Raw genomic sequence first — 137,594 nt, 5'->3', positions numbered from 1 at the left:
TGTCTCATAAGGTCCTTCGTAGCTCCCAGCTGCAGTGTCACAGGAGGGACCGTGCACTGCGCTGTGCAACACGACAGTCGGTGGGCTCTGAGTCACCAACTCCAGGCCCTTTCTGCTGATGAGTGTGTCTAACACAGGGAACAGAGGACCTCATCCAAAGCACCAGCCCTACACAAGAGCTTAGCTCTAAGCACATGAGCAGTGGATCCAAATCCTTTTGAGGAAGATGCATTTGAATTTAGCCCCCACATACTGGCAGCAGAAGTGGGTGACTTGGAGGCACAAGTTCTGCCTTTTTTTTGGGGGGCTGTGACTTTTGGCAGGGTTTGTCTGACGCACCTGGTGGGGAAGAAAATTCTGTCTGCCTGGAAAATAGTCCTGGGGAGAGGGGCAAGTGACAATATACAACAGCTGCTGGGGAGCAGTGTGGTACCAGTGATGGTACGTTGGTTTCTGTGCATTGTGGGGTCAAATTCACTCAAGCCCTGACTCCAGTGCTGCTCCCCAAGAGGCTCAGAAGGAGCAGATGTCATTTCAGTCTCCACAGTGATCTAAAGGCATCTCCTTGGAGCTGACCTCAGAGATGCTTGTGAGACATGGACTGCTGTCTGCTACATCTGAGCCCTGTTGCCTGCCAGGTGGCGGGGTGGCCGGGCTGCCTGCTTGGGGAGCGGGTCTCCAGGGAACCTGCTGCTGGCCTTACCTTGCCTATTCATGAGGGTAAGGAAATGCCACCTCCACCCTGTGACCATGCCAAGGCATCAGCCACCCAGGGTGTAGGAAGTGCTTCTTGGCTCTTCTTGGCTGGTGGTGTGGCTTGTAGGTGAAGAAAGATTATCTTCCTAGGGCTGCAGTCACCAGGTTTTAACGGGGCTGGAGCTTTTCTTCCTTGGGTTCTCATCTGTCCAGGCCACAAAGACCACTGTGAAGATCAGACCCATGTGGTCTCTCCAGTCTACTGCTTCACTAGGCAGGTTATATGAGGATCTGCAGCTTTTTTTCAAGGCAGACTCTCTCCCCACTGTCTCATATTTGCACCCAGTTGAGTTTATTGCTCACAGGCTCTCTAGTCTGAGACTCCTCTCTGATTTTCTTCTCTGCAACCCCCCACTGGGTGCTTTCCGGTGCCTCCCCAGCTCACTCTATAATCAGATCAGCTCCCCGCAGGGATCCATGGAGGGACACTCATTCTCGGTGTCTAACTGATTGGGTTTGTTTCAACACAGGCTGATTGTGAAGAGGTTTTTCTCGGGGCTGTGTGGTAGCTCTGCCTTTGGAATTGGAAATGGCCTGCTATTTCAGCAGTTAATCATGGCCTTTTGCTGATGAGCCCTGGCTGAGCTTTGCACAGAGGTTTTTCTTTGGAAGGTTTTTATTCCAGGTGGTGTGATGGGGTTGGTGGTTTTTTGGGGGTGTGTGTGTGGTTTTGGTAGTTTTTTTGCTGTTTGAGGCTGTCTGGAGGAGGAAACAAGAAAAGTGGAAAGCATCGATCTGCAGCCAAATGTCTTGGCTTAACTTCTGTGGTCAGATTCCTCCTTTGGGAAGATGTGCCCCTGGGGCTGACTTACTATTTTCTTGCTTTGTAGCTTGCATTTTGAAATGGCTTTTGCCCGGATCAGAGTTGGTCACCTTTTAAATTATTCTGGTGCAGGTTTCTTCATGGCTATGTCCTCACTGGTCTGTTGTAACAGGTTTAATTTATCCAGCTGCATCCTGACTCAGTTTCTCTGCATTTTCTGTGACCAGTAACACCTCCAGCTGCCTGCTCACAGACCACCCAAGGGCATTAAGTGGTGATAACAGTGTTGAGTTATGAGCCCAGGCTCCAGCTGGGTAGAAGATTTCTGGCAGGGTGGTTGAGCTCAAAACCCTGTTAGGTGGCCAGATCCCACCTCAAGGCTGGAAGTGTCTCTTGGTGTTCTCTGTCTAGTGGACCTTCTTCTTGCACTGGAAACTTTTTGGTCTTCTAGAGGGTTGCAGAAATTCAGTCTCCTACTTTCCCCAAAAGGAGGATGTGTTCATTAAAACAGACTCTGGTCCATGCTCAGTCTCCAGCCAGATGTATTCCCCCGATGGGCTTTCCTGTTGTTTAAGCCAATCGAGTCCAGGCCTTCTCCCAGTGAGCTCAATCTCCTATCTGCTGTTTCTATAGCAACCTCTTATCCTAAAAGAGCTTGAAATCCCTTTGTAAACACAGTTTGAGGATATGCCCACAAACACACGTGGGAGGGAGGATGGCAGGTGCCCCAGAGCTCAGAGGGGCACCCAAGAAGAAGTCAAGAGTTACCTTGTACCACTGTGGCTTTGCAGGCAGATTTGAGAGGTTTATTTTTGCCATCCCAGCTGGTGCTTTAATAACTCTGCTGCTGTTTTGCACTCAGAGGAAAAGGGTCAGAAGACCTGTTGTGCCTGTAAGTGGCTATGGCTCTGGGCCACTGCTGGACCTTCATGGCCTGGACCTAGGCCATGGCTCACAGCCCTTGGCGTCCTCCTGGCACCTTTACATCTAAGGAAGCCTTGATCCAGCATCCCTGGACAGCAATGGAGAGATTCCCTTGAGTTTAATGGGGATGGCTCACATGTGGTATGAGCAGGGCCCAAACCTGCTTTCTCTGCAAGATTCTGAAGCCAAGCACAATATGCCATTGGGATAGAAACAGAGTTAGCAAACTCAAATATTTGCGATGGACCATGTCGTGGTTTAACCCCAGCCGGCAGCTGAGCACCACGCAGCCACTCACTCACTTCCCCACCCATGGGAGGGAGGGAATTGGAAGGGTAAAAGTGAGAAAACTCATGGGTTGAAACAAAGACAGTTTAATAGGTAAAAGAAAAGCTGCGCACAAGCAAAGCAAACCAAGGAATTCATTCCCCACTTCCCATGGGCAGGCAAGTGTTCAGCCATCCCCAGGAAAGCAGGCCTCCATCACCCGTAATGGTGACTTGGGAAGAAAAATGCCATCACTCCAAACATCCCTCCCCTTTCCTCCTCCTTCCCCCCAGCTTTATATGCTGAGCATGACGTCACACGGTATGGAATATCCCTTTGGTCAGTTGGGGTCAGCTGTCCCAGCTGTGTCCCCTCCCAGCTCCTTGTGCACCCCCAGCTACTCACTGGTGGGGTGGGGTGAGGAGCAGAAAAGGCCTTGGCTCTGTGTAAGCACTGCTCAGCAGTAACTAAAACATCCCTGTGTTATCAACACTGTTTCCAGCACAAACCCAAAACACAGCCCCATACCAGGTACTATGAAGAAAATGAACTCTACCCCAGCTAAAAGCAGCGCAGGCCATAAATCCTTGTAGCTCCCCTGGTTAAATCCAGCATGGATCACAGTTCCTCTGAACACGACTCTGCTGCTTCTCCACTGTTCACCAGAGATCCTGAAGTCCTTCCTCTGGCTGAGACCTGCATTACTAGCACATGCTGTAGTAGTATTAGCACTTGCTAATAATTATTATTCCTTATTTGCCTGATGATAGCACACAAAGGCACCGAGGTTGGTGGCAATATGAACAGCTGATCAGACAGGTCTGCCTTCAGGGTTACAGACATTTATCTTGCCTTTGGCCATGTGAACTTGGAACCTAATGAGGTCCTTGAGTTCCTCAATGACTGTGGGGGACTTAACTACTCGGGGATATTTTTCAACCCTTGTCTGTGGATTTTGGCCTGAAATTTTCTAGAGGAAATCTCTTGGCATAGAGAAAAAATTATTTTCTCTAGCATGCCAGCAGTCCAAACCATCTGGAAGCTGAAATAAGTGTTTGATGGCAATGTTTCCAGCACAGGCCAGAAGAATTATTTGGCCGCCTTCTGGAATTTCCTGATAGTCAAAGTGAGCACAGCTGAAAATGTCAGGAAAACACATCTACAGAGGTGTCAAATTCTGCTGTCCCCAGGCAGGCACGGTTGACCACACATGTGGGTAAGCCGATAGAGTCCTTTCAGAGCCACCTCAGAAGTGGTACACAGCCACAACCTCTTCTCAACACGTCTTTCCTGGAACTCCTCAAACACTGATTGTGCTTGACTTCTTTAATGTGCCTTCTGAGGATGTGCTTCTGCCTCTGCCCAGCCCTGTTGCAACACCAGTTGCATGAAAGATTTTGAGGATGTGGAAGTTGTGGTTTAGCACTTAATCAATTTCATTGAAAGGAGCAGAGGGGCTGGGTAGCAGAGGGGCAGAGAACCTCTGTGGTGTAGAAACACAAACAATTGGCATGAAATTATGCTGATTATTCATGTATTAATTGGAAAAAGAAAAGGCTCTGGAGGAGGCTCAGACTGCTAATTTCCCTCCTGAGACAGACACAGAAAGGTCTCTTAGAGCAAAATTCACCTCCTGGGAAGCCCTCCCTCAGCCTAGCTGAGGCAACGTTATTAACACAAGCCCAGGGAACTTCTCCTGGGGTTAATGTGACTGGTTACACAGGGTGAGGTCACAGTGTCTTCTCACATGCTTACACTTCACCTCCCCTCCCACAGTCGGGTCTGGGTGGAAATACAGAAACACCCTGTTGACACTTGGGTGTCAGCCCAGACATTGTCACCAGTTACTCAGCTTTGGAGCAGGGCTGGTGATCTTCACAGATGGAGGTCTGAGAGCTGACGGTTAGAAGTTAACCAAGAACTGTCACCTCTGCAGGTGAAGAGATCATCCTCATGCTAGACTGAAGCATCAGACCTTCCCAGGCAACCCTCGCTGCAGGGAGCCTTGTTTGTTCGCAAGATCTCTGCCAGCTGCGAGAGGCTGGAAGGGGAGCAAGGAGGAAAAGACATGGTTGTTGCTGGGAGACAGGGAATGACAATGGTTGAAGTCACCTCCCTGGTTTTTGGTGTGTGGTTTGGTTTTTTTTTCCTCTCACAGGCTTGTGACTGTCTGTACCTGTGAAAAACGGACTCTGAAAGCCAATACCCAGGAGAGGGAGGTGTGAAAATCCTGACCTTGGAAATGATGTGAGTGAGACTGTTCCGGTGACTTCATTTATTTTGCTGCTTTACTTTAAGGGTATGCTGCTGTGTTGTTTAAACCCTGGCCAGAAGTTCAGCTCAGTTTTAAGCCTTTGTTGTAGATTGATCTTTAGATCCCACTCCTTTTTCTTTAGTGGTTGCTTATTGCCAGCCTGAACAGCGTGGTGTTGGGACATGCTCCGCTCGAGATGTGATTTAGACACTTGGAGTTTCTCACCATAAGGAAGTCGGTCAATCCTTGAATGCCATTGTTTGTGCACAACACACAGCAGTTTGATGTGGGTCAGGGATTAAATTGCTGGACAGGGTGAAATCCTCTCTCCTGCCCCCCCCTGGGGGGACAGGAGAGCCTAAATCATGGCAATAATAACTGAGATTTTACTAAGGGAGGGGCAGTTATGAAGGTCTTATCTGCCTCACCCAGGCTTGCTCTTATCAGGTCAATCTTGCTTTCAACAAGAAGCAAGAACAATGCTTCTCTGCTTACTTAAACAGATTAATTGCCTTATTAATGAAGGAAGAAAATAGGAGCAAGAACAAAGTGCTCCAGCCCTGCTGTTCAGCTAAGAGCCTGTGTGTGTGTGTATTGGTAAACAGAGCGATCCCATAGTGAGGAGCCTGGTCACAGCCGTGTAGGAGTGGGCTGAAGTGACGGACTAAAACACGTGTGAGCTCCAAGTAGTCAATGGAGAGATCTCCCAGCTCCTCAGGGTTCTGCAGCGTGAGGAGGAAGGATTCTTGGCTGAATCATGCCCATGGCTTGGACCAACTTCAGTTTTCCTTGGGAAACCCTCCCTGTGCTTGCCGGTCTGGCTGCTTGCCTGGTTTAGTGCTGGGGTGATGGATGGTGGTTTGGATGTAGCCCAGGCAATGCGACCTTGGTCTTGTGCTCCTGGGCATGCAGCATCGCCTGCAGTTGTGTGTGAAGGCTCATATTCCCTGCTCTTCCCCCAGGCTGTTAAAGGAGATGGGCAGCCCTGACCTCCCCGGAGGAAAGCTAACCTTCTTCCCCAGGCAGCGCAAGAGAAAACCAGCAGCCCTTGGGGACAATGAATTGAAGAATATGGAGGGATGAGATGGAAAGCCTGTCAGAGCCAGTGCCCAAACAGATCTGACTGGGAAGTGTGGTGTTATCAGCAGGGCTGAGTTGTCAGAGGTTGAAGGAATGACCATGAAGATGGCTGCTTGATTGTTCAAACCAGGCCTGGGTCCCTGGAGAGGAGCATTGCGCAGCTGCTGAGTTTGGGTGAGGATGACCAGTTATCCCTATTTAGCCTGGAGGTCCTGAAAAAGCTCTCAGGAGTCTCTCTGGGACATGGGATCTCCCTACCTCAAACCCAGGCTTTGGGAACTGCTTTCCGCCAGTGCTATGGCAGGATAAATGGTGACAGAGGGCTCAGCCCCGCCCCGGTCCTATAATTTGGTACCGGCTCCATCCTGGACCAGAGAACCACCAGGATGCTCCCTGAGCAGCAGAGCTTAAAAAACCCCCTCCTGTTTTTCTAAGTTTCCCTGGGGTCTAAAAAGGTATGACGTGGGGTGCTCTCTGGTGTCTAGTAAGGGCTGAGCTCTCCTCGCCTGAGCCTGTCTCAGCAGGGTCATCACTGGGGCTCTGCCTGACCCTACTGCCTGTTCCAGTGGCAAGTGTACAAACTGGGTCTTCTGGCAACCTCCACCTTTTGAGCTACGTGGGTTGCAATTAGCTGACCGATTCAAAAGTTACAAGGGTGGGCTGACACACAGGCAGTTACACATGGTGTGCTGCTGCCTTTCTTTAGAAAACCTGGTTAATAACAGTAATAAAGCCAGCAGCTTTGTGGCTCTGGTGATGTATCAGCATGCTGTCACGCTCTGATGGCAAAACACTTCAATCCAAGCAGGCAGAAGGTGATGGGCCTGCGGAGAGACATATGTTCCTGCTCTATTATTTTTATTGTTCTTAATAGCAGTGTTTTTTAAAGCCATCCATTTCCTGATCACACCTTTAAGTGACAAAAGCCGGTCTCGGTACGGTGAGAGGGCAGGAGGAGTGACCTGGAGGAGGCAGGTGGCAGTCGTGGTTTAAGCTCCATGGCTGCGGGAAGAGCAGGTTGTGCTGTCGGGATCGAAGTGTTCCTGAGAAATCATTTGCTTTGTGTTTAACCCTCTCCGGCTGCTAGCAGCAGGGTGTGCTGAGGAAGCCCTGCCACACTTGATCAGATCATCTTTGTACAAGCTGCCCTGAAGAGGACCCAGCTCTCAGCAGATTAGCAATGGCCCGTCTGGACTGACTTACAGGCAGAAGAAGCACCTGGGCTGGTTTCTTTGCTGTCCTCCCCGGAGCCATCCTTGACACCTTTCTCCTGAAGCACCGAGATCTTGATAGCCAGCTTCAGCTCAACCAGCATCGTGGACCAGGAGGGGGAGAGGGAGCATTTGCTCTTTCCCTGCTGCCCCCAGCAGTGTTATTGCTCCCTAACCAAAGCAGGAAAGGGGGTGTAACCCCCCCAGCAGCTTGTTGGAGCGGGGTGCCTCTGGGCGTGCAGGGCTGGGCTTCCCTCTAAAACTGTCCCTCTTGCTGAGAGTTGACCGATTCCTCCCTGCAAGGGGTGACCAAATAATTTAGCTGGGCCAGGGGCTGGGGTCCCTCCCTGCAGGGTCACACCAGCTCAGGACCCAGACCCTGGCCCCGGGGCTGTCACCTAGGTAGGGCAGCAACGTGCTCTGTGCTCAGAAATCCTCGGAAACTGCTAAATCCGAGATCTTTGGAGAGATCAGAAGGAACATGAAATGCTGGTGCTGAGACTTTTGGCCTGACAACCTCTGCTAAGCATTAGAGGAAAGCGTCACCCCGCAATGGCAGCAGAGAGTGCACCTGGCCCTGGGCTGGTGACGAATTGCAAATCACTGGTATTTTGTAACAGGGCAGCTTCTCGCTCTTCTCTCCACCTGCGGGAACAGACATCTCTCCTGCAGATCATAACAAAATAGATTGAAGCTAGAGTTCAGATGAAGAAGCCTGTCCACCCAGGAAACCCTGTAAATTGCTCTGCCATCTCCCTGGGCGAGCAGGGGGATACACATGTATTTGCTCTCCATTTCCAAAGCAAATGCAATGCAGGGAGGTTTGGAGGCAGCGAGTCAGAGCTCAGGAGAGAGCTGCCTGCGTGGGTGGAAGCGCTGACAACCAGGAAAACTCCAGTCTAATAGAAAATGCAACCTGATGGATGCATTTAACAGCAAAGAGACCTGGGGTTTCAATGCCTGACAATCAAATGTGTGTGTGTGGATGGACAGGGACCGCTGGGAAGAGAGTCCTGATCCAGCAGCTCCTGTATGCACGCCAGAGCAGGGCCTGCCTGGGGGTTTAAAGCTAAGCCTGTGCCTAAGTGATGGTTTGAGCAGAACTGATGTTATGTGGTAGAAATGGTCCAGCCTCCCCCATCAGCGGTTGCTCTCCCCCAAGAAATTCAGGGTATTTCCTTTCAGATGCCTTAGTACAGGGGTCCCTGTCCTGCTGCAGTCCATCCTTATTTGCAACACAGCCACAGGGCAGCACTATGCCTGGGCCAAGCCTGCCTGAGCCCAACACACAGCATCATCTACGTGACTTCTCCAACCTTCATAGGCCACAGCCAGGGCTTTTGGCTCTGTTTTCCCCACTGGTCAATGCAAAAATGACAGGTCCTTTGCTCTGGAAAATGCTCGGAGCGCCAGCAGGGAGAAAGAAACCAGTTTTGTCTGAATGGAGCAAGGGGGAGAGGGAGGAAATGAAAGGATGCATCCCTGGCAGTCTGTGAGCTGGGTTGGTTTCAGTGATCAAAGGTGACATTAGAGCAGTGCTGGGAGAGGAGCTGCTTTAAATAAGTGGGTTTCATCTTAATTGCATCTCTCTAAAGCCAGTGTAGCCGTTGTGGAAGGAAACCTCTCTGAGCCAGAGCCTGATTGACAGGATGGAGCAAAGGAGGAAAAGGAAGGGGGAGAGCATGGCTGTGTCCCCAACCTTCAGCGAGGAAGGCTGGGGGAGGCTGAGACTTGCCAGGATGCGGTGGTGCATGTGTTCCTGGCACTCTGTTGTGCTGGGGTCTTGGCTTCCAGACCTCCTTGAGGAAAGCTGTCGGGATGATGGACCTGAAAGGAAGAGCAGCAGCTTCTGCAGGGAGGCCCCAGAGACTGCAGGCAGCCCATGAAGATTTCTGTCCCATGTCACATCTGTGAAGGAGGAGGGATGAGACCAGTGGTGTCTCTTCTGCCTGCCCAGGGCCTGGCTCTTGGAGCTGCCACATCCACAGGGACATGGACAGGAGTTGAAGCCTCCTCTGGCTCCAGCACCGACAGTCCCTGCTCCCTCCAGCCGAGGGGTCAGTTCTCTCCAAGTGCTGGTTCTCATCCAAGTGCCGGTTCTCATCCAAGTGCCGATGTCTGACTCCCCAGATGACGACCAGGCTTTGTGGGGCACCACAGGCGAATCACCTGTCGCTGCACCCCAGTCCCCCCAGGCCTGCCGGGGGTCTCCGCTCTGCCCGGGCTCCATCCTGATCTTTGATTTTGAGCTGGTAATACACAGGTGCTCTGTGCACGCATGTGCAGAAATATCCCTCTGCCTTCTTCTGAGATATGAAAGCGGCTGATGGAGCACTGGTTAATTACCTCGTATGAATTAGCAGGGGCTGGCAGGACGTGGGGGTGCGAGGATAAGGGGAAGGATGGCACCTGCAGAGCGCAATCCTCTGGCTCAGCCTCCTGAGGGGATACAACTTCATTGCCATAAATACCCTCTCCTGGCTCTCCCCCTTGCAGCTAGACTGTTAGACCTCTGGAGCAGCTTTAACTCCATCAGAGACCCCAGAAGCCTGGTGGTGGGAGAGGCAAGGTGGTGGCTGCGGGGACCAGTCGCCCAAGGGCTCTTTAAGCCAAGGTGCCGTGGGCTACTGGGGTCGGGGAGAGTTGATTTCAAAGTGGCTGTGAGCGATGTGAGGATGGAGATGGGAGAGGTGACAAGACAGGAGCACACTCTAGAGATATGAACTGGGAAAGGGGTGGGAAACAGGGGCTACATGGAGACCTGAAGGGAGTTTTGGACAGGTTATGAAATATTTGCTCGCTTTTAATTTTTGGCAGCTGGCAAAACTCTCCCTTTCCAATAATATCACTTTGCAGCAGCTGCGCTGCAGCTGGAGGGCTAGACCCAAAGCTGCCATGAAAGCGATGGTGCTCGTGCTGCTCTTTTGTAATCAGCTGGCTTCCCCGTTGGCTGTTTTTAGGGTTAGAGCTGTTGGCTCTGCGGCCACCTACAGCTCACTAAAGGTTGGGTTAAAGGTCCCATGTGGAGGCTGTGCTGGTCAGTAGATGAAGTGGCTCTTGTAGACTTTTTTCTGTCTTGGCACATCATGATCTGTAGCACTTCTCGCATGGCGCTCAGCCCTTGGTGGCAGTTGGCTGTCCCCTGGAAACCTCTCAGGGTCCAAAACACCCTAGCTGAGACCCAGGGGCACAGCGCTGTGGTGATCAATCCACACAGGGCTCAGAGGAGATTTGCTTGCCAGATCTCTATGGTGCCCTGGAGAGCCCTTCTCCATCTGTGGGCAAAATATGGTAGGGGTAGCAACAGAGATGAGATGAGGAGCTTCTCGACCCCTCAGTGAAAGAGGTGGCTGTACAACATGGGGCTGCTGTATGATCAGCTGAAGCCAAGTAACACTAATGAGCAGTTGATTAGTATAATCACAGCTTCATCTGTCCATCAGGGGATTGGGGCATTTCCTAATCAGCCACAGGAGAGGTCCTGGAGAGTGGTCCAAGGTCGAGGAATTTGAGAAATAACTCAGCAGGCAGAAAGGAGGCACTTGTCTTTGCATGTGTTGGACACAGTAAGAGTTGTTCCACTTCCTTGTTTTTGTTTAAGCAACCTGATAATTTAGCTGTAAAATTATTGCCTGGTCCAGGAAATCAATGTCTATGAAAACCAGCTCAGAGCATGGTGGGACTGCAGAGGAGTGGCAGGTTTGTGATGTTTGCTGTGTTGTTGACAGGGTGTGAATTTTGAACTCAGAGCTGGAGATACTCTGCAGGTGACCAAGAGCATGGCACACCTTAGGTTTGCAGCAGCCTGGAAGCATTTGGTCAGAGAGCATTTCTGCTTCTCTGTAACAGTTTTTTTTTTTTTTTTTGCTGAAGATGTGGCTGTATCTGAAATGGGAAATGCTTTGCATGCTGCAGGAATGCAGCTGTCCCCAGGAAGCAGCACCACATTTCACATCACTCAGAAGTCCTCAAGAATTGCTTTAAGATTTAAGCCACAGCACAGGCTGTGTGGTCTCCCTGTGCCTCAGTTTCCCCACCGGGTTTGATTGCTCCTAGGAGCTGCCCAGAACTGGCCCTTCAGTTGAAACCACCAGACCTTCCATCCCTGGTAGCTGCTGCTGTGGGACCCCCTGTGCTCTGCCAAAGCTCAGCTGGGAGGGAAGGGCTCAGCTTTTCCCCCAGGAGCAGCTTCCCACCCCTTCACCCTCTGACAGAGGCATCTGCTTTGCCCTTTGTTTTTAACTGCCTTTGGCTTTCAAGCCCACTTCTCCTCTGCTAGCCTGCCCCTCAGCCCCCAGCACGCCTTCTGCCAGCCCGGCTCTGCCTGACGGAGGAGGACGGGGACGATTGCATAAGCCACGCGCTGTCCTCCAGCCCGCTCCCGCATCGGCATTCACGCTGCACAGACCCTATTATTGCGCTTGCAAATGACACTAATTTCCCTTCCCAAGCCCTCCCTATAATTTAGCAGCAATGTCCTGTACTCAGATATTATTAGCTGTGTCTTACGTGAACAGTTAGTTACCCTCTTTCTGTTGGCGGGGGGAGATAATGAATTTGATAGGGACAGCAGACCCGGACCGAGTGCCTTCATCTTTATTTTTTAATTGACCTGGCTGGCTGGGGTTGGAATGGCATTAAACAGGCTCTGCTTAAGCCAGTCTCATTTTTCCTTAGCTGTCACCATCAGCTCAGAGGGGATCCCCAGACCTCTGCACTACAGGAGCAGGGTGTCTTAGGAAGTGACCCATGAAAGTAATGGATCTAGGGCTTTCTAACCTCCAGGTAGCTGTGATCTATTTCAAGACCCATCGCTCCTTGAGAAGCTCAAAGCCACCCGGCTCCTTTGTTATACCCCATTCCTTTAAGGTTTTATTATGCTGGGCTGAACACAAGGTGACCTTGAACCTAAGACACACCACAGATATACCTGTGCTTGTTTTGTCAAGAGCAGAGAGAAAAATGAACTGTGAAAAGATAAGCTCCAAATACACTGACCCGCCCCAACCCATGGCTGTCCATGCCATGAGCAGCTCAGCCCGTGCTGTTCTGCCTTCCTGCCCTTTCCTGCCTGTGCCTCATCTTCCGGTCACTGCACCATTTCCAGCCCAATTTGGGATGCTATACAGGGAATTTCTGATGCCTCCACAGCCATGTAATAAGACTTGGTTTGGCCTCCAATTCCTCCTGCTTGTCCATCATAGATCAAATGTATACAAATCGCCAAACACAGGCATCGTCCCCATTTTCTGACTGACTCCTGACCACACTTGGAGATGGTTCTGCCCTTGATGCCATTACTGGTTTTCTGGAGATCTCCTGCCTTAGCAAGTTCACTGGCCATGGCCAGACTCTGCTGCTGGGCATGGACAAGAGCAAGACTCAAACCCTGGAGACCCAGGGAAGGACCAGACCAGGAGCAGATTGGGGAAGGAGGGCAGCCAGGAGAGAGAGTGAAGCAGCAAGGTGCTGGACAGGAGAATTGGAGAATGCTGCTGGAAACTCAGCTTGGTCTCCCCAGACACTGGAGAGAGAACATTTTCCTTCCTCCCATGTAGTCACAGGAGTCTCTTACTGGTGACAGATGAAGAACTGATGCTCCAGCTTTGTTAATTTTCTGCGTGTTCTTGTATTCAGCAGTGCCATGAGTTTGTGAAAAGGATTTGCATCTGGCTAAGTAAACATATTAGAGATTCAGTCTATAGAGGAAGACTTAGAAGATCATCTTCTGCTGACCCCTCTCTTCCTGATTACCAGCCTTCCCTTGAGCAGATGCTCAGCTCCACAGCAGGGATCACAGATGCTGGCTTCTTCTCAGCTCGGTTTCTGCAAGAATGTAATATTCCTGCTGATAATTAAAGATAAAATCCAGGGCTTTGCTACAGGCCACCTCTGCTGGTGACCCAGGAACTTAATCTGAAGCTTAGCAAAGGTTTTGCTAATTTAAAACCAGGAAGGGCCATTGGGCTGGGCTCAGTAACAAAGAGAGGGAGAAACCCCCAGCCAGAATGAGTCGGATCAGCTTGTGCTGTCATTTCTTCTGGCTTTGATTCAGTTCTCCTGGGAAGACACCCAGCCGGGCCCCGCTCCCTCTCCCCGTCACCTGAGGTTGCTCCACCAGCTGGCTTCAAAGCTCTGGTGTTCACACAGATCTCTTTGAAATATCAATGTGTTCACCTGAGACCACAAAAAATAAAAGGAGGAGGAGGAAGAAAGCAAGGAGAAGAAAAACTCTGTGGGCTTTTGGAAATGTGTGATGGACATGGCCCCTGCCAGCTCTGTGCTGGATCGGCCGTACGAGTCCTGGGGGCTCCTGCTCTTGAAAGGATTCAGGCTGAAAGGAGAGGGCAGAGGGGGTGGAGAGGAAAGCACCGGTGTCATCGGAGGCCTGGCAGGACCTGCCAGTCCCTGGGGGGCTCCTGGCGCTGGGCTGAGGGGATGGGACAGGGCTCAGCTCCCATGTGGGGGAAAGGAGATTGGTCCAGCCACAGGAAGGGGGAACAGAAGTTTTTTTTCAGCTGGCTCTGAAAATAAGTCTCTTCCATCACTCCCCACTTGTTCCTAGCTTGGGCAGCTCTCCTGCAGTCTCCATAGCTATTCCTCCCAGGGGTTAATTAACAGCTTGATTAGGACTTCCCTTTCCCAGCTCTGGTCTTTGATGTGATGGCAACACAACTCATTCTGCCTAGTCCAAATGAAATGATCCAACCAAATGAATCCAGAGGCCTTGAAAAAGAAAGAAGAGCCATGACAGAGGATGATGACGTACTCCTTGGACATGAAGGAAATACCCAGGGTGTATCTTGCAATGTCTTTCCCTCCTCCCCGCCTTCACGCTCAGAAAAGCACCCAGCTCAGCAAAACTTCTCAGCAATAATCTTAACCCTGCAGTTGTCAAGGTGCTGATGAGATCCCAGCAGGGATGATGCCAAGTGTCAGAGCCTTTCAGTGACTGTGATGATCTCTTAATGATGCCACATGGGTGCCTTAGCAGGAGCAGCTGGTTGTGAAGCCACCCTTCTCTGTGGTTTCTCTTTCAAGCCCTCTCCTATCCAGGGCTGGTCTTTAGCAGTGGAAGGGGTTGGGGATATGAGGAGGAGGATGAAGCCCTCATCCCTGTCCTGGCATGTGAGGAGAGGCTGAAAGATGGGAACGGCTTCACGTGGGTCAGCCAGGTTAAGTATTGCTCTGGGCAAAGTGGAGCAGCGAAGAGCCAGAGATGCCCAAACCTGACATACACACCTGAAACCCAGTGGATTTCTCAGCAGTCCCTGGACACCCCCAACTGGGGACCTCCCAGCATGGTCCAGTAACAAGGTAGGCTTCACTCTGACACTCTCACTAGTGCACACTGGTGACACACCAGGGACTGTGGGGAGAATGACTACAGCAGAAAAGCCCTTCCCATGGTGGAGCAGAGACCCCCAGGACAGCATGGCCAGCTAAGCTCCTGTTGGCTCTGAGCAGGTCCTGTCCTGCTCAGGCGCTGGCCTCCTGGTGAAAGGAGGCTGGAGAGATCATCTGAACAGGAGGTTTCATCTCTCCCACTGTGTACCTGAGTCTGGTTATTTGAATCCAGCTAAAATGTCCCTCACAGAAAAAATAAAAGCATCTGCCTGTGACTTGAAGCCACCAAAAATTGGAGACCCCACTGCTCTCCTGGGCAGGTTGCTCCACTAGTTGATCTAGGGGAAAAACCCCAATATTCTGGTCACATTCACATTTCTCTGACTTCAAATGCGATCCTTGTAGCCCCTTTCTCTGCTGGACTCTCTAGCCCTGGCAAGGTACTTGTATGGGACACGCAGATTGCCTCATTTCACTCTGTGGAGGGTGACCTTTTGGTCACAGGGAGCCAAACGAGGACCAGGACCACAGGGAGGAGCAGGCAGGAGACACTGATGCCGGGAGAGCCTGTTGGGAGTTCCCCCGCAGTATCAAAGCTGTTGATCTCTATAGTGTCTGTCAGGATGTGGTGGTGGTGACAGCTCCTCTTTCCTGGCCAAGATGCTGCTGGGGGGTGGATTAGCACTAGTTTCACTGGCTCTCAGTATATTAAGAAACCTCCAAAATAAACAAGTGAGCAAGTGGAGGAGGTGAGCTCATGCCAGTGATTATCCCCACTCCGATCAGAGACACTCTGTAATTACATCGTCTTTGTTGGAGATAATGAGGTGATCTGTATCGCTGCTGAAATCAGCTGGGGCGATCAGTGGTGGAGGGGAAGGGCTGGGCAAGCCCTGCTCCCTCCCTCCCATCTTACCTGCTGGCCAGCAAAAGCAATTTGCACATGGAGTGTGCGGTGTCCGGAGGAGCTGTGCATCCCTCTCCCGGTACCTCCCTCCCACTGCTGGCGGCTGGCCCCTTCCCCTGGCAGCAGGGTTTTATCTGCCGAGTCCACGCTGCCTGTTGACCTGTGTTTTCCCACCAGTGCGGTGATTACTGATGCTCCCTGTCTCCTGGGGGCAGAGGTGGATGTGCATTCTCGAAAAGTTTTGGAGATGGGCTATTAGACACGCTGCCATCAGACATGCATAGGGTGGAGCAGGGTCCTGCTAAAGGGCAGGAGGTGTCATAGGTGTCCATTGGAGGTCCCTAGTTTTTATAATTTGATGACAATGTGGCCCTGGCAGGACTTGGTAAACCAGAAGGCAAATTGCCCTGACTCCAGTTCTCTTTCCAGCTGGGGTCATGCGAAAAGGACAGTCCCCCCAGGCTGGGGCTGGGGGGACACAACTCTGCCTGACCAGACTACCCTTCTGCTCATTCCTCCACTCAGCCCAGCGGCAAGGTGCTTCCCTTTGAGGAAGGCTGCTGAGAGAATGAATCCCAAGGAGCGGGGACATACAGAGACAGCCGAAGGGAGCAGTGAATGCAGAAAAATGAATCCTGGTGCCCCAGAGCAGTGGATTTATGCACTGAGGACGTGCCAGGGGAGCACACCAGGGAAGGGTGGTTAGGTGATCTCTCTGGATGCCTTCCCCTCTTGTTTTATTCAGTGAACTGATACAAAGATCCTTCCCCTGTTATCCTAATGACCAATGCAATCATGATCAACTATTAAAAAAAAAAATCTGATTACCTGAATTTTTTCAGCAGCTATAAACAGGTTTAATGTAGCTCCAGCCATTTACACTGGAGTCTGGCATTTTGTGCCTGGAGTAGGAAAAAAAAATTAAAAAAAGAAAAAAATATCCAAGATTGCAAATATCAGTTTTTCTCTTTCCTTTGGTTGGAGAACAACTCCTCTCAAGGCAACCAGCATCTTTCTACTGCCAAAAGACTCACAGCTCTGTATGGGTCTTGCAGGCTGTCTTATGATCTTCTGGTCCTAATGTCTAAGCAAATATTTGGAGAGTCAAAATTAAGGAGAGGACAACAGCATTGAACCACAGGGGTGAGGTGTGTGGAAAGGGATCATTGTGCTGATTCCCAAACCCTGACAACCCATGAGCCCGCCAAGATTTCCTGCAGTGTGGCAGCAGATCACGCCCAGGAATGCTGCTAATGAAACAGCTTTGAGAAGTGTGGAAGGACAGGAGCTGCTGCACCTTCCCTGGGGGGTTTCTGGGCTTCTGGAGATTACAGAAGCTGTGGGGAGAGATAGTCCCGAAACGCGAGGAGGGGATTTCTGCTGAAGCTTGACCATGAACTTGGAACTGGATCTTAGCCCTGTTCTGTGGCCCTGGGGAGTTGCACACATTTGCAAAACACTCCTGTGACCTCTCCTATTGCTGCAAGTAGTTATTAGGAAAGGACAAGAGAAGAGAGCAGGGAATGTCTTTGAGCCACTGTATAAATCCATGAGTGTGAATCTTGAAGACTGTGTTTCACTCCCACCCTCAAAGTCCTTCATCTCCAAAGGCACGGCAGAACTGGGAGAGCAGCAAGGTGTGCAATGCGTCTGAACACAGAACAAGGGAGAACAAGTTTGGCCTTGGAGCTTCTTTGCTGCACACAGTGGTCACACCTTGGCTGACCCTGTGACCACCGTTCTCAGCAGATGTGCAGAGTCCATAGCGTTATCATTGGAGACAAGCAGAAGACTGTCATCGCAGAGCTGCAGAGGGTAGAAATGGCCACCAGGCAAACAAAACTGGCAGGTGAGATATTATCACGGATCCTACTTCAGAGAACAAAAATTCTAGCTTGGGGGGAGAAGAGCTCCAAGCGTGGCAGCCTTTGCGAGCATGTGTTTCTCTGTTGGCAGAAACATGCTTTAACGCATGCCACGTTCAACACGTGATCTTTTCTCTTTTCAGATTCTCCTAATCTGAAATCAAATGTGTCTTGATTGAGCATAACAAGGAGAAGATGGAAAGTGCATGGCACAGGGCTGATGATAGGAAATCTCTCTCTTGCACTGTCCTGGGGACTTATTTCCCCAACTTTGCCAGGCACAGAGCTCCTCCACAGAAGCGGTAAATGGCCTCTACACCAGTCTGACAAGGAGCCCTTGATGCCAGGCACACGGATGCCATGTAAACATGAGTTTGTTCCACTTGGGAGACAGTGTCTGCTCTCCCAGTCTGCAGCCAGAGCATTTCAGGCAATGGAGGCCAATTACCTTACACATTGAGCAATTTGGGAGCAATTTCACGCTTCCTGGGTGTACCAAAGCTGTGCCCAGAGAACCCATCCTTTTGGAGCATGGATGCTAAACATCAAACAGGACTTGAAGTTTCTAACGTTTAATTTCCCATTTAGCCAAGGCAATTAAAAGCGTCACCATGTAACACTTCTGATTTTCTCCTGCATTTTTATTTGCCTGTGTCCTTAAAGAGAGCAGCTCAGAAGCAATCATCACATTCATCCTGCAGCAGTGTCCTACTGCAGCATGAACAAGCCCGGCTGCTTGCCCTGTCAAGGGCATCTGAATGTCTCCTCCATAATTAGACAGCCCTGAAGAGGATCTAAGAGGGTCTAAGAGGATGCCCTAACCCACATGGAGAACCACTGTGCAGGCATGTCTCTGTACGAGATGGCTGTACTGATGTTGGCGTAGCCAGCAAGGCAGCAAGGGACGGAGGATGAAAATTAGGCTTTAGGACAAGGCCACCAATTGGGGTGGGATGGTCCTAGGAAGATGGAGCCAGACTCTTCTTGGAGGTGCCAAGTCAAAGGAAGAGGGCAATGGATGCAAGTTGTGACCACTGAAATTCCAATTAGACATAAGGAAAGAAATTCACCCTCAGGATGGTCGGACATTGGCACAGGTACCCAGAGAAGTAGGGAATCTCAGTCCTTAGAGATATTAAAGACTTGGCCGGATGAAGCCGTAGGCAACCTGATCTAAGCTGGCTCTGCTTTAAGGGATGTTGGATCAGAGACTTCCAGAGAGATTCCTTCCAACCTAAATTATTCTGTGACCCGATGAACAAGTCATGTTTGGGCATGACACCAGCAAGACTGAGAGATACAGTCCTGGAGTTAATGGTCAAGGCTGTCCACAATTGGAAGACATCTAAGAATATTTGCCCCAGCGTCCCGCTGGTGGATACATCCCACTAGAGAGAGAGTCAGAGGTTTCCCATGCCTCCCTGGAGCTCCTGTGTAGTACCAAACTTCAGAGGACTTCAGAGCTGTTGCTAAATCTGCTTGGCTGAGGCCATGGGATGCTTGTAGCCTCCCTAGCCAGTACCAGAGATGTGATGAGTGCTCGCTGGTCTGCCTGGGCTGTAGGCAGCACTGCCTGCTCTCTTGTCCGGAGGGGGGCCAGGTTGCACAGCAGCACCAGGCAAGGTGACAGGGACCAATGCCCGAAAACAGTGGTGCTCCTGCTTCAGGCCAGACATGGCAGGAGTGTCTGAAGGCATCAGCTTCTCTCTGTAAAATGGAGATCAGCACCGATGACTGTAAAACAGGTGAGAGGTATCTGAATGGGATGCTAAAGGTCCTCCTGAACGCAGGATAGAAATAACCCAGCTCTACACCAGTGTATGAAGTTTGCTCCCCATGCAGGTCATCCCTCTGGCTGGCCATTCCCCGGTCCCTGTCTGTCCCTTGGGCCACATCCAGGTATTTACTGTCAGTGCTGGCTCTTGGGGGACTTTGAAGTGTGTTTCCTTCCATTCAATTATCTCTGGAAGCTGTAAAGTGCGGTGGCAGAGGTGGCTGTATCATTCCATTTGTTCCCTGGCAGCCGACAGATTTTTGACCAAGTAATTAAGGGTTGGTTTCGCTTGTACCTGAGAATCAACCAGTGAGGCAGAGATAAGGTAATAGCAACACAGCAGGTACTCCGCTATTATTTCTGGCTATGAATTAATCACAGACACTACAGCTCTGTGAATAAGTGCATTGATCATTTGCTACAATAAGAATTTCAACCAGTTATGCTCTTTTCCTCTCTATAAATACTTTGGAGACTGCAGACATAATGAGTACGAGTCCAGGCTCTTCCCAGAACACTAATAGCATCCATTAAAAAAAAAAAAAAATCCAGCCCTTTATTTTGTGCCTGCTGAAAAGCCTGTCGCTGTTAACTGCCCACGTCTGGGGTCTGCTGAGGGAGACTGAACTCTCCAATTCACAGGAGGATCCAAGCTGTTCCCTCAGAGAGCCTGGGAAAGATTAAAAGCAGCTGAGAGCAAATCACGCTGGCTTGATGAATGGCGTTCGGATGCTGTCATGTCATGGCTGCTGGCACTGTCTTCCTTGAGAGCTGTAGCATGAGTCTCATGAAAACCAGTGCTACGGGTAAAGCCTCAGGGAGTCACGGGGCGAGCTGAGGATCCCACCTTGCCTTTCTACTTTGGTTTTTACAGCTCCATGGTGATGGGGAACAAAGGTCCAAAAGGGGAAATGAGGCTGAATGGCCCCAAAAAGTTTGGAGGAACAAAAAAATTGAAGCAGAGTGGATTATTGCTTTTTGAAGCCAGTCATGTGGGTTTTGAACCCTTGAAATTCACTCTCTGGGGTGAGGAAAGGGAGGAAACTCAAGACTGGTCATTCCTTTACCCAGAGCAGGACAAGCCTGTATCTTGGCAGCTTTAACACCATATATCCTTTATTTTTAATCACCATGTCGCTGCCCACAGGATGGTCACCATGGCATGAGTGCCTATGAAGCCTGGTTTTGCTGCTCTTGCTTTCCAGAAAAGCAGCGCTGACGGTGCTGAGCAAACAGCCCAGTGTGCATCCCAATGGACATGACTCTGAATAAGAGTGATTAAACACAACATTTAACAGTGTGTTTCCCTCACCCCTAAGTAGGTACTTGAGGAAAAAGTCCATGATGTCAAGTTGATGTTTTGGGCAAGTTTTTTCCCTCTTGGAGGAAGGATACAAAGGTACAAATAGATTCAGAAAATCAAAGTTAAGTTCTGTGCAGACTCTCTAGCCCTTACTGAAATAATTAATTTCCAGTTTTTAAGGCTTTGGGCTTTATTATGCACTCAGTAAAACAGGATTAACAATCTTTGGTCTGTGTATTTACACTGCAAACTCTTCCATGTCAAGACTATCTCCTAGTTTGTCCAGCTGGGAATTAGTGGTCTAATTCTCAGATGGAAACTCTGTACATGCTGCTTTGTAGTAAACAGTAAAGAACATTCCCATACGTCCCTACTGAATAGGCAGGATTATTCACTCCAGTTTCCCACCCAAACAAGTACAGGGAACAGCTGTCACAACCAACATACCTTTCCAAAAATCTTCCCTAGCATGGGCTGGATTGGAAAGCTGAACATTGACTTTTGTTGCACTCCCAGCATGGGTCAAGAAGTATGTTTCCTTCAGAAACTCTGATATATTTTATTTGCTTTTTAACTAGTTAACCTTTATTTGAACTTATATTTTATAAATGAAATAAATTAAAAAGATTAATCATTAAAAACAAAGTGCTGATACATGAAACTGGATTTTTGTATTTTTATAGCCATATTTTTAAAAAAAGAACATGGACTGAATCAAAGTGCTTTTTTCGTGTTTTGTTTGTTTATTTGTTTCAGTCAAAATAGCTGCCTTCAGCAGGCTTTGGCAAACATTTGGCAGGGTGACCCACTTTTGGCCCCCTTTTCCCACCTGTGGACAGACCCTTATTACAACAGCCTGTGGAGTGGAGGAGAAAGAAGATAGGTTCAGTTGTGGTATAATTTACCTAGTCGTTAGTAAACACCCATTGCTGATATGAAATTATTTCCAAGACTTAACCACGATTTCAGCTCAACGCTGAATAAGCTGCCTCATTTGATAGGCAGCACCACCCAAGAAATTCCTTTATATTCAAGTGGTAAATATTTAAATACTGGTTTTATCAGCAAATAACCCCTGGGCCAGAAAGGGCTTCCTTGGTTTATTTGTTAAAAGTTTTCCATTATTGAACACAGCTGTACAGAGAAAAAGGAGAAAACATGGCAATAACAAAGAGGTAGCTGCCCAGACATCCCTGGAGGATCCAGGCTTAGAAACTTTTATCATCAAACAGGAGGGATTCAGATGAGAAACACAGAAATTAGTGCTGGGAAGTTCTTTTGCTTGAGCTTAGCGTCCATTCTCCCAGAGATGCTCAGAGATGCTGGGGTAAGAAATAAGGTAAATTAAAAATAAAAAATAAGAATTTTCCTGGCCAACCCAAGATAAGCCATATTTTCTGGCATTCTGTTTATATATACTCTCCTCACCCTTTGTAATCCAACTCTGGAGGATGGCTCTAGCATCTTTTGGGCCTCTGGTGCTGAACAGCACATTGGTGGGCTGGCTGTGACACATCTACCGATGGAGTGGAGATGCCAGGGGACAGATCCCATCAGGATTCTCTGCCCTAAAGATCCAGAAGGGTGGGAGAGAAACCTGAACAATCTTGAATAGTACAAAGAAATGACAATTAGTAAGTATATTGTGCTCTTCCCACCAAAAAAAAAAAAAAAAAGTGAGAGGATCAGAGGATTTGAAACAAGCAAAAGGATGTACTTTTCCATACATATTACATTATGAATGTTATTGCTCCAAGCAAAAGTGTAATAGATCCAAAAGCAGCCCGAGAATTTCATGGGAGAAGCATCCTTCAGGGCCTGTTAATAGCTGTGTGTCAACCTCCACTTCAGGAGTCCACCAGCCACAAATTGCTGGAAACAAGGAAGAACCTCCAGGGAATGATCACTCCAGACTTGTTTTTTCCCCCCCCCTTAACCCCTGCTAGAGGCCCCTACCAGTGTCAGACACAGGTGCATGATGAGATGGACTTCTGGCATATCAGTTTTTATCTTTTATGCTCTGAACTGGCAATGCCTTAATTCCTACCCATGGCAGAGATTTTCCTTCCACTAGGCTGGAATTTCTCACCAGGATGTGGCCGGTCCATTGTCAGGAGTGCTAAAGAGGCTCAGACCACCAAGCCTTTGGAAGTCCAGGCCCCCAAGATACAGTTTTGACTTAGAAACCATGAACATTGAGCTGAGCTCTTCCTGGTGACTGAACCAAATTTTGCCCAAAGCCTGTGCTCAAATATTTTTCTGCAAGAGCAAGGAACTTAGATTTTTGTGTTATTAAGAGACAAAAAAGTGCCACATCTCTTGATATATATATATATATATATACCCATGTACCACAGGCTCCTAAATGTCACCTTGGAACCAAACCAGCTCCTCTCTGGCTTAAGCCTGTTATCCAACTTCCAGCTGAAGGCACCCAGAGATACAGAGTACCGTTCTCCTTGAGTTTGCTCTTCCCGTTTATCTCCCTCTCTGCTAAAGATATGTTCCCTGTGTCTTATTTGCATTTGTCTGGCTTCATCTCTCAGCCATGGCTCTTGTTCCGGCTTTCTCTGATAGATTAAAAAGCTCTTTAGAAACTGGTGTTTTCTTCTGCTGACGGCACTTATGCACTGTAATCAAATCACCTCTTGACCTCCTTTCTGATAAGCTAAATAGACTCTTTCAAAGTCTCGTTGAAATTTTTTCTCTTGCTCTCAGATTATTTGCAAGCTCTCTCCTGCAGCGCTCAGCCTGTACGCAGCACTCCCGGCCTCCTCCTGGGATGGGGAGGGGAGAAAATGGGTATTTTAACGAAATGGAAAAGGTGTCTCATGGCTGAGGCTTTGGGTCTGGCCTCGCTGCAAGGGCATCCTCCTGGTCCTCAGCCTACCAGGTACCCATGGCATGTTCCCCCTTCATCTCCCCACACCAAAGCGTGATTTCATAAAATCAATCCTGTTTTGCTGTCCTATTTAGGGCACAAATGGCCTCAGAACAGGGCAGCCCCGATTCGCAGGCAGGAATCCTTCTCTTCAGAGAAAGCACCAAGACCAGCATACGCCCACAAAACAGAGGTGACCTGTTGAAGTGTCTCTTGTGGCCTTGGGACAGAGCTGTGCTCCAACACATCTGGTGCTTGCTGCTCCTCTCTTTGGCTGTCTGCTTCACAAACACATCTTCTTCCTCTCTTCTCCTCCACCCTTCAGTACTCTACCCCCTTTATGGACCTGCAGCCCTTCATCTTGGGACACAACAGCAGCATCCTTGCCTTGCATATATCCCTTGTAGAGGTGTCTCCCCTCCCTCAGAGCCCTTCCTCTGCCACAGGATGACCAAGCATCTTCTCTGCAGTATTATAAGAACTGCTGGGATGTGAAGATCCTTCTTTCCACAGCCAGATGTTGTCAGCTTTTAGTTTCTAGCTCCGTCGTTATTAGAGATCCTCCACTGCTCCCACAGCATCTGTATTTTTTCAGCGATGAAATGAGGACCCCCAGATTTGAAGCCATCCCTCAGTGTGTCAGACTTGGAATGACTCCACCATCTTTTCCCACCGCTCAGAGCCATTCAAAAGGTATTTAATTAAACCCACATCAGAGAGCTGTTAGCAAGCTTTCTCCAGTTAGCAAGGTGGAGAGGACTACATGTCATGGGGGGAAATGAGTGGACATGAAATGGTTTTGTTGCCTATGCCTTTCTCAGCATCAGATTAATTGGCACTTTTCTTCCAACTCAAGGCACAGCTCTGGGCACAGAGAGGTCACAGCATTGCAGTGCAATCCCATCCCGTTTTCTAGTTTCCTCTCTCTCTCCTTCTTTAAATATGATTGAAAATTTCCTTAGGCACCTGAATCATGTTGGGATCTGTCTGCCAGGGCAAGGAAAGAAGGAAAACTAGTGGCACTCAGATTGCCTCTAGATGTAGAGTTCTTTTAGGATCTCCACTCTCCTCTTCCTTACCAGTTCTCTGCGTGTGCATGTGTGTCGGCTTTTCTGCTTTTGTAACACATGCCCCAAACCACAACTGGCTGTAAATCAACCTCAAATGGACTTGCAGCTGCTCAGGCCCTCTGTATGCAGCAAGCCGAATTAGTCAGATGGTCATCCTCCCTGACTGAGGATCTGCCTCCACGGATGCCAATTTGAACTTGCAGGAAGCCACAGGGATCAGATGCAAGGAGAGATGCCTCTCTGAAAGCACTAACAGGAGACTTGCGTAGCAAAGGTGCTCCCCTGCCTCACCCAAGGACCTGTTGGCTCTCAGGATGTACCTGTGATACTCGAGTCCTTCACGTGTGCTGTCACAGCCCAGTGCTGTGTCCCAGTTGGGGCTGGCACAAGCCCTTGGTCATTTTGGGACCTTCCTACTGGTTACAGGTGGTCAGTTCTGCAAGGGTCCCAGCGGTGGCACTGGACATAGGCTTCTTCCATGTCTAAACATCTCCAGATACTTAATGCCCCACTCATTATTCACCTATATGTACTTGGGAAAAAATGCTTTGGAAGAGTTGCAGGTTAAGATTGGGTTACTTCTACAGCTGAGGCTAGAAATGCTGCGTCTTTTCAGTAGGCTCAGTTCCTGAGGCATGTTTTTGTCATGGGCCGTTGGCACAATGATGGTTTAGATCTCCTCTAGAAACCCGTGCTGCCTTTGGACTTTGGTGACACACGAAGACAGGCTTGAAAGGCGCGAGAGCCCTTCCAGACCTATGTGGCTCCCCAGGCCAGCATGGCAAAGAGCAAATTTAAGTAGCCAGCAAGTGATCAGGGCAGCATTACATGACATCACATGACATGACATCACACCCCACAGCCTTGCATCCCATGTAGGATCCAGCTAGTGATCCCAGTGCACAGTGCCAGGATGACTGGTGGTCAGCACAGACTCAGAGCAAGGTGTGGCTCAGGGGCTGGAGAGAACCACGTGCCAGGACTGGTTAAATAACCAAAGTCCTGCTCCTTGGGCCATGCTGCATGAGTAAAGACACAACACTGCCAAAGAGTATGCTTCCTTTGGAAGGTGCAAAGAACCTGACTCGCATTCTAGAGGATATAGGAACAAATTTAACAGCTCTTTTCTGTGACTTGCAAAATCAAAGTCAAATCCGGGCTGCATTTTCATCCTTGGAAATCCTTACAGGGGTGTCCTAAGGGTGTTGGCAATCAATCAGCCCCATTTTTCCTCCCACATTTACGTGCAGTTACAATTCCAACGACACGGCAAATCCTCTTCTATCAAAGCAGGGCACCGGGTTTTGTTTATTATTTGCAAATTGCAAACCAGCAAATTCAAAAGAGCCCTACCCCAACGTGCGATGGGGACATGCTGCTATGACAACAACATGAGGCTGAATCATCCAGACAGACAAGACACACATAATTGTGTGATCACCTGTTCCCACTTGTTCAAAGGAAATTTTATTAGCGCCGCTGAAAGTACATTAGAGAACAAAGCATAAAGCATCCACACATCAATCAGGGCTCAGCTAATCAATGCAAGCACCGCCTGAGCCCGGTGCCTCACAGTTCGACCATTCAGTGTTACACAGGCTTCAGGATAGCATTTACAGAAACTTGTGCTTGCATGTGAAAGATCAAGAAAAACTCAATTTGTACTAAAATGAAACATTTATGGCTTTTGGTTCCTGCTGAGAACACCAGATTTTTGACTGTAGTATTTTTGTGGTCAGTGGAGGGACAGTCTAGATCATGGTTAGAGAATGAGCATGACTGATGGCAAACATGCCTTTTTCAATTTTTTTTTTTTAAAAACCCAACAATAATTAAGAATGGCAGGTGGGAGAGGAGAGCTGGTCTATTGTGTTACAGACAAACAGGAATATTCAGGGTCATAATTCACGCAATCCATATGTGTATATGCTGGGCCGGTGCATTAGCCACAGCATCCATTTCCAGCTGGTGAGAGAGCAGTTCCACTTGGTTTCCTGACTCCCTTGCTTCTCCTAACACGAGGGCACCAAAATCATGACTCTAATCATAATACTGCTTCATATGTCCTTTTTTTAGCCATATAACCCCTGGGCAGCACAAAACTGGCTTAATGTCAATGCTGGAATATCCCTAAATGTGAGTGTCTGGCACTCTTTTTTATGCTCTGTCCTTTCCAAATCTATTGGTGGTTTTGCTTACTGAAGTCTTTCATACCTTAATCTTGTTCACCCAGAAGACTCCAGCAGGTATAAAAGGCTGCTCCAGTGGAAAGAAGCCCAGTGTATTTATTAATCACACTCTTTTTGAAAAGGTGGTCAAAACATTCAAAATAATTTTTTTTCAAGCATTTTGTCAAGATTTCAACACTCAGTGACAAAAAAATCAATTTCAATGGGGTATTTACAGCATTTGAAGATTTTCTACAAGAAGCATCAATGGCATTTTTACGCAACTTGGGGAACTTTCTGCCAATGCTCCTTTCTGATAGTGCCCAAATAAATATCAGTCGAGTTCACCCAGAAGCTGACAGGCAGCATTGTTGGCAGCAGCAATAAGAGCCGAGATGTTTTCCTCTGTAGATATTGCATATGCATGAGTGTCTCACTGAGAACATTTCCATCTGCTCTGTGGTGAACGGAAGATGTGGGTATTCCACGAGAGCCATGCTGAGACCATTCAATCAACCACTAATAAAACCAACCCCAGAGTAATCCGAAAACAAGAGGTTCAGATGCACAGACAGGAAATGCTGCTGAACGAGCCTGTGCTACAAGCCAGGGCTATTCCCTTCAGTGACAAAGCAAATCATGAAAAGCAGCATCTCTCCCCACTTTCCTCTGTATGTGGCACCAAGGTTTAGCCAGGTGGAAGGAGGGACTGTTCGAAAGTCAGCTTCAAAAGGCAGTGAAGAAGATAAAAAAAATACCAGGAGTGAGGATAGTGAAGCATGACAACAGATTTGCACACAAAAGCAAGACCTCTCCCTTGCTGGAGATGAGCAGACAGCGAGGTGCATTGAAAACTGGCTGAGTGGCTGTGCCCAGAGGGTGGTGACCAGCAGCACGAAGTCTAGTTGGAGGCCAGTAGCTAGCAGCGTACCCCAGGGGTCAATATTGGGCCCAATCTTCCTCAACGTCTTTATTAATGACCTGGATGATGGGGCAGAGTGTACTCTCAGCAAGTTTGCTGATGATACAAAACTGGGAGGAGTGGCTGATACACCAGAGGGTCATGCTCCTATCCAGAGGGACCTTGGTAGGCTGGAGAAATGGGCTGACAGGAACCTTGTGAAGCTCAACAAGAAGTGCGAAGTCCTGCAGCTTGAGGAGGAACTACCCCAGACACCACCAGTACATCGTGGTGACCAAGCACTGGAACAGGTTGCCCAGAGAGGTTGTAGTCTCCATCCTTGGAGATACTCAAAAGCTGTATGGAGATGGTCCTGGGCAAACATCTCTAGGTGGCCCTGCTTAAGCAGGTGAGTTGGGTAAGATGACCTCCAAAGGTTCCTGCCAACGTTAACCATTCTGTGACTCTGTGATTCTGTGGAGATTTTCAAGGGCAGGTTAAACAAACAAATATTTAGGAAGATAGACTAACCTTGTGAAGGCTCCTCCAGCCCTACCTGGGTCCTGGCTGGGGCTCAGAGGACTACCTTCACACCAGGTTTAGGTCCACACCAGTTGGAAGTGTCTCAAACTGCCACTGGAGTAGATCTGGCAGCTGCGTTTGGTGAATGACACTGTGCTGTTTACAGGAATCTTCAAGATCAGATGGTGCTATAAGAGTTCTGCTTTAGAATGGAGGAAATTTTGCTTGCTCTGTTAGTATTTAAACCAAAAGTGATCTGAAAATACAAAAAAAAAATCTAAAAAATCCACCCTCCTTCTGATTTTGGATCCCCTCCTCAACTCTATCACCAGCCAGAAGATCATAATCTCGCTGCAGAAGAGCAGGGGGACCTGTGGGCAGGGCTGCATGTTCTTAGTGTTACAGGTTCTAGTTAGACAAATTGTAACGCAGGAACCTCAGAGCCTCAAGAAAGACATAAAAAAGTAGTCCTATGACCTTGCACTGCTTAGAAACCTGGGGGTGTGTTTTGATGGGGTCCCCTTGCCACCGGTGAGGAAACCTTGTGCATTAGCCTTTAAACTTGCTTTCCTTCCACGGCTTGGCAGACAGATGTAATGATTCGGAAAGGGCTGCCTGAGCTGTAGAGAATGGATCTGCCTCAAATCTCTTCCTTGAACCCTTCCCCTGGCAAACAAAGCTGGTGAGGGTGCAGGTGATGGACACAGCATGAAGAGGGGAGGTGGGTGCAGGTGATGGACACAGCGTGAAGAAGGGAGGTGGGTGTCATTCTGCTATGTCATGTTATCAGTCATCTCCTCTCCCCCACCAGCCCGACTTTGGCAAGATGGGATCCTTCTACCTGTCTCAGTGAACAGAGCCAGGGGAACACACACACACACACAGCAGAGACCAAAAATAACCTAACCTGGCAGAAAGCAGACACGCTGTCACACCTCCAAGGGGAAAATTGATACAAGCTCTTGCTTCTGTTTCAAAATCAATTTCAAGCTGGTTCCATGAAAGAAATGGCATAAAGGGCATTAGGTCTGGCAACAGAGGCTGCCGTTCCCAGGATGATGGATGGGAGATGAGTACAATTACCTGGATGCCGAGAGCTGGTACACAGCCTTTTCTGTTCAGCAGGGTCTGGCTGTCCTTCCCCATCAGCAGGAAGATCAAAACAAACTCTGAAGAGCCTCTTATGGGGCTGGGCTTGTCTCTGCTCCAGCTATCTTGGAGAACAGAACAAGGAGCAGCAGTGGCAGCTGCTCAGAAAGGACCATCTGTAATGTTATATTGAAGATTATCTGCTGCACAGTGATGCAAGGGAACTTCTCATGCATCAGCAACACAGTGCCATGGCTGCTCTCCTGCCCTCTGGTCCCCCTGTCCCCTGAGCTGCTGGTGCACAGTCCCATGCAGGGTCCTGAGGAGGGACCCTGCTGGCAGCATTCTCTGAAGCAGCAGCCTGACCTCCCTAGACAAGAGCTGACACTTCCCAAATGGTGTACCCCACGTCAGCCCTCACCTTGATGGTGTTGATGTCAATAGCATCAGCCACAAACTCTTCACCTGGTTATCTACCAAGAGGTCCTTGTGAGTAAAACCACAGAGCTGTGTTTACATTGGTTGTAAGAGGTGATGTCAAAGTCATGCCCACATCAGTGAAGCATTGAATCTGATTCCTTCTTCCCAATGCCCTGGAGCTGTCCTGCTGCTCATCCCCAAGGTTTGGTTACACCAGCAGTCCCAAAGGTACTTCCAGCATGGGCAGTCTGTTGGCAGCAATCCCACTGTTCCCTGTTCCTGCCGTCCCATCTCTCCCAAGCTCACCATCCCCTTCCCTTCTGCACCTGATGAAAGGAGCAAAGCAGAAAATGCAAGACCAATTCCTACACACACCCTCATGCAGGTGCCACTTCTGTCCTTTGGAGGCTCACCTGGAGTTGGCACAGACAGTGGGGCCATCATGAGCTTGTGGGGAAAGAGATGCATCCACACACCCAGTGCTCAGTGGGCCACCCATGGGATCGCAGAATGGGGACACCTGCTTGGGGATCGTGTGATGCTCACAGAGCTGGCCATACAGCAGGGAGAACCAGGTGGCCTGGAAGAGGCCAGCATGATAAAACAGCCATACTCTTTTAGCCCCTGGATTTCACTTCCGTGGAAGAAGGAGACATGAAGTGGTACGGCAGGCAAGGGGTGATGGTTGCTGCATCCCCCCCGACTGGCAAGCGTCTTCCACTGGCTTCTTAGCTCTGCTTTAGTTTGGAGGTCAAACACAACAGGAAATGCCAGAAAGTGGCAATTCAGAAGTTGTCACCAACTGCTGTCTGGGGTTTTTCTCAGGCTGACAAAAGCGCAGGGATCTAGGGCCAGCTAGAGTTGGGGACCATGGCATCTCACGTTATTTGATGAAACTAATGAAGTCTAGTCTTTTTTTTTTTTTTCCTCTTGAAAATTGAAATACTTTGGGAAAACGGTATCCTCTGTCTCGTGGCTGCAGGCAGCTCTCCTGAATAAGCTATTGTCAGGCCTCAGAGATGTGAGTCAGAGCATCTTTAATCTCTGGGCGGGAGCGTTCTCCATGGCTTTCATGCTTTGGAATAAATCTTCAGAGACGTTCCCAAATTAAGCACGATTCCTTTCTAATCTCCTTCCTCTCCCCATTTTATCAGCCAGGCTCAAACACATTCAGCATGGCCTACTTCGAAGCAAACTGATTAATGCAACCGCTTCAGGTTTTAGGAGGGATCAGTGCTTACAGCAGGGGAAAGGGCTCCTACTGGTGCCGGCAGCCCCAGCTCCACAGCGGCTTGGGAGGCTTACAGAGATCTGCCTGTGAGCAGAGCTGACAGCAGAAGGTGGCAGCAGGGATCACACACTCACACGGGCATCTTCCAAACTCCAGCGGGAGCCTGCTCAGTGTCCAGGCGATTCTCTGAGGCCTCGAGGATCAGAAACTGCATCAAGCCGCATAATGTGGCCAGTGCCTCCTGGGCTTGGGGGAGAAGGAGAGAGAGGAGCTGTTGGTGTGCAGAAGGGATACGCTGTGCTGCTCAGCAGCATCCCTTCCCTTCCTGCCCCCTGGCAGCAGTCGGGTACCACAACTTCCGCCTGCTCCTTCAGAGCAGAGGCAGCTGAATGGAGGATTGCAGCTCATGCTGCTCAGCTGCAGCTGGCACACATCTGGTGTAGGAAAGAGGTTTTGGGTTTGCATCACCGCCATGTGGGATTCAGGCCTGGCTGTAGGATGTGAAAAGCCTGAGTCGGGGAGCAGTTGTCTGAATGTCACACTGCTACGGGACAGGGGTAGAGGGGGATGTTGAAAGGGGGGTGGTGACATGCTGTGGGAGAAACGCTAGCTCTGGATCCATATGTGTGTATTGATGTCGCTTGCTGGAGAGAAAACTGCTCCTCTTGGCTTTTGTGAATCAATTTTTCTGATAAAATACGCCATCTCTCACTGCCAGCCTTGCCTGCATTCAGCTCATGCAAGTCATCTTCTGTTTCTCCGACGGAGGGGCTCCTCAGGCGCAGTGCCCTTGGATAGCCCCAAAGAGCTTACAGCCTAAATAGACAAAAGCTGTGCAATGATTAGCAGTGTTCTACAGCCGAGGAGCTAGAGGTGGAAGAATTATGCAGAAGGGAATCTCCTTCTGCATCTGCAGTTTTGAAGCAATGGGATTAAACAGAAAGACAGTAGTTTAGATTAGATATTAGGAAGAAATTCTTCCCTGTGAGGGTGGTGAGACACTGGTACAGGTTGCCCAGAGAAGCTGTGGATGCCCCATCCCTGGAAGTATTCAAGGCCAGGCTGGATGGGGCTTTGGGCAACCTGGTCTAGTGGAGGGTGTCCCTGCCCATGGCAGGGGGGTTGGAACTAGATGGTCTTTAAGGTCCCTTCCAAACCATTTTATGATTCTATGATCCTGAATCCAGTGTTATATTTGCCTGGGGCTGGGAGATACGAAAGCGTAAGTGTCCTTTGATTTGTCACCAGGCTTCCCATGACCAGAGTTTGACAGGCTATAGTTTTTGAAGGTGAAATGAAATAACTAAAATGCTGAACTGAAAAGTCAGTACATTTTGGACGGGTAACACCAAAATAGGACATTGCCTACAGAAAGCTGAAGCTCATGGAGCTCCACGGAGCTCATGGAGCACAGTGGATGTTGATGGTGGAGGCCATAGGAGAGGAACAACTAAAACAAACAAAAAAAAACCCTTGACAGATGTGGGCCTCCTGAAGCTGCTTGTGTCCTGCCTCACCTGGAGTCTCTGCCTTTGCCTTCTCAAGCAGGGTGGTGAAGAGCCCTACCAGCTCCTGCCTTTGCAGTCTGGCCCATCTGTCTACATTCTTGGTTTTTTTCCTTGATTGACAAGAGTGGAGGACCCTCGTGCTTTAGTGAATGTATAATGGCTGCCTTGATGTCATTTACTGAAGCTTTGGAATAGCTGTGCTTTCTAATTACTTCTTCCCGCCTGCCTGAGGAGCACCTTTTGCTTTCAGATTAACTTCTTGCTGTCTCTTTGAACTTGTGCCTCTGTACTCTAAGCACCCTGGGTTTCATGAGATCAAGGCAGGCTTGGTTAAGGTAAAAAGCACGTAGTGATCAAGATTTTTGTTTCTTTTTTTTCCCCATTTCCGCACAGGAATGTGCCAGGTTTGCTGATTAGACTGTATGTGGCACAATCAGCTGACTGAGGGTCCTTGTGCCTTCAAAAGACACTCTCCAGGAAGAACAAGAAGTTACTAGACTGCCTTCGAAGGGGAAAAGCCTTCTTCCCAATGGCCAGGGGGGCATTGGTAGTGTCCAGCATGTGCATCCATATGCAGTGCACATATATTTTGGACATGTGCAATGGCCTCTTTGCTCTGGCAAGCAGGGAGACTTTTGGTCTGTGTGATAGGTGCTTCCTATGAGTGCAGTTTTACAGTTCAAGCTAAAAGCGCTGATTTACTCCAAACAGGAAAACGTTTGGATAGAAATGGCAAAGTCCAGATCCAGACTGAAATTCTCCACTATATAGTGGGATAGTGGTTTGGCCGAGTTTAAATTAGTAACAGACACATTGTTCTTAACAAATATAGATTTAGCAGAGTTTTAAAATGCTAATTCACTGTAGTTTAGTTGTGGCATGGAGGAAAGCCCCAAGGTTTTCCTGAATACAGATAGGAAATTCGGGCATGAATCATAATCTGGAATTTGCAGCATCCTTATGGTCCAGAGCAATGGGGCAGGAGTTATCCCTGGGCTTTGTGCAGCACCAGGCACACCAGGCAAGCTGACAAACGGGCATCCTCTCTTCTAAGGTTTGTATCCTGCCCATCTATTTCAGGATGCCAGTGGTCTCAGTGATGGTGGCTTCCCACGGAAATGTAGAAATTAGGTCAGGAGGGAGGTCTAGGGGTCACCTTCACCCAAAGCATAAACCCAGCTGAAGGGTGTATTACTTGCTCTTAAAAACTGCAAAGGTGGAATGCCATCCCTGTCCAGACAGGATTATTTTTCCTCTTGGGAAGCTTTTCCTTAATTTCTAACCTATATCTTCTCAGGCAGCAACTGAAGCCAGCTGCTTCCTTTCCTACCTGTTGTGATCACAGAGAAGACCCCCTTCTTCACGAGAACTTTTTGCAAATTTGCAGATTGCTCTCGTATTTCCCTTTCCTGAGACTAAAACAATCGCAGTCTTTTTCAGGCTCCTTCTACGCTTCCTGTTTTCAAGGGCTCTGATAATGCTGGTCACTCTTTTAACCTCCCGACACACTGAAACTGGGTACCCAAATACTGGGCACGGTATTGCAGCTGTGTAGAGAGGAAGGATGCCTTGCTGCGTCTGATGGCTTATGCCTGATGATACACCCCAGGATGTTGCAGAGCTCTTTAGCAGCTGCACATGGGGAGGCTCCAGCAGGACTCAAGAAGCCCTGAGCACAACCTCCTTCCATGCTAGAAATCCACTCTTTATTGCTGCTTGCAATTGCTCCGAGCAGACTGCAAAACCCTGCCGTAAAGCAGGACAACTTGGGAGACAGACGGGCTGAACCAGCGCAGCCCGTTTCCCATGGAGTTATTCCTGGAGGCTGAGCTCTGTTTGGACTCCACGGTGCCATGGTAAATGAGATGTTTCATGCTCTGGTGTGACTGTTGACGAGAGGCATTTTGCACTAGCAGAGTTTCTTTCTCCTCTCCCCAGCTGCCTGTTTACTCCAGACTTGTCATAGCTGCACGTCTCACCCCCCTGTGAAAAATTTGGTGCAAGCAGCCAAAGGATTTAAAAGTTATTAGGAAAAAAAGAGAACAGTGACATGATTCTGCTTCCTTCAGAAATAAAGCTTAAAAAAGATGAAAAGTATTTGCCTCGACTTTCTACAGGCTCTACCTTGGCAGCCAGCTGGAGAGACTTTGGGAAAGCAATTCCAGGAGCCCGGAGCTCTCAGTGTCAGTAAAACCTGCCACCGGGACAGCGGAGCCATCTCACTGCAATCCACTCTCCTCTGCTTCCTGGCAATTTCAAGTTTTTTCTAGTGGTTTTTTGGAGCTCAAAGTCCCCCAGTAGCTTGATCCGCTTCCTGTGCAAGATGACAAATGATTGCCCACAAATGGCAGGCAAATTTCTTGCTGGGCAGGCCAGGTTGTGGCATCGCGGTTCTGCCTTTTTCTTTTAACTGCTGCAGAGACTCATAAACGAGCCCTGTGCCCCCAGAAATGCAATTGCCAGCAGACCAAAATGAGGGGGAAAACAAAGAAGCATGACAAACCAGGTATCACAGCTTTGGAGTGCAGCTTGGAGGCTGGCTTCTTGCAGGGCCGAGTGTCTACAGCACGGGTGGTTTGGATGAGGCTGGTTTGGAGAGCACCCCCACCTGATTCCTCACGTCCCTGCTGAATGCTGTGGGCAGAGCCTGAAGGTTTCCAAAAGCTCTAGCCCACACCTCTTTCTTTTTGAGGGTCTTTCCCCTGTGACTGCAGATGCCACTGCATATGCCACCACTCCTGGATTTCTTGCACGACAATCCCAGGGCAGTGAGGGGCATTAGGACATTATTTCATCAGGGCACTGAACCTGATGGCTGAAAACTTGGGTGCGATTTCTCTGTCACTGGGAGGAAGGTGCTGGGGTGTCCATCCTCAGACATATTCAAAGCTCAACCAGACAAAACCCATAGAAAACTGATTTAATCTTTGAAGTTGGCCCTGCTTGGAGCATGGGGTTGGACCAGCAACCTCCAGAAGTCTCTCCTCACCTAAATGAGTCTGTGATTGCAGGCATAGTTTGACTTATCTTTCTGGTCCTCAGGTCTCCATCTCTGCAAGAGCGAAAAGTCACCTTCCTAATTCTGCATTATCCAGCCAGCCAAAATCATAAAGCAGAAAGTAAAAAAATAAAATACCCAATCCCTTTTTTCAAGGCTGGGAAGATTGTTGTGCTTGTCAGACATTTCATTTTTTATGACATTTTCACTGAATTTTTTTCTTGAAAATGTTATTGCTTTTTAGCTTGACTGAAAAGCCTGCTTTCAGAGAGGAGAAATTCTCAATAGCCATCTTGATAAAGCTTTCTGGGTTTTGGTGGTTTGGTTTTGTGTGTTTGGTTTTTTTTAAAAAAAAAAACCCAAATGATTAAAAGCACTCATTACAAATGCTGAAAATCCCTCATGGTCTGCCTGTTTTGAACCCTGCAAAATGAGAACAACAGATATTTCTGTATTTTTCACAAAATAGTTTTTCTTCTTTATTTTTTAAGTCTTCCCATTCAGGCTGTAAGCTTTTCAGGGCAAAAATTGCCTTTTTAACAATGTCATTTTCCAGCTCCCACTTCACCAAGGTTTTCAATTTGGATGGGAGCTCTAAGTCAGATAATCATTCAAGACCACAATGTCTCTGGTTCAAAGCAATGCTGACCATTTCAGGTCACAACTCCAAACTAAGACTTTCAGTTTATTAAATAGCTATGTTTTTGAAGGTGTTTTTTTCTTTTTTTTTCCCCCCCAGTAGCTGAGTTGGCTGCTGTTCTGCTTGTTTTGTAACCTATTACAAAAAAAAAAAAATATTTTTTTCAGGGAGATGCTATATGTTCTCTGCTTTTCATGAATTGCAGCTATCAGAAATGATTATCTTAGTGCCTAAGACATCTGTCATGTCTGTCCCTTCCCTTAACACTTACAAACATGTATCATGTTGATGAATTTAGATGGTCATTTAAAGGCAAATTGCTTGTCCTAGTTTTTGCTTCTTATTGATTGTCATGTAATTAACTGATTCATTTCGTTAATATAATCCAGAGTGTCTGCAACCCACTTAATCAGCAGAGCCTGATCAGAAGACTAGGGTTTAATTAGAGTGCACTAATTGCCCCAATGAAATGATGTTTCCTCTGTCCCCAGCCATTACTTATAGGAGTCAGATTTTTTTTTTCCTATTGAAATTTAATCAGGGGCAGAGAGAATAACATTTTGCCTTCTGCCAGAGGAAGGACTTCTCTAAGCAAAGACAAAGCGGTTGGGAAGAGCAGTCACATATGCTTAAAGGTGACACATCCCTTATTAGCTGAGCAATATGATGGTCTGCCCACCCAGTGAGACCAGGTGTGTTTGAGGTTGCACAGTCCATGCTGCGAGCTCCCAAGCTGGCCCTGGAGCTCACTGGGGCCATACAGGACCCAGGGCAACTTGGTGCCATAGCGGGAAGGACTGCACGCTGCCACAAAAATCACTTGAAAACCCTGATGCCTGTGTGTTATACTCAAGCTCTGCCAGCCCCCCTTTGAATAGAGGAGCTGAAGTGTTTGGGGACTGCGGATGCTTCAGATGATGTCTTCCAAGGGATGCACCTCCACCACCCATCAAGACAGTTACCTCAAACCCAAGTCTCAGCATAGACACCACCTCTGCTGTCAGCCCACCTTGCTCCCGGCCCTTGTATAAATCACAAAAATCATATGCAGGGGCCAAACCGTTCTCCCAAGTGAGCCAGCGCTTGGTCTCTGCAGAGCTCAGGCATCAGGGAGGGAAGCAATTCCTCTTGCCCTGGAGAAAAACTCATTTGCAGAAAAGCCTTTCTTGGTCATGCAAGCTGATAAGCAAATGTTTTTAAGTGTGGTGGAGGGTGCTTAGTAGATTAACTGCTTAAAAAGTAAGTGTCTGTGTGTGTGTGTATTATATATGCATATATATTATTTCTCAGTTTTCACACTCTGACTATGGTGGGTAGTAGATCTCTCTGTAGTAGATCTCTCTGTAGATCACAAAAGTGACGTGATGGAGGTAGCCATTATGGGAAGATGGTTGCAATCCTACTTATTTCAGTCCTGGTCCTGCAACTGGATTTGCATAAAGGCATATTTGTACCCATGAGCAGCACAGAACCATAGAATGGTTTGGGTGGGAAGGGACCTCAAAGCCCATCTAGTTCCAACCCCCCTGCCATGGGCAGGGACACCCTCCACTAGACCAGGTTGCCCAAAGCCCCATCCAGCCTGGCCTTGAACACTTCCAGGGATGGGGCATCCACAGCTTCTCTGGGCAACCTGTGCCAGTGCCTCACCACTCTCACTGTGAAGAATTTCTTCCTAATGTCTAACTTAAATCTACCCTCTTTCAGTTTAAAACCATTACCCCTCATCCTGTCAATGCAGCCCCAAAGAATTCTGGTGGCGGTGCTGGGTGAGCAGTGAGGACTCAGCAGGATTAAGGGCTGTCCCTGGTCCAGAAGGTTGAATTCTGCCCTTGGATTTGTTCTGCAGTTCTCTGAGTGCTCTGTAAATGTCTGAGCATGGCAAGGAAAATTGCATCTGATTGTAAATTTCTTGCAAAAATGGACCTTCAGCAGGGCTAAAACAATTTGCAAAATCAAGCTGAATTTAGGAAGTCATTTCAGCCTCCCCTCCTCCCCTTAAGAAACAAGGGATCTGTTTTTGGAAGTGCCAACACAGCTTGTCTCTGACATTTCCTAAAACCAGGCTTTTTAACGTTTGCAGGTTGTGTTATTGGCTTGCCTGTGCTTATAAAGGTGAGGGAGATAAGACTGGCTAATTAGCTTGTAAACAAAATAGAACATTTTGCTTTGCATCAAATGAAATATTTTGGGTTGCTGAGTCAGACTCATACATGTTTAAAAACATTTTGGCAAAAAAATTAAATTAGAAGCAAAGGTGGTGTAGGGGGGAAGTACCCCGTGGGGACAGCCTGCCTCTCGAATGAAGGGCTGGCTCTTGAAAGCAGTCCCATGGAGTGGGAAGCAGCTGAAGCACTCAAGTTGCTGATGGTTTTCTCAGAGCAGGGGGGCTATCACTTGGTAGGTGAGCAATGCCAAACCCAGGCTGGTAGATGAGCCTCTGCTTCCAGATAGTCTTTAGCCAGTGCCATGAGCCTGAAAAGGAATCAGCTGCTTAATCTCAAATTAGGGACAGAGAGACTGTGATTAGTACTGGATGCAGCAACAACAACATTGAAGGAGAAAGCCCAGGGCTTAGTCCCTGGAGGAGATTGTAGCATTACCTGGAGGCCACCCATCTCCCTGCTTCCCTGCTCATCCCACGTCCTCCTCCTTCTGCACCACCGGTCCTTTCTCCACCTCATGGCTTTCAAGCTGTGGCTTGTGGCTCAGCATTGTGCAGAGGTCTCTGGCTTTGAGAGGAGGTTGTCTTGATTTCCAACACAAGGGCAAGGAGGTATTTGGAGGGGGAAGCACCAAACCCATGAGGAAGCAGGCAGGTATGCAGCAATTCTGGGGCTCACAGCTCACTGGAGTAGCAGCTGTGGAGAATTCTCCCTCACTCCTTTTGCCTTTGCTGCTTTAAGGAAATAGGATTTTGTGGGTCTTTTTGTAAATAAACAAGATTAGCAAAGATTTATTTTTTCTCTTCTAACAGTAATAAGGATTAGGTACCACTGGGGCCAAAGGGGCAGCAGTCATAAATGAATCAAAAGAAACTGTGAAATCTAGTGTGTGACGCATGATGGTGAAGGGCTCTGAGACTGAAGCAGTGCCACCCTGCTGCAGGACACCAGAGCCTTTGGGTGTGCTCACCACACAGCGGGGTTCAGGCTGAAGCAGGTGCTGTACGGCTGCGATGGAGGGTACCGCAGGGGCAGCTGGGTGGGATGTGGGTCAGCCCCACAGCCCTTCACCGCCACACACAGCTGTAAGTGCTCGAGTGCTGTGGCAGCTCAGCAGCCAGACAGCCGGGGGTGGGAAGCATGTCAGCCACCCAACTCGCATCAGTCTGGGCTCATGACTCAGTCTTCTTTTGGGTGACATTCATGCAAACATGCTGAAAGCAGTGGCAGTGCTGGGATCCTTGCTGCTGAACCTCTGCCTCCGTCCAGCGTGCAGCCCAGCTGCATGTTGAATGGCACTTGACCTCCAGAAAGGAAGATTTTTCTTCCTGAAGTTAATATTTTTAAAGCACTTAATGTTTCCTCTCTCCGTAAGTGGCTTTGGTGGAAGGGCAGTTGAGCTGTCTCTGGCAGTGATGAAATGGGATCACTACTCCAGCTGACAGCAACTTGGTATGATCGTACTCAGTTTCCCTCTCGTGGTTTCCAAAGGAATTAACTGGAAGGATATTTAACTAATTACTTTCCCAGCTGAATATGGCCAAGCTATGCTGGTGCATGGGGGTCTTCATCCTGCAGTCCTGGTCCCTTCAGAGCTTCACCTGAGAAAATCTAGGTGGCACCGCTGAATTTTGTTAAAGCTGTAGCTCTGCCTTTCTTATCATGATTACAGATTGTCACTGCCGCTTTTCATTACGGAATGGCTGAAGCTGTTAGGTGAGGTCTGAGGTGTGCTTCCATCAGGAGACATTTTCTCACATTATCTCTCCCTCATGCTGTTTTCTGCCTGCCACAAAGGTCACAAGCTCACTTGGGCAGGACCTGTCCTTATTCCTGCCTGCGAAGAGCTGGATATGAGGCTCTGATTCCTGCAACGCATTTCTTAAAAGTTTCTGTGAGGAGCTGGGGAGGACCTGTGCTCTGCAGCAAAAGGAAGGAGCCTTTTTTTTTTTTTTAAAAAAAAAAAAAGGACGTAAAAGAAGGAAGATCTCACAAATTAGGGAGGTCATGGGAAAGCCACTGCATCCAGCAGGGACTGGGTGGAATAGTGATCCCACTGCAGTGTGGGGGTGGTTGACACCGAGAGAGTGCCATGCATTCACACCCACCATGGTGGTGGCTGGAAGACAGGCTCTGTTTGATGATTTTTTATTTTTTTTAACTGGTTTTTTTTGGCCTAATCCTGTAGAGTCCCTCAGGAGGATGTTTGGCATCCTCTCCTCTCCTTGCTCATACTGGAGGGACTCAGCATCCTGCGGAGACAGCAAGGGAAATCACAGGATTATTCCCCATGGTGATTATCCTGTGATCTCTCAGGGCTGTATAAATGGGAGCTGATTACAGCTAGAAAAGGAGTAAATTGTGTAATTAGAAAGGGGGAAGAGGGGAGGACTTAACCTCTGCCTGAAGGTGCCAGTTTGGAGAGAAGAGTGGAAAAGAGAGTGCCAAGCGATGTCTGTGCTGGGACCTGCAGCACCGGAAAGGGCCATCGCTGACCTCATCCCTGGCTGCTCCTGTTGCCTCGGGCAAGGCTGTTGGACTTCCCCTCTGGAGAAAGAACGGAATGTTTCTTTCTGCTGTATCTCATAGCCAGTTTCTTTGGGAAGAAAGGGAATCTCTCTTGTGCATGCCCACCTTGCCCCAGGCTTGCAGCATGGTCGGCTTAGGAGTGGGCTGGCTGTGCTGAGGCATTAGCATCACCCCAAATTTCCCTCTGGGACTTGTCACGAATGGTTAGAAGAGAAAAACTGTTGCAGGATGGAGTCCTCAGTGATCCTGCGTTGGGTGCAAGAAGTCTAGGCTCTTTCTTGTCACTCTATGCAGAGCAGGAAAAAGCATTTTGCCTCCCTTTCCTCTTATTATTGACCCGGCCTGGCCTGGGCCAGAAAATGTGTCTGTTCCCATCGCAGGCAAAAAAACCATGCAGCAGAATTGCTCTCAAAGCCATGGTGAGGGAGGTTAATGCGAATATTATTCATGCCAGGAAAAATAGCCAATTACCTTCCTATAGAACCACTCTCTGCCCAGTGAGCCAGTAATTGCAACATCTAACATTCATCACTGAGCTCTGAAAGCACTTTGGGAATAAAATACTGGCAAATGGATTTGGATTTAAAAGGAAAAGATGAGGGGGGGGGAATAAAATTAAGGTACTAGATATTCAGGAGGTATAAATGGCTGCAGAGCATCTATGCCCACTTACACCTCATGTCCTAAAAATGCAAGAACTTGGCTTTGTCTTATATCCCCTCTATTTTATGGTCCATGTTTTAGAGGTGCATAACTGTATTAACATAGATGTTTAATAAACTGAATAGAAAAATAGTAACCTGAGGTGGGGACAGCGTCAAAGGGGCTTCTTGTATTTCGTGATGTTTAAGAAGGTTGACTGTGCAACTGTGACTGAAGTGTTTGCAGTTAATTTATTTCCCAAGTTTACCAGTGAAACGACCAACCAAGGGGATATCCATCCTTCCCCTTCTCCTTTCCCTCCTTGGAGGAGGAAGGAAAGACAAAGTCCTTTTAAGAGCTGCTGTGCATCACCTATTGTTTGCTTTGCTGGACTGCAGTGAAGGCCATGTTTCACTCCCCACCTGTCCCCAGGTGCTCCACAGATGGCATCTGGAGATGTGACAAAGTTCCCAAGATCTATTCATGCTGGCAGCTGCCAAGGCCTCTGGGAATGCACAGGCTCCAGAGGACATGCTCCCAGTCCTGCAAGAGGCACATCTTGTGTCACAGGCTGTGTGGGAATCTCACCTTGAGGGTGCCTTCCCTGCCCGCCGATGGAAGAGTTAACTGCATGGATCAGAGGACTTGGCTTATTTCATGGTGTTGTTTGGGTTCCCCCTGCACAGCCAGAAGGAGAATTTAGCTGGGTGTCTCCAAAATGCTGTGGTTTTGCAATTTTGTAAAAAGTCTGCCCTTTAAATTACTTGGTGAGCACCAGGCCTCATTTATCATGTCAGGTGCGATCCATGGAACAGGAACAGCCTCGCTTTTTCCTGAGGACTAGCCTGCCCTTCTCTTTCAAGGAAAACAAATATACTCTCAAATTGCTGCTGCTCTGAGCTTGCTCTTCACCCTCCCCCCCCGCTCCTTCCCCAAATACCCTTCGGGATATACCAAAGGGATTGTCTTTTTGTTCTGCGAGCGCACAGAGGTGGTGGTCCATAATCAGGGCCTTAAAGTCTGCCATACTCTGAACAAGTATGTAAAAATAACATAAAATTGGATTGTTGTGAGCCAAGTGCAGGACCCAGCACTGAGCCTTGTTGAACCTCATACAATTGTCATACTGTCAGTCAGTCTGTCTGTGTGTCTGTCAGTCTGCCGGCCTGCCTTCCTGTCAGTCTGTCAGTCAGTCAGTCAGTCAGTCAGTCAGCCTGCCTGCCTGCCTGCCTGCCTGCCTGCCCGCCTGCCTCGGTGGGTCGGTCAAGCCCCCTCTCCTCCCTCCCTCAGCAGCGCCCCGAGCGGGTCGATGCGGTTCGGCGCTCGCTCGGCCATGCCTGTTGCCTCGGAGAAGGGGCGGGGCCGAGCCCGCCCAGTGCCTTTCCCGCCTCCAGCTCGGCGCGCGCGAACGGCTCCGTGCGTGGGACGTTACCGCTCCCCCTCTGCCCTTCTCCGTGAGGCGATGGTGAGTGCGGGGCGGGCGGGGGGCGCCGAGCCGGGCCTGCGGGGTCGTGCGGGTTCCCCGGCCCCGCCGCCCCCCCTCAGGCTGTGTGCTGTGCCTCTCTTCCAGAGGAGGAGCCTGGCCCCCAGCCAGCTGGCCAAGAGGAAGGCGGGCGACGAGGAGGAGGAGGAGGAGGAGGACCAGGACCGGCACCTCCCGACGGTGAGCGAAGTGCCCCGGGATGTAGCGGCCTCGGCGGGGAGGGAGGGGAGCGCCCGCGCGTTGGGGCGGGCTCAGCCCCTTGTGGCACCCGGGGCCTCCGCAGCCACGGGCAGGGGGATGCGGTGCGGGCTGGCGGCGGACTCGCCGCTGCCGGGTCAGGCCCGGGAGGTTGTTGTCGTCCCCGGCTTCTGGGGACGGAGGTTCAGACCCCGAGTTTATGCTGTTTTCACCAGTTGGGAGAAAACTTGTGTCTGGGCATGTAGTTGGTAGAACTTCGTCATGTACAGATGATGCGTCGCGACTACGGAAAACACTGTCTGTGGGAGAGCTTCCAAGTGTTTTGTTTGAGGGCTGGTAACTAGGAACAGGTATATGTTTAAGGCAAAACAGAATGTTACGATCTATGTTCTGTGTCATACAGGTCAAAGAGTCTCACCTAGTGTTTTCTGTGTCAAGTCCTTTCTTCTGTGCCAGCAGGTGGTCAAAGCCATGCCTCAATCTGAAGAGGACTGTGTTAAATCGGGAAATGGATCAATGACTTATTTATTTTCATGCCTTGCTAAGTGTCTGAAATTTAGGTTTCAGTGAGAGGCCTTTCACCTGCATAACAACAGATGCCATGGGAGCCTCTGGGGACTTTCATGTAGTTTGTTCCATGCTATTGACCCTTCCTATTTTGTCCTTCTGCTTTTTTGGGGGGAGGGATGACAATAATAGGACAAATCTTAGCACAGACAAGCCTGTGTTTTTACAGGGTAGAAAGCAGTAGCTATTTTCTTAACTAGGAGAGTATTTTAACCTTTGTGCAGGTCAAACTTTAGGTGACCATGGTGGTGTTGCTGGCTCTGTCCTTTGGCAGTAGTGATGAGTGACAACTGTGTTCAGAGATGTGCAGCTGGCTGGGTGGATTGCCTGTGTGGTTAGGTGCTTACTGAGTGTGACAGCAATGCATCTATCTTCTGGCCTCACCAGATGCCCCTGAGTTGTTTTGTCTCGATTCTGTTTTTCAGACTCGTAAGAGGCAGAAGCCCGTCAGTGAGACGGAGAGTGGAGAATGTTACAGGTCGCCTTTCCGGAAACCCTTGGCTCAGCTGACCAACAGGCCTCACTGCCTGGACAGCAGTCAACATGTAAGTGGGTGTTACTGCTGGCATACCATAGCAGGTGGTTTGCATATGGAGCTCATTCATCAAGGGAGTCCAAGTGCTTCCATGGACTCATTTAATCAGAGGTGTTATGAAAGTGCCACAAACAGAGTCTTTAGGAGAGATCCCTGGCTAGCTCCAGCCATTTAATGTTGAAGGAGGTGAGATGGGGGAATTTTCTATAATGGAAATCCTGAATAAGAGAGTTCTCTGGGGTCTAGGTGAAGGACAGTGCCCAGGGATGAGGGTAACTTTCCACACAGATAGCTCACGTGCTGTCTGCTTGCTCCGTTCTCTCTGGGCTTCTGCTGCTGGAGACCAGGTGCTTGACTAGCTGCATGCTTGCTGGTCTGGATGTTTCGACAATGGTAACCCAGCTCCTTTACAGGAAATGAATTGCCTGAATGAATTACCAAGGCAGGGGAAGCAATGGCATTTAAAGAAGTGAATAATGCCAGTGGATTTGAGAAGATGGGAGTTATGAAAAATCAATTTCATGCATTAGAAAACCCAAAGGAAAATAGTTTTGAAAAGCAGAGTTGGGGGGGGGAATTGTCCTGGTTTGTTACTTTCTTCCTTTTGGATACTCTTGAAAATAGTTGGAATTGCTTGAAAATAGTTGGAATTGAAGCTTGAATAGAGGGACTTTAAGCACTTGGCAAAATTGAGCTCTCAAAAAAACGTCCTGGGTTTGCCTTCTTGAGCAGTCTCTGATTTCAGACTTAAGTGTGTTTTCTTTCTGAATTCCTAGGAGGCTTTTATCCGCAGCATTTTGTCCAAACCCTTCAAAGTCCCCATTCCAAATTATAAAGGTAAGATGAGGAGGTTTAAGGATTGTCTGTGTTGACTGATTCGGGTAAAACAGATGATGCTCAGGCCTGTCAAATATATCTGTGGGGATTATTGTTATTTTTTGCACTGATGCATATGTTCCAGAAATCCTGACTTAATTTTGAAAGAAAAATACCGGCACATTAGCAAAGTCTTCATATTTCTCACTAGTGTTTAGTTTGGATAATCCCATATTTCAGAGTTGGATTTTGTATTCTTACTGCTATGTATTTGATGTAGTGCCAGAAGATTGTACACCATATCGCAAATACAAAAGTAGATCAATTCCAAGCGATGAAGGTTTACCATCTAAATAATATCCTAATGATACTAACAGACAGAAGGCTGTAGGTGAAAAAGATAGCATGCGCCAGTTTTCTTTCTACTTGGCTTGGTGTGTTGAGTCTCAAGGTGATCTTCAAAGCAAAGCAGTTTTGAAGTTCAAAGCCTCAGCTGGTTTGAATCAGTGAAACACGAGATCTCAGAAATAAACGGGCCTGTTCTAGTCCCTTTTTCCCCTTCACCCTCCAGCTGAAAAGTTCAGATGCAGATCAACCACTTTCACTCAAACTTTAGTTATAAAAATATGTCTGTAGGCAGACACTGACTATGAAATGACAAGCCCCAAAAGAGTTTGACAAAGTTAGCTTGTGGAAAAGCAGATTTGTCAGGAGTCTGAAACAGAACTGTAACTGGGGAAGCTGCTTTCTGGGGCTGTAATCTTACTCTTTTAATTGGGAGATGAGGCTGTTTCATGTGCTCTTTTCTTGGTGTGCATGCACTGTTGCCTCAGCTTGTGATACCCTTTGGTTTTGCAAGGAGCTTTAGCAAGCAGTGGGGAAGTTGGCCCTGCTTGAATCTTTCCCAAGTAAAATCAATCCTGGGAGCACAGTTGCCTGAGTTTTGATGGGAAAAGTGATTTCTTTGCATGTTCTTTTTATGTTCATCTCCATTCCAAAACTGTGACATCAAAATATAGTACTAGGAAAAGGAATTCATCCTTGGTTTCTGCTTTTCACAGAAATTGGCTCCAAGGCCAAACATCTACTATAGCTGAGCAGAGAGAAAATAATACCCTAGAGTAGGTAATGGCAGTATGGTGCTAACTGTGATACTGTAAAACTTCATCATTGTTAAAGATCAATTCCTGACCTTGCATAAAAGATACAACTCTGGCTAAGTCTGGGTTAAGTAATCCAAAAAGAGGATTTGACGTTTGGGAATGTATTTATTGAACTGCTGAGGTGTATGTTCTGGAATCCTCCTTGTATGTCAAAAAAGTAGAACAACAACCTTTGGGTACTAGGAGTAGCTCTGATGCCCAGAGATCACTGACGGAGACAATGTGCCTGTTTGTGGTTGGATGCCAGTGGCACAGGTCTGGGATGAAGCTGTCACTCACCTTGCAAGATGGCTTAAACTGTTGTGTGCCAGCGTATATGGCATCTGCTGCACTTAGTCATACCTATGTTGGTGCACCCAGTGTGGCGGGCAGCGCCATTGCTCCATCTTTGCCTCTGCTTCTTGTATTCTTTCTTGCCGCAGAGCTACCCACTGTGTGCTGGCAGAGTACTGCCAAACAACCACCCTGCATGGGTTTGCTGTCTGCACCAGCTGTGCCTGCATCTCCACTCCAGCACCCAATTAATTCACTCAGACTCTTTAAATCAGGCTCTTTTGCAAGGCTCTGCTTTCTTCCGGGAAGCAGTTGTTCTTTGAGTTGTCCTTTTGTTTGCTTTCAGGGCCATTGGGCTTGCGCGCGCTGGGTATCAAACGAGCAGGGCTGAGGAGCCCGCTCCATGACCCTTTTGAGGAAGGAGCTCTGGTTCTGTATGAGCCCCCGCTGCTGAGTGCCCACGACCAGCTGAAAATAGACAAGTGAGTCATCACCTGGCACAAATGCTTCAGCTCTGACCTTGTACATGTAGGTTTGTGTGCTTTCTTCCCAAAAAAGTGTCTGAGCTGGGGGTCTGAACATAAAGTGAAGTTTGATTCCAAGTATTCTGCCTCTGAATTGTTTCAGGTATGGTAACAATCAAAGAAGGAATGTACCCATGCTGGATTGTTTGTGTTCTTTCACCAGCTGTTTCATCTCCTGCTCATCAAAAACTTAAACCTGTTGCAGGGAATGAGGATGCACACATGGAGAAGCTGCTTAGAAAATCCTATGGCTTAGTTGTTAGTCAGGGAACATCAGCATCTAGGGACATGCAAAAGGAGATGACTGACAGTCAAATGTTAGGCTGCCTAATAGTTTTTTTTCTGAAGTAGTTCCTTTTGTGCTGCTGTTATAACTTAAAAGGGCTGTCAGCTGGATCTTCATGGACAGAGGAGGGGGTTCCTCTCTCCAGTAATGTAGTTACAATATTGTTATTGAAACAAGGAAAATAATAATGATTTTTAAACTATGTCTCTGAACCACATTCTGCCCTTGTTTTAACCACAACCCAAATAGATGCTTTCACTGATATTTTAGATTGTAGATCAGGACCCTGTGACTTCATTCTCAAAACTGAATTAATCCATTTTTTGCTTTCTTGTTGGCAGTTGCTTCCCTCATGCCACTGGGGAGTCCTCAGTATAGGAGTGAGATTTTTAAAAAAACCTAAACATATGCTGTGCTGAGTTCATTAATCGCACTGTCTTCTTCCTTGACTGCCTCCTGCAGGGACAAAGCACCTGTCCATGTTGTGGTGGATCCTGTCCTCAGCCGTGTTTTACGGCCCCATCAGAGAGAAGTAAGTTTTCCACTGGGACTTGGGGAATGGTTGGAGAAATTGATGCTTTTCAAAAAGCTGCAGTTCCTTTGCTGGAATTGTTACCCACCAACTGTGACAGTCTAACAGACTCTAGTCTGTTGCAAATGTAAAGTGAAACGTTTGTTTTAACCATCCTCTTAGAGACTTGAATGCTGCAAGTATTCTCTGTTCCGTGTTAAGCAAGAGGACATGCTGGGAGTATTACAGCAGTCCTGTTTGTCCTTAAAAATGTGGAAATTTACTGCTTGCTTGTGGGTGAGAACTTTCTCTTCTGTTGTCTCTGATCAATCAGAGTTAGAGCACTCCCAGCCTAAACGTGATGCTGCCTAATGCACAGGTGTGTTCCCTGTGTTTGTAGGTCAGGTCAGCTCATAGTGGAAACCGGGGAGTTTCTGTGACCGCTGTGCACTGGTTATAAAAGGCTGACTTGTGTCACCAATGATATCTTAGGAAAAGACCATATTCTGCAGCGAGATGGGATCTTGCAGAGTCAGGGCTGAAAGTCTGGCCTTACTGTGAAGTCTGGAGAGGTAGCTCTGCTGAGTGGTACTCAGTGTGGAAGGTGATGGTATACAGTTGCAATAAATTATGTTGCAGCCCAGTCTTGAGTTGGGCAGGGCAGACTGTCCACCACTGTGTTTGCTGGTCAGCAGAAATAATTGAATCTGCAGTCTGAGCGAGGAAACACTGAAGCTCTTCTTTCTAGTACGATGGTTCCCAACACAGTGTGGAGTAGATTCCTACTTCATTGTGTTTTATTTGGAGGCTACCCTTTGTAGGTATGAACTATCTGTGACCTATGTAGACTTGGAATTTGCCAGAAGAAAGTGCTGAAAAACATTTTATGTCATAAATATTTGCAACATCACAATATCGAACCAGTGTGTATTAATCTCCAAATATCTAATGTAGGTATCTGGACAGTTGGAAGTTCATCACCGATGCAGTATATGATCATTTAAGCCTAGAGGCAGCACAGATGGAAGCTGTGATTGCTGATCTTGCAGGCTAAGCAGGTCAAGCTGGATGTGTCCCTGCATGGGAGATCTTCAGATGGCTCTGGGAGTGCTGTAGGCTGCTCCTAGCTTGTCCTTTTATCTCTGAATTGGTACTGAACCTGTGACCCAGTGTAATGCTTGTCTCTGGCTACGTAGCTGGAGGCACTCTGCTTTTGGGTTAAGATGCTGCCTGCTGATGCTTTTGTCAAGTAATGATAGTTATGTTGGTGTCCTAGGCGCACTGTTTTTTTGACAGCTAGATATCTCTGATAAAGCAGTCTCTGTTCTAGTCTGACTAGTAAGTCTTTGCCTGCTAAAATTCCTATGCTGCTTTATTCAGGTGATGCTCCCAGACTGTTGGACAGCTCTGCTCTGTCTCTGTCATGTCTTTTGCCCAGTTGCGGGGAGGTTACCCAACAGGACCCCCAGCTGAATGCACTCTTCTGGTCAGTAATGTATTTCACAATTGTTCAACTGGCCTAAATAAACTTCATTAACTTGTTGTTAAGGGCCTAAGAAAGAAAGAAAAGGACTTGATAGTGCAAGTGAAGGTGCTCCATCTTTCAGTCCTAAATAGTGGAGCACAGAGGGGTGAATCCATCCAGGGATGTTCGGTTGTGACCCTCAATCCCTGCTCTGTTGGCACAATGCAGGGAGCTTGTACATTCCCAGGACAATGCCCCAGTTTTCTCTGACTCTCTATCATCATGTGATAGAGGAACATTTTTTTTTTTTCTTTCCCCTTTTATCTGTGTTGGTAATGTGTCAGAGCCTAATGCAGGGCTGAGCTCTTCTCTCCATGTGACATGGGCTTATAACCTCAGCCCTGTTTCTTCTCTGAAGTTAAATCTGCTTTGGACCTTGAGCCCCCAGGTGAGTCATCGTGCTTCTAGGCAGAAGCGATGAGGGCTGCTGAGGGTATTCTGGGAGTTAATCAGGCTGCAGAAACAATTCTGCTCTCTCTATGATTCTGTGTTTTTAAAACTACCTAATTGGGTGGTGTTAAGATGATTAACCTGTTTGCAGTGATTGATGCAGGTTAGCTGATGGCCTGGGCCTATCCAATGCAGCCAAGGGTAGAAATGTCTGGGAATTCATGTCAGGAAGCTAGTTATAATTGTACAGTTAAAATGTAGTAGGATTTCGTGCATGTTATGAGGTACGTGTTGGCACCAGTAATGTTCTTCCAAACCAGATGCGGCTGCATTTTAGCTGCGTCTTGGGTGATTTCCCTCTGTCTCATTAGAACACTGCATGTCCCCAGGGATGTGCTACCCAGATTTGCTGTTTGTTATAGTATCAGTCCTGTGCGTTGCGGTAATGAAGTTGTAATGAAGTTGTCATTCTGCTGATGTCCCCATCCTGCTCTGAGAGAACAATTTTTTGGCAGGGAGTGAAATTCCTCTGGGACTGTGTGACGAGCCGGAGGATCCCTGGGAGTCATGGCTGTATCATGGCAGATGAAATGGGGCTGGGCAAAACCCTGCAGTGCATCACACTCATGTGGACACTTCTCCGGCAAAGTCCAGACTGCAAGCCTGAAATTGAGAAAGCCATGGTGGTGTCTCCCTCCAGCCTGGTGAGAAACTGGTACAATGAAGTAGAGAAATGGCTGGGGGGAAGGATCCAGCCGCTGGCCATTGATGGAGGCTCCAAAGAAGAGATTGACCGTAAACTAGGTACAGAAATGTTTGCAAATGGTGCGGTTGGCTGGCTTAGGTCAAAATCTTGCATTGGAAGAAGCATACAGCAGCTGATGTGAACATCTCTGAGCTGTCATTAGAGCTCTGGAGAGTGATTAAAGTCTCTCCACTAATATGTGCCTCTTCGTTGCTCTAGCCAGAAGCCAGGAAAGGAGTGGGCAGAGGTGGGAGGGGGATGAAAATGGGGCCAGTTGTGGGGAAAGGAGCATGGGTATACGTGGGTGGAAGGGATGCTACAGGGTAATTGAAACAGACAGGTTTTCCTAGATTTTTAAGGCAAAAGTTTTGACTAGAGAACTTGAACCCTTTTCTATTAGTTTTCCTAATCCATCTTTTTTCCTTTTCCCTGTTTCCATCTGCAGTTGGCTTTATGAACCAGCGTGGCCTGCGAGTGCCTTCACCTATCCTGATCATCTCCTATGAGACCTTCCGACTTCACGCCGAGGCATTACAGAAGGGCAGCGTTGGGCTGGTCATATGTGATGAGGTACAGGGGAACCTTTAAGGGGAATCTGTTCCTGACAGTTTTTCCCAGATCTCAAGAAACTAACTCAGCTTTTTTAGAAGGGGAGAGGGCAGTGGGAAACAAGGTTTAGCTGTGGACAGCACTCTGGTGTTTGAGAGGCTCTGGGTAAACTACTTATCCATACTGGGTGAGCCTGAACAAGAGAGCGTGTTTTCAGGATCTGAGATATGAAGAAAATCCAGGTGGTAGTAACTGTGGCCAGTTTGTAGGTCCCTGGCAGGGTGGGGGCACCTATTAGGGCTCTCTATGTGAAATATGTAGCAGAAAGGAGGTCTGCTGCCTGTCTGACTCTGGAAGAGGCCTTACTCTGTTGGGATGGTAGTGCCCTGGCTCACTGATCTCGTTTTCCTTTGTTTGTGTCTGTCTGTGCTAAAGTGGTAAGTACTTTCTGTTTGGCCTGGCCTCATGTTCTGCCCAGTAGTTTTTAAATTGGCTCTGTTTTGAACAAGAGGTTGGACTGGAGACTCCTGAGGTTTCTCCCAACCTAAATGGTTCTGTGATTCAGCATGCTCTTGTGTGTAGTGTTGGCTGCTGTCAGCCCCTTTATCTGGCCATCTTACTCTGTGCTTGTGGGGGAGTTTGAAGGGCACTCCTGTGGCAGGACACATTTCCTCTGTCTGTAGTCTCCTGCTTGGGGCAGAGGTAGGAGAGCTGGGTGAGGAGTTACTTCATGTGCTGCTTGTTCAAGAGGAGATAGACCCAGCTTGACTGCTGGATCTAGCTTTGCCAAGCCTGTGTTGTCAGGCTCTGCTTTCGCATGGCTGAAATGGAATTGTTTTTTCATTGATCGTTCCCTATTTGTGGTTATAGGTAGTGAGAGCCAGAGATGCTCTGAAGGACAAAATAAAGCAAATGCCCTCTGCCTCTTTGAAACGATCAAGCTGGGGGCCTCAGCCTGCTGAGGTGTCCTCTGCTGCCAGCTAGAGGGGATTTGTTAAATAGCGGTGCCACCTAGGGGTGTGGTTTTGTATTTGTTAGAACGGTGCTAAGAGGAGCTTAAAAAGTGCGAGGAGCATCCTCACAAGCATAACTCCTGTCCACCTTTTATCTACCAGATCCGTGACTGCCCACACCTCTCAGTGCCCCTGGGGTGGGGCCAGCAGCTAGGGATGTTGAGAATGCAGGTCCTTGGCCTTGTGTCTTCTGTATATTTCAAATAAATACTTGGCTCTGCAGTGGTCTGGCACTTACAAAAAGCATCTCGTCGCTTAAGCTTTGTCCTACAGCATAGCACTCGGATGTTAATAAAGTTGCTTTTCCCAGGCATAGGAAATGGGGCCTGTATTCAGATTACCCCTGTTAGAGGTGCAGAACCTATTTTTATTAGTGTGCAAAGGCCTGGCAATCCTGGATGTAGGTGGTCTGAATGGCTTGTGATCTTGACCTTGGGTGATGCAATGTTACTTGTCCAGAGTTCAGTGCCTGGTGTTGGTAGCTGAAAACATCCCCATCATTGAACAGGAAACCGTTCTCACCGTTAGACCACATGGTGGTTGTTATATTCATGGTAGGCCATCTTGCCTGGGTGTGACTCAGGTGTTCCTGGTCCAGGAAGCTTGTAATGTCATGTTTCCTCACGTTACTGCTTCAGGTTTCACACCAGATTCTTGCCTTTGAAAGAAATCTGTTGCAATAGTTGAATACACAGCCATCATTTAGTCTACTACCAGGAATGGGAAAAGTGGTGAGATGCCTTGTGGGGCATACAGCATGTCAGTGTTGATGGGGATCTCCAAGCTGCTTCCTATCAGGACCACTGGATTTATCAGTTTCATTCCTTTTTTCTTTTTTCAAAGGGCCATAGACTGAAGAACTCTGAAAACCAAACATACCAGGCTCTCAACAGCTTAAATACACCTCGACGAGTCCTTATCTCAGGCACCCCCATTCAGAATGACCTGCTTGAATATTTCAGCCTAGTGCATTTCGTCAATTCAGGCATTCTAGGTAAGAAGTGAATGTGTGAGACACATGTGGGAGGGGGAGGTTGCTGGCAGTGCCAGTGAAAGCAGCAACCAAGACGTTAGTGAGAGGGAAGGTCGTGTACAGGTTGAGATTTAATGTCCTTCAGTTTGTATCCAGAAAGTCTAGATCAGAGTCCTCTGTTCTAGAGGCTGGATATCATCAGAGCTCTGTTTCAAGAGGATTGTAATTTAAAGTACACCAATCTAACAGGTATTTTGGAAGGGGAATTAATTACTAAGGTAAAATAATTTATCTTGTGATCTTGTGTAGCTACACTGGTCAGCCAAAATATCCGCGTAGGCTAGGAGTTACTCCGACAATAAGCACTTTGAGATACTGTAGGAGTTGCTGGGCAGGAAGAGCCTGCTTGTAATCGTACTTCCCACAGCACTCCCAGGCGACAGCAAATTCAGAAATCTAAGCCAGGAATGATGTCTTTTAGGACAGGCTCCATGGAGAGGAGTGTTTGACATGAGACGTGCTCTGCATTGCGCACAGAGGCAGCCTGGTAGACAGCTTTTCCCTCTTCCCTCTCTTGTATCCATCTGCACAGGAGGTTGAAGTGCCTGGTGCAAGGCGGAATGATGTACCTTGTGGCAGAGTTAGGCAACAAAGCCCGAATTTCTGGCAGTCTGCCATCCCACTTCCAGGTAATCTGAGAGAAAGCTGGAGGTGATGTCTAGCATGTGGATTTAAGAGTGCTCTTGTGCTTTAAGGCAAAGGACACCTGTGAATATGGGGTTAACTTCATCTGAGATAGAATAAAAGAGCCTGGAGGTGAGATACTGATTAGTATGAGTTTTCAGTGAGTTTCTACAATTGCTAGTAGCAGACTGAAATATTGTACCTCTGACTCCTATGCTCTGCTTATGTCCGCAAGCTCTGTTTTAATTTTAAAAGCAAAGTAGTCTTTGCATCCTCTCCTGCATCACTGGGTTACGAGCAGGTCTGCTGCTGTCCAGTGTGGAGCAGCTTGGCTTTGTCAAGAGAAGTCATTTTTTTCTGTCAAGGAATGGAAATAAACCAATCTGTAAATCATGCCCTTGTTGCTACACTCACCGCCCATGTTTGTCTCGGATTGTTTGGTGTCCAGTCCAAGAGGCTTCTCATTAATTCTAGTGCTTGCACCACTCTGGTTAAAAAGCATTCATCAGATTCTCAGTCTTACAAGCAGCGTTAGGGCTGTATCACTTTCTGTTCATCTGTTCTGCCCCCAGGATTTCTCAAGCAAAGCATGAGATGGGGTGGTAGATGTTCTACATCTGCTTTTTCCATGTGCTTCAATTTTGGGTAGTTATTACAGGGAGCTGATGTGATTTCTTCTGCCTGCTTGACGTGTGCTTTGGGCAAGGCTAGTCTCCCTGTGCTTCCAATTCGTCTCTTTCTAAGATGAGATTAATACTGTAAATACTGCCAGCAAAGCTGCATGCATGCATAAGTCATTTTTCCCACTTTCAGCCTGTGACCAGTAATAAGCAACTGATTACAGATAATGTTGGAACAGGCACACATAATGCCTGTGCTATTGTTTGCAAGGACAAAATCTGGGAGTAAAAGTGTAGCTGAAACGGGAACAAAAACAGTACATGCCTGACTGGACTCAAGTTTAACTAAAATTGTATGACCTTTGGCAGTGCATTGTTGTTGGAGTACAAAATTATTTTGTGTTGTACAGATTTGCCTGTTTGAATCTTTCCTGGCTAGAAAGGAAAACAAATCATACTGATGGGGCAAGAGTTTCTTTTATCTGCTGGGCCCCATGCTTATGGTATGATAACTGTGGCAGTGGGCACTAACCAAAAGTTATTTGGTGGTAGTTGTCACCTTTTCACTTCTCTTTTGTACAGGGACTGCACAGGAATTTAAAAGACATTTTGAAATTCCCATCTTGAAAGGCAGAGATGCAGATGCAAGTGAAGCTGAGCGACACAAAGGAGAAGAGAGGCTTAAAGAGCTGATCAGTATTGTGAACAGGTGAACTTCATCCCTTGTCTCTTTGCAGATCTTTTACATAAACCCTTGGTATACACTGGTATGTTTCCAAATTAGTTGTAGCTGTAATGAATTCTCTTGCCAGTTGTGTCTATTCAGGAAGTGATTGTGCAAGTATTTATTGCCTAAGAAATCTACATAGCATGTAGCTTTACTCTGAAAAATAGCACTCTATCCTTGCCAGAACGAGGACACACATTGAATTGGCACAGTTAGCTGCAGTCACCCCCAAGCAAATGTACGCAGATACTGAATCATGATTTGATTCTTATGTTTCTGTTTTCTCCTGGGATCTGAGGCAGCATTCTTTTATTTGTGTTAACGTAAATGCAGTGTAGACTGGCTCAGACTTGAGATCCGTCCAGCCCAGATGTTGAGTGACAGATAGAAAGAGTATTAGGAATGTCACTCCATTCTGCTGTTGATTGCCCAAGTCACAAAAAAGTCCAGATCACACTTTCATAGCTGTGTTGACTCTGTAGGACTAATGTGATTAGACTACTAGTGTTAGAGATGTGACTTTTGATCTCCAGAAAGCACCTCTGATGTAAAATGCTGTCTTATTTCTCTTTGGTTGATTTTTGGTATTTGTTTAAACCTGGTTTCTTTTCTCTTGAATACAGCCAATTTATCCACATCTGCTGGCAATCACTTGTCTCTCTCTAAGAACTCATACTAGAGACTGTTTTGAATTCCCAGCATTGCTGGTGTGTTCATTTTTTTTTCTTTTTTTTTTTTTTTTTTCCAATCTGAGCTTTTGCAACCATCACAAATACAATCCTGCAGTTCATAGTCATGGTAAATTGAATTTCACGCTAAGTACAGCCTCTCTATAAAAACAGCCCTGATCTTGACTCAGGTCAGCTTGCAGAAGCCTAAGAGAAAGGAAAGGTTGGGAGGAGAAGAGCTTATTCCTTCTTGAGGTGTATTTATTTGTTTTTATAGTTGATGGAAAAGGGATATAAAAGTGTGTTCAGGAATGCTTGTGCCTGGCTGTGTTGAGGTCTGTGTCCTTTCCTTTATTGTGCAACAGTCATGGTACACAAACAGGGAACGTGAAGCACGTAGGTAGGAACAGATGAATCAGTTGAATTTGGTAGGAATTACAAATGAGAGTGATGTAAAGGCATGTGGAATCATAGGTGTAAGGCTGGAAAGGCCCTGGAGAAGGTGTCTAATATATCTTGCTGTTCTAAGGTAGAAGGTGTTAGACCTAAACTGTCCCTTACTTAACCCCCACCCAGCACTGAAGACCTTATAAATTCCCCAGGACACCTTTTCCAGGGCATCACTGTCTTTGCAGTTAGAAAATGCTTCTAATGTGTAACATAAATCTTTGTTACTGCAGTTTAAGCCTGTTACTTTTCATCCTGCTGCTTATGGGTTTGGAGACGAGATTATTCCTTTCTTGAACAGCCTTTGACAGATTTTGGGGCTGTCATATATCCCTGCTGTCTGTCTCCTATAGGTTTCATAACTTCATATTTTCGATGTTTCCTGGCAGAACTGGGTTTCTGGATCTCTTTCTTATTTGGTTGCTCAGTGCAGCACTTTTTCTAGTCCATCCCATCTTTTCTAAAGTGTGGTAGAACTGCTTCATGGGGTGTTTCTAGAGCCCCAAAGGATATGCCCTTTGCTGAAACCTTGGGCCAGACAATGAAGCCATCTTGGCTGAGGATGACTACTAAGTTATTACGTGGGGAGCTGCCTGCTTGTACTTTGGGTTATGTCCATAGTGTGTGGTGGTTAAATCCTGTCCTTGTTTGCTGTCCATGCTGCTGGTCTGTTGTAGCTCAAGTTGAGAATGCTTTTGGTAGTCTGAGGAAGAGCTGAGTTTCTCTCGTAAGGGACTTGGGCTCTGTTAGGTGGGATCATGCTTGATCCCTCCAAATCTCATGAACCAAATTTGGAAGCCTCACAAAGACAGTGGGTTTTATTGGGTTCTGTAGTGTGGGCCGATGAAGCCTCTCAGCATGGCTTCGTGTGGATGGTGGGTGTCTGGTCTTTGCCATGTGTTGGACTGTCACAGTCTTTTGGAGATAACATATTGAAGGGACTGTGTCTTGAGATCATGAGGAATAATAGTGATAAAATGGGGTTTTGATACCATCCAAGCATCTGATCTTAATTTCCCTCCCTGCAGGTGTTTAATCCGAAGAACTTCAGACATCCTGTCCAAATACCTGCCAGTGAAGATTGAGCAGGTGGTCTGCTGCAGGTACCAAAAAGCATGTACTCTGCCTGGGAGATGGAAGGAGCAACGGGAAGGACTAAAACATTGCAAAAAGCCCTTCAATACTTACAGTGACTGCTTCCCTCTAGAAATGAGATTGTAGCCATTGGCAATATGTTGCTTTTCCTCCTGAAGCAAGGATGGACAACCCACAACTGGTGGTTCTGATAGCCAGCTGGTCTGCTCTGGGTAGCTGTGTACAGCAGAGCCCTGAGCGGTGCAGAGTATCTGCAAGCTTCTCTTCCAGCTCTGGACTGAGATAGCAGTGGTCTGCCATCAACCTTGGAGGCAGTTCTAGGCTGTCCATGCTGTAGCTAAAGATCAGGCTAAAAGGAACGTACTCTGTAGATAGAGGAGGAAGAAGCATAGGGTTGGTTTGGGTGCAGGCTGAGACTACAGACCTCTTGTTCTGTTTCAGACTGACACCTCTGCAGGCTGAGCTGTACAAGAACTTCCTGAAACAAGCCAAGCCGGTGGAGGAGCTGAAGGAGGGCAAAATCAGTGTGTCATCTCTCTCTTCCATCACGTCCTTGAAGAAGCTCTGCAATCGTGAGTCATTCCACTCATGTAATGGGTTTGGGTTTTGCACTGTTGGTGGGGTTTTTTGGGTCTCCTTTGTGCACACCACAGTCTCTGAGCTCTGTTTGTTCTCCAGACCCTGCTCTTATCCATGATAAGTGTGTGGAAGAGGAAGAAGGTTTTATGGGAGCCCTGGACTTGTTCCCTGCTGGCTACAGCACCAAATCTGTGGAGCCCCAGCTTTCAGGTACTGTGGAACTCAACAGTACAAATGTGCTGCCTAACACAGGCAACCATGAGACTCTATTTAGCATCTTATCAAGTGCCCCTCCAAGGTCTGGAATTTGGGAACTTCTGCTCTAGCTTTCTTCCTTCTTTCCTTTTTATCCAGGAAAGATGCTGGTTTTGGACTACATCCTTGCTGTTACAAAAAGCACCAGTAACGACAAGGTGGTTTTAGTGTCTAACTATACTCAGACACTGGACCTGTTTGAAAAGCTCTGCAGGAACAGGAGGTTTGTCTTTGGGCTTCATTTGTTTAATCCTGCAAGACTGTACTTACAGCCTACACTGTAGAAGGAACTGGCTATTTCTAAAGTTTCTATCAGCAGAAACTTGTGATCTGTCATTTATCTCAGATGTTCCTGAATTCAAACTTAGTGTGGCTGGTGCTTTGGCTACTGGGGTCACTCAGCAGAAAAGCTCAGGCCCTCGTTAGAAGGCTGTTTGTGAAAGATTTTTCCCTTTCAAGTAGGAAAGGTCGCAGTCTGATTGTAGCAAATGCTGTATATTCTAGGTATTTATATGTCCGGCTGGACGGCACCATGTCCATTAAAAAGAGAGCGAAGATTGTGGAGCGATTCAACAGCCCCTCGGTAAGTAGAACCTGCCAGATGTGAGCAGCTGTGCTGCCAATTATGAATGCTGTGAGTAAAAGTATGGCTGCCTCTGCAGTTTAATCCGAGCCTGCTTTTTTCCACAGAGCCCTGAGTTTATCTTCATGTTAAGCAGCAAAGCAGGTGGCTGTGGTTTGAATTTGATCGGGGCTAACAGACTGGTTATGTTCGACCCGGACTGGAATCCAGCTAATGATGAGCAGGCCATGGCTCGCGTGTGGCGGGATGGCCAGAAGAAGACATGTTACATCTATCGACTACTTTCAGTGAGTCTTACTCCTCTCACCTCCTCAACATGGAGTTCGTGGTACCAGCCCAGACTACGGCTGCTGTGATTGGGATCAGAGGGGGAAGAACCCTTTTGTGTCAGTGACCAGAATTGATTGGAACTTAATTGCTTCCTACCCTTAGATGTGTTGCCATGGAAAACCATGAAGGTTTGAGCTAGAGGGTCATTACTTCAAGCCTTAGTTTCTAATGGTGACTGGCTGCTGAGAAATAGAAACAACTGCAGCTTTCCAGATCAGATGCTCCTTTGAAGTCATTTGGGCATCTGACTTCTTTAATTTTGTGGGATGTCTGATGCTGAAGTGGCGGTTTTTCAGTCTGGCTGAAGTCTGGTTTGGTTGGGTTTATTTGTACTTAATAAACAGCAAGTACATTTCCAGAATTACAGCAGCTTTTGGAATGGGGCTACCAGTTAGCAGGTGTGGTAACTGCTCTGCAAAGGAAAAGCCTGAAGGAGACTGATCTTTTCAGGCTACTTGTCTAGAAGTGCCAGTGATTACTGCTCAGAAATGTCCCCTCTCTGCCCTTGTTCACCTTCACCTCATTAGTTCAGACCGTGGGGTTTTTTTGTAAGCTCGTGCTCCTTGATCAATTATTATTTTACTTTGACAAAGCAGATATTCTTTGCCCATCTCTTCCTTACGGTGTTCCACTTTTTCTGTGACCTGGCTGCACCTGGAAGCAGGAAGGTCCTTTGCTTTCAGAACTAGCAAACCGGTCTGCAAATCATGACTAATCACCCTCCTCCTTTGTATTACATTTGTTTGCAAACCAAGCATTTTTCTCTTAGAGTGTTGCCTTAAAAATGTAGCCCATGGATGGGCTTTCAGCACATCTGTTCTAGAAGTAGTCATCTCCCTCCAGACAGCAGGCGTGATTGATCTGTGTGGGGGTGAACCAGCAAATTACTGCTGATGCTTGTGTCACCTAGGGCTGCCCTTGTTGTTGTATTTGGGGGAAGTTGTGTTTGGGGTTTTTTGTGAGAGAGTGGCTGTAGCTGCTCAGCTCCTTTCCCTTCCTTCCTGTCAGCACAACCTGGTGCAATGTGCGAGCTCCAGACACAAGCGGCAGCTGTACTTCTTCCTCATCCATATCTCCACTGGATCCTCTCCTTTAGCCACAGTGAAAGAGAAGAGAAGCAGAATTGGGTTAGATCAGCAACCAAGTAGGACATGGTTAGAATGCAGCTAGTAAAACCTGCCTGCCATCTGTACTGGTCTGGCAAGGCACTAAATGGTCCTGACAGCTTACTGCCAGTTGATCTGTGACACTTTCCTGATGTAGTGCTCCTTTAACACGTGTCCCAACTGTGCTTCATCTCTGACCCTCTCTCCTGTAGACAGGGACCATAGAGGAGAAGATATTCCAACGCCAGACCCACAAGAAGGCCCTCAGCAGCTGCGTGGTAGATGAAGAGCAGGATGTAGAAAGGCACTTCTCACTTGGGGAGCTGAAGGAGCTCTTCACATTGAATGAGACCACCACCAGTGACACCCATGACAAGTGAGTATACTGAATGACTAATGGATGGGGTCAGCAAAAAAAAAAACCCTCTACAGTTTGGTCTACTGATTTCTGGGGTTCCTCAGGCAGCAGGAAGAAGCTCAGAGAGGGAGGGCCTCAAGTGTCTCTGCTTCTAAAGCTGTTAACCACCTGGAGATGAGCACTTCCTTGCTGTCCTCCCTTTTTGTTGTCTTGGAAAAGCTGTGCTGGCTGGACAGATGAGCAAACTCTCTTGTTGCTGCCTGTGTCTGGAGGCTGTGAAGTACTACACCTAGTGAAAAGAGAGAAAATGATCAAAGCTGTTCAAATTGGTGGAGCCCAACTTGGTTCTTCCTTGTTATTCTCTTCCTGGTGGTTTGTGACCTCCAAATGCTGAGCTGCTTCCTCTGCCAGGACTGCTCTATCTGCTAAGTAAACATGAGGCCAGCCTAAGTGCTATTTTGGGGACTGAAAGAATCCTCTTCTCCATTCTCAGCCCTTCTCCCCCAACCCTGAGACTTGTGATGTTGCAGCCACCAGAAGGAGGACCAGGAGTGCAGGAAAATGCTTCACTGTGATAGTTAAGTCTCTTAGTTCAGGCAGGAAGTGAAGAGGATTAGTTTTAAGCTAACTCAAAGCTTAGCTCTGTAGGTATCTGGTCTGCATGGCAACAAGCCTTGCTGGCAGGGCTGCTGCTGCTCTCTGGCTCCTTATGTGGCAGCTCAGCAAGCATCTCCAGAACAGCCTGAGCACAACCTGGTGGTGGGAGCTGGGATGGAGCGGTTTGGAGCATGGTGTGCTCTCTTGAACTCGAGAAGACTGACACAGTGCTAAGAATGTGTTAGCAGTGAGGGTGTTCACTCGAGATCTGCTCTAAGCAACATCCCTCACCTTTCAGGGCAAATTCGTGCTGAACTTCCTCTGGGTCCCACTGGACCATTCCCACATGGCTAAACATGGAGGGGGAGTGCCATTAGAAACAGAACCCTGGGGTTTCCAAAATGTGAGTCATTCCTCCTGTCATACATGCCAGAAGGTGGTTGTGTGTTCAAATTAAAGGTGGTAGTAATTCATCCTGTCTGAAAATCCAGTTGCCAGCGTTGCAGGTGAAGGGGAGTTAATCCAAATGTTTCTGGGCTGCATTTTTAAACCACCTGTATGCTAAAGAAGCGGAGGAGCCTTGCACTGACCTTGTGCTGGCTCTGTTCCAGGATCAAGTGTCGTCGCTGTGTGAATGGCCACCAGGTACGGCCCCCTCCTGAAGGGTCTGACTGCACCTCTGACCTCTCCCAGTGGAACCACTGTGCGGATAAGCGGGGGCTGCAGGATTCTGTGCTGAAGGCTGCATGGGATGCTGCTGTCACCTTCACTTTCCATCATCACTCCCATGAGGAGCAGCGAGGGATTCCCTAACAGGTTACTGTCCCCTGTGGGGGCAAGGACAGGCTGCTGTGGCAGTCCACCCCACTTTAATCCCTTTCAAGGAAAGGGGCAGTGGGGAGCAGTATATGCTGGATTGTTGCGTGGCTGTGGTACAGCAGAACAGCGTGGTTTTGGAGAGGCTGGCAGGCCCTTAGCACTGGTCAGTCTACTGCAACAGCAAGGAATCCATGGCTTTTTCTCTGCTGTTGTATTGTGTGCCTGAAAAACTGCCCTTTGTGAACTGGAAATAACTGGACCTTCTGTGCTTGATCAGATTCAGCACTGCTTCTTGTGCTATTAGTGTCTGTGCCTTCTACTCAGCCAAGTTCTGCCTTCAGGTTTAAGTTAAGCCTGCAGTTATATAGCACTTGATGTGCAGAGTCATTTCAGTTTTTTTTTCCTTGACAGCTCTAGCTTACAACTGCTGATCAGAAACTTGCAGGATCCATTTCTGTTGTGAAATGTGAACCTTGCTGATTACTCAGGACCAAGAGGATTTATTGAAGGAAAAAAAATAATCAGTTTGTATGTTGAACATCTGGCCTGAAAGATCATGCAGGCAGTAGGAAATCAGGCTCTATTGAGGTAACTCTTATTTCTAAAACCACTTGCTTTGTTATGGGCAGGATCCCCTGATCTAGCAGTGTTTTAATTAGGTCACATTACAAGCCAGTAATAAAATTTACACTTTAGTACATTCTGGGTCTTAATTATATTTTTATTATAAAAATGTTACAAAAGAACAAACCTCTGTAAAATGACTGCAGACACTGGAGAGGCGCAACATGATTGCAAATAAACAGCAGACTACTTGGTACACAAAGATTTTATTTTTTTGTATAAAGTAAAATTTTCTAAATGTAGAAGGTCAAGGATGGGGGCTTTTCTAGCTTGTTTTCTACTCCCTTTAAGTGGAGGGAGGAGTTTTTATTTCACAGATCACAGAATAGTTGAAGTTGGAAGGGACCTCAAGGTCATATTGTCCAGTGCCCTTGCTCAAAAGCAAGGTCACCTACAGCTGGTTGCCAAGGACTGCAGCCAGGTGGCTTCTGAGTCTCTCCAACAATGGAGATTAGTTATTGATGAGACATTGGCTGAAACAACATGAAATTTGTAACAACATACAGTGAAATAAATACCTGCCTGTTCAGAGATCTGCAGGAAGTCACTGAAGCTCATTTGGTATCTGTCCCACTTAAAATATTCAAACTGAGAAGATGGTAAGAGTTAGATCACCTGGAAATACAGCTGTTGACCCACACGGTCTTGTGTGTCATGTCACTGTTTTACCCCTTCTTCAAATGAATAGAAAAGTGACGAGAACAACTGTACCCTGCTTGAACCAGGGAAGAAACACCCACCCGTGCTATGAAATAAATCTCATTGGCCAGGGACTGAACTGCTTAGGTTCCAGCTGATCAGTTTTCTCCTGCATCCATTACATAACACTGATGTAGTCAGCAAAGGCCTGGGAGGAGTCCCACGAGTCGTTGACCACACTGCACACTGCTTTGAGACGCCGAAGTGCTTCTTGAGCTGTTTCAGCATCCTGGTCCAGCCAATTCTGGAAGAGGCGGAGGTGCGTGAATTGAATCTGTCCCCCTCTCTGCTGGATATGGCCTTCCAGCTTCTTTGTGAACTCCAGGAGCCCATCGGGTTTGATGCAATTTGAGCTTTCCAGGGAAAGGAGGACAAAAAAAAAAAAGTCATTAAGAGTCTCTGCTATAATTTGAGCAGTTTAAATTACTGTTCCTTCTAGTAACTACCAGTGCAGGTACTTGAGGATATTTCAATGCAAAGTACAACTTTCTTCAGCAATACAAAGTGTGAGTGGTCTTTCAGTTTTGATGAAAAACAAAACTGAAGCACAGTACTATGAAGGGCTGGAAGCTTTTTAAAACTAAGGTAGTAACTACTGACAAGCTAAGCTTGTTATCCTGGCCTCCTTACTACTGACTTAAGTAGACCTAGCTGTGGCCTTAAAATGTAGCTGGACCCAAGCTGCTGGCTAAGCAGTGCCAGGAGCACTTCAGTCTCATAACAGCTGTCAGCTGCCTGGACCAAGGGGCCTGGCCCAACCTACAGGTCCCAGTGCAGGCCTCAGCAGTAAGTGATCATTTCTCTTTTCCTTCTGAGAAAGTCTCAAGAGCATGTGTCAGATCCTGGTGTTTCTAGGGGATTAAAAGGTCATTTCACCTGCACAGGTGTGTAACTAAATACGAAGTTGCATGCTAGACTTAATCCTGTGAGAGGCACAGTAACAGTAAGGATTCAAGGCTGCTGAAGGAGTGGCCATGGTTAAATAGTCAGGCCTGCATTCTCAGCAATGTGAGCCATTAGGATGTAAAGAAGGCGGGCGGGGGAAATCAAGCAAAAAAGTCATTAGTATTGCAGAAACGTCACCCTCCATGTGCTTCATGAAGGTTACTGTCTATCTTTATGGCCACTCAGGCTCAAGAAGAGAGCAGAAGTTCAGGCTGAAGACCAAAGACAAAAGGAATGCAGAGGCATTCATGGGATCTGACCGGCAATGACAGCATTCTCTCCTACAGCAGTGGGAACAGAGCTATTCACACTGATGCCTAAGAATAAATATATGTAGGGATGTTAGTTCTAACCTACAGCACAGGAGGAACTTGCAGCAGCCTCCCAAGGGAGCAGCAAACCAAAGCTGCTTTTAAGATGGAGCTTGACTCATTTATAAAAGGGACAGCAAGATGCCTCAGAGATGCTGGAGGTCCCTGAGGTTGTATGGGCTCATTGCAGCGTTTCTCTAAGCTTTTCTTGGGCACGTGTTCCCTTGAGGAAGGAACAAAACCATGTTCAGGCTTCTTCTGCTGTCTGAACCCAGTTCAGCTCCAGCTCTCCCAAAACAAGAAATTCGGTGTGTTTAGAGCAGCAGAATACCTGACATCCAGCTGGCAAAGAGAAGAGGAGGAATCTTCAGAGAAAATATCCGCAAGGGCGACCAGCCTGTGATTCCCTAAGAGGGGAGAAATGCAGGTGTTAGATGCAAACTGGGAACTGTCTTAAATATTTAGATGGCCACAGGGCTGGGATAATAGTGCAGAAAGGAGGCTGTGAGCAGGCGCGTGCAGCGCAAAGGGCTCATCTCTGCACTCTCAGTTTGTCCCCCTCAGTGGCCTAAAGCAAATTTGCCCCCCTGAGCAGAGTGTTCAAGGCAATGGAAACATTTGCTGACAGAGCAATTTGTTTCACTAGAAAAATCCTGGTTTTGTTTGAGAAGTCAATATGCAGCTTTGTTTTAAAAATGGCCAAAAGCACCAGGGTTCAACTCAAACCTCAGAAATTAGGTGTATTTCAGGTGATCCCAAGCTTTCCCATTTCATTTCTTTAAAAGACCAGAAAATAATAATTGGGATTTACCTGAAATTAATTTCTCAGATATTTCTACTTGGCCTGTGATCCAAAAAGCCTATCATTTCTGTAAATTCAGTTCCACTTCTTTGACACAAACCCTTCCTTTACTTATCCCCATCCCTCCAGTGGCTGCCAACACCTTTCAAGGCACAAAATGCCCAAACTTGGGCGAAACCTGTGCCTCCTGATGAAAGGCAGCGCATCTGCTGCTGGATGTAGTCCTGTTAAAGAGTCTAGAGCAGATTAGTGTTCACTCAAATCTGAAGTCCCACTGATACTTGCTTTTGCTGCAGAGAAAAGCAACCGCAATGACCGTGCAGCACCTGGGCTCTTGGTACATTGCTGAACTCAACTGAAATTCTGCCATTAAAAAATGAACTTGGTGCTCCTTATTTTGTGAGCTAAATCCACTCTATTCATGCCTGTGTTTTCAGCACAGAGGTCACCAGCTAGCAAAGGTCCTAACTCCAACCCTCAAGTTATCTCCAAGAGAGCTGGTCTAAAGTCAAGGTCCCACAGCAACATTCACAGTACGCACCAAGGCGATTCCCAGGCAGTTTGAGGCTCTTCAAAGATGAATTTCTTTTCACTGTATTGATTATTTCCGACAAAAATTCAGTAGTAGAGCTTTCAAACAGCCGGCAGAAGGAAAATGTTATTTCTATGAAAGAAATGGATTGACAGTATGTTAGTACTCCCTGGGCACTTCATTATTCCCTAATTACATCCTGCAGACAGCTCCAGTCCTTAATCCATATGCAAGAAGAAAGCTTCCCCAGCAGTGGATTGCATACAACAGTACCACCGATCCGTCATGGGAAGAGAGCGCAGATCACACCCAGGGAAGTGGCTTTGCCAGCTGACCCAGTTAAAGGCTAATGCGCTCTGCAGGTTCAAAACCTTTGTTCCATAGCTAAGAATATGGACTCTTCTTGGCAGCACAAACCAGTTTTGCAGCTGCTCCTCTCTCTGCCCTGCTGGCACAAAGAACCAGACACGTTCCCGCTCTGCCAACAGCTATAGATCTGCCCCAGTGACATTTGATTAAACCTCACACATCTGAAGATCACCTCTTAAATGTCAGCCAGCCACAAGCAGCCACCTGTAGCACCTTTCCAGGCACCAGCACCCAGGAGTTTACTGTACCTTGCAGTATGGGATCCTGAAGCAAAAGCAGAACTTCTTTCTGGTGCTCAGCCAGGTTCACATCATGAAAGCTCACTTTCTTCAAATTTGGATTATACTCTAAAAGCAAAACAAGTTCTTGGGTAAAGTACTGTATGTCCTTGGGATAAAAAGACCCTGATCCAACTACCAGCTAACGCCCAGAAACTGAGCTGGACTGTGGGTACTTAAAAAGGAACCATCCTGCTATGCAGCATCATTCACATGCTCAGCACAGAAAATGGGATGGCTGACACCCATTTTCTTTTCTCAGGAGACAAGGACGTCCACACTGAAGAAATGGACCCACCTAAGCTGGCTTCACGCTAAAGGATGGAAGATCGCAGCAAGGAAGCTATGCTGTGTGTCACGGTGATGCTATCTAAAGCTCAGCAGAGTACCTTTGAGTGCTTCCAAAAGGAGCCCGAGCTCCTGAGCACAGGGCAGTGTGGCGCTGTCAAGGGACAACTGCTGGAGGGACTTTGACGCCTTGAGCACGGGCAGCAGGAACGCGGTGTGCAGAGGTTCCCTGGGGAATCGGATCTCCAGCTGCTCCAGGCAGCTATCTGAGGGAAGAAAAATAAACAACAATGAAAGAGCTTGGTCCGGAGTGCCCATCTTCAACATAGCTAGGTCCTAGAGCAAGCAAGAAGTCCACATGCCTGACATGACTATCATTTAGGTTGGTAGAAAGTGCCTATGTATGTGACACACCCTGCCTCACAGAGCTCTATGGCAGCTCAGACCTATGGTAACGTAAATCCTTTAAGGCTCCTTTCAGGACTCCTGCCAGGCCACAGGGCCACCACTGCATTCTGGCAGTGAAACAATGCTTGAGAAACCGGTCAGTGTCTTCCCAGAGCACAGCTCTTCACTGACCCACTCCATACGTGCTCAGGCTTTGCTTACTGCTTTTCTGGTCATTCAGGGGCTAATAAGGGTGATGAGAAACCCATGAGCTGAGAACACACTGCTACAGCTCCCTGACTGTAATCCAGAGGCTTGGACAGTGCTTTGCCATCACATGTGGTATTGTGATGATCAAGAGATGCTTTTCTTCTGCTTAAGGGTCTGTCCAAGGCTTAGAGCTGCCCAGTCAATAGGAAGGACAAAGCAGAAACTCCCAACCAATGTACAGATCTGGTGGGATACAGGGATACACTCCTCGTATACGCTGCGTGGCCAGTCACTGCTAGCAGGTTATGACTGGACCTGTACAAAGCTGATGTTGCAGCAGGTTGGCATAAAGCAAGAAAATTGCTTTGTCCAAGACTCAGGCTCCACAGAGCATGTCACATACTGGAAAAGACAAACTGTAACACCATCTAAATCAGGAAGGTGAGGCTCTAATTGCTTAATTACACATCACTGTAACAGTGCACAGTTCAAATCTACATGCCAAGCTTTTACGGCTCTATCTGCCTGCCACATCCTGGTCATTGCTCAGAATCTGTTTCCTACCTGGGATTTCTGCCTCACTGCAGCTTGGATTCCCCTCTGGCCTGTTCCCTTCCAGCTGACATTTGAGGTCGAAGCTGACTGAGAGCGTGTGGAGCTGGGGAAAGGCGCTTAGGATGCAGCGAACAAGCTCCATGCAAGGCATGTGGGAGAAGATGTCGCTCACGCGCACCACGCGGAGGTGGCAGTCTGAGTGGCGGGAGAGGGCCCGGAGCCCCGAGAGGATGCAGATGATGTTAGCGCCCAGGCCTGGAACAGCATGTGTACAAAAAGGCGTTAGCTGTGCCTGGTAAGGCACCAACACACACGCGGCTGGAGCTGCACCAATGGCCAGGCAACCCAAGTCAAAAGGCTAAACTCCCAGACTGCTTTATCCACACGTTCTTAAGCTACGGCACTGACGGTGTATACGGGAGATGGAGATCTGGCTCTTCCCTTTGCCCTCTCTGGATGGCATTTAAGCACATGGCCAGGGGCTGTTTTGGGGCAGAAGGACCCCATTCTCTCCCTCGAACAAGTCCTCACACTCATTAACCATCTCTACTGATGCCGTTCTCAAGATCAGGTACCAATACTCTTACACGCCCATTCCAGTAAAAATAAAATCAGGGTAAACCTGAGCAGTAAGTCAGACCATTAGACCAAGGCTGGAAGGAACCAATCTGTTCATACCACTAACCGTTGTAAGACAGAACCAAGTTTTCTAAAGACACCCAGGAGCTCAGCAGGTTACTCAGAATCCGACAGGTCTCCTCAGTTAAAGGAATGGAGAACAATTCCAGCGTGGACACACTTCGGAAGCGGTGAGCAGCTTTCAGAGAAAAGATCCCAGCAGATCCTCCTCTTTTCTTACAGCCAGCATGGCCAGCGCACGCAGATCCTGGGGAGGAACTAGTCCAGTTCTCAGCGTTTTCTCCCTCTGGGGCACTGTTTTTGTCGAATAACCCTGAATTATCCTCTCTAGCAACAGTAAAAACGAAATCATACAGGTCTTCTGGGTCAGCATACAGTCTCCTGCTTCGTCTGAGGCAGCGACGTTTCTTCCCTACCGCAGATTTCAGCCGTCTGCGTGTCTTTCGGAGAATGGGATGATGGGACAGCTGGTCTGAGACCCAACGATGAGATCCTCCCTGAATACTGGTGTGGTCACAGGGCACCTCGCAGCTCACCTCCTCACGTGCTTGGTTTCGCAGAGGAGGACTTCTCGGTCCAGAGAGGACAGAGTTCAGGTGAGCATCAGTCCTGCACCCACCCACCTCCGGGGCCCTGGGGGATCCCTTCTGGTTCTCGCCATCGCTCTGCTCCCTCTCATTGCAATGGCCCCTCTCTGCGTGCTCTTGTGCTGGCTCCTGGCTTTGGGCTTTGTCCTCCCCTCTGCAAAGGCCACACAGGCTGCCGTGATACGTGAGGGCATTTCCCAAGCGCCAAAACCCAGCACTCATGCTCAAAATGAGGACGAGAAGAACCGTGTCAGGAACGGGCCAGGAATACATGGACACTTGGCTGACAGAGCCATGGTGAATCAGCCGGTGAAGAAGTAAAACCAGCGAACGCCTGATGGACTGGTCAGAGGAGAGAAGGTGCTGGAACTTCAGGATCCGCAGGGAGCCTGCCAGATTTTCAAGCACTTTCTGGTTGTGCTCAGCAGCGAGCTCCACTGCACCCTGCAGCATGTTGCAGAGGGTAAGCTGGGAAACGTGTGGGGAGCTGTGGAGCAGCGGCGAAAAGTGATGGTCGTTGAGACGCCAGTCAGAGGAAACATCCAAGACACCGTGAAGAACGTTTGAGAAGAACGTTTCAAGGAACTTCTTCCTCCAACAGGTTATATTCTGCAATTAAATTACCTTAGGTCAACCAGGGTAAAACCTATTCAACAGGACCATGTTAACAAGAAGACAGCCATGATTTTTCTCATTCTTTTTCAGTTAAATTATTGCTCTCTGCTAACGTGGTAAATGCAGTGTCCAAGAAAACCTTCTGCTAGCACAAGTGAGACTACCTTCCTAGCTCTCAACATCCTTCCTCAGTGTATTTGTTCAAAAACCATTACTCTCATCGCTATCTCTTCATCTTGCTTCTTAACCAATTTAAACGTATTCAGTGGTTCGAAGCTAAGCCAAGTTTTCACGGATTAAAAAACCATATCATCAGGAATTTTCTTCCCGAGCGTCTATTTATAGGCTGTGATTAAGTTGTGTGTTAACCATTCTTTTACAATACTGAATCAATGGAGCTGCTTCAGTTTTGCTACATAGACCGTTCTTCCAAACTCTTCTATAAGTCTTTTTCTAGCGCTTTCTAAGACATCAGCACATTTTTTTGCCAGTGTAGGTGGAAGATACTGTTTTTATCCTCTTTTTCCCCAAGAATTACATCTCTAAGGACAGAATTTATTTTTTCAGCACACTCGCTATCGTGGTATGTACACTACAATTCCCTTTATGAATCCCATTCCCAAAATGATTACGATACCGCGGTCACGCCTTGGTCCGGAGCTCTACAAACGCTTACAAACAAGCACCAGCAGCACCGTCAGGCTTAGAAATGAAACCTCGCAGAAGATGGCAGAAACGGGGGTGCCTGCGTCGTGCCCCTTCTCCCACCGGCAGTGTCCCCTCACCTCCGAGTTGGGCGGCCTGGTTTTCATCACGTCGTCCCACAGCTTGCGCCAGATGGGCTGTGTCGAGAGGCCTGGGGTGGGGGAAAAAATAATCAAAAATAATCAAGCTTTCACCCCTTCTCCCTATGCGAGCGTTCCCCCCCCCCCCTCCCCGGAGCTGTCCCCACGCACCCCTGCGGCAAAAGGACGGTGCTTTGCGGCCAGGGCAGACCGCCGCCCCGGTTCTGGTGGTCCTCCGGAGGAGCGGAGGTAGGGCAGGGCCCGGGGCTCCAGGATTTGGCCGCAGGGGCGTGTCCGAGCCCCGGTGGCGGGGGGGGGGGGCTGTGCTCCGCGGGCGTTCCCCCCTCCGGCCCAGGGCTCCAGCGTCCAGCCTGGAGGGGCTCGTCTCTCCTCCGGGGGTGCCCCTGGTGTGGGGCTCACCTTTCGGAGTCGGGGGCACCCCGCAGTGCGGGCGGGGGTTTGGGGTTTGTCGTCCGTCCGTCCGTCCCCCAGTTCTGGGGGCTCGTCCCTCCCGCCCGGGGGTACCCCAAGGGTTTGTCGCCGTCCCCGCCGGTGTCACCTGCTCTCCGCGCGGCGCCCTCGGCCCGCTCGAGGCGGAAGACGGTGAGAAGCGGCAGGAGCCCCCGCAGGAGGTGCCCGGGCAGCGCTGCGGAGAGCCAGAGGGAGACGGCGGCAGAGTGCGGGCAGGCCCCAGGCCCCGCGCCCCGCCGCCCCGAGCCGCCCGCGCCTTACCCCAGACGTCCCGCTCCAGGGCCCCCATGCTGCGGCTCACCGCCGCCGCGCTCAGCGCGAACAGGCTGCGCGGCTCCGCCGCCATCGCCCCGCTCAGCGCCGCCGCCATCTTGGGAAGACACACCCCCTCCCTCCCGCGCGCCGCCGCCGCCGCCATCTTGGGGGAGGAGGGAGCTGGCGGCCATGTTGGGAAGGTCGCGTCCAGCGGCGTGCCCTTCCCGCGCGTGGCCGCACAGGCCAGCAGCGCAGCCAGGCCGAGCCAGCCCCAGGGTTGCGATCCCCAGGAAAAAGGGCGCGGTAGCCACCTTGAGACGGTCGCAGGCGCGGCAGCCGCCGCCTGCCATGTTTGGAAGGGAAGCGCCCAGACCTGAAGCACCACCCTCTGGGAGGGCGGTCCCAGCGCGCTGCGGGCGCGTTTCTGCTTCCGGAGCGTGCCGCGGCACTTCCGGCGGGTGACCCTGGCGAGTCCTTCTGGGCGGCGGGATGGGGCTGCGCGACACCGTCGTTCACGCCGGGGAGCCTGAGGTGAGGCCGGGCCGGCGGGGCCGCGCCGGACCCCCGCGGGACGTGGGCGGTCGGTAACGGCTGTGCTTGCTTTCTTTTTTCTTTTCCCCAGGAGGAGGAAGAAGAGGAAGAGCTGGTGGTAAGACCGGGAGCGGGGCCGGGGGGGGCTGGGCCGCCCCAGCGCGGGGAGCTGGCAGGCCGCGGCGGCGGCGGGGGAGACCCGCAGCTCCCAGGGGAAGAGGCCCGGTGCCTTTCAGCACTGGCAAACAGACTCGTAGGGGTTCGGGCTCTTGTCGCCGCTTTGTGCTGGCGATCCGCAGCGATCCGGCTTGAATCTGGGCTTCGGTGTGGATATAACGGCTTCGCCTTCAGGCAAAGGCCTGGGGGAAAACGGCGTCTGGGGGGTCTCCCCGTTCTCACGGCAGTCCCGTGTGCGCAGGATCCTTTAACCACGGTCCGGGAGCACTGTGAGCAGACGGAGAAATGCGTGAAGGCGCGGGAGCGGCTGGAGCTGTGCGACGCACGGGTGTCCTCCAGGTCCCAGACGGAAGAGCAGTGCACGGAGGAGCTCTTTGACTTTCTGCACGCCAGGGACCACTGCGTAAGTGCGATGTCCCTGCTGGTGCTGGGAGCGGAGCTGCCCACAGCTGCGCTCCTGAGAGTGCAGACAGGTCAAGTGTGAGACATGGTAGCTGTTTGCTCAGGGAGCTCTGAAGAGCTGTGATCCTTGATGCTTTTCCATGTTAAGTGTTTGGTTCCTCTTTGTTACAACAGTTGCAGCTGGGATTCGGTAGGTTATTAAACAATTAAATAAGCCAAATGCATTGTTTCTGCCCTGCAAATGGCACTCTGCTATTTCAGTGTTGTATTTGCCGTTTTAAAGGTAAATATTTTTAACCTGAGCTGAAACTTCATAAGAAATCTCATCCTCTTTGTTTTCTTGAATGACTTGTCACAAAATGATGAGAAGGGTGGGGGGCTGGGCAGCCAGGTACATTAGTGGCCCAGAAATCCAAGATGCAGACGGTAACACCTGGCTGATTTCCAGCCCCAAACTGTGAGTTACCCAATGCTTTGTCTCTTTTCAGGTTGCTCACAAACTCTTTAAGAACCTGAAGTGAAGGCAGAAGTGATTGTCCATCTGCTTCCACAGCCCGTGTCGGCGGTTCCTGGACTCACAGCACTGCTTCCCGCCGTTCATTCTCCATGCCAAGTATAAACCAAACGGCTTCCAGGCAGTGACTGAGCGTCGCGTGTCACCGCCTCTGTTCTTGCGGAAGATGCGCAGCTGTGCAAAAAACATGTCGATGTTCTGTAATTTTCCATATTAAACATAGAGTTCCCATGGAAATACCCTCTGTTTATTTCCTAGCTATTCTGTTTCTAACTTATATGGGGTTCAGATGAAGTTTGTGGGGGGACACTCTTCCTCACCTTTTTGCGCAGCCATGACATGCGGTGGCCAGAGCCCAATCCCACAGGTAAAATGTTTCCAAGCCCCACAAGACCAATATTGTTCACGCAGTAAGTTCTGACTAAGTTAAACTAAAGGAGTGACCCCTCTTCTAGAAGAGAAGTTTCCCACCTTTGGGGAAAACCATCAGCTGTCCCTCGCTGTCACCTACTGCTGGAAGAGCCTCTGAGCTGCAGTCGGCTTCGCGGTCTTGCCCAGAGTGACCAGTCGTGTGGCTGCAGGCGGGCACGGTGACGGTGGTCCCACTGCTCGAGCCTCAAGCAGAGCACGGGGGGTCACCTGGGGGAGCTGAAGCCCCTCTGTGCCAGTCCCCGGTCCCTCCTGCTGACCTGGGACTGTCCTGCAGAAGGCCAAGTTCATGCTCTGCCTGGTATTCTGAGCGGGATGTTTAGTAGCAGGAAAACTGATGTTTCGGGGGCGGCAAATCCTTTCTCAGCTATTCCTCAAGGTGAAACCCTCACCTTTTAAATGCGGCTGTTCTTTATCAGCAGCTGCCTGTAACCCTTTTGCTGGTGTCTTTCAGGTTTAATCCCTAGTGGATTGACGTGGAGCTTTATTAGGCTAAGCCTAGCATACCAATATTAGGCAATTTTGGGGTTTTCGTAGCACAGAGTCTGGAAAAAGAAGATGCAGGGCCGGTCCGCCGTGAAGCCCGGTGCATTGCCGGACCCTTTTCAGCAGCGGGTGCCCAAACCCGGTTCCTCAGCGCCCGGGGAACCCAGGCGGGGGCTATTCGGCCGGAGCGGGGGGCGGTCCGGGGCCCGGGGGGGGACGGCTCAGCGGCGGTGGGGTGCGGGGCCCGGGGGGGGACGGGCTGGCGGCGGAGCGGTGCGGGGCCCGGAGGGGGACGGGCTGGCGGCGGAGCGGTGCCGGTCCCGCCCCGGAAGGCGGCGCGGCGGAGCGCGGGCGATGGCGGCGCTGGGCGGGCGGGCGGCGGTATCGCTGCTGCTGCTGCGGCGGGGGCCGCCGCCGGGGCTGGGACCGGGTCCGCGGCGGTACCGGTACAAGGAGAAGTGGGTGAGCGGGGCCGGAGCGGGTCCCTGCCCTGCACACCAGCACCCCCCGTTGCGCTGTTTGCCCCCCCCCTTTTCTCCCCGCTAACCCTTTTGCACCCCATTGCGTCCCTCTGGTCTCCCCATTTCACCCCCTTGCACCTCTCACCGTGCCCTGTAGCACCCCTCACCCGTTACACCCCCGTTACACTGCTGTACGTAGCTGTTCCCCTCCTTCCGTACCCACCCCGCGCCCCCAGCCCCATTCAGCCGTTCCTGGTGCTGAACCCCCAGGGAACCGCCAGCCCGTGGGTATGGGGGGCACCATCACTTTCTGGGGCGCAGAAAGGCCCCAGGGACTTTTGGCAGCACAGAACGTGGCACTGGATTCTTCCAGAAAAACATGTGGGGGGTCACTGGGCTGTGGAGGTATTTTGTCTTTTAACATCTTTGGTATTTTTTCCACCCAAGGCTACCATGGCCCCCCGCATCCCGCCCACGCGGCTGGCCCTGCACCACTTCGACATGAACTACAGCCTGCAGCTGAAGGACCTGTGGCCCTCTGTCCGCGCCAGTCTGCTCTGCGAGCAGAAGTACGGTGCCCTCATCAACAACTTCTCTCCTGTCGACCACGTCACCCAAGAGCTGGAGCTGCTGAATGCTACCGATTTTGTTTCCGAAGCCCCCAAAAAGGCACAGCGATTGCAGCGGGGTGCAGCTGCGGAGGAAGTGGGGAGAGAGGAAGGCAGGTCTGGTGAGGGCAGAACAGTGATGCAGGCAGAGATGATGACGCAGGCAGAGACATCACCACCGCTTCGTGCCTCCATCAGCCCCAACATCAAGTGTTACACCTTCCCCAGGGGTGATATCACACGCTTTCGCCCTGCACGGTGAGACATCCCTGGGCCAGACCATCCGCTGTCTTTGCTGGCCTCGGGGGCTGCACGTGTGTGAGCACACGCTGCTTCTGTACGTCCTCATCCTCGCTTCCAACTGCTGTTTTCTTTTCCCCTCGCGCGTTTGCTTTTTTTTCATGCAAACTGGTGATTTCCAGGCCAGACACTCTGGGTCTCCTCAACTATTATCTCATGGACGCAGCATCTCTCCTGCCTGTCCTGGCACTCAACGTGCAGCCGGATGAGTTTGTCCTTGACCTCTGTGCGGCTCCAGGTGGGAAGACTCTGGCTCTGCTGCAGACCGGGGTTTGCGGTAAGTGGAGGTGGGTGTTCCTTCGCCCCTGTGCCCATTAATGTCTGACCGTTAATCACTTCTGGTTATAAGAGTTGGGAATCGGATGTGCTTTTGCAAGAGTGACATTCCCGGTTGTGCGTGTTTTATCCTCTCAGGGCACCTGGCAGCCAATGATGTCTCTATTTCCCGGACAAAGAGGCTGTACCAGATTCTCCATAGCTACGTTCCCAAAGAAATCAGGGAAATTGTGAGCGTCACGTCCTGCGACGGAAGGGACTGGGGTCAGCTGGAAGGTGGCACTTTCCATAAGGTGGGTGATCGGGAATCGGTGAAGATAAACCCATCTAAGTCACTTTCATCCTGTTTCAGAGGAAGACAGCGGCTTATCCAACAGTATAATTGTATAGTTTTCCATAATCTTAAATGTAGAGAAAGAGATGAGACTAAGCCACAAACGGAGTAATATTTCCTCTTGCTCTGCCCTTCCTGCAGGATCTGGTGTATGCGTGGGCATCCGGAGTTGTACCTTTATCTGCCTGTGTAATAGTCCTTAAAAGATGCTGCTCTAGTCCATCACCTGCAAGGGGTTAAATGTGGAGATAGCTCTTGTTTCTCAGCCGCGTCCAGCCGCGGGAGCTGGGTTTGTTACCCCGGGAGGTGTCACTGCAGGAGCTCTGACCGCGCGTGGTTGCAGCTGTAGGTGCCGCAGTAACGCGTACCGGGAAGACACACAGAGTAGAAACGCTAAATCAGGACACGTGTGTGAGCATGTGTCCACCATTTCTGTGTCTGTTTGCACATTTCTGAAACGTAAAAGCAGCTGGGGTGCACCCCTGCGCACGGGCAGGTACTGAGAGCTGCTTGGTGCGTGGCAAGGGTGGAGGGGTCGGGCGAGGGGCAGGCTGCGCCAGGAGACTCGCTGAGCTTGACCTGTGCCCAGAACTGATGCAGGACCTCTGCTGCTGCAGGTCCTGGTGGATGTGCCCTGCACGACGGACAGGCATTCTGTCATGGAGCAGGAGAACAACATCTTCCACAAGAGAAGAACCAAGGAGCGTCAGATGTTGCCAATGCTGCAGCTGCAGCTGCTGATGTGAGTGAGCTCCAAGCTGTGTGTTCTGGTGCCATTTGTGTTACGAGAGCAGCTCTCCATGGCCAGCACTGACGCTTCTTGCTTTGTGTGTCCCTGACCGGCCAATGTGGAAAGCGTGTGTAGTTTTCTGGAATGGCAGTAAGTGTAGGAAGGTGAAAATGTTCTCGGTCAGATCAAATGTCCTTCCCGCCCCAGCAGGAGCCACAGGAGGTCGGGACGAGGGTCTAAGGAACAGGGTGGGTATAGTGTTGTCCCTTTGTGTGATGATCTTCCGGGTCCCAGCAGTCAGCCCTGGAGGATTCCCGAGTGTCCATATCTCCCAGCACGTGGGAGGATGTGGGGGTGCTTTGTCACCCCATTTTGCTGGGAAGGGCGGACATGCTGACTGTGAGCTGGGGCAAAAAGGAAACAGAGTCCCATGGCAGCGCTGAGCTGCGAGAGCCTCTTCCCCTGTACGTACTCCTGTCCCATTCCCGTGGAGCTGAGAGCAGGATTACTCCTTCCAGCCACTCTCCAGTAGCATCTCTCGCACGTTACGTACTTTTTATCAATCTGAGCATCTATTTGACCCACATTGCCCTGGTCAAAACCGGTCCTCAAGTCGCAGTGACACAGTGAGAACTGCTGAGCCTGTGGAGTTCAAGGAGATTTGTCTCTCGCCTCCTATGAGTTATGTGCTGGCTTCCCAGTTTCGGTGGGTGGGAATGCTGGTGTCACACACAGTCCTCTTCTTCCTGTGACGGTGTGTGTGTTCATCATCTTGCCTGCAGGGCTGGGATCCTCGCTACCAAGCCGGGAGGAGAGGTGGTGTATTCTACGTGCTCCCTCTCCCCGCTGCAGAATGAGTATGTGATCGAGAGAGCGGTAGAAATTGCAGAAATCCAGTTTAACATCAGTATCCATGTTGAGGACTTGAGCCACTTTCGGACGCTCTTCCAGGACACATTTTCCTTCTTCTCAGATTGCCGGCTGGGGGAGCTTGTCCTGCCTCACCTCACAGCCAACTTTGGACCTATGTATTTCTGCAAATTACGTCGGATGTAGAAGCGGTGACAGACTGTGTGCTGGCTATCAGGAAATACCCCAAATTTCCAGGGAAATAGAACTGTTTTATATTTATTTTTCTTTTTAAAATGTCTGAAAGGAAGTCTGTTTTTTGACTGCAGACATAGAGAATAAATGAGAAAGACCTGTTGCGGAGTCTCCTGAATATTTATCTGTTTGAGGTGTTTAATCTGGGCAAGAGAGAGAGGTCTTATGAGCAGGAGCAATTTGTCCATCCATCTCAGGATGGGGTAAATGGCCCTGTGCGGATGCTGCCCTCTCCCTCCTGTCTGACTGCTTTGATCCTACGTGAGCAGGTTTGGGTTAACAAACACCATCTGGGGATTTCAGCCTTTCTGTCCCAGATCTCACCATCTGCGTAATTGAGTTGCATCTGTCTCTGCTTTTCTCCTACCTTCAGAAAGAGCAGCCTGAGGTCCTGAAATAAGAGGTTCCTAAGAATGCCCCTTGGAAACGTGCTTGGGATGCTCGAGATCTGGTGGGGGAAAGGTCACTGACCGTTGCCATCCCTCATGGATAGGGAAGCTGTGGTTGAGCGGGAAGGTGTGAACACTCCCATGCTGGATGCCATTTAATGTCCAGTGGGAAGGTGTTTGTATGATTTTCAGTAATAACTGTGTATTCATATAATCGTAGCATCAGTGAAGGATTACTGGAGTTTATTATAAGAGTTCCTTAATAGCTACATTTTTATTTTTCTGAGCAAAATACAGTGATGGGGAGGGCAGATATGGCTCTGTTCCTTACTGGGCAGCCATGTAACATGAAGTTACTCCAGTGCCAGCAAGAAAATACTTCTGAGCTTTTGTAATGCTTTTCTCTTGGCATTGTCATGCTCCTGCAAGAGGCAGCATAGATGAAAGTGTGGACGAGCCCCCATCCGTGTCCATCCTTCCAGGACGGTGCAGTTCATGGATTTATCTTCATTTGAACCTTGCTTAAGCCAGTCCTGCCCTCTGCATTGCATCTTGGTTCCTTACAGGATCGTGCTTATTGGCAAGGAGGGGGGTCGGGAAATGGCTTTTTCTTCCTCCTTCCCTCCTCACTGTCACCTTTGCGCTTCCAGTTGCAAAGAAGTCGTGCAGGGCTGTCCCTTTCGCCTCGCTGCTGGCCCTGCAGGCGTGGGACCGTGGTGGCTATGCTGCTCTCTTCTCACGGCTGAGGGTCTCCACCTCCTTCATGAACCGGAGGCACAGCTCCTCCTGCCAGGGCAAGGCCACGCACTGCACGGCCACCGGCAGCCCCACGGCTCCTGCCACAGCCTGCAGCGGGGACACAAGCCGTCAGGGGTCACCGGTGGGGGGCTCAGACCTCCAGCAGCTTTTGGAAACTTGGTTGAGCTACGTGGCTCGTCCCGGAGAGCGGGTGGAGGCTGAGCCCTGCCATTCCAGCAGCATTAGTGCCCTGGGGCAGAGGGAACGCTCTTGCTGTTCTTGTGATAGAAATGGTTGCCAAATCTTGGGCAGCCTGTTTGAGACCACCCCCACAGCCAGCTCCCTTTTCCTTCAGCATCCTCATTCCTGATCCATGCTCCGGTGACAGCCTGGGCCTGGTGAAGGGGTCATGGAGCAGGAGGAAAGTGCTGGGCAGCACTGTGGGCTGTGGCTGTCACAAGGACCTACTCAAAAGGAGCCACATGGCTCCCTTCTGGTTTCAGCCTATAATCCAGTTTGGGGGTGCTCCCCCAGTCCCTCCCCAAGCCTTAGTGATTTAGTTTTTTGGGGCTTGGGAGAAAAGGGATTTGTGAGATATATAAAGAAGAGGTGGGGATTTTTTTGCCCTGTGCCCACATTGATGGAGACATTTAAGAGCCTCTGGTATCTGTGAAACTAATACTTGAACATCCATCGTCAGTCTCTGCTCCACCACTTTCCTTGTCACATACCTGTTTCAGCGTCCGGTCCCAGGGGTCATCACAGCATCCTCGGTAAAGCTTTAGCTCTTCCTCATCCGCCTCTGTCACCGTGCTGACCCGTACAACCCCAGCAGGGAAGTTCAAGACATTGTAGAGCATCGTGGAGGAGATGGCAGCTGAGAGAAGCAGAAGAGAGAATGCAGGTAGTCACAGCCTCCTGTCTTCCTTCAAACTTACACATTACATGTTCACTGAAGCCCCTGAGAACCAGCTGCTGCTGGGAGGAGAGATTTCACAGAGCTGGTCATCTGCAGGTACAAGTTCTACTGCAAGAAACAACTGCCATCAGATCACTTCATACATGTGTCTGTCTCCATCTGCTCAGAGAGACTTATGGTAGTTATTTTCCCTTCTTAATGCCAATAAAATGCTTAGGTGGGTGGAGAAGCTTCATGGTAGTGGATGTTCCTTTCTAGTCACAACCACTGTGGTCCTCTGTTCTCCCGGGCATGTCCCAGACTCACTTACTGAGGAGTTTCCCGGGGTATCCCGTGGTGAAGGCGGGCCCCAGGACAGGGCACAGCACAACGTCCAGCCGGAGTTCCCTCCACCGGGCGATGAACTCGGTGCGGTACGCCTTGGGGAGGAGAGAGGAGACCACATGGAGGCCATATCCACACCTGGAGCATCTTGACTTCTCCAGGGTATGCACCAGGCTCTGGCATGGCCAAGGAGGCAGCAGCAGGCAGCCGTGCTCAAGGGAAGAAGCAGGGGAGCGTGTAAGTGTCGGCCTCCACAGCACGTGGCCAGCCTGTGGCCAGGAACCGGGAAGGTCCCTCTTTACCTGTGCCCGCTCCCAGGACAGCCTTTGTTGCGCTGGGACCGTCGAACATGGGCATTTGGGAATGAGCACTGTGGGCAACCAATAAAGTCCTGGCTGGGTTGAGCCAAAAGCCCATGTGCCCCATTCCTGTCTCTTTTGTGCCTTTCCCCCCATCTTGTCTCCTCCCCAGCACCCCCCTACATGACCCCTTTCCTAACTGATGACCCTCCAACCCGGCACTTGCCGTAAAGCCTCAACTTGTAGCAGGATGCCAGAGAGAAAAGTCCTCAAAACGTACCTCTATTTGATGGTGATGATTCCACATCTCCTTCACTGACCTGCAAGTGGAAATTGTAGCAATATTTTTAAACTTTAAGAGGAGGAGGAATTGCTTAAATAATCCTCCAGGTTGATAAACTCCGGTGATTTCAGCAATTACTTAAAATGATACATCTTTCACAATTTGACTAAAGTTTCCCTTTGGCATTTGGCCAAAGCAGTTAAGCAACAAATGTCTGGAAGAGAGAAGGTTTCTCTCGTGAGCCTGGATTCAGTACTCATATCCACCACAGGCTTCCCGCGTGACGTTATCCACCCAAATCCCTCAATCCTTGCGGGGTAACACTAGGGGCAGCGCAACCCTGGGGAGATGTGTTCCCGAAGCCACCTCCAGGATGGAGGGACGACCCCTGCAGAGAGCAGGTCATGAGTCCAGTTCCCCCCACCATGGACACTTAGAGGAGAAGGTACCGTTCGTGTTCATGGACATCCCTAGGGATGATGCCATCTTACCTCATTCCACCCAAGGCACTCAGGTAGTCAGCCAGGCGGGGAAACTGGAAAGGCAAGAGGTTCCTGTTAGGGACGTGACATGGGAGTGCAGTAACTTGTGCCACCCTGGGAAACCCCCGGTCCTGTCCTGCCTCCATCCCCGGGAATGCTGCACTGAGGGTGAATGGCGACGATTAAAAATGTTCCTCGTGGTTCTGAATTTACTTTGCTTCCATCTTCTGGTTGTTGGTTCCCAATTTGTTTCTTGCAGCCCAATATTTCCTGCTCACAAAGGAATGCACTGACTTGAATCAAGTTGCCTTTCATTATTTTTGATAAATCAAACATTTTTTAGTTTGGTATCCTCACAGAAACAAGACGTCTACAAGCACTTTGAATGCCTCCCACTCCCACTCTCACCTTTTTGATCCTGTCAGCTGAGAACAAACCAACTGGACAGAGAGGCAGAGAAAATGGAGGGTGGAGGAGAGAAGACCTATAAAAGGATGCTCAGCTAGTGAGAGGGCTACAGTGAGGGCCAGCCCTTATTAATGACCAGGAGTCCCCGTGAAGGTGTGATCTTTGGGAGGCCTCCAACACAGGGACAGAGCTTCAACCTCAAGTCCCTGTGCTGCAGTAATCCCAATGCATGAATCTGTAGGAAACTGGGCGCTGCTGCCTTGCTGACACCACTCTGCCTTGGGCCTGAGGCCAGGGACTCACCAGAGGTTTAAGAATCAGAGCCAGCAGCTTCTTCCCCAGCTTCGGGATCTTGCAGCAATTCACCTGTGATTTCAAGTTTGGATCTACAGTACCTCCTGTGCTGAGAGATGACAAGAGGAGGGGATCATGCCAGAGAAGCCCTTTCTCAGAAACCCGAGTATCTCCTGTTTAGGGTGGGAGAGGTGGGCTCGTTTTGCCTGTGTGTTGTGCTCATGGGCATGGGGATGGAGGTGTCTTACAGCACTGCTGCCAGAGGGCTCCTACTTACAACACGTCCAACCAAGCACGGCCTCCATCAGCAAAAAATGTCTTCAGAAACAATTCATTCATGACGTAGTGGATCCGAGGTGGAGAAAAGGGCACCAGCTGCACCAAAACATAAGATAAATTGGCAGCCTGGGGATGGGAATAATTGCCAAGGCCTGACTGTGGATATACTTCAAAGGCAGAGCAGCACCCCTCTGGGCTCCACACTTTACCAGCCCGGGCATCTCCCCGTGGGACTATTCCTCCCTGACAGCCATTTGGCTCAGCTCTGAGACCTCTCCAGAGCTGTTCCCTCTGCCATCCTGCTGCAGGCAGTCACTGAGCCAGAAACTGCTCGTTTCCCGCCTGTCCCAGCAGAACCAGCATCTCTCAGACGTGAACTCGCTTTGCTATGTAGAGCACCACCAGCCTGTTTCTACAGGGAGGGAAAGGTGTTTCCCATCCCGTGTCCCATGGTCCAGGAAGGACAGAGGTCTCCATGGACATTGGGGACGAAAGAGGAAAACACCTGTCAGAGTCCTGCTGGGGAAGGACAGACCTAGAAAACGCCGGGGCAACCTTCCAGAGTCAAATGCAGCACTTTATGGATGCTGCTGTCTGGTGTGGACCACAGCCAGGGTGAGCAGAGATGGATTCATTACATTCCTGACTCCTTGAAGGTACAAGCTTGCTAATTGCTGGTGCTGTTTCCCCATGAGATGCAACGCTACCCTGGGTAGGCGTGTGTCTGCTTTGTGTTACGTGGCTGTAGTAACTTAATCTCATACCTCTGGTAGGTCATTTATCTCACAACTGGGCTTGGGAACTATGTCTGGTTTCTGAAGCGTGATTTCAGCAGGGAGGAGCAAAGCTGGGGACACCCCGGGGAGAAGAGCGCGGGGTGGTTGTGCTCACCTGGTGCCCGGCTGCCTGCAGAGCCCCCCTGGTTTCCTGCACCGCTCGCCGCATGCAAGGGGGCAGCGGGAAGTAACCGTCTGTGTCGTAGTACCCAACCCGCAGAGGAGCAGAGCTGGAGTACACCTGGAGCAAAGAGCCAACACGTAAGCATCTCCAGCCCCACTGGGGGTAGGACTGCCCACTGCAGAAGGGGACAAAAGCTCCAGATGTTAGGGAGTAACTAATTTTCTGGTTTGCTACTTATAGTTTCTATAGGTTACTCTTTCTAAATGTCCACCCCACCTTTTTCTCCAGCTTCCCCTTCATCCCTCCCTTCAGATAGAGCACAGCCACTCCAGACCAGCAGACTCAACCATTGGTACAAAGGATAGAGGTGGAACCCCCCCTCTGAAGTTCATCTGCTGCAGAGGGAAAGGAAAAGTCCTCAGTCAAGAGATTTGCTGCAGGAGTTTCTGATCCTATCTCATCTTCCCCTAAACTTCTCCAGCTTTTTGCCCCTGGTGTTGCCTTCCTCCCCACTCTTTTCTGGTGTCTCTCAATCTGATAAGCTATACACCAACTGAGGAGGCAGAAAGGATAACTACTTATTAACCTATTTTTTTCCTAATAATGATGAATTTTACCCTCAAAGAGAGCTACAAAGTTCCTGGAAACCAGTACTGTAAGGATAACTGGACCCTTAAAGAATGCATACGTTGAGCATGCAGCACCCTCAAAAGACACAGGGCTTGCTGAATTAAGGACTCACCTCCTCATTGAAGGGGATGGGGGGCACGGTGGGGTCCAGCCAGAACATGTCCTGGCAGAGCAGCGCCTTCATGCAGAGGGCCAGGCTGTCCACATCCCTTGCCATTGGCCCCAGCGCGCAAGGAACTGGATTGGGACGAGAGAAAATGTCCACATTAAGCAAATGGGTGCACCAAACACTGATCCACCCCTCTGCACGGCCACGTTGGCTGCAAGGGATGATCAGGCAATGGGGTGGGATGTTTCAGATGGCCTCCTGATAGGTCTTGGGGAGCTCTGGCTTTCCTCAGGCCTAGAGGAGGACATAGGACTCTTCACAGCACATAGAGAAAAGCAATTAAAAATTCACGTACCTGCCAGGATCCCACTGACTGGGTCACCCACTCCGGACAGGCTGTAGGAAAAGAAAAATCAGGATATTATTGTTTCAGTAACTGTGAGATATTCCCAGGAGTGGGCTCTTCAGTTCAGGACCCAAAGCAGAAGGAAATTACTGAAAGTATTTGAAACAGAAAATTTTAGCCAAAATGAGAAAAAAACCCTAAACCCCAACAAATTCTAATTTTTGTTTAACAAAAAATGTTCTGTTTTGGTGTTATTTAACCATTTTAGCCCCGTTTTCCTTTTAACTCCAGGTCAGATTTGCAATGAAAACACTGCCCTTTTGAAACAAAACCTAACAATGCTGCCTCTTGGGAGAGGTTTTGAGCAAAGCCAGCCTTTAAGAAACTGTCTCCTCTTCCCCCCGTGCCCCCCCCCCCTGTACTTACCCCTTCTGCTGAGTTTGACAATTAGCAGGGTGGGAAGGGCAGACCCCAGCACCCACCTGAGCCTTTCGGCGGTGGGTTTGAGCCCGCACAGCCCGCAGAAGCTGGACGGCAGGCGGATGCTGCCACCGACGTCCGAGCCGATGCCCAGGATGGAGCCTCCCCCTGCAATCAGGGCTCCCTCCCCTCCCGAGGAGCCCCCGGGGCTCTTCTGGTGGTTGAAGGGGTTCAAAGTCTGGCCGAAGATGGGATTGCTGCAGTCATAGCTGGGGACAAGAAAACCAGCAAGCAGGCTGTCAGGAACAGCCTTAAGCCTTGAGTTTGTTGGCTCTCCCTTGCAGTGAGCTTAGGTGGCATAGCCAACCCCATCCTTCCATCCCGTAAATCCCTCAGGACACGGCTTATTCCCATGAGCCTCCTCTCTCCCTCCCATGCACATGTGCACTTGATTTCTCTTATGTCACACTAGGATTATTTCCTCATAATCTTATCTGAAAGCTATTTTCAGTTGAACTGAGATTGTTGGCAGCTGATGGAAGAGGGACTTGTCCAGGCAACATCTCAGGAGACAGGAAGGATCCTGTCCCAGGACTACAGGCTAGGTTTTAGCTTCAGGACAACAACCAGAGGGAAGATTTCTAATGATGTATGTTACTTGAAGAGGGATTGTGGCACGTTGGTCATTGCAAATGGGATGGCTCCCTGCCTCTTCAAAACCTTGACTAGGACGCTGTCCTCCTGCACTGGAGTGCCCAGGCATTGCACAAGCCCACAGGTCACCAGATGCCCCTGCAGAGAGCAGAAGTGACAATGGACATGGTCAGCACAGTGCCCCTGAAGTTTTGGAAGGATGATCTGCTGTATCAGATCACCCCCCTTTGGGGGGGGGGGGGGCGGGGACGGTGGTATTAACCCACTCCCTTGCAAGCCCTTGCATGAAGGGCCAAGGACTGCCTCTCCTGTCCTTGGCAGAGAGCTTAAGGGGTTAAGGCTTCTTCTGAAGCTGTCCTTGCTCTTTTCCATGCTATTTCCTTGCTCTTTTCCATGCTATTTCTTTCTCCTGACCCAGATGCAACTCCATAGGTGCACTACCTCGGGATCAAACCCAGTGTCCTGCTGTCCAAGTGAAGCCACCATTGGATGTTCAGGGAGGGAATATACATCCCAGGCAAACACAGTGTGATCCTTTTTCAGTTAGCCTTGGTGGTTTGCTTTGGGGTTTGCTTTGGGGTTAGAGCCCTCTTAACTGTGTTGGTAAGTCAACATGGAGGAGACTGCCTAAGAAATTCAGCTCAGGAGTGGTCAATCCTCATCAGGGCTTGTCTGTGATGGGGGTCCCTGGTGCATCTTATGCACAGGCTCTTTGCTAAGAGTTTCAGTGGCCAGGCTACAGCACAACAGGGATTTGAGGTTAACAATTCCTGCTACTAATGACTTTCTAGAAGCTGAGCCATGTTCTTATCCCTGATACTGCAAACCTCTGAGCAGAAGTCTGAGTTATTGCCCAAACGACCATGTTGCCCAGCCTGTGCTGTCTCATGTATCAGAGAAGAAATCATTTGGGTGTATAACTATTCACCCCTTGGTTTTTTGCTGATGGAGGTTTCTAGCTGCCAGGGTTGCAGCTGCAACGAGATGTGGGGCCACAGCCTCAGACCCAGCCAGGCTTCCCATGGTGTAAGCAGGGAGGGATTGGGCCCCTTCCCTATTCTCTGTGTCCCACCACTTCAACACCCAGCCCAGCTCATGATGTGTCAGACACCTCACGGGCACCAAGGGAAGCACCTTGTGGCCGATGTGATCCTTGATGCTGACGGGGATGCCATAGAGCAGCCCTTTCTCCCTCTGCCGTTGTATTTCCTGGAGCTGCTCCTCACACTCCGGGATAAAATGTCGCAAGCAGTTTGTCTGCTGGGTCACTTCCAGGGCCTTTGCCGGACATGTGGAGGAATAGGTGTTAGTTAAGAACAGCCTCGTTACACAACTGCATTCAGTAGCTACCTAGATCTTCAAAAGAAGGGCTAGTGGCTTGGCATGAATGGTAACCCCCTCCCCAGAGCATCGCAGCTCAAGCTGTCTCAAGGGACTTTCCAGTGATGGGTCTGACCCAGGAGACAGAGAGATCCCTGTCTTTTCATATCTTTGTCCTGATATCTGCTATATTAAAGACTTGTCATAATCACCAGCTCCAACAAGTCTTCTCAGCCACCAACCCACACACCATGACATGGAGAACATAAGTTATTTGCCCATCACATGGCAGACAGGCACTCACCTTCTCTAAGTAGGTGTAGAGGACAATCTTGGGGTACAGAGACCCTTCCTGTAGTCTCTCAGTGAGTTCCAGCAGGGGCAGGGACAGGATGGCATCCGTCTGGACATGAGGGACCTGCAAGGGGAAGATGAAGGGAATGCCAGGACAGCAGCTCCAGTTACCTTTTGGCTCAGAGGGGATAAGTCTCTTAAGTTTTGCCAACATTATCAACAGAGCTTGCTGGAAAGGCATGTTGGGCTTTAGACCTTGAGCTGCTGAGTGTTTCATCCTGAGCTTGGATGTCATGAACATGATGCAAACACAGGAGCCCAGCTGTCTCTGAAGGTGTAGAAGAGCTTCATGCAGCCACTGCAGCAGGAGGGTGGACAAAGCAATACCTCACATCAGAGCCTTCCTCCTGGCACTGTGGGACTGACTGACCCACTGACCAAGAGTTAATCTCAGCTGGGCAAACACCAGCCTGGGCAGAAGGTACCAAAGTCCTTACACACAAGTCTCAGGCTGGCCCTTCACCCCTCAGAATGGTTACAGGCAGTGTGGGTCAGCCCAGTCTGAGGACAAACATCCAATAGCTCGAGCCCAGCAAACTGCAAAGAAGTCAGTAGGGACTCACAGGTGGGTAAGGTCTACTCAAGTGAAGAAGACTGGCAGTTCTTAGTGCCACTAGCTGTTTTAAAGATTTTTATATCATATTTATATAAATATATTTAAGAAAAAAGGTTGTAAAGATACATATCGCTTGTAGCTGGTATGCTTTATCTCCAGGTACGTTACCTGTGTAACCATGAGCTGGTTTAACCAGCACCTAGTCAGATGCAAGCGGGGCAGGAAGGAAAGGTGGTTAGAAATCAGTGTTGCTGTAGGAATTCAGGGCCACATCCATGCTGGTTGGGCACCTGCCTCATTTGTCCCCATGTCATGTCCTGGCTGCTCCCAGGGGACACTGAATGCCCTGTGCTTCATTAGTGTTAAGTGAGGTCAAACATCTTCTGGGCAGCCTGCTGGGATGGGAGGTCTCACTTGCTGAGAACCCTAGTGAAAGCTGTTTTGAAGACTCTCCAAGAGCCATCCATAAGCCAGGTTTTAGGGATGTGGACAGATGAACTTAGAGTTAGGAAGAGTAAAAAGCTTTCTTGCTTCTACCTAAAGAGGCAAGAGACATTTCTAGATCCTGAAAGCACTGAGTTTTGGATCAACGAAGGTCCAGTGCTTCATCCAAGACCTCTTCCCAGTGAGTAATTCACATCTCTAGCTGGAGACTCTCACCGCATCTCATCTAGCTTGAGGAAGGCAGTGATCTCCCTTCCTCCCAAGGCAGCCTTTCCTCTTGTTGACGGCTGCTGGTACATCTCCCCTGAACTCCTTGTTATAAAAGCTATGGAGGCATGAGCTAGAAGGAGGACCTGAAGAACAACATCAACAGACACCCTGGTGGGACTCAGACCCCCCAGAAGGATGGGTTACCTGCTCCCTGAACTGCTGGACAGCCTTTGCCATTTTCTTCACACCTTCATCCCGGGTCCTCCGAGCCTCTTCAATTTTCTTCTGGATCTGCCTTTTGCCCAGCCATTTCCAGACCCCCACGGCTGCTGCTGAGCCACAGAGCAGGGCAAGGGCAGCAGAAGGGTCCACCTCCCTCTCTGGCAGAAGCTGTCTCAGCTGTTGCTGGATCATAACGTGGCCTTCTGGTCTCCAGGGATGGAGTGAGAAAGAAAAGCAAGGCAGGAACAGGAGACCTCCTCTGCCTCTCCAGACCTGTCCCTCCTCACAGCACCACTGCCTTGGGTCAGCAAATAGTTTGTAGGTTCAAAGCTGACCCCTGCGAAGTTACCTTCAGTGGAGCGTGCAGTGGAGAATAATTGACCGGGAAACGGAAAAGGTGAAGTTTGGCCAGTGAACCGTGGGGCATCAGGTTTATAGGGGCTTTCTGGACTGCGGGAAGTTCTCAGCTGGGGAGGAAGGGCAGTGGGATCAGCTGAACAAAAGAAGCAAGGAAGTAGCTGCTCTCCTATTTCCTGCATTGCCTTGGAGGACAATGGGAGAAGGGGAAAAAACAGCTTGAAATAACAAGACTTCCCTGCACAGGGATGGGGAATGGTATGACGAGAGCACACATAGCTGTGGAGTACCCACTTCCTCACCAAATCCCTTAGCCTATGCTGCTCCCATGGTGGCCAGAGGCTGTTTCAGGAGTCCTGTGGCATAGGGCTGCCGTGATGTCTGTATGCACCAGAAGGAGAGGCTCTTCCACCCCTGATAGAACATGCTGATATGGCCTTAGGAGTGGAAAACCCCACAGGGTTGCAGGCCAGAAGCAAACTATTTCCAACAGACATGGGGGCAGTTAGTGTCTGAGGTTCTTCCGGCACAGATGCCTCTCACTACAAGCACACAAGAACCATGCACTGAGCTGAAGGCAACAACCCAGCCAACATCAGCCCCCAAACAAATGCCATGGTCTATCTGTGATCATCTCTGCTGGTTTTCGATGGTGTGTTCCTATGGGAACCTATGAGTTCCAACTTGAAAAAGGTTTTTTGGGCAGCTAGATTGTGCATTACAAAATTTTGCAAGGTTGCACTTGATGGCCAGAGGCCCACAACCTGATCCTCCTCCAACAGAGTGTGGAACTGGATATGGAGAGGAAGGTGAAGAGCCTCCTCCCATTAGGGCTAGGTAGTCCTCTAATGCTTGATTTTTTCATCCATTGTCACGTCCTTTCTTAGCAGTTATAAAAGTTCACCGTTGTTTTCTGTAACCATTTGTGTCGGTAAAGCATGTTCTTCTCTTTGTTCTTAACTGGGGAAATTTATGAAGCACTCTGAAATATATTGGCTTTGGCATCCTCTAAGAAACAGTCTGGAGCTGACAGCAATTAGCTGCATGGTAACAAATTAAGCTGACCTTTTACTGTATTCCCTTTCAGTGGTACCCTTCTCAGAGGGTGCCTCCTCGGAGCAGGCACTGCTGGGTTTAGGAGAGCAGTGGCATGGGGCCGTGCCTGCAGCCCATCCAGCTCTGATCCATGCCGTGCTCCAACCCTGACCTTTAGACACTTGGCAAATGTTTAATGGAGACAGTCAGCTGTGTCCGGACCCACTCAGCCTTTCAAAGGGCAGATTTATCAGCAGGCACAGCTGTGTTTCCAGGTGGCCGGATGCTGCTGAGGAAGCTCCTTTCCCTATCAATATGAGAGCATCTCCACCTCCTTCATGAACCGGAGGTATGGCTCCTCCTGCCATGCACGTCACGGCCACGGGCAGCCTCACAGCTCCTACCACAGCCTGCAGCAGGGACACAGGCAGTGGGGAGTGATGGAGGCAGTGAAGGTTGAATCCACCCTCAGGACCGGGATGAAAAATCTGAGCCTGTTTTGCACCCTCCGAGTAGACCTGCTGAGGTACTCCAAAAGCCATATGAAATTAAAGAGTCCCTGCCACAGAGGGGAGCAGCTACACGGAGGCAGATGGGCTGCGTCATGGTGGGTGGCTTTGTGTGGACCCACATCTAGGCAAAGAGGAGCAAAGTGGTGCTTGGGAGAAAACTCTGCTGAGAAAGAGACCACTGTCCCCATGGGGAAACCGAGGCAGGGAAGCAAGGGGTGCCCCAAGTCAAATCTCAAGTCCATAGCAGAGGAGACAGACCCGTCTGACTTACAGGTCAGTGTTCACTCCTCCATATTGCACTGGTGTGCACTAAACAACCAAGGCCAAGTGCAAAGTTTTTCTTGCCTGAAAGGATCCAGGTCCAAGGTCAAACTCACCACTGGAGTTAAAATGAAAGCCGCAACCCTTTTGACAAGAGTCAGCCTGTAGCAGCTGGTCTGGGATTCCATTGTGGCACCCACGACGTCTCCTTCACTGTGGGCTATCGCAGCAAACAGGCGGTTACACCAGCTCAGACAGTCCACTCCTCTCCCCAGCAAGAGCTGCACCGTCTTTGCTTGCAAACCCAAAACTGCACCGGCTTAACGTCATCAATGCCTTCAGCTCTCAAGCAGGCTGGGTTTTGACAGAAATTTTCTATAAACTATCTTCCCTCTAAATTGGTAATAATTATTTTTAAGTATGCTTTGACTCCATTTTGATTAAAATGACAAAGAATAAATCCTGACAGTTGTATCTCATGTTCCTGTTTTTGGAACCAAACACTGATGCACTTATTCAAAACAGTTTACAAAGCGAGGTATGTTAACTATGCCACTCTGAAAGAATTTTAAAGACATTTGACAAAAAGCTGAAATCACTGGTCCCCTCTGGAAAAGTTGTTCCAGTTGGCTCAGAGGGCTGAATAAGTATTTTCTGGGAACTCTCCAGTTTCTGACTCATTTCAGCCTGGAATATCTATTGGAAGCATGAGACTTTCCTCAATTCCAATCCAACTCCACCAACGCTCACACAACAGAACAGCTGGTAAGAAACTTGCCACTACTTAACCTGCACCTTTCCAACAACCGAGAACATCAGTTGAGAGGTGAGGGTCTGCTTCTATCAACCCTTTTTCATGTTGCTCAGCCAGGACCCCGCGGGCTCTCCCTGAATAAATTGCAATAGGATGGGGAGAGAAACCTCCCATACCAACCCTCACACCTCTGACAGCAGGAGCTGCTTTCTCTCCTGACCATCCCTACATCTTTCCTACTTTTGTGGGTATTCCACTATTTTCCTTGGGCCTTTCCATCACCAAGTGGCTTGTACAGATCCTACTCACAACTTCTCCGGCAAGGTAGAGACACCATCAGCAAAGATGCTGCAGAGAGCTGTTAGTTCTTCACCAGAAATACAGGAACATTCCTACTTCTTCCATCACACCTGGTGTCTCGCAGAGGTCTGACCCCACCGAGTAACAGCAGAGAGTTCAGCGCCCTGATGGTGAAGCACTGGGATGTTCCAGCTGCTCCATGGCTGGGCACAAAGCTTGCAGCAGGAAGTACTGGTCTCACCATGGGCAAGCAGGGCAGGGGAGGAGCCAGGTGATTTGAGAGCAAAGTAGCACAACAGTTACAGGGGGAAAAAAATAGAAAAAAAAGAAGAAAAAAAAAAAAGAGCAGATTGAGGCTGTGTTTGGAGAGAAAAGGATTTGTGCGGCTAACAGCTGTTTCAGAGTAAAAGATGAACCAACCCTAATTCTTGCATTTTCCATTTTTTGTGTTTCAAGGGTGAGCCTTGCTATGTTATTGTGTTTCATTTCACCTATTTTTTTCTAAACATTTGCTTTCAGCTACTTCAACTACCTCCTCCTTTGAAACTTGTTTGAAATGAAAGTCTGGGACCCTGGGGGCACTGGTGTCTGTCCCTAATGCCCTCTGCCACTTTCTGTGACACCAGGGAGCTCCCTTTGCTTCAAATATTATGAGGCCGATTGACCTGTCCTAACAACTCATGTTCTGCTGGTATCAGTTCTGCTGGAGAGTTTTATTTGCTCTTGATGTTGTGGCTATATAAAGCCTAGCCTGCAAACTAAAGAAAAAAAATCCCTGCAACATAAGGTAAAAGCAAATAAAAAGACCAGATTGTCTGACGACTCAATCTGTCAACATCGCTCAGTTACTTATCTGGCCGCAGAATGAAATATGGGGTGAGGAGAACAGATTTTAATTCTAAGTAAAATCAGAAGGAAGGAGGAAAAATTACCGAAGACCACAACCAGAATATTGCGCTAGAGATGAGAGAAACAAGCGTAAATAAAGCCCTTTTGGCCCAAGCAGCATTACTACCTAATTCCCCGAGACAGAAGAAAGCCTGGACTTTGGTCAGTGCCCGGCGGCTGGACAAGTGCTCTGTAAACACACGGTGCAGGTCTCCGAGGGCTGCACAGCCTGAGCCAACAGCTTATGGTGAAGGGGCCACAGAAGTGTTTGAAACACAGCGACACTGTGCCGGTGGGTGTGGGAAGGAGCTGACATCCTCTCGCCAGCCCGGGGGAAGCCTGGAGGAAGAACTCTCCTGCAAACCTAAAGTTATGCCCTACAAAAGGTCTTTCCCTCCTTGAGTTTCAGCGCCCAAGCTCACCAGACTGCTCTCAGCATCGCCCTCTCCACTTTCCCCCCATGCTCTTGCAGCAATGCCAACTGACATAATGGACAACCTGTCTTGAGAAGGACCCTGAGTTTTACTCAGGAAGGTGCTTTGCTCTCTGCCAAGCCAAGGATCTTAGTTGCTCTTTAAATTCCTAAACAGACCCCTACATCTGGTCCAAACCTGTATCTTGTCTCCCTGATGCCTCTTCCATCTTTTCCTGGACCTGTCTCCACCTCATCCACGCAGCGCCAGGAAAGCTCCGGCTGAGCTGCAGACCACGGCTGAAAGCACCCATGCATTCTCCTTCAGTATCTGTTGGACCGTAGTGAGGACTCCATTTGGGTGCTGGGTCCTGGGAGCCAATGCTGGGGGATCCTGAGATCTAATGACTGGCTGGAGGCAGGAGAGGGGAGAGTGGGAGGAACAGCAAATCCCTTCCAGAGCCACCCACAAAGTGCAGCTGGAATGCAGAGCGCAAGTATGCATGGGGAAATTCCTTTTAGAAACAGGACCTTTTCCCTTCATTCAGACTTGCAAAGACATGGAGGGGTACAGGGGCAAAGGACACTGTTCTTTCCTTGCAAAACAATGTCTCCCAGTGCTCTTCCTAACCAGGAATACTACCTGGACAGGTTACCTGTTTAATGGTGACCTCCCACCTTCCCTATGAGAAGACAGCTAAAAATCCTTTGCTCCTGGTCGGAAATAGTCACTGTAATTTGGCAGATTCCCATCAGGCAGGAGCTCTGTGGCTGGTGCCGCCCAGCAGCAATCTTGCAGAGGCAGGGCATCTTCTGGGAGCAGGGCTGTGCCATGGATCTTCTCCTTGCTCTGGGCTGAATGGAGGATGATGAGTCAAGCTGAGGAGTCAGGACTCACTCTGTGACTCAGACCTGCCTGTGACCACGGGAAGCTGCTGGATGACTGCAGCATCCCTGCGCAGCCCCAGGGAGGCAGATAAATAACAACAGCGGTGTCACTCCTTGGCCCTATGGGTCTCTTTCCCTGTTGGGGAAGTACTGGCTCCAGCCCCAGTGCCTGGAGAAGGCACGGATCACCACTAACGTTGACACCTTGTTTCAAGGCACACTTGCTTATTCAAAGCATTTCGGTCTCCTCCATCACCCCCACCTCTTCCTCCACCTTGAGAGCAAAGGACAGGTTGAGAAACAGCACACAATTGTCACAGTGACACTGAAAGCACCAAACAGTGCAAGTAGTCTAAGCATAGCCACAGAAATGCTTAAACTCACGTTTTCCTCGAGTGCTTATAGGCAATGAAAGAAAACCAAACAAACCCAACCCTCAAGCAACCTTCTTTTCCCATTGCTTAACTGGAAGAAACAATGAGGAACCAGAGTGAAGGCAAAAAGGCAGACCATTTACCATTTCCTCACAGCTTATGCTTAGAGAAAGAAAATTAAGCTTTCCACTACTTACTGCACAATTAATCTGCAGAACCCACTGCCACTGTTTGGTGTGAAGACCAAGAGAGTAAATGAGTTCAGGAAGGGGGCCAACAAGTTCATGAAGGAGAGCTTTCTTAGCAGCTATTAAAAATGATGGGCTGACTGCAAGTCTTTGCCAAAAAGCCTCTTAGCCAACCAATGGCACAGCCAGAGAGGGAATCCTGCACTTACTAGGTTATACTCTCCCACAAACATCTGCTCCTGCCCACTGTTGGAAGTAAAATATTGGGGCAAACAGCTCTTTGGTGTCATGTCATGCAACAGATATCATTACACTACAGTTATTGGACTCTGGTCCAGCATTAACTCTCATTCCTTTCTTTTGTTTTTTTGACTCAATTTAACTCTAACAAAGAAGGACAATTTTGGCAGAGATGAGATTTTTGCTGACTATATTTAAACAGCATTTATTGCCAGTTTATTGAAAACAGCGGTTCAGAGTCTGCAGGTTGCTATCTACTTTGCTTTGTGCATCAGGTAGAAGGTGGCTGGAGAGAAGGGCAGGGAATGAAAAGTCATCATAGTGAAGGCAGGTTCCAAGAAATCACACATTTCTCTTTGTGCCATGGGTAAGTGTCTCCACCTCCTTCATGAACCGAAGGCAAAGCTCCTCCTGCCATGGCAGAGCCACGCATTGGACGGCCACTGGTAGCCCCACGGCTCCTTCCACAGCCTGCAAAAATTAAACACGGTGTTAAGTCAGAGCACCGGGGGAGACACACGAGGGAATGCTGTCTTTTGACCTTATGGGAAGAGGGGCAAAAGGAAGACATGCAAGTGAATAGACATCAGGCTGGCATACACCAGCCTAGCTGCACCACATTCAGGGTAGAAACACGGTATATGCAACTGCATTAGTAAACAAGCTCCCACTCTCATCAGGAGATGTAGAGAAGCTTTAGGACAACATGCCAGTGGTGTCACTGTGCCAGTCATAGCTTTCTGCTAAGACTTAAGCTCCTTCCCCACTGACCTCTTTCAGCCTCTTATCCCAAGGGTCCCCATAGTGCCCTCGGTAGTGCTTCAGTTCTTCTTCGTCAGCTCTTGTGACCGTGCTGACCGGCACCACCCCAGCAGGGAAGTTTAAGACATTGTATAAATTGGTATAGGAGGTCGCAGCTGGAAAAGATCACACTAAGCATGAAAAATGGCACAATTTAGTGTGCTGGGCCAGCAATAACTTTTGGATGATAATTTGGGTTGCAGGAATTGTGGTCTGGAGTTGCTGGACCTGAAAAGACTGTGAAACCCTACTGCCTTCAAAGGGACTTTTGGTAGGATGGTTTGTGGGCTGCATGGCTGCTGAGACCAAAAAGCCCCATGCCTTCATCTGTCAGTCAGGTGGAGGTTATCTGCTCCAGGAGAGACACATATGAGCATCTGATCACAGAGTCTGTACCTGTGTCTCCCATACCCCAGGGAAAAATCCCAGCTATCTGTTCAAGATAATCCAGATGTCAAGCTCTGTAACACCATCTTGGGGATTTTGGATCCCAAAGAACTGTTGCTAGAGAGATGGAGGACCCTGACTGTTTGCTGGAAGCTATAAAAAATTGCTTCTTTCTGCAAGTCACAGGCAACAGAGCCTTTCTGCTATTTGCAAAGTCTTGGGAAATGTAAGATGGCCACATTCAGAAGAGCACGGCCTTATGCTGAGGTCTACCACCCCTCTGACAACTATTCTCACAGCTACTCTCTGGTGAAAGAGTAGCTCTTTGGCTTTCTACAGGACAGACAATACAGGGAAAACTCACCCAGGAGTGACGGGGACAGATGTACCACTAATTGCTGCCCCATAATAATCCAAACACCTGCAGCTCAGATGAGGTGAAGGCATGAGAAGACCCACCCAGAGGAGACCTCTCCTTTGCTTTCTTCCCCAGAGGAAAGACCAGGCACCACACATGGTTTGGGGAATGTCCAAGAGACCAAAATATCTTGCTCCAGCTCTGCCCACAAACACCACCATGGATGCATCCAGAGACATCTCAATGGAGATTACCAAATAGTTTTCCAGCATAGCCGTGGTTAAAGGCTGGCCCCAGCATGGGACAAAGAATCACATCCAGCCTTAGCTTCCTCCATTTAGCAATGAATTCAGTGCAGTAAACCTAGAGGGAAAGACAGAGGAGATGACAAACAATGTCTGACAGCGGTGGCAGATCAATGCCTACAGCACAGGAAAAGGAGGAAAAAAACCTTCTTGGATACAACTGAAAAATCAAATAAAAATTGAGCTGTGCTTTGAAAGAGCCAACGGATTCTTCCACCTTTAGGTTTCCTCCCAGAATACCATGTGCTGCCCAGACCTAGACACTAATACTAGGAGAGCATTTCAGAGTTGATTTCTGTGAGTATTAACCCAATCCCTCCTGTGAACAGTTTTGTCTTTGAATTTTATTGGAGATCAACAATAGTTTGAAGAATTATGTCTAGCTGACTAAAAAGTCAAATTTCCTGAAAGCTTTGGTTATTTTGGTAGAAGAATCTAGAAGACATGAATTAAAAATATTTTCACAAAACCTTCTTCATTCTGCATCAGGATACAGGTAAGAAAAAGAAGCAGCAAGAGACAGCTAGGCAAGCCTGAGGTCTTCCCCCCAAAATGCAGGAGGCACAGCTTCAGACTCATACTGTGCTTCCAAGAGAGATCTAGATTTGTATTTTGGTTTTCTGCAGCTTTGCTGAACGTCAGGCAATGAATTAATCCATCCTCAAAGAGCTGTTCCACTTTGTCTTAGTAAATAGACAGGGATGGACCACAGTATGGCTGCTTCTGCAACCATCTTCTGGCTATAGGGACACATTTATCCCATGGTCCAGCCCCTCTTCTGCACAACTTTCTTACCCAAGTTTTCTTTAAGGGTCTTCCACATGTGTCACAGAAGTTTGTTTATTAGTCTGACCTCAATTTTCATCTGCAGTCTGACATCCTTCCTGCTAGAAGTTCAACAAATGAGATGGGTTTCCAGGAAATAAAGTCCATGTAACTAACCTGATTTTTTTTTCTGAGAGAAAAGCTGGTCGCTAGCCAAAAGTTTTGAATCAGCTTTTGTTTGATGTAGATGAAAAAAATGTGAATATGGTTTCACTGAACAAAACCAATCCAAAATATCTCTGAGGCTGACAAACAGTTTTGAGTTTTCTTTTTGGTTGGTTTTTTTTTTTTTTGAGGGGGGAGGAAGAATCTGTTTTCACCTAAAAAAAAAAAAAACAAACCCACAACCCTTTTCCTTCCAAACCCTCTCATCGGCCCAGTGACCAGGCAGGTTTGTAGGAGTTTTTCTCTGCCCTAGACCTGCTGCAAGTGAGTGTGCAAGTCCATCGAGTGACTGGCACTGATGGAGGCTGCGTGGTGCAGGCTGGGGACACGTTTCTTCTCGGGGAGGGTTGTGAGGGTGTCCCAGGGAACACGGATCCTGCCTTGTGGGAGGACACCAAAACAGCTTGGCTTCTTCAGCCTTGCAAAACACCAGCTGGAAGGGGATACGATTGCTCTCTATAAATAGATGAAGGACAAGGGCGGCAGTGGAACATACCAGAGAGGAGAGGCGCTACTTAAGCTCAAGGACAGGAATAAAATGAGGATAAACTGGAAGTGAATAAACAGACGGGAAATGTGAAAGTTTCCAACCATGAGAGCAGGAAGGAGAGGAGCTGGCCAATAAAAACAAATGCAAACATAAAACTGAACTGGTTTTAAAGAGGAACCTGATCGGTTTGTGGGCAGCACTGGACTCAGTTGCCCAGGAGAATGCACGCTGTCCTATGTTCCTGATCCCAGATGAACTCCTACAAAATCCACCTAAACCAAACAGTTCACAACTACAATTTTTGAGGTGGTTTCTGCTTGATAGTTCAAGCATGGTCTTAGCTAGTGACAATAACACCTAATGTCTGAAATGAAGGATTTGCACCAAGAAATGGAAAGAAGAAAAATTGAAGCCTCATCTGTTGCGGCTGTTCTTATGCTATTTCTGCTTAGAAAATGCAGGGCAAAGGATAATCTTTCCTCCTCATCCTCTAGTAAGCAGAGTCCTCCAAATGAACATCTATTGCTCTGAGCTCTTATTGCTCCTTGCAAAGCTTGACTTTCAAAGAAAAACCCAGCTGCTTTATTTCCACATGATCCATTTCCAACCCCAAATCCATCACAGAGCTCAAAGCAATTGCTAAGAAACTTTGGGAATCTCTCACTATATTTAGTAAGAGGGAGATAAAAATAAAATCACATTACCGCCACTGCTCCATGCTGATCCCAGAGGTGTTTGGCAGACCTGGAAAGGTGGCAGAATTAATCAGCTTTGGGACTGTGGCAACAGAAAACAATTAGCAAAATGCACAGACAGCCCATTGTTATGGAAACCACATGATCCTTTTGGGAACAAGCTATAGGATCACCCAGCTGATTCCACTGGGTTCATATGTGCTTACAGGTACATCAAAAGATCTGATGTTAAAAGCATGCCACCGTGTCCAGGTGCTGTGGCACCAAGACAAAGATCATGGCAGTCTTCTAAATTCACTTGCTCCGGGTTTGGTGTATCTCTGTCTTTTGGAGGGGCAAGTACTTCACATCACGCTGCACGCGTGTGCAGAGACCTCTGCGTTAACCTGGCATATGATGCTCTGGATACCAGAATCCACCTGATGGGGAAAGTAGCCCGTATCTGTCTGTGCTGATCTTCCTGGAGACATCCTAGTCCTGCCATGATAAGGATCCTTGAGCTCTTAAAATAATCTCTGGATGCACAGCCCCGGATAACACTGTGCTAAGCCCAGGTGGTGCTGAGGCAGCACATATTGATCTGGCTCAGCCTGTGCTGCACAGCCCTGTGGCAGGGCTTTGCACAGCGAGCTGGCATCTACCTGCATGGATCGGTGGACGCATCCATGTGCATCCCCTTTCTCAAGAGCTACTTCAGTGCGTCTTACCCAACTCCACAGAGAGCGCTGAGATCCCGAGCGATTCGTGGGTACTTTTGGAGGGAAAAGAAAAACCTGGGATGAGTCAACAACAATGCAGCTGAAATAGCTAGCTACCATGTGATTGCATTTTGGGCACACTTCTTGCCCGAGCAGAAGTTGCTCTGAAGAGTAGGTGTGGTATCCAACAAAGTGGTTTTACTCCCACATTACTTTATAATTTAATCACAACCACCCATGCCCTCTAGATCACACTGCTAGCCCTGGAGAGCATCTTCTGGATGTGGGGATGCTGTTTAGATCCTTGCTAGTGATATCCATTCTCTTGGGACCCATTGCTGGATGAGCTGTATGGCTTGTGGGTTCCTGAGAACAGATCATATTTCGACCTCCCCATGCAAAGCTCCCACAAAAAGATCCACTCGATCAGATCCGCTTATCAGACCCACTTGATAAGTTCAGCCTGGGTTTAGGGACTAAGTGTATTTAAGTGTATTTCACTATGGAGCCCATCAGGCACTTAACATGAAGCAGGAAAGCACTCCCAGAGGGGAGCAGCCTACCTCCCTGCACGCGGAAACTTCCCCACCTTGCAGATTTCCTATAACACAGATGAGACATGTCCACACACTTACTATGGGTTTCAAAACGATAGCCAAGATCCTTTTCACCAGAGTAGGAAGCCTGTAAGTATTGAACTGGGATTTGAGGTTGGGATCCACGATGTCTCCTTTGCTGGAAGGGCAGAGAGTGAAGAAGTCAGGACAAGCCACCTGTGCCAGAGCTACAGCAACAGCAGTGGTGCTTCCAGAGCAGGGTTTGTCTTAGCGGGGAGTTGCTAGAAGACAAAATCTGCCTGTTTCAATCTGAAACACTGAAATGAGAGATGCTTGTGGGGTTTAGATGCTCAAGTGTAAGTGTTCACTGCAAAAGTTATAAAGAAATAAGTACTTTACTGCCTATGTTGGCAGTGCCGTAAAGGCTCTGGAGTGCTTTTCAGTGGTGGGGCCACGTACAGCCCTGGGCGTGTTTCACCTTGAAGGGAGCAAGTGTCTCGGTGGGTGTTTGACTCCTAGTCAGGGCTAACCCACCACTCCTCCTTAGGAAGTTCTATAATGTGTGATGTTTCCCATTGCCAAGAACTAATCACACACAAAAGTAATTGCCACAGCACTGCTGGCACATGGTATCTTATTACCCTACTGTCTTATCTGTGTGTGAACTGCTCTTGTGAACTAGCTGCTGCTTGTGCTAAAATCATCCTTCCAGAAATTGCTCCTCTGCTGCCCATTACTGAGTTTGCACCCAGAAGAATATAAACACTCTTGATGCAACCACCGGCTATAGAGCGCCAAGTCTCATGACCCACACTGAAAAGCGTGTTTTACTCACAAGCAGTCCACCAGGTGAGCAGCACCATCTGAGAAAATCCCTCTGGTGAACAGCTCGTCTACCACGTAGTCAATCTTGGGTGGTGCAAAGGGAACAAGCTGCAAGAAAACCATCCATGTTCAAGAGGTGACAAAGATGAATGATTCATAGAGCCCTATGTGAACCTCCCTGCCTCACTAGTGAGGTGACTGGGAAGTGGTGGGAAGCTTGGGCCCTCCTTGCTGCTGTAGAACAGCAAGACCTCATATTCAAAGGGACCTGGGTTAGCAGCCCACTGTCCTTTCCTGTCTCCAATGTATTAACACATATTGTGACCTGACACAGGCTCTACACTGCACACATTTTTTAGAGGCTTCAAAACACCAAGTATTTTTAATTAATTTACATCACTGGAACAACTCCCATATAGAAATTCCCATTAGTGGAAGCACAGAATAATTTAAGGTAGAAGGCATCCCTGAGGGGTCAACTGCTCCAACCCCCTTCCCACTTACCCACAAAGAAATCTGCAAACTGCACTTAACAGCTGAGGGATTGCGGATACTGTTGTGAGTTTGATATTCATGGGGACACCAAACATGATGGAAAAACCAGTGCTTTATAAAAGGTGACTTGGAGATATCTAAAGGTGATTCTCCTGTCTGCTACGCCAGGAACATAAGCAAGATCGCTTCAGTTTGGGAAATAAACTGTTGCATGTGCCTTCCTCTTCAGGATCCTTGCAGCAGGGAGGGACGGTGTCTGTTTTAGAGGCAGCAAAAGCAGAGATGGCAAGTGACTTGTCCAAACTCTGTAAGGAGCAGGATAACAGCTCTAGGCAATCACAGGCATGAAAACCCACCGTATGCCCCGCATCCTGGAGGAGCTTTCTAGTCTGCTGGACGGCCCGTTTCATGCTGGGCGAGGGCTGGAAGTAGCCATCTCCTTCATAGTACCCAATCCGAAGTGGCTTTGAACTGCTGTAAACCTATGAGAAGAGGAGCCATCACTTGCACATATGAGACGTACAAGATTGGACCACTCCCAGGGCTCAGGGAGGCAGCAACTGAGGTCTCCTGGGTTGGAGGAATGATGGGAGCAATAGGACTGGTGGAAAGCAGTGTCATTCAGAACATAGGTCTGCAGCAGTGGTCCTTGGCATGATCTTTCTGACCCTACCTCCTGCCATGTGAACATGGCCCAACTTTGAGAGAGCAGGTGTGATAGCACCTGTACAGTCCACGTGCCTGCGATGCCTGGCTATGGACAGAGTTCAGGGGCTGTTCCTCTAGGGCAAGCAACTGGTCCGTATTGTCTGGGTGTCAGGGACAACTGAAAGATCCTAGGGCCTGGGCCAGAAAGACACAACAAGATGGCAGAAGCAGAGAGCTAATGGCAAAGAGCAATGATTTCTTAAGTCAGTGACTGTTAAATCAGGCTCTCTAATTAAAGGTGTGAGGGGTGAATTCCTCTGATCAGGAGAAATCCCCCTTTAGGGATTGGGCCAGGATGGAGCCAACAAGCTTGTTCTGGACATTGCTGGGAAGGGGTCAGCATCCAGCAGGTCTTGTCAGGGCAAGCCAACCCTGCTGTGTGGCTGCTTCTTGTGGCTGCTCATGCTGGCTGCCCTCTGCTCAGAAGGACACTTACTTCCCTGCGTCCTTCACTATCTTGAGACATGAAACCAGATAGGAATCTCCCAAGATCTCACTTTGTTGCTGGGCAAATGGAGGCATGGGACTGCCTCTGAGCCTTACCTCCTCATCAAAGGGGATGGGGGGCACGGTGGGGTCCAGCCGGAACATCTCCTCACAGAGCAGCGCCTTCATGCAGAGGGCCAGGCTGTCCACATCTCTCGCCATCGGCCCCAGCGTCCCTGTCACTGCAAGCACAAAGGTCCTGTCGTTGCAGGTAGATGGGCTGGTGCTGTCTCATAGTTACTGGTAGGGTCCCAGCATGGAAGATTTTCAGTGAGGCCAGAGAAGAGGAGTGGGGAACGAGTGTAATGTGCAAGAAGTGAGCAAGGAGGACCAGCAGGAACAATCTGTAAGTCTCAGAGCAGAGGCAATGCACTGAGGCTGACCTTCTGGTGGAGGCTTCTGCAGGCATGATGCCTGCTCGTGGGCATCTTGACTGCAGCCCTCCTGCCAACACCAATACTGCCTGGCAGCAGCTGAAGCCAGCACAGTCTCCTGGAAGCACCTTCAGTGAAATTTCCCAGGCCTTTGGTATGCACATCTCACATTTCTCACTGCCACGCATTGCATTGCCCAAATGGGTGTTGCTTCAATTCTGCTCAGATTCAGCTAACACCTACCACCACCCAGAACAGAATAAATAGTGCAAAAAGGTAATAGCACAAGGCAGGTCCTGGTCTAATAGACCAGTGGTTTTGACTGGTCATGAGACACATAACTGAGCAAGCACATTTGCTGGCATTTCAGCAGGAGGAGGAGATGTAACAAGCAAAGGTTTGACAGTAGTAATATATTATCTGGCTGGACTTACCTGATTTCATTCCTATGATAGGAGAAACCACACCCAGTTTGCTAGGAACATAATGGGAGAAGCAGATTAGTAGCAGCTCTTGCTGTAAAGTAAGTTGCAGACTTTCCATTTGCCCCCAGTCAACATCTAGGAGGGAAAAAGGTCCTGCAAAGACTTGGAATTTTCTAGGCTAAGACGGCTTCCATGGGCTGTAAGCTGCTAGGGGCTAGAGGCAGTTTTTATCATCTCTTTTCCCTGGTGCATCTAATTCCTCGTCTGTGAACAAACCACCTCTGATAAACAGAAAACTCTTACAAGCAAAACAAGGACTGGAAAACATCTGGAAAGGAGATGACTCTGTAGTGTTTGCTTTCAGAATCCTGGCCAGGGCTATTAAAAGTAGAATAAGTCTTTGCAGTGTTAACAGATGGAGATCACCACAGGTCATTAATAGAGTCCTTAGCCCCAGCTGACACAAGGAAACCGGCAGGTTAGGGTGCTAACTGAAACCTGTCGGAAACCACGGACACTACTGTGAAGTTTGATGCACCGTGAGGGACACTTTGCAGCCTTTATGGTGAGTGGAAGAAGAGAATAGATGTTGGGAGGTACCTGATCCTGTTGCCTGTGGGTTTGAGCCCGCACAGCCCGCAGAAGCTGGATGGCAGGCGGATGCTGCCAGCTATATCTGAGCCGATACCCAGGACGGAGCCTCCCCCTGCAATCAGGGCTCCCTCCCCTCCCGAGGAGCCCCCGGGGCTCTTCTGGTGGTTGAGAGGGTTCAGTGTCTGGCCAAAGATGAGGTTGCTGCAGTCGTAGCTGGGGAGAGTAAGATCGGCAGGTGAGTGAGGTTCTTCTGTATCTGCAAACCATAAATACAGGGCACAGAGCATCCATGCAGGGATGAGTGCGGAATTAATGCCAGCAGGAAGAATCAGTATGAAGTAGATTTGGTGGGACAGCTGGATTTAAGAAGAAAGAGGCATCAAATATAAGAGAAATAATTTCAGATTGAACTGAGGAGGCAATTAACTCAACATGCATGATTGGCTTGGACAAGGGTGGGCGCTTGTGCATGCGGGCCCACCCTCTCTCAGATAGCAAGAGTCACATCTCATAGAGTTTTCATGAAGGCAAACACATGATTACTTTATCATTGTCTGTGGGATGTTGGTTTTCACGAAGGGGATTGCTCCCTGGCTCTTCAGAACCTGGACGATGACACTGTCTTCTTCCTTCACTTGGCCCAGAAACTTCACCATTCCTGCAGAGGAGACGTGGCCCTTGGGGATGGGAAGTAAAGCTCTTTAGGTACCAGGGAATATGCTGCTTGGAGCTGTGACAATAACAAACATAAGTCCTGATGGGTCCTGTGACAAAGTTCCCACCTAACTTTTCTCACAGGCAGACCAGGACCTGACTACCCCAGGGAAAACCAGATCAGAGCAACTTAGAAATTTCTGCAGGAAAAAAAAAAATAATCAGAGGAAAGGCAGGTTTGCTGGTCCCACAATATTTGGTAAGAGGGAACTCTTAGCCAGTCTTGATGATGATGGGACATCCTGGGCTGTTCCCAGCCCCAGGCCAAGAGGCAAGGGAATTAGGGATGTACCTTGCAGTTAATGTGGTCCTTGATGCTGATGGGAATGCCATAGAGCAGCCCCTTCTCCTTCTGCTTCTTCAGTTTCTGGAGCTGATCTTCACAGCCATGAATGAAGTCTACCACGCAGTTCACCTCCCGGGTCACCTCCAAAGCCTCTCCAGAACAGAGAAGAACAGTAAAGACAGATGAATGGATGGAAGGAAGGAAACAGTATTTAAATTGAGTTTTCAGGCTGAAAATTCAATCTCCTCAAACTGCTAGCATTCATCATTCAGACCTTACCTATAAACTTTAGATGTTTCTTGCTGGAATAATTTTTCTGCCTTGGATCTCTCGCCTACTTATTTGCCCATAAACCACCCTTCAGACATCACAGTATTGACAAATTGTGATCCCCAGCACTGCTGGTTATCTCAGCAAATGAGCTGTTTTTTCCGTTTGAAAGCCCCCGCTGCAGAAGAGCCCTGCAGCATTTCTCCCATGCTGGGAGTATCACTCACTTTGCCCATGTAGGAGTAGAGGACACTTTCTGGGGACAGTGACCCCTCTTTCAGCTTCTCTGCCAGCTCCACCATCGTCAGCGAGAGAACTTGCTCAGTCTGGGTGCCTGGATTCTGCAGAGGGTAGGAAATTGGGTGCAGAGGGACAAAAATGACCAAAAAGGCTGATGCTGAGGCTGCGAATACCATTTCTAACATCTGCCCAGCAATGGCCTTGAATGGAGAATTTTAGGAGACATTCCCTGTAGAAGTGCAGACCTCCCACATAGCACTGCGTGTGCTGGAGTGGGGAATTTGCTGACGGGGAATTTGCTGAGTCTTGGTTCATAAAAACAGAACCAAAACACACAGAACACTGCTTCTTGATTAGAGACTTGCATGAACCTGTAAGAGAGGTTTGACCTCTCCCTGTTTACTCTCCTGCAGGCCTTCACCTCTCTCTACTAGACAATGTGTTGAATTCAGCAATTCAACCAGCTAAAGTTTTACAAAATTTATCATTAACATGGGGGAAAAAAAAGTGCGTGGGCTGTTTGCAACCTCCCCCCCCCCCCCCCCCCCCGAAGAGAATAGCAGTAGGTATTTATTATGGATTTATGACAAATCCTGAATCCAAGGACCCGACCTCCTAAAAATCCAGGTGCTTCTTTACCTGGGCATGGGCAGGAGGAAATGGCTTTTGGTCACTGATGTGCAGATGTTGGAGACATGTGAAGCCCCCCCTGTACTCAGAGGACGATGGGGCAGACAGGTCCCTGTGGAGGGGCAGAGGTGAGGACGATGGGAGAAGAAAGGCTTGGCAGTAGGGACGCATGAGGAGAAAAGGGCGTAGAGAGGTCCGGGGCAGCGATCTGATTCAGAGGGTCCCAAACTCTGATCCATCTTTTATCCTCAGAATTCCCCCAACAGGTTTGTATGAAGAAATACTTCCTTTATGCTATTTTTATAGGAGGGTTTTTTGCAATAAGGAAGGGTGGTGACCCTCAAAAAAATTGGTGATGATCCAAAAGGTGCACATACCCTAACCACCATTCAAAGAGGGATTAATCGGCACTCCCCCATTTCTTTGGTTACCCAGTATACAATACCTTCCTCCCAAACACACTTTCCCCCAACTTACCTCTTGTTTAAACCTGTGAGCTGCCTTCTCCATTCGTTCCAGGGCCAGATCCCGTGTCCTCCTTGCCTCCTCCATCTTCTGCTGGATCTGCCTATGACCCAGCCATTTCAGTAGCACAATGGCTGCAGCTGAACCGCAGAGCAGAGCCGAGAGGGTGCGAGGGTCTCCCCACAATGGATCTAGGACCTGCCACAGTTGCTTTGGGGTCATGATTTCTCTCCCAGTCCTTCCCGTTCTGGTCCAGCTACGGAAACCTGGGTCTCCCAGCTTCTCCTAAGGAGGGCTGATGAACGCAGACTATGCAACTGCCTGCTGTGCAAGATCAGCTCTGAAGCAGAGTTGCATTAACAAAGTCCAGGAATGGACTTTTTAGACCATGGACTTTGAAAGGGTCTGCCTGCCCAAGAAGCACTGAGGGTCAGGCTGCAAAGCAGCGTGCCCAGCTCAGGCTGGGTTTGGGGGGGATGTCCCCCAAGGCTGTGTCTCCCCAAGACACTGTCTGCTGCCGCGCCTGACTACACACAGGGGACAGAGCTGATTAACAAAGCTGAATGTCTGCAAAACCGAGGTCTGGAGTGTCCCTGCTATACCCACATCTAATAATTAATTAGCACTTAAGCCTATTAACTAGAGGTGCTCTGCCATCATTTCTGTCCCTCAGGCAGCAGCATGCGCAGCCTTCTGAACCTGGGACAACATAGCTCTGCTTGTGCTGGGGAACCTGGTGCTGGGGGTGAAATGGCACCTATTGGGGAAGAGGGAGCTCAGGAGAACCAAGAGTAGGAAGGTCCAAGAGGACACAGTGACTCTGGAAAGGCAGTGTGGAAGGAGCTATCTGAAGGTGCCTTCAAGGAGTATGACTGCTCTGTGTCATTTTCAAGTCAAGCCCCTTTCAAAGTCTTTTGGCAACCCAGATCCTGGGGACAGCACTTTTGGGAAATCCCGTCTGATGGGCCCAGCATCCTATCTGCTCTCCAGTTTCTAAGCCATCTTCCAGCCAGCACAACACAAAGGAGCCAGACCACATAGCCTTACCCGTCCCAGGAGCTGCCCCTTGCTCCCCACCCACAGGACTGTCCCGTGGCTTAGTGCAGAAAGGAGGGGCTGAAAAAATTAAGCTTCTCTCAAACCTCAAGGGTCCGTCTGCAAGCCCACAGGAAAGGAACAGGGGATGTCTCTGCAAGTTCACTGCCAAGATGCAAGGCGACATTGCTGTATCTGGAGAAATGCTGGCTCTGCTCCAGGCAGTATGGTAGCAGAGCTTGTAAGGAGGTTTTATCCAGGGTAATCATTGCTCTCTGGTGGAGAGGTCTTGTTTGGGGACCAAAAGCCAGTGATCATGCTGCTATCATGTTACCTCGCTTGTTACAGACACCTCCCGTGGGGTTGTTCCTGTGGCAGCAGGGAAGATGCCTGGGGAAGAAGCAAGACCTTCTAGAGAAACTGGCTGCTGACTGGAAGGGCGAGGAGGATCCTCCATTTGGCCAGGATGGAGAGCAGAAAGCCAAACAGCTCAATGTGGATGCCACCAACCTCTCCCCACTGACTGTGGGGATGTCCTCGTCATTGCCCCATCCCAGCATCCAGTGCTGCCACTCACACCGACCTCCCTCTGCCCAGGCTGGGCCAGGAGCAGCCCGCAGCTGGCCCTTTTTGGCAACCTCAAGTGCCCAGGGCCCCACAGCTGCTTTGGCCCTGCTCAGTGTTGTGTCCCTTGCCACGGTTCACTGGAGGTCTTTGCTCAGGGTTTCCAGTGAGGAGTGTTTACTGGTTCCAGTCCACTGGTGTCTCCGTAGTTTGGACTCCTGCACCCTGCCCACCTCCACGCCAGGGAGAGAGCAGTTAAACCAACAGAGCCATGCAGTGCTCAGCTCTACCAGAGCATGGGCACACATGGCATTGCCTGTCCTGGGACAACGTCCTCCAGGCTTGAATTTTAAAACACAAACAGATAAACCTCATCCAGTATTTTCTGTGTGGACAGGGAACACCCGCAACTGGTGCAAAACTCCACCCACACTCTTCTGGGGCTTGGCTTTACATAGCCTTCAGTCCTGGGATGCCTGGAGCTCCCTCTCTCCTTTTTTCAAAGCCTTTGTTAAGGAATCAGGGTCCTGGGGGCTGCTTTCTCCTAGGCTGGGACAAACCGCTCCAGCCAGCCCTTGAAAAGACCCCATGCTTTTGCATGACTCTGGCTTAAACAACAACAATGCATTAAAAAAACCAAACATGAATCCTGCCAGAACTTTGTTACAGTCTGCCTGTGACATTGCTGCATCGGGTAAACGCTTTTGCGTTGCGGTATTTCTTTCTGGAGCACCCTTGGAAACGTGCCGGGAGCAGCCGATGCTGCCAATCCACGTGTTGGCAGCTGCCAGTGGCTGGAAAATCTCACTGGAAAACCTGGCGTGACCCCTTCTGCCACACAGGAGGATGGGGTGTGCAGGGCAGGCTGTCTGTCTGTCCCTGGCACGCTGTGTTACACATGCAATACTGTGAGCTGAAGCCCTTCACACCTCTGCTCTGGGGAAAGCAGGAGTAGGTGTCTGAAGGAGAGGGGAGCCGATGATCACTCCAGCTTTCTCCTCTGTGGCGTGCAGGGTGCCAGCAGCCCTGCGCTGTGGGAAGTGCTCCAGCTCCCTCCCTGCTTGGCAGAGCCTGCAGGCAGACTCAGCTTTGACCTTGGATTGCTAGTCTGCAGCAGGGAAAACACCAGATTTCATCTTCAGGGAGCTGAGAATGGAGGGGAAAACCCCTTTCCTACAGCACTCCAAGTAGGACTCTGAACATCTCAGGCAAAACCAGTTCCCCTGTCCCAGTTTCCACATTTGTAAGAGAAAGATCATGTTCTTGCACTTCCTTGGGGAGTATTGAGAGGGTTATTAAAACCCACCCCAACCCCCCACACAAACACAGACCCAAAATAACAGATTTTCTGATAACAAAACATACTGTATTAGGACAATGATTGGAAGTGCTCCACCACTGTAGAGCTTGCCTCGCTTTCCCTTTGCGCCCCAAAGCCAGCAGCCAGCCCAGCCATCACCGCATCCTCATGGAGGGGAACACGAGTCCTGGGGGCAAGTCAGACCAAAGGACGACCTGCGGTGATGTGAGCTGGGATCCTGCTCCGGGCGAGCGTGCGGAACTCAGACAATCCTGTTTTTCTTCAGGATGAGGGTCTCCACCTCCTTCATGAACCGGAGGCACAGCTCCTCCTGCCACGGCAAGGCCACACACTGCACAGCCACCGGCAGCCCCACGCTGCCGTGAAAAGCCTGTGGCACAAACAGAGGGGGACAGGGCAGGGGGACGTCCAGGGGAAGGGATGGGGACGCTCACGGCCCTGGGGAACCTGGCGCCACTCACCTTTGCCAGGGTCCGGTCCCACCAGTCCTGAAAGTACCCCTTGTAGCTCTTCAGCTCCTCCTCGTCCTCGTCCGTCACCATCGTGACGGGGACCACGCCGGCGGGGAAGTCCAAGGCGTTGTAGAGCATGGTGTAGCTGACTGCCACTGCGGGAGAAGGAGAGCTCAGAGCACCAGCCTGCTGCAGGGAAAGCCTTCGCCCCACTCTGCGTACGCGAGCTGCCAGCTAGCCGGGCGCTTGCACTGGGAACTCAAGGGCTGCGGGACGGAACCCTGCCCCTCGGCTCCCGCAGGCACCGGGGGGTTGTCCTGGGTGTACTCCACGGGGCAGAGCTGCAGCTGCCCCAAGAGCTGAGCTCTTCCCACCGCTGGCCGGTGCCTTGGGGATGTGAGGGCAGGAGGAAGAACGCTTCCCATTGATACTGGCGGAATGCTGCAGCAGGGATGCGCTGGAGACAAAGGTCGGCGGTCCTACCTGAGAGCTTCCCAGGGTAGCCGATGCCAAGAGCCGGGCCCAGCATGGGACAAAGCATGACGTCCAGATTCAGCTTTTTCCACTGGGCGGTGAACTGGTGACAAAACTCCTGAGGAGGAAACGCACTGGTGGTCAGTGGGGAGGATGTGCTGTCCCATGGCTGCTGGCTGAGGCGCTCCTTGGCCCTTCCCCAGGAGCATCCATCAGTTGTGGGGTGAGCTACATCAGGCTATACATCCTGCTATAATCCATCCACCCTTTGCTGCCTGGCCAACAGCCCTCCCAGCGTACAAAGTACCCTCCCCCCTGCTAAAACTGGAGGTGGGGAAAGATTGAGCGTGGGGGCACAAGGCAAGCTGGGACACAGGCATGGGTCTTGAGGAAAACAGAATGGAAATAAAGGCAGGTCTGCTGCAGCTGATGGCCTACGTTTTCAAGTGTAAGAGTAAAAAATTCAGGTCTGATTTGGGATCATGAATGTGTCTACAAGTGGTCCTAATTCTAAATGTGCTGAGAACTTGCACACCCAAGTAAGATCTGTTGATAAATGATGTATGTTCCTACCTCACATCACCAGTGACTTGATCATCTCCTAACCTTGGTGGGTATTGAACCTGCCTCTTCCCAAAGAGAAATAAACCAAAAACTATCTAACTCCAATTTGCAATGTTTTACCTCAATTTCATGATGAAGACTCCAGACTTCATCCACTGTGCTGAAAAAGGAAACAAAACCAATGAAAGGCACCAAGAGGTGCTGCAAAAAGCAGCTTTAGGGGCAGGGAAGAGCATTAAAAAGCAGGTGGGCACAGGTTAGCTCCACTCCTGGAGCTGCAGCCAAGGGAAGGGAGGACTTTGGCAAAGCCCTGGCTTTCCTCGCAAGGGCTGGGGGTCTTATTGCTGCTTCTGTCCACGATGGAGGGCTGAAAACTAAAGGCAGATTGGTGTACTGCTGCTTTGGCCTGACAAGTGTCCAGCCCTATTACTGCCACTGCGCTGAGGAGGTGGAAGCCCAGGCATATAATTTCTCAAAGGCCAGGCTGGATGAGACAGACTGGTCCTTTGATGTGGGGACAAACATACTGCCTTGGTGGCACAGCACAAAAAACACCCTCTCTGCTGCAGGATTTGAGTCCTTTCTCATCACTAATTGCCCAACATTGACATCGCAGCAAGGAAGAGCAAGCCTCCTGCCCTGTGCATTCACCTTCCTTCTGTCTTACGTGGCCCCTACCTCATGGCATGACGGATGCAGTAACCAGTGCTGAAGCTGACATTGTATTTCATTCCCACAAGCATCATCCAGTTCTCAAGCAAGAGGTTGTGAGCCCCCACTCTCCTTCCATCCTCATTACTAGGACAGTTTGCCAAACTCTGCAGGGTTATGGTGCTGAGATAAACTGCTCTCAGTTTGCTTCCACCCTTGTATTTTCTGCCTAGTATTTTCTGAGACGCATGCAGCTGGGGCAGCATCCCTAATGTAGCAAACACTGCTGCTCCTCAAAAGGGAAACCCAAATCTTCACACATTTGTTCAGGCTCAGATTTACTCACTTTGCTCTCATGCTTCTTATGATATGTGAAAACCGAGGCACCTGTGAAGGAGAAAATAAATTTAAAAAAAAACCAAAATAATTTACGTTAATCCCAGCCCTGTCCTCTGAGACAGCTCTGTCACAAATACAAGCTGTTGACTCAGTGCTCATGGGCAGGACTCAGATTTTCCCTAAAGCAGGGAGAGGAAGAACAGAAATAGCATCACTCCAGTTTGGAGATGTGTCTAAGTATAGCTAGGAAGCAGCGCCCAGAGACTTCTCTATGGGAAAGCCTTACTACAATGGGAGACAAGTTATTCACCCCCTATTGCTTAACTCCATCTATGCTAGGAAGAAATGGACCTTACAAAGGGTTTGGCAATCCAGGAGAGGAGAGTTTTTAGCCAGTGCGGTGACTTTGCCAACCAGAGGAACAGCCCCATGCTGCTTTTCTCCAGCTCCCCTTTGCTGAAAGAGAAAAGAGTGTTTAGCTGAGCAGTGTTAGGAAGCAAACACAGTAGATCAGCTTTCACAAAGCCAACCCCTCTGAACAGCGTATCTAAGTGACAAAAAGAGGTTTGCTCCATTCCTCTGGGCTCCTCTGATTCTCACAGTATTAATAAGATATCAGCACCCAGCTTCCTTTCATCTGTCAAGGCTGGTAAGATCCCAAAGAGACTCAAGGTTTCGCTGAATCACTTGATGGTAAGCTCCCCAGTAAATCCCAGTACATATCAGCCACTATTTACATCCAGTAGATCTGCCACCTGTACCCCAGACGCTAGCCAGACCCTAGGGACGATTTCATAGGAAGGCACGGATCACACCAAACCATTCTGGGCTATACTTACAATGTCTTGAGAAAGGAGGCACCACCATCTGCAAATATTCCCCTGACACAGAAGTTAAAGATCACATAGTCCACATTCGTAAGTTCAAAGGGCACCAGCTGGAAGGACAATGGAAGAGGAGTCAGTGGCACAAGCACAAGGAAGCTGTGTGGGAGAAGCCATTGAGGGCTCACAATAGGCCAAGGTGGGCTGAGGTTTTCCTGACAAGCCCTCAGGAAAGACTCTAGCATTTGAGGCCACCAGGTCCTCCCCATCCCATCCATCCTTCCTTGAAAAAGCAGTTTTCCCTTTGAGCAACAACCGATGAGTCAAAAGATACAGGATGGGCTTGGCCCCCTGATGTCCATAGCAGCTCCAAGGCACAAAGGTCCCTCCAAAACTGGCAGTGGGTGACAGAGGGCATGAGTCTGTGCTCCCCACTTCACTCCTGATCCTTGTGCAAGGGTAAGGGGGAGGCGTGCAGCCATGACCATGCCTCACACACAGGAGATGTCTTGCTGAAATGGCAGAGAGGAGGAAGGAGACAACCTCTGTTCAGCACCGTAGAAACCTGAGACCCTAGAAATGGGTCTGGGTCAATATGAGACTGCTTGGCTAGAAAAGGTTTGCCATCTGCAACTGCCCTTTTGTTTTCTCCTAAGGTTCTTGTTTCCAGATACAAAACCAGGAGGTGGCTTTCCATGCAACGTGCAGTAGATCTGTGGAACCGCTTGCCAAAGGGTATGATGCAGAACAGGTGGAATTGGCTTGAGAATAGACTAAACAAGGACTTGGACAACAGCTTGTCACAGCCACTGAAGACAGGTGGTCCGTCAGGCTCAGGAAACACGCTGAGCTGACAGTAATCGTACAGCACCAGGACTGTAAGCTCCCTGGGGGAACTGCCTCAGGACCCAGGTTTTACAGCACCTAGCGCAGCGTGGATCTCATCCTGGGTGTGAGTAAATGCACCCACTCTACAGACAAGTCATACAGCAGTTCGTCTACTCCCTAGCATGTGTTATGGGTCAGGGTGGGCGCCCTTTTGTGTTCACTAGTACCTAAGGAGCACTGAGATCCTGCTGAGAGGGGAAATCAAGTTGCAACATAAAGAATTTCTCTGTTCCAGAAGCAGCTATCTATTTTCATCAAAGCTGTGGGAAGCTGAGTGGATTCCAGGTGCTCTTTCCCTGCCAAATTTGCTTGATGTTCACACACATGTCCCAAAGGCATGGTAGGAAGGAAGAATAGATGCAGCATGACTGTTGGATTCATGCAACATCCTACCGTGTGGCCAGCATCCTCCAACAGCTGCTTCGTCTCCCGGACGGCACGTCTCATGGCAGGGCTTGGCATGGTGAAGAAATCAGTTTCATAGTAGCCTATGCGGAGGGGCTGCGTGCTGGAAAACACCTGCAGAGCAAGGCAGAACACCAGGCGGAAGGATGTCAGCGGCGTCAGGAGCCAACAGTACACCCATGCCACAGAGTGAGTCTGGAAAGCAGCACTTCTCTTGCCCACATGCCCACCCACAGCATGTGGCAGGATAGAACAGGTCCGGGAAGGCTCCCATGAGCCACTGGCATCTTCAACCTGAGCGATGCCAGGTCTTCTCAGAGACCTTTTCCCTCTTTGAGGTCCCTTACCTCTTCATTGAAGGGAAGGGGGGGCACTGTGCTGTCCAAGTTGAACATGTCCTCACACAAGAGCGCCCGCATGCACAGTGCCAGGCTGTCCACATCTTTTGCCATCGGCCCCACTGCTGCGACCACTGGAAGAGACCAGAAGAGAACATTCATGGTTGGGGGTCTTTCAAGGGCATGTCCTGCAAAAGCAGGACCTCTTGGCATCATTTTGACTTAGTCTAGTGTTGGCAACAGCTCCTCTTTGAGAACTGGGCTGGGGATGCCTACAGGTGCCTTCCCACCAGCAGGCCCATCGTTATGGAGCCAGAGTTGTTATCCATCAACATGTGCCCCAGTGTCTCCATTTCATGGTTTACAAAATTAAGCAAAAAGTTTTGTTGATCACAACGCAAAGACAACATAAGATCCCCCCGCTTTTGACTGCTAATCCCACCTCCCACGAAGCAGTGGCAGACAATGCAGCAACCTGGGGTTTACAGGGTGTGTTGAGGTTTATGTGTTACACAAACTTCTCTTGCCTTATGCACATTCCGGTTTCTCAGGACTCATGTGTGGGGGTGGCTCTCTGAAATAGTCCCTGAAAGGGAACCTGCTTCCCTCTCAGAATGTGTTGGAGAAAGTCCCCCATAACCAGCTGAGGGTCCTTCTCACCCCTGTCCTACTGCCCTCCCTGGGGGACAACCATCAATTCCTACCTGCCTTCTGCCCAAGGACACCAGAAATGATTCCTTTTTTACTGCGAAGAAAAGAGACGCACAAAATACAGCAGCTGAGTAGTTTTCACCGAAGGGAAGGGCTTTAAGCAGTAGCAAGTGCTAATGGAAACACTGCCCTCCCTTTGGAGATGCAGAGGTTGGCAGAATGAAAGGCCAAGGGGAAGCCCAAGAGAGACCAACCTAGGACAGAATGATTTATGCCCTGTCAGTCAGGAACAGCCACCCCCTTAGCATGCAGATGGAGAGGTTTCCCCATCTCCGTTCTGGGCGGACCAATGCTTCCCTCTGTACAGGTCCCAAAAATTCTGGGCAGGAGGCAGAAACGAGCCCTTCCCAGTTCCTCCCAAACTTCCCCCTGTCCACAGGAGCAGGAACATCCCAGCACAGCAGTTGGTAGGGTGGCAGCTGGGTCTCACCCAGAGACATCACTGCATTACTCGCAGTACCTCAGTCTGTTCCCGGTAGGTTTGAGTGCACAGATCCCACAGAAGGCAGCAGGGAAACGCAGACTCCCTCCTACATCTGTCCCAAAGCCCAGGATGGACCCACCTCCTCCTATAAGTGCCCCTTCTCCACCAGAGGAGCCTCCAGGGCTTCTGGTGTAGAGCAGAGGGTTGAATGTCTGACCAAAGATTAAGTTCTTGCAGTCATAGCTAGAGAGAGAGAGAGAGAAAGAGAGATTGCAAGTGAGAGGAATGTAGATATCTGCTGGTGTGGGCCCCAGTCACAACAAAAAAACCTTCAGCAAGTAATTAGGTAATTCACTAGTGGTTACATTGGCATCATTCAGTCTGAGGGGGCTTCCCGAAGCTCCCATGAAGACTACCAGCCTTTTCATGGCAGCCCCAGGACCTGGATTCACTGCCAGCTAATTCCAGTGTCACCAAGTCTTTCCCAGACAGACCCAGCAGCAGCACAAGGACATCAAACCTGGAAAGGCTCCCCGTTCATGCTGTCCCAAGTGCCACAGGACATCCAAAGCAGCCCACCTGGAGCAGGTCCAGGCCCCCCCACCCTGGGGGGCCATTGCTGAGCCCCTGCTTGGGAACAGGCCGAATGCCAGCTGCAGCGATATTCAAACACCAGATATCCCAGGAACTGGTGCAAAGTCTGATAATCCCTGGCACAACCTCTTTGCGTGGCCTTTTTTAAACACGGTCAGGCATTGCCGCGGTGCCGTAAGGAAGGCATTTCACACGGCTGGGCAACAGTCGTCCACGGAGGAGCTTTACCAGAGTTCACTCGGCAGGACATGGGGACACTAGCAGGGTGGCTGTCCTGCGGAGCACACCTGACCTCCCCCCATACCAACGATGTCAAGAGTGGTCTTGCCAGGTACAGCAGGAGGTTTGGGAGCAGGACATTTTAGGTCATTAGCTTAACTAGCTAACAACCTTCCCTTTCCATGAATAATGAATATGTGTTTGCACTGTGTAGTTAACAGAACCACCTCTGAGGGGTTAATTTTAAAAAAAAAAAAAAAAAAAAAAAAAAGAAGTGGTTTAAAAACACCCAGCACAGGAAGGAGGGCCAGTGATTTCTCTTCTCTTCCTCCTCCTCTTTTGTTTCTTTATTTAATTTGGAACTAGAATTAATTTTCATCCTGAATGTATATGTGTTTATTTTTAAGTAAAACTTAAAGACACTAAGGATGGGGACCAGGAGCTGTTACTTAAAAAGAAGTGGGAAATGAGAATTAGACTTGATAGAAACCTTCATGTGAGATGAGGGTGGGAGGACTGCCGCCATGCCGAGGGAAGGGAGCACCCACCTACCTGATGAGGGACTGGGGAACATTGGTTTTGACAAACGGAATTGCCCCCTGTCTCCTGAGCACCTGCACCACCACGCTGTCCTCTGCCGCAGGTTTATTGAGGTTTTTTATAAACCCTAATGTGGAATCATGGCCCTGGGAACACAGGACAACAAGGTTCCAAATGGAGGATTGCAATCCCCCCTGCCCCCATATTTTTACCTATATATACAAGCATGTGCATGCACCTCCAACAACCCATCCATCACGCGCACGTTGCAGAGTGCGTTTGTAGCAAATCTGACCAGCCCTCTTCTGGCTCATACGGGAGACGGGCAGCAAAGCCCATCACCTGCCAGGGCAGGCTATCCCACATCAGCTATGACAAAATCCAGCTGGACATTGAGGTCAAACCTCCCCCTGCCACCAAACTTCAAACAACAGGGATCTCAGGATACATGCAGTATTGTGCTGGTGGTACCTGGCAGTTAATGGAGTCTTTGATGCTGACAGGCACCCCGTAGAGCAAACCCAGCTTCCCTGTCAGCTTCACTTTCCGGAGCTGGGTCTCGCTTTCCTGCAGATACTCTGTGATGCAGTTGGTTTCCGTGGCGATTTGGAGGGCCTTGGGGAAAGCAGACAAAACCCGCAGGTGAGACACAGCCCGCGGCACTGCGCAACAGCCTCCTGCTTTGCAAAGGACACCTCTCTTCCCCGTTTTCCACCTCCCCATCTGGGCAGTCAGCATCAGGGCAGCCCCTTCTGTTCCTTTTTCCAAGACATTTTCACGTCAAACTCCAAAATGTGTCTGGACACAGAGGGGCATAGCACCTGTGATGGACAGAGGCACCCAGCCCAGCAGAGTAACAAAAGATCAGGCTTCTGGGGTAGCATAAAATAACAACCCCAAAGTGGGGACCCAAGAGGTGATCAAGGCATTATGGCAAAAGCAGAGAATGAAAGCGAACACTGAGTCTTACGAGGTTTAACAACCCATTTGGAGATGGAGGGGAGACAATAGCAGCACTCTGCAATTTCCCTATAGCTACACCTGCCCCTGGGAAGGTATGGGCTCCCCCAGGGAGGTATGGGCTCTCCAGATGCTGAGCTTGCTGCTCCCCTTTGCTCCAAACCAGGCCAAGAGCTATGGCAGCCGGATGCCCAGCTCCTCCCTTGCTCACAGAGAAGTGCAGAGGGGCCCAGCACTAACCTGCAAGCAGTTACAGCTCAGCAGCGTTTTAACCAGCATTTGAACCTTGTGCTAGGCTTCTCCCAAGAGAGCCAGCCCCACCATTGGTGAGATGCTGCCGAGCCACCGTTGCTCCTCACCTTGCCCACGTAGGCATAGAAGACGTGATCCGGAGGGAGGGAGCCATCCTGGAGTTTCTTGCAGAGCTCCGGCAAGGGCAGAGAGAGGATGGAGATCATGTTCACAGAAGGATGCTAAGGGAAAAGTTGAACAGGCAATGACACACCTCTACCTCAGCTGGTGGGCTCCTCCTCTCCCCTTAGTGCCCACTGTAACCCATCCAACAAAATATCTGCTGTTCAGTGGCCAAATGCAGTATCTGCCTCAAGATTGCAATCCTGCTCCTACCCTGATCCCATTGAGCATGACGTGAAACCTGCAAGGCCAGAAGTAACACAGGCTTTCTAAAGTTTTCTTTTCTTGGCCAGACCGGTCTCACCAAGCACCTGCTGTTTAAGAAAGCGCCTTTCGTGCAGTCTTGTTCAGACAGGTCTTGGCCAGGCCTGGGGGAACTGCTTGGTGCAATGATGTCTGCTGAATTACAGTGGGAATGGATGGCATTGTTAGAGACATTGCTACAGCAAGAAACGAACCGGACCTGGTGCCAGGTCTTCTCCTGGCATCACCAAGGTATCCTACAGGGAAGCGCACAAACCAGGGAGCCCCTTGGCTGACAGCAGAGGGGTCATTTTTTTTGGCCAGCAGAGATTTCCCCGCCACCTACTAAATACCATTAAAAAAAAAAAAGCATCGAACCTCATCCTCCAAGCTGGACTCTGAACCCGAGAGAGTCCACTCCAACCATAGGTCAGGCAGTTTGATGGGACCGCACTGGGTACGCCGTGGCAGAGCCAGATTTCTGAGCACCGTGCCTTGGCACTGGTGGCATCGCACCCCGTCCCTGCGCGCAGCGTCCTTGGGCTGCGTGGCTGCACTTTGGCCTCTGCTGATAACCCGTCGTTTCTCGCCTTCCCCTACCACCTCCTCAGCGGCCAGGCTGAGCCTCCTACCATGGCGGAAGAGGCCGGAAAGCTTTCAGACGAGAGGCAGGGATTTTCTTCTCCTCCCTGCCAGTTACGGTTTGCTGGCGCCTGCGCCGCTGTCCGTTATCCCCCGCTGCACCGGCTGCCCCGGGAAGCATTTCTGCCCTATCCCTGCTACAGAGGGGATCGCTGCATTGCTGGGGGGGTGGGGTGCATGCACATACTGATTTAGAAAGGAAGGAAAAAAAACCAAAACAAAACCCTAAACTAAATCCCCGTAGGTCCGTATTAGGAGCCGGGATGCCGGGCCAGCTCTGCGAGAGCAGCCCCGCAGCTGCCCCCGGCAGGGAGACACCCCCCCGCCGGCGGGGAGGGCTGCACGCCCGCTGGCCCCGGGGCTGTGCTGAGGGGAAGGGGCAAGGGTGAGGAGCCATCGCCGAGCGGGCGGAGGCGACTCGCCCTCCCGGGGGTGGAGAAGAGAAGCGCGGCTTATTGCACCCACCTGCTCCCGAAAGCGCCGTACGGCCATCTCCATCTGCACCAAGCTCCGCTCCTGCCTCTGCCGCGCCTCCTTCACCTTCCTCCAGAGCCCGCTTCGCCGCCGCCATCGCAGCAGCAGCAGCAGCAGGCCGGCGGCCGAGCAGCAGAGCAGAGCGGGCAGGGGGAGCCGCATGGCCAGGCTGACCGGCCGGCTGTGCCCCGCTCCTCCCGCTCCCGGCGCCTCCCCGCGCCCGGCCGGGTCCAAGGGCACCCGCTCCCTCGATGGGGAGTTGGGGAAGAGGGAGGCAAAACCTGGGGAGGATTCCCCGGGCGGGAGAGAGTTAGACTCTGGAAAGGGATTTAACCAGTTTGCCGCTTTGCGAGCAGCGGCACGGGTAGGGAGGAGGAGATCTGGGAGCAGGAAAAGCTCCTGGATGAAAACTTACCCGTCCCTGTGCTGGGTGGTCTCTCTCTGATAAGGTTTATTTATTTTGCCGTTCCCTAAGGGAGGCTTTGATCTCCCTGTAATTTTTCAGCCTCTCTGGGCATAGTCTTGGCTAGGAGCATCAAAGCAGCAGAGGGGGAGTTCCAAAGATACCTGTCTCCTTTGTGTTTCCTGAAGCCAAGCAGCTGCGTGGGAAAAAGAGGCAATAAATGTCCCAGCCTGTGCTCAGCAGAGTCCACTTCATCACCGGCAGAGCATGGGCGTGCCTGCGCTTTGCTCAGTGCTGCAGCTTCCAACATAGAAGTCTGACATCCCTGCTCAGGCTGGGGAGTGCTTTGCACTCAGTTTCAAGGGAAACTCCAAAATAAATTATTTGTCTCCAGCCCCACGTGGGGTCTGTCCTTAAAAAAATCTTCACTGCTTGCAAAACTTCAGGAGCAAATATTTCAAGCTATCCAGTTTAGATGCTGCTCATTGGATTGTGGAAAAACCTGCTGGGAAGGATTTGGGATGTCCTCTCTGTCCCCCTGCCTCCCAGCAGGATGAGCTGTGCCTAAGCCACCCTTGGCAGATGCTGAGCTAGAAAATGCAACGGAGGGTGACGTGCCCCACACCTGATTTTCCTGGTGTTATTGCTCAGGCCACTGGCTTTACTTTCACCATCAGAGCTACTTTAGCAGCACCCAAGCAGCTTGCACCAGAGCCTGGTGCCTTTTTTGCCCACTGTTTTTTTTTATTACTATTATTATTATTTTTCTTCTTCCCCCCCTCTTTAAGACTGTGGGGCTCAGAGGATTATACAGTAATGCAAGCTTCCAAGGGTGCTGCAGTCCCGTGCATGCAGACTGCCTGGGGCACAAGAAACTGCAAGGGGAGCAGGGTTGGTGGGATCAGCTCAAGGTTGGTGAGAACAGATGCTGTGATCCTTATCTCCTTCTCCCTTCCTTCTCGTGCTGGAGGCTTCAGCTCTCCTCAGTTGCACTGATCTCACCCAATGGCAGCAAAATGCCAAAATAGGGCTGTTTCCCTGTAGGCAGTAAAACAAGGTGCACCTGAAGTCTTTTAACAGGAGAGCAGGAAAGGGGGTGAACTCTGGAGAAACAGAAGTTAAAAACTAGTTCTGGTGGAAGAGAAAACTACTTCTCCAACCCTCTTCCCCTTAGTTTAAACCCTGCTTAAAATCTCTCATGCAGGAGCAATTTTCAATTTCTGCAGTTCAGCTTGTCAAAGGGAAGAAAACAAAATATGAGCTTTGTGCCTGGAGCACCTGTGCCTCCGGGAGCTGCTGCTGGGGATCCCCCTTCTCCCCTCTCCTGGGCAAGTCGGGGGGGGATGAATAAATGGGGTTGAGGCATCAGGCAGGGCAGTGGCAAGGCTTGGATCTCTGCTGGGGCTGGCCAGCTCCAGAAGGTTAACCCAGTGCATGGGGGAACCCCAAAATGCAGCAGGTCTCTGCTGTGACCCAACTGCCAGCAGAGATGGGAGGGGGCAGAGGACAGAGGGGCTCCAGCATAGGCAGGTGGTGGCTGGGGACACCCTGTCCAGGAAGATGTGCCTGGGACTGCCTAAGAGAGGTAAAATGCATCTGGCCATGCTCCCCGTGGGCTGGGCTGGGGGGCAACTGCTGGCTTGTGGGGCGAGCGATGCTCTGATGGCCCTATGGGACACTGGCCTGTCCTTGCCAGATGAGCAAGTGGAGATTTTCTGTTGCTGTGTCCGTAGGGCTGCCCATATGCTGCAGCAAAGGGGGCTTGAATCTCAGGGTGCCAGAAATGAGGATGGATCCTGCCCCTGCGCCTCCTGCGCTGCCTGGCAGGTCTGGAGCCTGTGGCTAAGGGAGGGTGAAAGGATCAGCTAGATCTCTAAAGGCTTCCTTCCCCCCACACCCCTCTGTGTGTCCACAGAGCCGCAACTGGGTGGGTACCACCACACCCTGGCTTCTATAACCCTGTGGTTACCAAAGGAGGGGCAGAAAGGCGTCATCTTTTTCCAACTGTGACACATCACACATGATCAGCTGGACCAGCTCAGTCTGAAGGACTAGCCAGCCCCTATTCATCAACACCAGAGCAGACGTCAAAAGCGTGGCAAGCACACAGCGATATTTTCCTTAACACTGTCTTCTGGCATCCAGAGAGTTGTGACTTCTGAAGCCAGAGGTTAGGTTTCAGTGACTAATAGCTGGGTGCTTGTACAGATATTTCTGGAGTGAAGCAATGCAATTCTGGCACTCACAGTGTCCTGCAGCAGCGAGATCCACAGTTTATCCACGTGCTTCAGGGAAGTGACGGCTCCTGTTTGCTGCCCTCGTCTGATTTCGTTTGCTGCCCCTTATTTCAGAAGAGGCAATAAGCAACTGTTCGCCATTCACCTGGGCATTTATACACTTCTCTTCTTCCATTTCAGCCTGCTGCTTTTAGACTGTGTCCCAGAGGTTAACAACCTGCTCCTGCCACCAGCTGCCAGACACCCTCCTCCCAGGATCTGGCCCTCTGGAAGAAGATCCAAGCTTCATTTACAGCAGCAAGTGGCCCCTCTTGCTTCATTTCTCCTCTACTTGCAGGTGCCTGGCTCTTGAGTGGGATTCATCAACATGATCTGCAAGGAGGTGGGGCAGCTCCTCAGAGCTGGAGTTTAACCCCTGCTCTGTCTCCATCCTGGTACACAGCTCCACAGCAGCCCTCCTGCTGCTCACCTGGGCCGTGAAGGAGCTGACAAAGAGAAAGTTTACCCAAGCTAACCACTGGGTAAAGACTTGGGAAAAGGTTGTCCAGCAGCTCAGGCAAGAGGTAGTGTCATCTGGGAGTGATTCCTTTCGGCCCTGCAAGAAAATTTCCTGTTTCAGTCAAGTTGTTCACTTGGTGATGCCTTTGTTGTTCCCTTTGTAGTCACCTCTGCCTGTAGAAGGTGCTTGTTCTCCTCGCTGATTGTGCTCCAGCGCTCTTGCCACTGGGAGGGCTGGTTGCTCCATAATCTGCTTCAAGCTGGAGTATCTGAGTTACCGTAAGTAGATTGAACATATAGTTTTTGCCAGCTTTGTGGACTCTGCTCTGAGGCAGAGTAGGAAGTGCTCATGTATTTTCTCCACCAGCACAGCGGAGGAGGAGCTGACCTGGAAGAGGACTGTGACTTGTACATGCAGCTTGCACTTGCACAAGCTCTCTTTGCTCGTTGTGCACCTGGCAGCTATTGCGTGGTAGCTCGATGGAGGGTAAGGAAAAGTTGAAGAGATTACAGCAGCGGGGTTCCCAGGATGACGAGGACCCTTTGGGAGGTCCCTAAGATTGCTGAAGACACCTTAAGCAAATACTGCACCTGGCAAGCACTGGGATCAGGCTCTGAAAACCTCCTCTCTATACAAATGGGGGTGTGGAGACTCATTTCTAGTAGTGCCTGTGTTAGAGCAACCTAAGTCCATACAGCTTTGCATTTCATGTGAACATTAAAAAATAAGGAGAGGGGAAAAAAAAGAGAGAGAGGAAGAAAATTTAAGTGGCTAAAATTACTCCTGTAGTTGTTTTACACAGCTGAATGAAGATAATTGTATTGGCAATTGTGAGTGATTACAGTATTATCTGCCATCAAAAAAGTTATTTTTTTGAACACTAAAGGAATTAATGATACATAAAACTGTGCTTAGATTGAGTGCATTCATCAGCAGAAATGCCTTGTGCTGGCACTGCTACACTGTAATTACTCCAGCCGCTCAGAGAAAGAGAGCAGGAGATAGGGGGCTATTGTGGATGCTGCCAAAGATTTACATACATTTACACGCTGAGCAGCTCTGGCGCTCGGGGAGGGAGGAGCAGAACCAGGGCAGCAAAGCTGATGGGGGGGGGGGGGCAAGTTTGGCCCCTTCTTTTTTTTGTGTGCATTACAGAGCAAAGAATAGGGGGTCATCTCTGCATTTAAAACTTTACAGGGTGAAGCTGGCATGGAGAAGATGGTTAAATGCTCCTCAGAATAGCAAGGGATGAGCCCAGGCTTTATAGGATGCTGCCTCATGGTGTCTGAATTGGTAAAACCATTCCTGGGGTCACAGACAGTGAAGTGCCCAGCCCTGGGAGACTGATGGTGGTGGTGAGAATGGCAGAGGTGGTGTCCTCAAGGGACATCTGCTGTGCCCTGTGCTCCAAGTGAGCCCATCGTGCTGCTGCATTGGTAGGGCTGGGACGCTGGGTACATCTCGGTGGGGCAGGGTGAGGAAATCTAGAAGAAATGCTCCCCGGCTTGCTCCACACCTTGTGGCCCTTCAGCAAGGAGACATGGTATTGAGGGGGGGATGTTTACAGACTGGGGTAGGTCAGGAAAAGCTGTTACAGGGGTTGAGAGCAATCTGTGCAGAGCACAGCAGGATGCTTCCCACGGGGCAAAGAATTTGGAAAAGGCTTTTAAAAGAAGGGCAGTGGGTTGCAGCCCCTTTATGGAGCCCATGGTCCCTCTCCAGCGATGGACCCATGCTTCACTCAAGCAGGGAATCATAAAACCTTCCGTGATCTCCATCTTCTTGTGCACAGCTGCCTTCTGAGCTGTATCTTGAGCTAAATTAATAAAGAAAGAGGAGCACAGACCCTTTCCAGCCCATGAGGGAACACTGGGCAAGGCATAGCGAGCATCATTTGCAGCTCCAAGAAGACATCGCTGCTGGGTGCGTTTGGCCTTTCGGTGTGAGCCACCAGAGAGCAGGATTGAGCCGCTCTCCTGGCAGGAATCTCGCGCCCGGAGGCTTTTGCACCCTTAAACCCTACACTGTGTACTCTGAGCTTGTGAGGAGTGTTGAACGAAGCAGAAAGCCCTTTTTTGGCTCTTTGGGTGATGGAGCAGCCCGAGCTTTTGTGGGGAGCAGTGCTTTGATTTTTCAGTTTTAAGTGCTCTTATAAAATGATGGGAGTTTTGCCATTGGTCCCTCTGGGCCAGGCTGGTTTTGCTAAGGAGGACATCCCTGCAGGACTTAATTCTGCAAACTGTGAGTCCTCAGAGACCTGCAGCTCTGCTGCTGCTGGGATTTGCTGCAGTGTCCAGGACTATGCCTCAAATCTGGCCGACTGCCTGCACTTTTGAATGAGTAGGGGCATCTCTACCTTCTCTGATTGCATATTGCAGAAAGGGGGAAACAATTATTATTATTTGCATGTGAAGCCCGACAGGCCAAGTTTTGAGGCTAGCGGGGGGCAACCCCAAGTTTAATCCTGACAGTCTTCCCTCAAAGCAATGTTCTTCCATAGTTTGGGGTCAAGATTTAAGTGGGGTCCTGAGTCGTATCAGGGTCCTGAGCCCTCATCCATCTCTGAGTGTGACTGGGCTGAATCCAGACCTCCTTGGCCACTGGTACTGTGGTTTTCCTTACCTAGAGAAAAGCACACAAATCCTGATTTATTTATTTATTTATTTATTTTTCTCTGAGAGCCCTGCTTTCTGAACAGGCCAGGAGAGGGAGACAGCCAGCCAGTTACTGCACAGCCTAGATTTCCAGCTCTCCCTGTTTGCCATGGGAAGGGAGCAAATGCACTTAAATATACACGTTGATTTTCCCAGAGGGAAGGTTTGATCTGTGCAGGCCCCTGGCTGACCTGCAGTTTCCATTTACATAAGCAGGATGGGCATCGGGCAGGAGGGGAAACTGAGGCACAGAGCAGACCCATGCCTTGGTGGAGTTGGTTGGTGACATCCTTCTTTTTGAGGACCTCCTGGGTTCTCTTGCAGGTTGTGATTATTCTGCGTCAGTCGGTGTAAACCTCCCTGTGCTCTGGGTCTGGGGTGAGCCCACCAGGTGGGCTATGGGGGCCATTTTAGCATCACCTCGGATGTCACCCCTATAGGGACACACAACTCGTGCGATGCCGATGCACCTCCTGCCCCGTCCATGCCGAATGTCTGTTCAGTATCTTGCACAATGGCAGCTGGTCCCTGGTTCAGACCCCCCTGATGGAGAAGCAGTGGAGACCCCTGGCCGGGGGTGAGCCATGGTGGCTGAGCTCACCCCAGCACCGTGAAGGTACATGAACGTGCACGGGCAGTGGCGCAGGGGCCTCGCTGACTCCTGTATGTCATCTTCCAGGAGCGATCGGAAAGCTGCAAAGCATCGTGGCCCGTGCTCGCAGCAAGCAAGTCGATGGATCGATCGGTCCCTCCCACCGCCCGTGTTTTTCCTCCCCCTCTCATCTCTCCCGGGCCCGCACTACCGAAGGACTGGTGAGATCACCCCTGCGTTGAAAATAAATAAATAAATAAATAAATAAATAACCAAATAAAAATGCTGACGTGGAGAAGTCAATCAGCTTTGTGTGGCCTTGTAATATCTCATTTTATCCGTGCCACGCTTTATTAAATTCTCATAAACCTGTCAATGAGGACAGATACCATTTCAGTTTACCCCATTAGTTCTACACAATGACATCGGGGGAGAGGAAAACGAGGAGGTGCGGAGGAGGCACTCGGTGCGGAGAAAAGAGGAATGAATTTAAAGACAGAAAAAAAAGAAGGAAAAAAAAAAAAAGAGAAACCCAGAGCCAAACTCAGCTTCGTGACAATAATGTAATAACATCGGTGCCCAGGGAAAGTAATTGAATTAAGTGGCTTTTGTTAATGGTTTTAAGATTTAGAAATGTAAATAATAGTTAGGACTCTTTAATGGGACTCTGGTTTTAGGTAACTGCAGCCCTGAGAATAAGAAATGCTTTGCTGTTTAATATGATGTCAGATAGTTTTGTTACTCCTCCGGTTTCATGCCTGCAAAGCATATTTTGCAGTTTTAAAGCCGGGTGTGTTTATCATCTTTCCTTTCTAACTTCAGACGGAGCTTAATTCGGGAGTATTTGCATGAACCCTTCTTAGCCAGTCCCTATCAGTTATTTGCACCACCAGGAATAAAGTATTATTTCTCCCGAGCTGCTTTGGAGAACTTCCTGACTGCAGGGTTACTCTGCTCCGAAGCCTCCCGTCTATTTACATGTTCATTAAAGGCAGGCGGCAGCGGGTGCTCTCTGCGGCAGGGCCGGACTCGGCTCCCGGGAGTAACGCCGCTGGGAGCAGTGACGTTACACCGGGCTTAGGCCGGTGGGGATGGAGAATCCAGCCGACAGGTAGGATGAGCCGGGCGATTCAGAAATGACTTTCATGGGAACTCGTTCTGCTTAAAATATTATTGGATTTTCATTTAGGAACCTATCAAAGTGCAAGAATAAAGTCTGAGCTGCCTAACCCACATAGGTCTAAACAAACAGTCCTCCCTTCTGCTCCGGGATCTGACGGCTCGCGGATTGGAAAGAGTCCTTCGTTAAGGCACGGGCTGAGTCTCAGGGAAACCCACTGTGCCAGGCAGAATAGGGGGCTTTGCATTTATTCAGGCTGAAAATCTCCCCCGTTGCAGGGTGAAGGCGGACGCCTGTCCTGGCGCTCGCTGGACTGTGCCGCAGGGATGCTGGCTTCCCCGCTTGTCCCCTTAACTCTGCCTCCCACATGGGCACCTGCAGCTCCGCTCCTGCCGTGCAGGGAGGTAGAAGCTCTCCGATGGCTTTTGCTCCAGCCCGAAATCAAGCGAGCAGCTCTGCGTACGCCCTGTCACTCTAACACATCCTCAGGGCAGCTTCTGGTTTGCTTCACCCGTAACCTGCGGTGATCTCTGCCATTGAATGGCTTCAGCTCCGCTTCTGTGGCTGGGGAGCCTGCCTCACGGCTGCAAGCTGCGCTTTCCATCCAGTGGGATCTCAGGACACCACACAGCCGCAAAAGCCTTCCACCATCACCTTCATAGGCTCGGATAGAAAGAGAGCCTAAAAACCCCAAGCCAAACCTGACCCAGCTCACATGGGCAAAGAAGAGAGTTCTCAGACTGTAAATGCAAAAATAAAGGGTTCAGGTTACACATTTCCCACAGGGGATTTCTTAAGTAGATTGTTTGCAAAAAAAAAAAAAAAAAAAAAGAAATAGTTCAGTTCCTCTTGGAGAATTTGAGGTTTCTAGCTGCCGTCCATTTGCCATATTGCTGTACTTGAAGCTAAGCTGGGGTAGAACGGAGGGGTTTGTTCCTTCCCTTATGGAAATATAAGAATAAGAATAAGAATAGCATTGCAATTAAAACAAGAAAGACCTCACTATTCTCCCTCCATTAGAAAACCCAACCGCCCTATTAATGATCAAATTCTTAAAACCAGCCTCTGACTTAGCAGTTTCCCTCTGACAGGTCCCCTTTTTCTGACCATGCCACCGTGGCACTGACCGTGGCAGAGGGAGAGGTGGCTGCAGGCTGGGCTCCTGCCCTGGGCTCTACTGCGGCTGCTGCGTCCTAATCTGGGGTGCTCGGTCCCAGCACAGCCCTTTTCCTGGGGAGGCCGCAGTGCAAATGAGGTTGGTGGCTTTCCCTCCTCTGACATTCAATGTGGAAACAAGAGAGGGATGGATGGTTGGAAATTTGGGGCTTCAGTGTTTTCTATGCATCACCGTTTCCCAGAGGTGGGTTGCAGGCTCAGCACCTGCCTCTCCTCTGGGATCCCACTGGGATGCTGCTGTGTCCTCAAACAGGACAGGATTTTTCTCCCTAAGCCAGGTTCCTGCTGTCCTGTGTCCTTCCAGGGAACAAGTGACCTGCATTGGAGGAGAAGAGCCAGGGACCCGGGAGGGGTCTCATGTCCTCCTCTGCCTCCAGCAATGCGAGGGGCCACCCCGTCTCCCTGCTGGGAGGGCAGGCACAGCTTCGACTGCAGTCCATAGCTCTGCTTTGCCAGTCGGGGTGCTCAGCAATGCAGCAGGATAGCAGCTGGAAAGAGATTTACACAGCCCTATAGACAGTTAAGAAATATTTAATGCTTGGAGATCCATTAAATAATTTGCCATGGTAAGACCCAGGCGATGCTATTTTCTGCAGATAAAAAGCAGGTTATTTTTCATTAGCTGCAAAAAGGCTGTTGGTGGCAGCGAAACTTGCCACCGGGTCTGTAGCTTGACACAACACGAGCAGATACGAGCAATATCCTAAAAAAATAATTGAAATCCACTGAGGACTGTGTTGAACTGTTTTTTTTTAAAGTGCATCAGGTGAAGCAACAAGGGGATGGGACGACCCTGCTACAGGAAACAGTGCCGATGGGTGGGGAGGCACATACGCAGGCACCTCGAACGGCAGATGGGAGGATGCTGGAGCCCCTCCCAATCTGCCAAAACTGCATGTGGACAGGAGCCTGGCCCTGGCTGCAGCATTTTGTCCAAACAAGACTGAGTTGCAGGGTTTTTGGTGGGACTGTCCTGGGACTGTCTTCACTGACAAACTCCCTGCTCAGCCAGGAGCCTGTTAGAAGCAGATGAGGGAAGAACAGCCCTGCGAGCCAAAGAAATTGGACTCCAAATGATTTACATGGAGCATGAGGGGCACCAGAAGGGCAGGCAGCCCAGAAAATGAGATTATAAACTATCATCCCCTGTTACACGCTGGGATGTGGCTACAGGGTGGCCCTCTGGCATCATTCAGGGAGGCAGGCATGGTCTAGTGGTGAAAGCAGAAGGCTTTTGTCTCCTCAGACTGGAAAATCCCCCATCCTGAGGAGTGTCTAGGAATATGTTTGAATTTCTGCTTTCCCTCCTGCAGCCCTTTCCTGACCTGTGCACGGTGCCTGACACCTTTAGAGGTCACAGGAACATCCTAAGTGGTCACTGCCGCATCTTGCTGTCCCCATGGCGTGGTCTGGAGATGTTTGTGAAGTCCATGTAGGAGCAGCAGTCTGGTGGACTGAGATAGTGGAAGGGAAGAAGCCCTTCCTCCAGCTGGCCAGGTCCTATGGAATGTGGCATCTGAGGTGGACCAGCTCAAGCTAGCAGCTCCTGGGGCTGGTGGTACCTGCAGGGCATCGCTCTGAAGTACTTTAAACATTGCATGTTTTGGGGAAAGGAGAGGAGAAAAGAACCTGGACAGGGGATACAGGAGCCCTCGTGTGGATGCACCAAGCTGCTTAAACTGATTCAGGGTTCAAGCAAGGCCAATGTTGCATCTGAGCCAAGAAAATGCAAAATAGTTCATCTGCTCACATAAGTGTGAGACCCACTGGTAGAGGCTTAGGTTTTTAATGTTCTTCACCTCTACGACATGAACCGATAGGAGGGGGAAAGAAGCCCTAAAAGGAGTCCTCAGAAGAGGTAGAGCCTGGTGTTTAATCTGTGCTGGCATGGAGGTAGTTAATAAGATAATCTCTGGGCCCTCTAACACAAAGAGAAAGTGAGTTTTCTGATCCATAAAGGATCAGTCTGCAGGAAGCCCCATCAGACTCCTCGGCGTGAAATTACACCACAGCAGGGGGGTACAGTCCTGCTACTGTACAACATTAAAGAGATGAATTAGGACTTGACATTCATGTGCTTAATATGCCTATTCCTGGCATTATCCCACAAGGACCAGTCACCACCAAGGACTTACGGTCACCGGGTCTAGGAAGGTATTTAGGGTTGCTCATTTGCTTCCTTCCAGAGCCAGGTTATCTGGCTTCCCTATCTAATTTCTCAGCATTAGAAGCAGGGGAGAGCGCAGCCCGGCTCTTCTATCTCACAGAAATCTGGTCTGGTGATTAAACACTGGGTGCACCCTTGTTGCTCGAATAAATCACAGCAATCCTCTGGACTTGTGTGTGTCGAACGAGGGAAAAAAAAAACATGATGTACAAAAAATCATGACTTGGTCCTCAAGAGGCTGAGAAAGGGGGAGAGAGCCAACCTTGAAAGTATGTCTCTCAATTGCTGCTAATAAAAAAATAAATGTTTGCTGGAAAGGAAAGCCTCAGCAGATCTACAACAGAAATTACTCGAACTGGGTTAGCCTCCCCAGTGTTAAACCGGCTGGAGGTGTGCCTTGGACAAACATGGGCACTCCAAGCTACTCTACGGAACGGGCTTTGCCGAGAAGCCAGAGCCTTTCCAAGCCCCAGGTCTGGGCTGTGTGAAAGTTCCCGCCCGTTTGAACTCCAAGCCAGGGCAGAGTGCTTTTGGTTTGCTTTTTATCCATGAAATATTTTATTGAGAATAAAATTTTAGGGGGAGGGGGAGAACCTACTCCAAATTCTGGAAGAAATAAAAAGGAAAATGTTGGCTACGAGGCCGAATAGTTCTGGTTTTGAGCTGATCATTTTCCAAGAGAAAATCCAATTTTTTTTTCAGAAAGTAGCTGTCCTGCAGGAAATTCCTGATTTCACGGGCGTGCCGCGCTTCTGGCAAGAGCACTTGTGATCAAACTGATTGAAAAGCCATTTAATTGGAACTGTTTTAAGAACAAACTAAAATTTGGCAAGGTTAATGGGGGGAAGCACGGACAGGCCCAGGAGAAATAAATGAGAAGCAGAGTCCTCCCAGAAGCTGATTTTGCAATGATCTGGCGTGGAGGAAGGGCGAGAGCCTCCCTGGCATGAGGACATCCCTGCAGCTGTGATCACATTGTGCAGCATGTGGGCACTTTGAACGTGCTGAGCGTGAGTGTGCAGGATCAGTCCTGAGCCTGGTCGTGCAAAACCATTTCTTGTGTTGGATACAGTGGATGCCCAAATTTGTAACCTATTTCTACAGCACTTTGGATACAGACATGGTCTTGCTTGCCCCACTTGAGAAAAGATATAGCAGAGAGGTCACTAGGCAAATTAATGGAAGAAAGATGAATCGGAACTCTTAAACACAAAGCTGTGGTGTTGGTATGGGGACTGTACTACCATGCCCTTTTCCTGGTTTCTTCTGCTCTCTGTAACCCATGGGGATCGAGATGAGGATTTCTAGGAGCTATTTTTTTCCTTAGGCTCAGACTTCATGGGAATATTTTTCTACTTAAATGTAAATCAGAGCTAACATTGTCGTGGGTGAAATCAAATAACAATTTATATCCAGATATCTTTACTCTTTTCCATGTAATAGGAGTTTTGGTGCTGGGCTCATACATCCTGACATCAAGCCAGGCATGGACTTTCTTCTTGGACTTATAGAGCAGTCTCTGGTGAATGCAATTGTCATCAGATAAACAACAAATGGAGTTCATGGTTAAGGTGGCCGAATACCCCATCTCTATGGATAGGATATGCTCCCCGCAGTTGTTTTCTCTGCCTAGAGGCACCATCTCGGCGAGTGATGTGTGGTCACCACCCCATCTCCCAAATCTTCAACAAACTAGTCCTCAAGTCCAAATAAACACTTTCAGGATGAAACAAGAAATGAGCTTTGGATGCTGAAAACTGCCCAACGTTTTGGTTGTCCCTTTGTCCAGACAGGGAAGACACAAAGTGCTCCCAAACCCATTCTGTTGGTTTAAAATAAATCCCAAGAAAAACATCCCTAAGTAAACCAATGTGTGGAGACTGATGGAGCACTTCGCACCTGAATGATAAATCCCCCTTCTCCAAGGGAGTGACAATTTTTTTTAGTGTGCTTGGCTTTTGTCTCCTATGAAATTAGAAGTCTCCTGCTGAGGGTTGGGTTTCATGTCTGGGTCACAGTTTCTACAGAAAGGAATTTTCATTAGGGTCTTGGAAACACTTAAGCCTCCCTGTGCAACTGATCTAGCTGAGCTTTTCATAACCAGCAGGACCATGGATGCCATCAGCAATCAGGGGTGAAATCTCAAGCAACCCGAGAAGGAGATATGAGCCTTAGGATGAGACAGGGTCTCATAGCGAGATTAACATGGACTGTGAGGGTAATTAACCACAGTAACTGTTTGCTGAAGGTGAGGTGGGACGTACCTCCTCATTGGCAGACTTTAGACCAGAGGATGGATTCCTTGTTTCAAGGGGGAGTTAATTCACGAAAGTCCTTTTGCATGTGATGTGCAGGGTGACAGACCGGATTACGAAGCTGGAACAGAGATTTGGGGACCAGTCTAGCAATAGCTGAGTCCTCAGGCCACACAAAGTGTAAGAAGTAAATAACCATTCCCAACATATCAAATGACATGGGAGAGAGAGTGTATCCCAAAGAGACACGAGACCTAGGAACTTCTCACAGGGCATAAAGCCCCAGATATACCCTGATCAGCAAAATTCAAAGAATATATTTCTTAGCCTGGGACTTGTCCTGTTTTCTGAGGACTTCCTGAAGGGACTAGTTCCTGCTCTATGGCAGCCCCTCATGGAGTTAAAGCAGGCATATATTTAAATCTCTTTTTGCTTTTTTGCTTTTCTCTCTCCAATTTACACATCAATAGTCTTAATTTTATTTATTTATTTATTTATCTATTTATTTTGTGTGTGTGTGTTGTTTTCCAGTTATTCTCACTATTTTTCTCTGGACTCTCTCCAACTAATACACATCTTCCTTGAAACAGTGCTCAACACCAGACATGCTTTTCCATCTCATGTCTGATCAGAGATGAGTAGAGAGAAGATGCGTCCCCACGTCCTATGGGCTGTATCAGGGCTGTCCATGGCTGTAAAAGTGCTTAAACCAAGCAGTTACACTGAAAATCTGTGACAGCAGTTTTGTACGCTGAAAATGGCACACTCTTTTGTGATTTTTCCCTCTTATTGAATGTGATGAAAATGTGGAATGTGTCTCCTCCCCACATGCAGCTTTCTCTGAAGAGGCGAGATGCCAAAACCACAAAATGCTTTAAAAGGAAGCAAAATAACTGTTGTAAGGTGGCCCTCTTCCTCAGTCTGCTATATTCAAATGTTTTCTGCATTGACTAAAACAATTTTTGACATATAATTGCAAGAGAAAAGAGCTGTAAAGACTCTACCATGGCTCATACCCTGATAATGGGTGATGATCCATTGCAATCCAGCTGAGCTCTTGAGGTTTGGGGTAAATCTGACGAGCTGTGAATCTAAAGCATCAATGAACGTACAAGGGTATTCAGCTTCCTTTGACAAACAGGAAAACCAGAACCAAGAATGTGAAGCCTTTTCTCCAAACCACATGTAATGGGGCAGCGGAGACAACAACAGCGAAACAGACATCTTTGACTTGCTCAAGGTCAAGGCTGCCCTGTTTCTTGGCTGAAAGTTAATCCTTTAGTGTGGGTGGTGGGAGCCCTATTTTTAGGTCTCTCTATTCTTTTATAGCTGATCAGATTTTTACCTCCTGGAAGCTGCTACACAGTCTCACAGTGCTCTTCTTGCAAGAACTTTTTTTTTTTTTTTTTTTTCAGAATAAAACTGCTTTTTAAACATTTGGCAACGGAGGATCATGCTTGGGTGGTGCTCTGGGCTCTTCAGACCCACCTTCTGTCTGGAGCAAGGCTGTTGCCAACACCAGGTCAGGTTGGCCATGGCTGTGTCTAGCCAAGTTTTTAAATCCTCCAAGGATGGAGATCCCCCACCTCTGGTGGCCTGCCCCAGAGCTGTACCACCATCACGGCCAGGAATTCCTAATGTTCAGTCCCAATCTCCCAAGCTGCAAGTGGCGTCTTTTGTCCCTTGTCATACCATCATCTTATAGAAGAAAAGTTTGGCTCCATCATCTTTGTGCCCTTCTTGAAGAATTTGTCAGCTGCAGCTGCCAGAAAGGGCTAGGAAGAAAGTGTTGATGGAGCTAGTGTGAGTGCAACTGGGAACCAGAACCAGCATGACAGATTGGGATCCTGGGAGAGCTAGTCAGGGGCTGCTTTCCCAGTGCTGGGGATAACAGCTCTCTGAATTACCTGCACCCTCTTTAATGATCCAGATTGCCTGTGCCTTGTTGCAATGCAGTTCCTCCATAATCATGGTATTTAGAGCAATAATTGGGGTTGTAGGGGGGCTTTGGAGGATATCTGGGCCACACCTCACCTCAGTCATACTAGAGGCTGGAGCTGGTAGGAGCCCATCCTTCTTCATCAACTATACAGTAAGCTGAAAGCAAGTTCCTGGTTTCTAGGGAACTGAAGTGAGGCAGGATGGAGAGACTGGTGGTGTCCTCAGAGTCCCACCATTTCCTTAGCCCTGGAGCTGTAGCACATGGTGCTGTTTTAAGCACACTGCAGAGGAGATGCACAATTATAGGGTCTGTGTGACAAGTGTGAATGCTTCTCATGGGCTTGGACAGAGTTCCTTCCATGCAGGAGTTGGTAACCTATGTTAGGAAGCTCTTCAGGGCAAGCAATGAGACTTATGTGTCTCCGAGTGCTGAAGGCTCCTGCTTTTGATGGGAATTACTGGGAGCTCCCAAATTATGTTCACTCATTTCATTTCTGCAGCAGACTTCTTGTGTGCTGCTGGGCAAGTCTCTCAGTGTCTCCCTGTTTCTGGTTCCTACCAGGAAAATGTCCACCTCCATCTTCTCCATTTAGGTGATGCACCTCTCTGAGGAACGGCTTATTTTTACACACGATGGCTATGTACAGCGCTTTGCACCACTGAGCTCTCATCCTCCCGTGGGAAAAAAAAAAGCCTCAAGCAGGATAAAAAATAAATACTAAAAATAACATGCTGCTGAGCAGGTTTGTGGGGCCGCTCTGCCCAGTGAGGCAGCCCTTAGGAATGCAACTAGAAAAGGGACGCAGGGCAAGGGGAGAGACAGCCCTTTCCACTGGCCCCCACCTGCCCCTTTTTCCCCTACTGCGTGAACCTACTGTAGATTTCTTGAATTCCCCTTTGATGTTTATCTCCCCCCCAGTAATTCTCTTTGGGGGATTTGCTAAAGCGACGGTTAGAAGAATACAGCCTGGAATAGGGCGGCCGAAGGGCGAAAGAATGTTAGAAACAGGATTAAGATCATATTCTACAAGCGGTTGTCAGCTGCTGAATAGGGCTAAAGTTTCTTATCGGACCGGGGTGCCAGAATGCCTTTGGATTCTTCTCCCCTCTTTCCCTCCCCTCCGCAGGGCTTTCAGCGTGGCGAGGAAAGCATAATCATTGCCCTGAATGGGGAGGTGGGCTCTCGCAAACTTCACCCCATGGCGCAGAACCTGGGAGAGGGGGTCAGGGCATTGCTGCGGGTGTCGTGGGCAGGCAAGCCGGTTGCTTGGGAAAAAATTAAAAAATAAAATAAAAAAAAGGCAATGGTGTTAATGCTGAAGTGGCTGGAGGATTTTAAGGTGCAAATCTCTGTATTAGGGGGAGAATATTCACTTTTGAAAGTCCCAAGCTCAGTTTCTTGATTTTTATTTTTATTTTCCATGGGATTTCATGTCTTTCATTGGGCATTTTAGTTGTTGCTGTGTTTTTTTTTTCTTTTTAGCCTTCTGGCTTTAGGTGGGATTGGCATCCTGGTGGGAACTTAATTGGAAATATTTGGGGCTTGCTTCTGAGTGTAACAGATGATAGGAAACAGAAGTTCCAGAAGAGCAGAAGAATTTGGAAATAAGGAGGGGAAGAAAAAAAAAAAAAAGTGTATTTTGAAAACCAACAGAGGCAAAAATACTTCTGAAAGAGAAGAAATTTTGGAAACTTTTGAAGCTGCTTTCATATAAAACAAAAATACAAACACACTGAGCTTGCCTGGGCAATGGAATCAAGTAGTATTAAATTCCCCAGGGAAATAGTCGTGTGCTCATTTCAGAAAGGTAAGGGCACACAGGCTTTTGATGTTTCCACCTGTAAGATGCTCTTGTCTTTTTTACAGGTTAGGACCTTATAATAGAGAAGATTTTGAAGGGGTCAGTGTCCTCGCCTTTCCCGACCTGCTCCACAACAGATGGACCCATGTGAGTCCTCTCTAATGTGTACGTTCCAGTAGAAAAAAAGTGTTTCTGGTAAGTTAAGTTATTCAGGTTAATTTAGGGAAATCTGGGTTTCGTTTGACTAATGTATTTAGACTATGTGTGTGTGGAATGTTTTTCACATGTTCTGCACAAAGCAAACAGAAATCTTGCCATCATTTCTGGTTTGTGTTGGAAAAGGAAGTCTTGCAGGTAATATCATTTCTGGGCTGATTGAAATAGCTGGGGAAAGGAACAAATTAGCCTTCTGGATCATGACTACAGGTAGCTATTCTATAATGAAGGTTTGCATTTTTCTGTAGCCCTTGCCTGTTTTAACATATCAGGAAAATTTTTTCAAGAAACCTATTGACTAACAAGTGCTCAGCAGAAGCAGTAGAAATCCAGCAAGAGGGACAGTTTCCCCAGAGTTTGCAATATTTGGGGAGTGGGGGGTGTGAAAGCCAAAGGGGTTAAATCCCAGCTCCCAGAGCCCTGTGAATATGAAAGCATCTCGGCTTTTAAATGAGTTTCTCCTTTGTGGTTTACAGAAATTTGACAGCTGAATACTGAAGTCAAGGAGTCCTTTATCTGCATGACAAAATCTCATTAATTATTTTAGGGACTCGAGAGTAACTTTCTTGATGCTCATGGTTGTCTGTACTGTGACAGTTGAGTGAAACAGAGAACGAATGACATGATCATGTCCAAAAGCAACGAGGTTCAGGAAAGTTAAATAGCCCACACAAAATGATGTAAAATAAATTAGATTTTTTAAATTCCTCCGTTTTTCATAGTCCTTAACAAATAATGCTTTCAAGTCAAACTACGAGGCTACATTCTGTAGTTCTTATTGATTTCAGTTGGAACTTTGCCTAAATAAAATGTGCCCGCTTTTTTTTTGACTCTTTAAATCCATCATTCCTTGCTATTACTCCCAGACTTTGTCACGTCACTCCCCTTACGATCAGCCCTTGTTGTGTGAGTGCAATCTACTTGCATGCTGTAAGAGTTCCTACCCCAAGGAGCTGACAAACTGCTGTATTTTTGCACTTAAAACTCATGCTTCCAATAATCCTCAGTCATTTAAAGTACAGAAAGATGAACAATCGCTCCTCATTCAAGACGAGTGCAAGGAGACAACGTTATGGGAGCAGAAGGGAGCATCACAAGGGCTGCTTGGGCAAAAGATGCTCTGTGGTCAACATCCATCTGTAGCACTCACATACTCCTACTCCCATTCTGCTCCTGGGTCAGTGTTTTTCTGTAACTCAAGGGTTTATATAAATGAAAACATGATGAATGTATTATGCCAGTTAAAGGCGGTGTTGTTAGCTTGCTCTCACAGCTGGAGAGCACAGAGCACCTTCAAAGCCGTATCAAGAAATTGCAGTAACTGCACTGAGGTGACCTAGAGAACAGCAGCCACCTTAATGCTCCTTCCCCAGCAAACTGCTCCCCGAGGACATGCCCGAGACCAGTGAGCCTGCTCCTTGCCTCCATTTTGCATTTGTCTGTGGTTGCACCAACTTCTCCTGAACAGCCACGGCCAGCTGTAACTGGGAGACATCGGCAGCAGGTCTCCAAGGAATTTTCCAGGAAAGCAACACA

General features: G+C 49.2%; 7 protein-coding genes and 1 long non-coding RNA gene across 18 annotated transcripts; 4 read left to right on the top strand and 4 right to left on the bottom strand.

The window, feature by feature from the left end:
- Positions 1-42,585: 42,585 nt before the first annotated feature.
- RAD54L (RAD54 like) lies at positions 42,586-62,334 on the top strand. 2 transcript variants are annotated; one of them, XM_075759507.1, is made up of 18 exons: positions 42,586-42,680; positions 42,786-42,878; positions 43,889-44,008; positions 44,775-44,835; positions 46,597-46,732; positions 47,523-47,592; positions 50,002-50,290; positions 50,677-50,801; positions 52,637-52,787; positions 54,653-54,779; positions 56,941-57,015; positions 57,449-57,579; positions 57,686-57,796; positions 57,941-58,064; positions 58,346-58,424; positions 58,532-58,711; positions 60,073-60,236; positions 61,427-62,334. In XM_075759507.1, the coding sequence occupies exons 1-18, from the start codon at positions 42,678-42,680 to the stop codon at positions 61,626-61,628; spliced, it is 2,241 nt and encodes a 746-aa protein (XP_075615622.1). In that variant the 5' UTR covers positions 42,586-42,677; the 3' UTR covers positions 61,629-62,334. The 2 variants fall into 2 exon arrangements, with proteins under 2 accessions (XP_075615622.1, XP_075615621.1); XM_075759506.1 differs by having other exon boundaries at positions 42,678-42,878.
- Positions 62,335-62,445: 111 nt separating this feature from the next.
- LRRC41 (leucine rich repeat containing 41) lies at positions 62,446-71,351 on the bottom strand. Its single transcript, XM_075759504.1, is given in 14 exon segments — positions 62,446-63,310; positions 64,545-64,620; positions 65,557-65,679; positions 66,165-66,263; positions 66,584-66,748; positions 67,644-67,889; positions 68,320-69,469; positions 70,261-70,331; positions 70,820-70,906; positions 70,993-71,090; positions 71,092-71,155; positions 71,158-71,214; positions 71,217-71,237; positions 71,240-71,351. Coding segments are annotated over 14 exon segments (2,589 nt in total). The 5' UTR covers positions 71,337-71,351; the 3' UTR covers positions 62,446-63,075.
- Positions 71,352-71,400: 49 nt separating this feature from the next.
- UQCRH (ubiquinol-cytochrome c reductase hinge protein) lies at positions 71,401-72,847 on the top strand. 3 transcript variants are annotated; one of them, XM_075759509.1, is made up of 4 exons: positions 71,401-71,517; positions 71,612-71,635; positions 71,936-72,097; positions 72,585-72,847. In XM_075759509.1, the coding sequence occupies exons 1-4, from the start codon at positions 71,476-71,478 to the stop codon at positions 72,615-72,617; spliced, it is 261 nt and encodes an 86-aa protein (XP_075615624.1). In that variant the 5' UTR covers positions 71,401-71,475; the 3' UTR covers positions 72,618-72,847. The 3 variants fall into 3 exon arrangements, with proteins under 3 accessions (XP_075615624.1, XP_075615623.1, XP_075615625.1); XM_075759508.1 differs by having other exon boundaries at positions 71,418-71,517; positions 71,609-71,635; XM_075759510.1 differs by lacking the exon at positions 71,612-71,635 and having other exon boundaries at positions 71,439-71,517.
- Positions 72,848-73,847: 1,000 nt separating this feature from the next.
- Positions 73,848-77,439, top strand: NSUN4 (NOP2/Sun RNA methyltransferase 4). Of its 2 annotated transcripts, none has more exons than XM_075759502.1 (6): positions 73,848-73,987; positions 74,434-74,852; positions 75,017-75,171; positions 75,309-75,463; positions 76,122-76,246; positions 77,017-77,439. In XM_075759502.1, the coding sequence occupies exons 1-6, from the start codon at positions 73,880-73,882 to the stop codon at positions 77,288-77,290; spliced, it is 1,236 nt and encodes a 411-aa protein (XP_075615617.1). In that variant the 5' UTR covers positions 73,848-73,879; the 3' UTR covers positions 77,291-77,439. The 2 variants fall into 2 exon arrangements, with proteins under 2 accessions (XP_075615617.1, XP_075615618.1); XM_075759503.1 differs by having other exon boundaries at positions 73,863-73,983.
- Positions 77,440-77,953: 514 nt separating this feature from the next.
- Positions 77,954-88,242, bottom strand: LOC104642288 (vitamin D3 hydroxylase-associated protein). Of its 3 annotated transcripts, XM_075759499.1 has the most exons (15): positions 87,901-88,242; positions 86,437-86,550; positions 85,947-86,090; positions 84,817-84,950; positions 84,221-84,427; positions 83,748-83,788; positions 83,396-83,520; positions 82,645-82,770; positions 81,752-81,849; positions 81,484-81,583; positions 80,782-80,825; positions 80,288-80,327; positions 79,695-79,803; positions 79,197-79,342; positions 77,954-78,573 (listed from the first exon to the last, which is right to left on the bottom strand). In XM_075759499.1, exons 1-15 carry the CDS (start codon positions 88,108-88,110, stop codon positions 78,448-78,450), a joined length of 1,764 nt encoding a protein of 587 aa, XP_075615614.1. In that variant the 5' UTR covers positions 88,111-88,242; the 3' UTR covers positions 77,954-78,447. The 3 variants fall into 3 exon arrangements, with proteins under 3 accessions (XP_075615614.1, XP_075615615.1, XP_075615616.1); XM_075759500.1 differs by lacking the exon at positions 82,645-82,770; XM_075759501.1 differs by lacking the exon at positions 84,221-84,427.
- A 6,063-nt stretch (positions 88,243-94,305) lies between these two features.
- Positions 94,306-106,509, bottom strand: LOC104642290 (vitamin D3 hydroxylase-associated protein). The gene is made up of 15 exons (XM_075759498.1): positions 105,933-106,509; positions 104,813-104,926; positions 104,322-104,465; positions 103,859-103,992; positions 103,322-103,528; positions 102,731-102,771; positions 101,980-102,104; positions 101,085-101,210; positions 100,244-100,341; positions 99,487-99,586; positions 98,861-98,904; positions 98,163-98,202; positions 95,928-96,036; positions 94,899-95,044; positions 94,306-94,598 (listed from the first exon to the last, which is right to left on the bottom strand). The coding sequence occupies exons 1-15, from the start codon at positions 106,140-106,142 to the stop codon at positions 94,470-94,472; spliced, it is 1,767 nt and encodes a 588-aa protein (XP_075615613.1). The 5' UTR covers positions 106,143-106,509; the 3' UTR covers positions 94,306-94,469.
- A 2,354-nt stretch (positions 106,510-108,863) lies between these two features.
- On the bottom strand, positions 108,864-122,008 carry LOC104642287 (fatty-acid amide hydrolase 1). Of its 4 annotated transcripts, XM_075759493.1 has the most exons (17): positions 121,369-121,698; positions 119,412-119,595; positions 118,988-119,277; positions 117,583-117,696; positions 116,735-116,878; positions 116,276-116,409; positions 114,947-115,153; positions 114,480-114,520; positions 113,785-113,909; positions 113,426-113,551; positions 112,160-112,257; positions 111,677-111,776; positions 111,328-111,368; positions 110,451-110,490; positions 109,776-109,884; positions 109,302-109,447; positions 108,864-109,210 (listed from the first exon to the last, which is right to left on the bottom strand). In XM_075759493.1, exons 3-17 carry the CDS (start codon positions 119,156-119,158, stop codon positions 109,082-109,084), a joined length of 1,725 nt encoding a protein of 574 aa, XP_075615608.1. In that variant the 5' UTR covers positions 119,159-119,277; positions 119,412-119,595; positions 121,369-121,698; the 3' UTR covers positions 108,864-109,081. The 4 variants fall into 4 exon arrangements, with proteins under 4 accessions (XP_075615608.1, XP_075615609.1, XP_075615610.1 ...); XM_075759494.1 differs by lacking the exon at positions 114,480-114,520 and having other exon boundaries at positions 115,050-115,153; positions 121,369-122,008; XM_075759495.1 differs by lacking the exons at positions 118,988-119,277; positions 119,412-119,595; positions 121,369-121,698 and adding an exon at positions 118,259-118,727.
- Positions 121,836-125,671, top strand: LOC142602738 (uncharacterized). 2 transcript variants are annotated; one of them, XR_012836508.1, is made up of 4 exons: positions 121,836-121,973; positions 122,079-122,199; positions 122,299-122,413; positions 122,502-123,582. It is a non-coding gene; the product is annotated as an uncharacterized LOC142602738 (long non-coding RNA). The 2 variants fall into 2 exon arrangements; XR_012836509.1 differs by lacking the exon at positions 121,836-121,973 and adding an exon at positions 125,469-125,671 and having other exon boundaries at positions 122,086-122,199; positions 122,502-122,621.
- Positions 125,672-137,594: the final 11,923 nt, after the last annotated feature.

The sequence above is a fragment of the Balearica regulorum genome, chromosome 8 (assembly GCF_011004875.1).
Source record: "Balearica regulorum gibbericeps isolate bBalReg1 chromosome 8, bBalReg1.pri, whole genome shotgun sequence".
Classification (NCBI taxonomy): domain Eukaryota; kingdom Metazoa; phylum Chordata; class Aves; order Gruiformes; family Gruidae; genus Balearica; species Balearica regulorum.
Note: the sequence above shows the minus strand (reverse complement) of the source record. Positions and strands in the feature narration are given on the sequence as shown.

Bases quoted from the DNA above. Each gene is read 5' to 3' on its own strand.
- NSUN4 (XM_075759502.1), top strand. From the start codon at position 73,880: ATGGCGGCGCTGGGCGGGCGGGCGGCGGTATCGCTGCTGCTGCTGCGG. The intron at 73,988-74,433 runs GTGAGCGGGGCC...TTTCCACCCAAG, and splicing joins ACCGGTACAAGGAGAAGTGG to GCTACCATGGCCCCCCGCAT. The intron at 75,172-75,308 runs GTAAGTGGAGGT...TTATCCTCTCAG, and splicing joins GCTGCAGACCGGGGTTTGCG to GGCACCTGGCAGCCAATGAT.
- LOC104642287 (XM_075759493.1), bottom strand. From the start codon at position 119,158: ATGCGGCTCCCCCTGCCCGCTCTGCTCTGCTGCTCGGCCGCCGGCCTG. The intron at 116,410-116,734 runs GTACCACCAGCA...CTGTGTTCCCAG, and splicing joins AAGACTCCATTAACTGCCAG to GGCCATGATTCCACATTAGG. The intron at 113,910-114,479 runs GTAGGAATTGAT...GGTCTCTTCCAG, and splicing joins TGTCCTTGGGCAGAAGGCAG to TGGTCGCAGCAGTGGGGCCG.
- LOC104642288 (XM_075759499.1), bottom strand. From the start codon at position 88,110: ATGATCCAGCAACAGCTGAGACAGCTTCTGCCAGAGAGGGAGGTGGAC. The intron at 86,551-87,900 runs GTAACCCATCCT...TTCCCCTTGCAG, and splicing joins TCCAGCAGTTCAGGGAGCAG to GTCCCTCATGTCCAGACGGA. The intron at 79,804-80,287 runs GTACGTTTTGAG...CTCCTCCCCAAG, and splicing joins ATCATCACCATCAAATAGAG to GCGTACCGCACCGAGTTCAT.
- UQCRH (XM_075759508.1), top strand. From the start codon at position 71,476: ATGGGGCTGCGCGACACCGTCGTTCACGCCGGGGAGCCTGAG. The intron at 71,518-71,608 runs GTGAGGCCGGGC...TCTTTTCCCCAG, and splicing joins TTCACGCCGGGGAGCCTGAG to GAGGAGGAAGAAGAGGAAGA. The intron at 72,098-72,584 runs GTAAGTGCGATG...GTCTCTTTTCAG, and splicing joins TGCACGCCAGGGACCACTGC to GTTGCTCACAAACTCTTTAA.
- LOC104642290 (XM_075759498.1), bottom strand. From the start codon at position 106,142: ATGACCCCAAAGCAACTGTGGCAGGTCCTAGATCCATTGTGGGGAGAC. The intron at 104,927-105,932 runs GTAAGTTGGGGG...TACCCTCTGCAG, and splicing joins CTCACAGGTTTAAACAAGAG to AATCCAGGCACCCAGACTGA. The intron at 98,203-98,860 runs GTAAGACGCACT...CCACCTTTCCAG, and splicing joins AGCGCTCTCTGTGGAGTTGG to GTCTGCCAAACACCTCTGGG.
- RAD54L (XM_075759506.1), top strand. From the start codon at position 42,678: ATGGTGAGTGCGGGGCGGGCGGGGGGCGCCGAGCCGGGCCTGCGGGGT. The intron at 54,780-56,940 runs GTGAACTTCATC...CCCTCCCTGCAG, and splicing joins CTGATCAGTATTGTGAACAG to GTGTTTAATCCGAAGAACTT. The intron at 57,797-57,940 runs GTACTGTGGAAC...CTTTTTATCCAG, and splicing joins TGTGGAGCCCCAGCTTTCAG to GAAAGATGCTGGTTTTGGAC.